At 43.1% G+C, this 129,565-nt stretch overlaps 4 protein-coding genes and 1 long non-coding RNA gene across 12 annotated transcripts in view; 1 reads left to right on the forward strand and 4 right to left on the reverse strand.

The window, feature by feature from the left end:
* The window catches only part of LOC311135247 (uncharacterized protein), an 11,081-nt gene extending 10,498 nt beyond the window's left edge, over positions 1 to 583 (reverse strand). Inside the window, exon 1 of the mRNA XM_084169188.1 lies at positions 354 to 583. Within this exon, the coding sequence (XP_084025314.1) occupies positions 354 to 506 (153 nt within the window). The 5' untranslated portion in view covers positions 507 to 583. The remainder of the gene's footprint in view (positions 1 to 353) is intronic.
* Positions 584 to 8,387: 7,804 nt separating this feature from the next.
* LOC311134500 lies at positions 8,388 to 9,725 on the reverse strand. The gene is made up of 3 exons (XR_014613698.1): positions 9,430 to 9,725; positions 8,845 to 8,995; positions 8,388 to 8,662 (listed from the first exon to the last, which is right to left on the reverse strand). It is a non-coding gene; the product is annotated as an uncharacterized lncRNA (long non-coding RNA).
* A 13,365-nt stretch (positions 9,726 to 23,090) lies between these two features.
* cart2 (cocaine- and amphetamine-regulated transcript 2) lies at positions 23,091 to 23,994 on the forward strand (the record flags this gene model as incomplete). Its single annotated transcript, XM_084168699.1, has 3 exons — positions 23,091 to 23,255; positions 23,545 to 23,628; positions 23,887 to 23,994. The coding sequence occupies 3 exons, from the start codon at positions 23,091 to 23,093 to the stop codon at positions 23,992 to 23,994; spliced, it is 357 nt and encodes a 118-aa protein (XP_084024825.1).
* Positions 23,995 to 27,341: 3,347 nt separating this feature from the next.
* On the reverse strand, positions 27,342 to 37,517 carry LOC311134963 (small ribosomal subunit protein eS17). The gene is made up of 5 exons (XM_084168747.1): positions 37,438 to 37,517; positions 36,232 to 36,383; positions 34,874 to 34,979; positions 34,005 to 34,070; positions 27,342 to 27,469 (listed from the first exon to the last, which is right to left on the reverse strand). The coding sequence occupies exons 1-5, from the start codon at positions 37,438 to 37,440 to the stop codon at positions 27,392 to 27,394; spliced, it is 405 nt and encodes a 134-aa protein (XP_084024873.1). The 5' UTR covers positions 37,441 to 37,517; the 3' UTR covers positions 27,342 to 27,391.
* Positions 37,518 to 46,863: 9,346 nt separating this feature from the next.
* LOC311135475 (casein kinase I-like) lies at positions 46,864 to 106,942 on the reverse strand. Of its 8 annotated transcripts, XM_084169451.1 has the most exons (15): positions 106,766 to 106,942; positions 95,646 to 95,863; positions 94,864 to 95,209; positions 87,813 to 87,853; positions 86,285 to 86,354; positions 68,595 to 68,746; positions 68,218 to 68,452; positions 65,462 to 65,547; positions 65,006 to 65,090; positions 63,792 to 63,940; positions 63,358 to 63,465; positions 61,162 to 61,275; positions 59,062 to 59,168; positions 54,335 to 54,358; positions 46,864 to 53,696 (listed from the first exon to the last, which is right to left on the reverse strand). In XM_084169451.1, the coding sequence occupies exons 3-15, from the start codon at positions 95,039 to 95,041 to the stop codon at positions 53,642 to 53,644; spliced, it is 1,404 nt and encodes a 467-aa protein (XP_084025577.1). In that variant the 5' UTR covers positions 95,042 to 95,209; positions 95,646 to 95,863; positions 106,766 to 106,942; the 3' UTR covers positions 46,864 to 53,641. The 8 variants fall into 8 exon arrangements, with proteins under 8 accessions (XP_084025577.1, XP_084025576.1, XP_084025579.1 ...); XM_084169450.1 differs by lacking the exon at positions 95,646 to 95,863 and having other exon boundaries at positions 106,766 to 106,906; XM_084169453.1 differs by lacking the exon at positions 54,335 to 54,358 and having other exon boundaries at positions 106,766 to 106,906.
* Between the last annotated feature and the right edge of the window lie 22,623 nt (positions 106,943 to 129,565).

Genomic DNA, 129,565 nt, shown 5'->3' on the forward strand with positions numbered 1-129,565 from the left:
TTTGCCGGACCCCAGGAAGAGTAGCTGCTGCCTTGGCAGCAGCTAATGGGGATCCATAATAAATACAAATACAAATACAAAATATGTGACTGAGTGAGTGGAGAGATTCTTTCATATACTCTTATAAGAAAAGGCATTGCAAATCAGAACACTTGAAAAAGACTGATTCGGTCGATAAAAGACAGGTCTTTGCAAAGTTTACAAACCTACAGTACAGTATTACAATACAGTCCATTTTTAGAAAGATCAAGTAATTAGAGACATTAATTATTTGAACCCCGAACCACTGTGCTAAAATAGCTTCAGGCAGTTGATAATATCACTAAGTATCAAAGGAAATAAATCACACTCACTGTGCTTGAGCTGATACTGTCCAGTTCCTGTTGTCCAAGAAAGCCCTCCGTTACATTGATGATCTTAGGAAAGGAGTCCTTGAATTTTTCAGCAAACTCTCCAAGATTGTATTCTTGATGTCCCCAGTGTAGTTTGCTAGCGTCCATGACCATTTTTGCATTTACTGGACGAAAACAAATTGGAGGAAGTGGAATGTTCAGGAAGGTTAACAAATGATTAAGCGACAACAGCTTTCCCAGCCCCATTTCCTTGTAACCTTTGAAACGTTAAATGCCTGTGTAGCCCTGCACTGTAGATAAACAACACACTCACCAATGCTTTGTCACTCTGTAATGGTATCTACAAGGCACACAGTGCCTTCAGAAAGTATTCATATCCCTTGACTTATTCCACATTTTGTTGTGTTACAGCCTGAATTCAAAATTAATTAAATATATTTATTTTCTCACCCATCTACACACAATACCCCATAATGAAAAAGTAAAAACATGTTTTTAGAAAAGTTTGCAAAAATAATACATATACAGTGGGGGAAAAAAGTATTTAGTCAGCCACCAATTGTGCAAGTTCTCCCACTTACAAAGATGAGAGAGGCCTGTAATTTTCATCATAGGTACAAGTCAACTATGACAGACAAGTTGAGAATTTTTTGTCCAGAAAATCACATTGTAGGATTTTTAATGAATTTATTTGCAAATTATGGTGGAAAATAAGTATTTGGTCACCTACAAACAAGCAAGATTTCTGGCTCTCACAGACCTGTAACTTCTTCTTTAAGAGGCTCCTCTGTCCTCCACTCGTTACCTGTATTAATGGCACCTGTTTGAACTTGTTATCAGTATAAAAGACGCCTGTCCACAACCTCAAACAGTCACACTCCAAACTCCACTATGGCCAAGACCAAAGAGCTGTCAAAGGACACCAGAAACAAAATTGTAGACCTGCACCAGGCTGGGAAGACTGAATCTGCAATAGGTAAGCAGCTTGGTTTGAAGAAATCAACTGTGGGAGCAATTATTAGGAAATGGAAGACATACAAGACCACTGATAATCTCCCTCGATCTGGGGCTCCACGCAAGATCTCACCCCGTGGGGTCAAAATGATCACAAGAACGGTGAGCAAAAATCCCAGAACCACACGGGGGGACCTAGTGAATGACCTGCAGAGAGCTGGGACCAAAGTAACAAAGCCTACCATCAGTAACACACTACGCCGCCAGGGACTCAAATCCTACAGTGCCAGACGTGTCCCCCTGCTTAAGCCAGTACATGTCCAGTCCCGTCTGAAGTTTGCTAGAGTGCATTTGGATGATCCAGAAGAGGGATTGGGAGAATGTCATATGGTCAGATGAAACCAAAATAGAACTTTTTGGTAAAAACTCAACTCGTCGTGTTTGGAGGACAAAGAATGCTGAGTTGCATCCAAAGAACACCATACCTACTGTGAAGCATGGGGGTGGAAACATCATGCTTTGGGGCTGTTTTTCTGCAAAGGGACCAGGACGACTGATCCGTGTAAAGGAAAGAATGAATGGGGCCATGTATCGTGAGATTTTGAGTGAAAACCTCCTTCCATTAGCAAGGGCATTGAAGATGAAACGTGGCTGGGAACAGTGTGTGAAAACCTTGTGAAGACTTAAAGAAAACGTTTGACCTTTTCAGCATGACAATGATCCCAAACACACCGCCCGGGCAACGAAGGAGTGGCTTCGTAAGAAGCATTTCAAGGTCCTGGAGTGGCCTAGCCAGTCTCCAGATCTCAACCCCATAGAAAATCTTTGGAGGGAGTTGAAAGTCTGTGTTGCCCAGCGACAGCCCCAAAACATCACTGCTCTAGAGGAGATCTGCATGGAGGAATGGGCCAAAATACCAGCAACAGTGTGTGAAAACCTTGTGAAGACTTACAGAAAACGTTTGACCTGTGTCATTGCCAACAAAGGGTATATAACAAAGTATTGAGAAACTTTTGTTATTGACCAAATACTTATTTTCCACCATAATTTGCAAATAAATTAATAAAAAATCCTACAATGTGATTTTCTGGATTTTCTTTTCTCATTTTGTCTGTCATAGTTTACGTGTACCTATGATGAAAATTACAGGCCTCTCTCATCTCATCTTTTTAAGTGGGAGAACTTGCACAATTGGTGGCTGACTAAATACTTTTTTTCCCACCCTACTTTGAAGAAGCACCTTTTGCAGCGATTATAGCTGTCTTTCTGAGTAAATCTCTAAGAGCCTTCCACACCTGGATTGTGCAACATTTGACCATTATTCTTTTCAAAACTCTTCTGTCAAATTGGTTGTTGATCATTGCTAGACAACCATTTTCAGGTCTTGCCATAGATTTTCAAGTGGATTTAAGTCAAAACTGTAACTCGGCCACTCAGGAACATTCACTGTCTTCTTGGTAAGCAACTCCAGTGTAGATTTGTGTCACGGTTTCGGCCGAGGTTGCTCCTTCTCCATGTTCGGGCAGGCTTCGGCGGTCGTCGTCTCCGGAGTACTAGCTGCCACCGTTCTATGTTTCTATGTTTGATTGGTTTTGTCTGTTTTGTTACACCTGTTCCTTGTTAGTGTTCATTATGCGTCCTATTTAGTTATCTTGAGTTTGGTCAGGATTCTTTGGACTTCACTAAAGACGTCTGTTCGAAACCTCTGTGTGTCCTGCGTGTGATTCTACGCTACCTCTACACTCAACCCTGACAATTTGGCCTTGTGTTTTAGGTTGTTGTCCTGCTGAAAGTTGAATTCATCTCCCAGTGTCTGGTGGAAAGCAGACTGAACCACGTTTTCCTCTCGGGTTTTTGCCTGTGCTTAGCTCCATTCCGTTTCTTTTTTATCCTGAATAACTCCCCAGTCCTTCACGATTACAAGCATACCCATAACATGATGAAAATATGGAGAGTGGTACTCAGTAATGTGTTTTATTGGATTTTTGCAGTATTACTTAAGTGCCTTGTTGCAAACAGGATGCATGTTTTGGAATAATTTTATTCTGTACAGTCTTCCTTCTTTTCACTCTGTCAATTAGGTTAGTATTGTGGAGTATTGCCCCAAACATAACTTCACCATGCTCACAGGGATATTCAATGTCTGCTTTTTTATTTTTACCCATCTACCAATAGGTGCCCTTCTTTGCTAGGCATTATACAACCTCCCTGGTCTTTGTAGTTGAACCTGTCTTTGAAATTCACTGCTCGACTGAGGGACCTTACAGATAATTATATGTGTGGGGTACAGAGATGAGGTAGTCATTCAAAAAACATGTTCAACACTATTATAGCGAACAAAGTGAGTCCATGCAACTTATTATGTGACTTGTTAATCACATTTTTAATCCTGCATTTATTTAGGCTTGCCATTACAAAAGGGTTGAATACTTATTGACTCAAGACATTTCAGCTTTTAATTTAGAATTGAAAACATAATTCCACTTTGACATTATTGGGTACTGTGTGTAGTCAGTGACCAAAAACCTAAATGTAATCCATTTTAAAGTCAGGCTGAAACACAACATAATTAGGAAAAAGTCAAGGGGTCTGAATACTTTCTGAAGGCACTGTATTCAGGCACTCTTAGAGGAACTATAAAATCTATAAAAAGTGTCTATCATCAAAGTGGCCATGTATATTTTGCACCTGGACTACTAAGTAGCAGCAAAAGTAGCCAAATTATTTTGCGCTATTTGTTATTTATTGCTGCTACTTGGCAATAAATCTAATGATTATCAACCATTGGCAATAAAATAATAGTTGAATAACAATGGCAATGGCATAACAGTGCAATTAGTTATTTGAAGGCTACTGGATACAATAAAAGTATACAGTGCCTTCGGAAAGTATTCAGACCCCTTGACTTTTTCCACATTTTGTTAAGTTACAGCCTTATTCTAAAATGGATTAAATTGTTTTTCCATAATGACAAAGCAAAAACAGGTTTTTAGACATTTTTGCAAATGAATTACAAATAAAAACCGGAAATATCACATTTGCATAAGTATTCAGACCCTTTACTCAGTACTTTGTTGAAGCACCTTTGTCAGCGACTACAGCCTCGAGTATTCTTGGGTATGACGCTACAAGCTTGGCACACCTGTATTTGGGGAATTTCTCCTATTCTTCTCTGCAGATCCTCTCAAGCTCTGTCAGGTTGGATGGGGAGCGTCGCTGCACAGCTATTTTCAGTTCTCTCCAGAGATATTCGATCGGGTTCATGTCCGGGCTCTGGCTGGGTCACTCAAGGACATTCAGAGACTTGTCCCAAAACGACTCCTGCGTTGTCTTGGCTGTGTGGTTAGGGTCGTTGTGCTGTTGGAAGGTGAACCTTTGCCCTAGTCTGAGGTCCTGAGCACTCTGGAGCAGGTTTTCATCAAGGATCTCTCTGTACTTTGTCCTGTTCATCTTTCCCTCGATCCTGACTAGTCTCCCAGTCCCTGTCGCTGAAAAACATCCCCATGCTTCACCGTAGGGATGGTGCCAGGTTTCCTCCAGACGTGACGCTTGGCATTCAGGCCAAAGACTTCAATCTTGGTTTCATCAGACCAGAGAATCTTGTTTCTCATGGTCTGAGAGTTCTTTAGGTGCCTTTTGGCAAACTCCAAGCGGGCTGTCATGTGCCTTTTACTGAGGAGTGGCTTCCATCTGGCCACTCTACCATAAAGGCCTGATTGGTGGAGTGCTGCAGAGATGGTTGTCCTTCTGGAAGGTTCTCCCATCTCCACAGAGCTCAGTTTGCCAGGCGGCCAGCTCTAGGAAGAGTCTTGTTGGTTCCAAACTTCTTCCATTTAAGAATGATGGAGACCACTGTGTTCTTGGGGACCTTCAATGCCGCAGACATTTTTTGCTACCCTTCCGCATCATGTCTCGGAGCTATTTAATCTATTTTAGGCTGTAACATAACAAAATGTGGGGTCTGAAAACTTTACGAAGGCACTGTAGGTGAGCACGGATGCAAAATATGCGGCGCTCAACCAACATTCCGTTAAAAAAAAAATCTAACATAAATCATGTAGCAGATATAGCATATGGTTGAAAGAGTATGTGGTATTTTCTGTAGCCTACATGCTGGAGATAAAATGTACGACAATATAACTTTCTACATCATGCTCGTTTCTCCGATCAAATAGCCTAACCTAAATGGCGCCCAATCAAAAAGAAATGCGCTGACATGTTAACAAACAACATATCCTTAAAGCAGTACAGGTCAAAGTAAATGGGACAATATGGAATGGACAATCAAGCTACTCACAACTGCTGTCCAGGAGTTTCATCCCATGGGCTGTTTGCATCCATACATTTTTGACAAATTGATCATAGCGAAAAAGAAAATACTTCTGCATTTCCCGCTGTGTAAACACATTGCAAATAGGTTCAGGATAACTCCTTCTGATAAAGATGGGTAGCTGATATTCAGAGGTTAAATAGCCATTTGATCAGTCACAGGAATCAGGATTAATAAAGCCAATGCAAAGGTCTGTTTTACAAACGATGGGCCTACCGTCCAGACAGAGATCAAAGCAAATGTAACATGACTAATGCATGAGAGAGGAGAGCTAGGTGAGTGGAAGAGAGAGATGGACATTTGGTGAGATGTATTTCCTATTTTAGTCCTAAAATCATGTGCTGGAACTTTTTTAAAGTTCTTCATGTGGGGAGATATGTTACATCATGCAACGAGTGCCCCGTGTACACTAGCACAGTCATAACGAATCATGCAAAACATTTACAGTTGAGGGGAATATGTTAGTTAATGTAGAGACAAACGATTACGCATATTTTATTGTCATAAAGTTAATTTACGAAAATCGCTATTTAGCAAGCTAGCTGACTAGATAACATTAGCCAGCTAGCTGGCTAGTTTTATGGGCGTTGTGACGTGTCATGAGTATGACATTGTCATTCTGGTTGTTTTAGGTCTTCCTGAAACAACCAGCAAACCAGGCTGTTGTCTTGTGAAACAGTGGATGTAAAGAATCTACGCTAGCTAGCTAAAGCATTTACTGCAAATTGAACTTGTACAATTTTGTAAGCTTGCCTTGCTGATATTTGCCATGCAATGCAGCTGAAGTAACGTAGCAAGCTAACTATTTTATTGCTTATTGTGCAGTGGAGGATAAAAATACCTGTACGTCTATGGATGTGTAGCTAGCTATGTAGCCGATCTGTGTATGGACCCTAAAACGTTTGGTATATTTATTAGTTCAGAACCTAGCTATGAACATCAGCTAACATAGCCGGTTGTATCAACTAAAAAAACAGTCTGAATGACATTAATGAAGCCTATGGATTGACTAGAATATAATATAACTTTGTGCCATGGATGCAAGTCGTATATACATGTAGTTATTACCATGCATGAGATCCCCACATTGTAGCCTGTACATATAATATATTAATTGATCATGTACTCTACCTTGGCAAATAAAGGTCCAGTTCAGGTATGAATGTCTGTGAGATTCTTTTTCAGTCATATCCAATACCAGGAGTATCAAATTCCAGTCTTTGAATGATGCTGTGTCTGCATGTATGTATTACAATTATACACTTCAACAGTGTTTACCAATCCTGGTCCTGGGACATCAATAGTTACACATTGTAACTATGCAATAGACTAGAAACATGATTTAACTACACTTCCTATGCATCATGTAAATACTCTAAAACCGGTTCATCTCAATATCTAATTTCCTTCATCTGCATTGATCTGAGGACACAGGATAGGTGTAGTATTTAATCAAATGAGAGACTTCATTTCAACCAGTAGAGAATGTGAAATGCTTTATTTAAAGAAGTTAATTATCCAAGTGTTATAAATAAATGCATTATAAATATTATAGTTGTAATATTATAATTACAAATTCAATCTGTACATCAATGCACATCTGGTGTCCATTATAAAAACAGAGGAAGAAAGAGAGGACTGGGAGAGAGGTGTGAGAGAGTGTAAAAGACAGAAAGGGAAAGAGTTAAGAACAGAGGAGCAGGGAAGACAGCATATGATTAATGAATTACAGCGCTACTAAACTTCATATTCTCTCAGTTCATCACAATTCCATAATAGTGTCTCTAGCGGTGTCTCCTAACAGGCCTTGGGCCCCCAGTTGGCCCGAAGATTATCTTAAGAGCAGGTGAGGTGGCGATGACGGGACTTGGGGTCCTCTCACATCAAAACATACCTGCAGATGAGAGATATAATTTAAAAAAACACAAGGCTTAATCATGCTAACACTGTCAGTCATCTTAATCATCAGGAGGTGAAATGCAAAACTGACCTTGGATCATTAACTCTGGGACTACTACATCTCTATCTGTATTTCAATGTAAAGCATCTCTTTAATAATACTTCCTGTTGACCCGACCAAGTGACCTCTCACCTCTGATCATGCTGTGCCCTCTATGTGTCAGCAGTTCAGATCCAGGAAGGGTTCACCGACACAACTGATATAACCTAGAGGATTTAGGGAGTAAAGGAGAGAGACTGTTATTGAGAAAATAAGGTAGTTAAAGAGACAGTGTTCAACAGGAATCTGTGTGTATGGCCTCACCTGGTGTCCACACTAAGTGGCTGCAGAGTACTTTATGCTGAAAAACATGCACAGATACACAAGGACCAACATTATAATGTAGTTATATAAATAATGAAGTGTCTTACTATTCTCAATGGTTGGTCCTCTTGCCTATTCTTTGAACGTGGAAGGAGCCACAGTTATACACCTGAGCCTGCTTAATGCACAACACAATCCATCAATTAGATTGATACACAAGTGTGTAGGTGTGGGCTATAGGGTGTCTAATTGTTCTACATTTGTTCAATATGTGTGACTCTTAAAAGAGCCTGTTTTGTTTTGGTACAGACATCACCCTTACACCCTCACCTGAGACGTAGAAATCAAAAGGAGAGAAACTGGGAATTGAATAACTGCAGTTGCCATGTGGATGGCTCATAAAATAGCATTTGGTTGTGCATAGTGTAGTCTATGGTGTTGCCAGGGAACAGCACCCTCTTCGAAGAAGTAGGAGGTGAAGATTTACCGCACATGGATTGCCTCCCGTGCTGCGTTGTTGGCCCCCATCCTTGAAACATCCTGCAGAGCAGCAGACCTCTCCTCTGGCAAACGGCGGCGAGCTGCAGATCCCCTCCTGGTCCTCGTGTCCATCCTCATGAACTTATGCAGGACACAGGTAGCCTTCACATGCCTGAATTCCCCCAGGAGGCAGTCCCAGATGGCCCTGGTCACCCAACCTTGCAGTGCCCTACACGGTAACTGTAGGCAATCGTTTTGAAGGAATCTCCAGTTACAAGGTATCTGTAGGAATATGGAAGGTAATGTCATTATTATAATTTTACATCACCAGGTCATTGTGGATTACTAAAGTATAATATTCCTTACAACAAATCATGATAACATTGGACAGATATGTGCATGTGTAGCATGTGACAATAGCAGGATCATATCAAGGATAGCGCCACAAATGAATATATAAGTACCACTTGAAGCTTGATGATGACTTGATCATTTGAATCAGCTGTGTACTGCTAATCAAAAACAAAAATGTGCACCCCTTTGAGTCCCCAGACCAGGACTGAGAACCACTGCTTTTCATTGGGACCTCTTCATCTGCAGACATGTTTTCACAGCCTAAGGACAGAAAATCACACAAGAAACAGACTAAATTATACTCAAATTAGACAGCACTGAATTATGTTCTCTGTCCCTACTTCTAGGGCCTGGAAATACACAAAAGTACCTGCCCTATCCAGAATAGCCTACTCTCTCACTTTGACAGATGGGGCTGCTATCCTTTCACCCTCCTCCATGGTTGTTAGCTAGCTATCTACAAATGCATTTGGAGTTGGTTTTTTACAGTAATATATATATTAAGATAGCCATCTAATATGAAGTTAGGTAGCTGGTTAAATGTAATTCACTTAGCTAGCTATCTATACAGTAGTTGGCTAGATAACTAGCTAGTTACGTTTGCAGCTCATTTGAGTTAGCCTGCACTGTAGCTAGTTAGCTAATAATACATCGTTATTTTTACATTTTCGAAATGTAAAAAAGTATTGACTTACTTGAATAGGTTCTCCCAGCCATGTGGAGGTTTGGGAACCAGGCAGCAGAGTTTGGTTGTTACCAGATCGGTTTAGAGCATATTACATATTACTATTTACCTGTGAACACCATACAAACTTGCTATGCTGAATTCTTGACGCACAATCAAATGTGCGGCCATATGCTGCCAGTAAACCCACAAGCGAGCCACTCTGGGCGGCTGAAGCGGGACGCGGCAATTTACCGCTTGCTAGTGTACACGGGGCATTAGCCTCACATGAAACTCTGTCTTTGTGTACTGTTGTATGATATTTTCACCCACTTGGAGGAATATATGTAAATATATATGTCTATATGTAAATATCAAATGGGACGTCATTGTTTAAATCTAACGCCCTCGCAAAATCAATGGTGGTATTAGGGCAGCTCAGCACGTTGAACAAGACTTCCCATGGGGCTACACGTGCAGGATATGAGAGTTAGCGTGTGGGTGTAGAGGGCGTGGTGTGAGGGTTCTGCATAACGAAAGGGGACTCAGAAAGTCGAAGATAAAAAAAATATCTGTAAGATCAAGCAGAAGCTAACGAATCAGTGAGGAAATAATGAGGCAAGTCTCCCACTCAGAGAGAAAGTGGTTTCAACTGGGATCTCGCTTCAAAGGGCTAAGCACACACTAGTGGAATGAAGACCGACGATTTGATGAAAGCACAGCAGAGATAGATTTTATTTGGTCTCCATGCAGACTACTTTGCAGTTCTGTATGACCGGAAGGAACGTCAAACTGCTTGCCTGACCCTCAACTTAGAAAGAACTGGGACATCAGAACTCTGACAACTTTGGAAAGAAGGAGACTTCTCTACAAGGTGCTTCAACTATTGAAGGGGCAATTAGCAGTTGCTGCATCAATTTTTGGACTTATAAATTAATTGTATGTCCCCATTGATTCTTGAAGAAAATAACTTATAAATACCTCATGAGCTTAGTTAGTTCATCTGTCGTTCCCCATCAGAACCTAAAATATAAGCTTGTTTTACTCCAATGTTTGTAAACAAAGTAAATGTAAACAAACGCTGTAAAGCCTCAAAACATGGTTAAAACTATAATTGTGATATTATGGATGGTTCCATACGCACAAAAAGCTTATTTCTCTCAGAGTTTGCGCAAGTTTGTTTACATCCATCTTAGTGAGCATTTCTAATTTGCCAAGATAATCCATCCACCTAACAGGTGTGGCATATCAAAAAGCTGATTAAACAGCATGATCATTACACAGGTGCACCTTGTGCTGGGGACAATAAAAGTCCACTCTAAAATGTGCAATTTTGTCACACAACACAATGCCACAGATGTCTCAAGTTTTGAGGGAGCATGCAATTGGCATGCTGACTGCAAGAATGTCCACCAGAACTGTTGCCAGAGAATTGAATGTTAATTTCTCTACCATAAGCCACCTCCAATGTCGTTTTAGAGAATTTGGCAGTACATCCAACCGGCCTCACAACCGCAGAACACGTGTAATCACGCCAGCCCAGGACCTCCACATCCGGCTTCACCTGCGGGATCGTCTGAGACCAGCCACCCGGACAGCTGATGAAATTGTGGGTTTGCACAACCGAATAATTTCTGTACAAACTGTCAGAAAACGTCTCAGGGAAGCTAATCTGTGTGCTCGTCATCCTCACCAGGGTCTTGACCTGACTGCAGTTTGGCGTTGTAACTGACTTCAGTGGGCAAATGCTCACCTTCGATTGCCACTGGCACGCTGGAGAAATGTGCTTTTCATGGATGAATCCCGGTTTCAACTGTGCCGGGCAGATGGCAGACAGCATAGAGTGTATGGCGTTGTGTGGGCGAGCAGTTTGCTGATGTCAACGTTGTGAACAGAGTGCCCCAGGGTGGCGGTGGGGTTATGGTATGGGCAGGCATAATCTACGGACAACGAACAAAATTGCATTTTATCGATGGCAATTTGAATGCACAGAGATACCGTGACGAGATCCTGAGGCTCATTGTCGTGCCATTCATCTGCTGCCATCACCTCATGTTTCAGCATGATAATTCACAGCCCCATTTCGCAAGGATCTTTACACAATTCCTGGAAGCTGAAAATGTCCCAGTTCTTCCATGGCCAGACATGTCACCCACTGAGCATTTCTGGGATGCTCAGGATCGACGTGTTCGACAGCGTGTTCCAGTTCCCACCAATATCCAGCAACTTCGCACAGCCATTGAAGAGGAGTGGGACAACATTCCACAGGCCACAATCAACAGCCTGATCAACTCTATGCGAAGGAGATGTGTCGCTCTGCATGAGGCAAATGGTGGTCACACCAGATAGTGACTGGTTTTCTGATCCACGCCCCTACTTTAAAAAAAAAGGTATCTGTGACCAACAAATGCATATCTGTATTCCCAGTCATGTGAAATTGATAGATTCAATTAATTTCAATTTCAAGGACTGATTTCCTTATATGAACTGTAACTCAGTCAAATCTTTGGAATTGTTGCATGTTGCGTTTATATTTTTGTTCAGTGTACTTTCCACATAATGTTCCACTAAAGCTGCAATGAATGACACATAAAATAACTGGTGTCTCCCTCGGGTGGCTGTGTTAACTGTTTCTTTGGTGGCCCCTGCCTTTGGCCTTGAGCTGCTTGTCAGTATGAGGGATAGTGCAGACACCGTGAAGAGCTGCGAGTGACATGGACTTTACATTTCAGGATCCTGTTCTGTGCCCGGCATCTTCTCTGTGGTGTCTGGGGAAATATTTTAGACATAAAAAGCACCTCTCTTGTGTCCAATAAACAGTCAATATGGACAAGTGGATAAAGAGACGTGACAGTTTCAGCCATGTAGACAGGCCTGTCTGGGGAAGAAAGACTAAACAAAATGTCCCTCTGGGCCTTCTGAGGACTGTGTGGCCTTTGACCTGAGTCATCATCTCAATTGAACAGAGTAAGTTTAGATGAACATTGATGTGACCTGACAGCTTACATGTTCCACTGACAGTTTTAACATGTTTAATTGTGTGTTTTTCTTGTTAGTGAGTTTTCATCTGGCACAATTTCACAAACCTCTCAATTACAGTGACAGATCCTGTCAGAGAGCCTCCTCAGGGCCTAGAACATTACAATGACGCTGCTATTTTCAACTGCCAAAGAATGATGTTCAACATGCAGTGGAACAGACAAGTGTTCATGAGACACGTCAACAATTTAATTAGGACGGGTGAGGTGAGGTAAACTTTGTAGAAAACTCTATAGCAAAGTAAAAGCAATACCAAAAAGCTTTTAGGAGTGAAACACTGAATGAGTGTGTTAACTGATGAGACCCTGTTTTGTTCATGAAACAGGTTGGTCTGTGAACTTTCCCTTTGATCAATGGAGGAAGTCAATGTGATTGATTTAGGTGTTACGGAGGTGAATTACTATTTCTGTGTCTGGGGATGAATTAAGATGGATTGCATCAGTCTGTGTTTTTTCAGTCCTCTCATCTCGTAGTGACGTTGGTCCTATTCCATCACTACTACTTGACCTTCACTGGGAGGAATGCAGAACTAATTCAAAATAGGTAAACTGATCTCTATGAGATTTCCCTGGTAATCTTGCTCATTTTAAATAGTTTTTTGTCGCATAAGGGATTGAAGAGGGAAGCTGTCGGAAGGTTGTGGGTTTGTTGGAGAAAGGGGTGGAGGGATGGATGCGGTGATGGGATATCAGCTCAGTGAGTTTTGAAGACGGGCTATGAGGGCAGAGCTAAGCCGATCGTGGGGAACCAAATCGTGCCCCATAGCCAGGCGGAAAGTGGCAGAGGAACAAGGGGAGGATTTTAAACCCCTTTACTCACCCGTCTCTGGATGGTTATTTATAGCAGGTTTTACAGCACTGAATAGTGTAAAAGCCATTTTTATTGTGCCCCTGGCACATGGAAATGGCAAATAAGATTTGGCTTTCATCCTTGCTGCTTTTGCTTAAGACGAGAGTACATGATGCCGAATCCTGATTGAAATAAACTCATATTTTTTGGGAAAAACTGTGAATATCAACGGCAGATTTCACAGAAAGTTTGAGTGACGTACTTGTGACTCAAGTTGGTAATCTGCCCTATCTAATGATGAAAAATAGGCTACAAACACATACAGTGCATTCAGAAAGTATTCAGACCCCTTTACTTTTTCCACATTTTGTTACGTTAGTCTCATTCTAAAATGGATTACATAAAAAAAATCCTCATCAATCTAAACACAATACCCCATAATGACAAAGCAAAAACTGGTTTTTAGAAATTTCTGCAAATGTATTAAAAATAAAAAACAGAAATACCTTATTTACATCAGTATTCAGACCCTTTGCTATGAGACTCGAAATTGAGCTCAGGTGCATCCTGTTTCCATTTATCATCCTTGAAATGTTTCTACAACATGATTGGAGTCCACCTGTGGTTCATTCAATTGATTGGACATGATTTGGAAAAGCACGAACCTGTCTATATAAGGTCCCACAGTTGACAATGCATGTCAGAGCAAAAACCAAGCCATGAGGTCAAAGGAATTGTCCATAGAGCTCCGAGACAGGATTGTGTTGAGGCACAGATCTGGGGAAGGGTACCAAAATATTTCTGCAGCATTGAAGGTCCCCAAGAACACAGTGGCCTCCATCATTCTTAAATGGTAGAAGTTTGTAACCACCAAGACTCTTCCTAGAGTTGGCCGCCCGGTCAAATTGAGCAATCGGGGGCGAAGGGCCTTGGTCAGGGAGATGACCAAGAACCCGATGGTCACTCTGACAGGGCTCCAGAGTTCCTCTGTGGAGATGGGAGAACCTTCCAGAAGGACAACCATCTCTGCAGTACTCCACCAATCAGGCCTTTATGGTAGAGTGGCCAGACAGAAGCCACTCCTCAGTAAAAGGCACATGACAGCCCGCTTGGAGTTTACCAAAAGGCACCTAAAAGACTCAGACCATGAGAAACAAAATTCTCTGGTCTGATGAAACCAAGATTGAACTCTTTGGCCTGAATGCCAAGCGTTACATCTGGAGGAAACCTGGCACCATCCCTACGGTAAAGCATGGTGGTGGCAGCATCATGCTTTGGGGATGTTTTTCAGCGGCAGGTACTGGGAGACTAGTCAGGATTGAGGGAAAGATGAACGGAGCAAAGTACAGAGAGATCCTTGATGAAAACCTGCTCCAGAGCGCTCAGGACCTTAGACTGGGGCCAAGGTTCCCTTTCCAACAGGACAACAACCCTAAGCACACAGCCAAGACAACGCAGGAGTGGCTTTGAGACAAGTCTCTGAATGTCCTTGAGTGGCCCAGTCAGATTCCGGCCTTAAACCCGATCTAACATCACTGGAGAGACCTGAAAATAGCTGTGCAGCGACGCTCCCCATCCAACCTGACAGAGCTTGAGAGGATCTGCAGAGAAGAATGGGAGAAATGTCTGTGAGATATAAGACAGATTAGGAAACCTTTGTTATTTTTTGGCACTAAACAGTCTCCATATATACAGTACCAGTCAAAGGTTTGGACACACCTACTCATTCCAGGGTTTTTCTTTATTCTTTATTTTCTACATTTTAGAATAATAGTGAAGACATCAAAACTATGAAATAACACATATGGAGTCATGTAGTAACCAAAATAAGTGTTAAACAAATCAAAGTATATTTTATATTTGAAATTCTTCGAAGTAGCCTCCCTTTGCCTTGATGACAGCTTTGCACGCTCTTGGCATTCTCTAAACCAGCTTCATGAGGTAGTCACCTAGAATGCATTTCAATTAACAGGTATGCATTGTTAAAAGTTCATTTGTGGAATTTATTTCCTTCTTAATGCGTTTGAGCCAATCAGTTGGGTTGTGACAAGGTAGGGGTGGTATACAGAAGATAGCCCTATTTGGTAAAAGACCAAGTCCATATTATGTCAAGAACAGCTGAAATAAGCAAAGAGAAATGACAGTCCATAATTACTTTAAGACATGAAGGTCAGTCAATCCAGAATATTTCAAGAACTTTGAAAGTTTCTTCAAGTGCAGTCGCAAAAACCATCAAGCGTTATGATGGAACTGGCTCTCATGAGGACCGCCACAGGAAAGGAAGACCAATAATGACCTCTGCTGCAGAGGATAAGTTCATTAGAGTTAACTGCACCTCAGATTGCGGCCCAAATAAATGCTTCACAGAGTTCAAGTAACAGACACATCACAACATCAATTGTTCAGAGGAGACTGCATGAATCAGGCCTTCATGGTCAAATTGCATCAAAGAAACCACTACTAAAGGACACCAATAATAAGAAGAGACTTGCTTGGGCCAAGAAACACGAGCAATGGACATTAGACCGGTAGAAATCTGTCCTTTGGTCTGATGAGTCCAAATTTGAGATTTTTGGTTCCAACCGCCGTGTCTTTGTGAGACGCAGAGTAGGTGAATGGATGATCTCCACATGTGTGGTACCCAGCATGAAGCATGGAGGAGGAGGTGTAATGGTGTGGGTGTGCTTTGCTGGTGACACTGTTGGTGATTTATTTAGAATTCAAGGCACACTTAACCAGCATGGCTACCACAGCATTCTGCAGCGATTCGCCATCCCATCTGGTTTGCGCTTAGTGGGACTATCATTTGTTTCTCAACAGGACAATGACCCAAAACACACCTCCAGGCTGTGTAAGGGCTATTTGACCAAGGAGAGTGATGGAGTGCTGCATCAGATGACCTGGCCTCCACAATCACCCGACCTCAACCCAATTGAGATGGTTTGGGATGAGTTGGACCGCAGAGTGAAGGAAAAGCAGCCAACAAGTGCTCAGCATATGTGGGAACTCCTTCAAGGCTGTTGGAAAAGCATTCCTCATAAAGCTGGTTGAGAGAATGCCAAGAGTGTGCAAAGCTGTCAAGGCAAAGGGTGGCTGCTTTGAAGAATCTAAAATCTAAAATCTATTTTGATTTGTTTAACACTTTTTTGGTTACTACATGATTCCATATGTGTTATTTCATAGTTTTGATGTCTTCACTATTATTCTACAATGTAGAAAATAGTAAAAATAAAGAAAAACCCTGGAATGAGTAGGTGTGTTTAAACGTTTGACTGGTACTGTACTTCCATTCATTTTTTCAACTGGTACTGGAGGACCTTCAGACGAGTCTTGTGAGGTCTGTGGGTGGCCTAGAGCAAAATATCTGACATGTACATGTTTGTGAGAGTCTCACCTTTGCACAGATGGGTCATATTAGTGACTGAACCCAAACGGTTCAGACACTACAGACAGAAGTTGTCAGAATGGCTGTACCGACTTCAGACAGTCCCAAGATGCATGTGGTACAGTGTCATTCTTCAATAGAGGGGTCATAATAGTTTGTAGGCCAAACCATTCGGGCGCTACAGATGATTTTGTGGGAAGACCGATTTTTGGGATGTCTCATGGTCTGACAAACACCACTCTAGCTCTGTCACCTTTCACTGCAGATGCGGATTTGGTGGATTGAGACGTATCCAATGCCAAAAAACAGATATCTCTAGCTTAAACTGACAGATTTTTATGGGGAATTTTGTATTATGCTAATTTATTTTAGCTGGGGTGCATCGACCTTAGGGGGTTTTAAGCCATGCAGTATGAAGGAAGTTAGAGGTAGTTTTGTGAGCCAATGACTGGAAGTCTACAGGTACAGCTAGTCTTGGGTAACGCTTGTTAGCATTGGCTTGCCAAACTACCTCTAACTTCCTTCATACTGCACTCAGAGCCATAAAAATGGTATCCACAACTTCTTCTGACTCTGGGTAAGTAGAAACGGCTTAGTTGCCAGAATCTCACAGTAACCCCCCCATCTCAATCTCTACTGATTGGCCTGGGGCCCTCCTTTCAAATCCACCTCACTTAACCAGACCCATAACCTGTCACTGGACACCAGCATGTGCTATTCATCACAGCCACAGCCCATAAAACAAAGAGATGTAGCATGAATTGGTGCCTTTTATTTGTGAACTTGAAGACTGTCATATAGAAGTGTCTGGAAAAATAAACCACATCCAGCGTCTGATCTCTCATCCAATTATTGATCAATCCCAACTCATCCCAACAGCAGTAGGATGCAAGGTGGTATGGCTGCTAGTTTGTTGTTGTGTATCTTCTCAAGTATTAATAGACATGTTTTTCTGTGTGATTTTCTCCAGATTGAAGTGTGCAGATGTCACCCTAATTTCCCATTATGCTGTTTGCTGAGTGCAATATGTTTACCTAGCCTTATCTTCAGGGGTCATTGAATTCTAGAGTGGGTTTACAATAGGTCTTCTTTATAGTTAGGTTAAGAGTAATGGTTTTGACTCGTTTTGGGAAGGGCACAGATCTGAATCACAGTTTCCCCTGGCCTCTGTGGTATCAACATTGAATAAAATGCAGAGGGGCTGAATCATTTTGTGGCCTGACAGATGCCACAACTCCTGACCTACCATGTCTTCATGGAAGACATCACATTTTTATTGCAAATGCCACGATTCCGTGCCACACATTTAATGTTGATACCGTAAAGGCTGAATCAATCGGAGAATTTTAAAATCAATTAAAGTGAGCTGGAGTGAGCTGGCTGGAACTCATGTGGAGAGCTGACTTGCCTTTGCTTGCGTCAGAGCCTGGAACAATTATACCTCTCTGTCTGTGTGGCGTGTGCTCCCGCCAAGCAATATGAATGAACTCCTTGGGTGCCGCTTGAAGTGTGCTTCCCATTTGGCTCAGTTTAATAGATTTTTCCGGATTGGAAATTGAAAACCAAACTAACCCAGGCTGATGTGTTTGTGTGGTTATTTTGTGATTTGTCTAGCACGCTGCTCTCGCTGCCGAACAATGATTCTGAATATAACATTAAATGTTGATTGGCCAAAGCAGGAGCTATGACATATTAACCAAACCAAAATGTTATCCTCCAAATACAGATGCATAGTTGTCACTTGATTGAAATCAATTGATTTATCAGACATATACAACAAAATGTACAATGTGGACCACGAGGATATCACTGAAAATTATATTAAAACACTTGTAAACAAAGTGGTCCTCGATGGTAAAAATCTAACACATATAATGATTTAAAGGCAAGACAAAATTACAAACAACCATAAATACATTCATTTACGTCCTAGAAAATGGCACTACTCACTGCACTTTTCCCTAACCTTAAAAATCGACCATATTCATTTCACATTTCGACCTTAAAAAAACAATAATTCAAATCAATACACCTGACCAGCAGTAGGGGGCAGTGGAGTGGTGTCTCTTACTTAGACAACCTTGTCCAAATGAAAAAATGTGCCTGCTTTTTAAAGGTATTTCTCCAAGGGAAGACTATTCCATGGACAAATGCCTGTATAAAGAAAACGTGCTCCTTACAGAACTGTTTACTCTTGGGATTTTACAAGACATAACACTAGCTCTGGTATTGTAAAATGTAAAATGTAATGTAAATGTATTGTAACTGGGCTGGTTATAGACCATATCAATGTGGTTTTCATATAACCTGGGGCACGATCATTTAAGATGTCAAACATATGATTACGTTTAAGTTGGTCCACTCTGGACTCCAAAGGCAACATGCCCACCTCCCGGAACTCCTGTACACCTTTGTGGGACCTAGGGGGGACATTCAGCATATACAGTTGAAGTCGGAAGTTTACATACACTTAGGTTGGAGTCATTAAAACTTGTTTTTCAACCACTCCACAAATTTCTTCTTAACAAACTATAGTTTTGGCAAGTCGGTTAGGACATCTACTTTGTGCATGACACAAGGAATTTTTCCAACAATTGTTTACAGACAGATTATTTCACTTATAATTCACTGTATCACAATTCCAGTGGATCAGAAGTTTACATACGCTAAGTTGACTTTGCCTTTAAACAGCTTGGAAAATGCCAGAAAATGATGTCATGGCTATAGAAGCTTCTGATTGGCTAATTGACATCATTTGAGTCAATTGGAGGTGTACCTGTGGATGTATTTCAAGGCCTACCTTCAAACTCAGTGCCTCTTAGCTTGACATCATGGGAAAATCCAAAGAAATCAGCCAAGACCTCAGAAAAAAGATTGTAGACCTCCACAAGTCTGGTTCATCCTTGGGAGCAATTTCCAAACGCCTGAAGGTACCACGTTCATCTGTACAAACAATAGTACGCAAGTATAAACACCATGGGACCGCGCAGCCGTCATACCGCTCAGGAAGGAGACGCGTTCTGTCTCCTAGAGATTAATGTACTTTGGTGCGAAAAGTGCAAATCAATCCCAGAACAACAGAAAATGACCTTGTGAAGATGCTGGAGGAAACAGGTACAAAAGTATCTATATCCACAGTAAAACAAGTCCTATATTGACATAACCTGAAAGGCCACTCAGCAAGGAAGAAGCCACTGCTCCAAAACTGCCATAAAAAAGCCAGACTACGGTTTACAACTGCACATGGGGACAAAGATCATACTTTTTGGAGAAATGTCCTCTGGTCTGATGAAACAAAAATAGAATGGTTTGGCCATAATGACCATCGTTATGTTTGGAGGAAAAAGGGGGGCGCTTGCAAGCCGAAGAACACCATCCCAACCGTGAAGCACAGGGGTGGCAGCATCATGCTGTGGGGGTGCTTTGCTGCAGGAGGGACTGGTGCACTTCACAAAATAGATGGCATCATGAGGAAGGAAAATTATGTGGATATATTGAAGCAACATCAAGACATCAGTCAGGAAGTTAAAGCTTGGTCGCAAATGGGTCTTCCAAATGGGCAATGACCCCAAGCATACTTCCAAAGTTGTGGCAAAATGGCTTAAGGACAACAAAGTCAAGGTATTGGAGTGGCCATCACAAAGCCTTGACCTCAATCCTATATAATATTTGTGGGCAGAACTGAAAAAGCGTGTGCGAGCAAGGAGGCCTACAAACCTGACACAGTTACACCAGTTATGTCAGGAGGAATGGGCCAAAATTCACCCAACTTATTGTGGGAAGCTTGTGGAAGGCTACCCGAAATGTTTGACCCAAGTTAAACAATTTTAAGGAAATGCTACCAAATACTAATTGAGTGTATGTAAACTTCTGACCCACTGGGAATGTGATGAAAGAAATAAAAGCTTAAATAAATAATTATCTCTACTATTATTCTGACATTTCACATTCTTAAAATAAAGTGGTGATCCTAACTGACCTAAAACAGGGAATATTTACTAGGATTAAATGTCAGGAATTGTGAAAAACTGAGTTTAAATGTATTTGGCTAAGGTGTATGTAAACTTCCAACTTCAACTGTACCTGATAACATTATTTTGCATGACCTGCATTTTCTTTTTCAGCTTTTTTGATAGCCCACTACACCAAGCAGAGCAGGCATAATCAAAATGACACAGAATCAAGGTTGAGACAAGCAGTTTATATAAACATATTTACATTTGTTCACCATTTTAGAAAGAATTTTAGCAGCGATCAGGTCTCCAGAAAGGGATTGATCTCGGGATACACCAAGATAAGTTTCACTTGTCTTAGATTCGATCTCCTTGCCTGCACAGTTTACCTTTATCTTGTCAGCCCTAAGCAAACTACGTTTTGTTCCAAACGAAAGCGATTCAGTTTTTCCAAATGTAGCGACAATTTGTTGTCAGTCAACCAATCTCTAACAGAATACAATTCCTTACTCAGGGTCTCCTCTATGTAAACTGTATCCTTCCCAGATACCAGTAAGGCGGAATCATCAGCATAAAGCAGGAGTTTGCACTTTTTCTGTATCGGCGATATGTCATGGCAATTTCAATATTTCTATTGTGTTGTCTCTGTTTGGGGGGGGGGGGGGTATTAACTTCAAGACATACACTGAGTGTACAAAACATTAGGAACACCTGATCTTTCCATGACAGACTGACCAGGTGAAGGCTATGATCCCTTATTGATGTCACTTGTTAAATCCACTTCAATCAGTGTAGATGAATGGAAGGAGACAGGTTAAATAAGGATTTTTAAGCCTTGAGACAATTCAGACATGGATTGTGTATGTGTGCCATTCAGAACGTGAATGGGCAAGACAAAAGTTAAGTGCCTTTGAACGGAATAAAGGTTGTAGGTGCCAGGCACACCGGTTTGTGTGTTTCAAGAACTGCATGCTGCTGGGTTTTTCCACATTCAACAGTTTCCTGTGTGTATCAAGAACGGGTGATGGACCAAAGGACATCCAGCCAACTTGACACAACAGTGGGAAGCAATGGAGTCAACATGTGCCAGCATCCCTGTGGAACGCTTGACACCTTGTAGAGTCCATGCCCCGATGAATTGAGGCTGTTCTGAGGGCAAAATGGGGTGCCACTCAATATTAGACAGTGTTGATACCATCTAAGGCTGCAAAATTTCCAGAGGGCACACACTGTTGACCTCAATTTGGTAAAGTTATGAGATGATAATCCAGTCCTACTTTTAGAAGTTCAATGCACATCTTATTTCACGTCACAACATAATAACATATTATGTTGCAAACCTAATACACTTCTCAACATAATATGTTCAACATGACATTAGAAGAAGAAAGGCTCATGCAAAGAAGAGTATTCATGAAAATATTGATTTGGGGTCTTTGGCAAAAGAGGTGTCACTATGCCCAATTAACATAGCAACAGGAGTTTGCTCCTATTATGTGCCTGCTGAGTCTGACGCACACAAACACTGTTTGTTTACAAGGCCTTGGTAACTTCAGATTTCTTGATACATGGCGTGACTTTTTGAACCTGTGGTGTATTATATATTATGCCTTCTGCAAGGATTTGTCAGAAATATTATTCACATTAGTCATGTCACAAACTAAAAAAACTTTAATTTGATGGAAAATATGATGTGTAGGCGTATAACTGTATATAGGCTATACTACTATAAAAAGGTATGGTTTATTTAAACTGAAAACATGACCTTATCTGTGCACTGTTCTCCTGGGTATAGAAGTGCGTCACAAACAAATATCCATAATCAAGCTCATCTCCGAGCTTCAGGGTGAGGGGATCATCATTGGATGATCCTCCTTTTATCATTCAGAACCCATCTCCTCATAAAGAGATTAATTCAAAAAGAAGCCAGTGAGAACTTGTTTTAAACTCAAAAGGGGCTGTTTCCCACACACAGATTAAGCCTAGTAATGGACTAAGAAGCACTTTTAATGGAGAATATCCATTGAACAAGCATTTTAGTCTAGGACTAGGCTTAATCTGTGTCTGGCAAACCAGCCCCAAATTCTGAAGTTCCAAATTCCATACAAAATATAGCACAACTTACTGTCCATGGTAGGCTATTTACTGAAGAAGCTCTGAAAATATAACTAACTTTCTAGACCATCAGATTACGTTTTGTTAATTCTAATAAAAATTATCAGATATTATAATCAAATATTAAACTGCCCATGTCTGTACTCTGTGCACTAGTAAAGACCACAACAGCAAAAATAATTCTGAAGGGCACTTGCTGAGACAAATTTGGACAGCGTAATGTGCTTCTTACGTAGGTTCATTTCTCTTACGTATATAAGGAGATCAATGCTCAAGGCGGAGCAATTCAATATCAATGAGAATACAAACACTGAAGAGCAAACAAAAGGAGGCAAAACTGCAGGGATTGGTCAATTGAGTTGAAATAGGAAACAACTTAGTGCGCTTGGGTTCGTAAAGCACTTCAGGACCATGGAGAGCTCTAAGCTGTGGACGAGAGCGGTAGTTTGCACAGCGCTGCTGTCCATCCTATGTGGTGCTGAAACGAGCGACTCAGAAATGGAAGTGGATTTGGAAACGAGAAACATTCACGACTTCTATCCAAGAAATCCGAATCTAACGAACGAAAAACGTCTTGTAAGTCTAGCTATATTGTCTGTAGACTGTATGCATGAATACTTAAGTCCGCGAGCAGCTTTTGGAATTTAGATTCCACTACCTCGAGAAATAGAGTAGGCTAAATTATGCTAAATACAAAATAAAAAGCACATTGTTCGAGAGACCATGAATGGTGTTTTAGATTTTTGGGTCAAAATATGAATATAAGCTCAAGGAATTGTAGTAATGCTACACAATGACAAGACATAACGGTCAGAGCTTGAAGTGATGTAATATTTTAATTGTGTATTTCCTACTGTTTCCACAGCTTGGAGCTCTACACGAAGTTCTCAAAAAGCTGCAGACCAAAAGAATTAATCCATGGGAAAAGAAATTTGGACAAGTTCCCACGGTAAGATTTTACCCTCTTTGCTCAGAGAATGTATTCATTTTGTATATGACGAATAATGACCAAATGCAGAATGACAAGATTGTTTTTATTTTATTATGGTCAAGTGTTCTTAATGTAAGTAGACTTATGCTATTGGAAGTTCCTAACATGTCATTGGATTATTTCATAAATGCGGGGTGTTTCGAAACGCGGGGTGATATTGTAACCTACACTATCCCCATTGTTTTAATTTAACAATGTGACATTAACCTTTTTCAGTGCGACGTGGGGGAGCATTGCGCGGTGAGGAAAGGCGCTCGAATCGGCAAAATGTGCGACTGTCCACGGGGAGCTTTCTGCAACTTCTTTCTGTTGAAGTGCTTGTGAATGTAGGTTGTGTGGATTCAACCCACTTTCATCGTGTTATTTAAAAGAGGGATAATAATGTAACATGTCATTATTTTTATGAATATTTTTCAAATACTGGCTGACTATAATTGTCAATGTTATAGTGGGACCACAAATTAGATAATGGTACATGCTATCGTTTCCTGGAGTTTGAAGAAACGTGTCACCTAAGTGTTACTGAACTCTCCATATTGTGCATTAAAGTGTGTCACAACGTATTTCGTAATCAGTATTTTTGGTCTCTGAATTCTCCGTTTCTAGTTCTCACAATCCTGGACATTTCTCATGAAAACGCTAAATATATTTGTTAAATAGAAGGTAATTTATTAATAAATGCATCATGAAGGCTCTTGTAAAAAGGTAAGTTAGGATTAGTAAATGTGTGTATATGCTGTTCTCATGATACAAAGATCCTATTGAGCATTTCAATAACTGTACCTCAAAACCACTGGAACTTGAATTTCATGACACGTTTCCTTTCATGGTATAACAAAAACGTACGTTAGGAGGTAGGGAATTAGGGGAAGTAAGATGTATTAAAGCTAAGTCTTCAGCCTGGGTGCATGCTGGAGAACTAATTTTGTGAAAATTACTCGGGTTCACAAACCTGGTTGGATCGAAAACTGTACTTCAATTACCTACTTTAATTAGTCATATTTTTCCATAAACTATATTACAAATTTAACTTGTTCCAAACAGTTCTTAATCTCCACATAAGTAGGAAAACAAAATGTAAAGATGTCATTTGAGGGAACTGACAGTTTCAAATTTGACTGAATTGGTCAAATGGAATGTTCGTTCTAATAGACTCAATCAAAACTCAAGATCTCTAAAAAGTTAAGTATGGCGGCAGGTAGCTTAGTGGGTAAGAGCGTTGTGCCAGTAACCGAAAGGTCGCTGGTTCTAATCCCCGAGCCGACTAGGTGAAAAATCTGTCGATGTGCCCTTAAGCAAGGCACTTAACCCTAATTGCTCCTGTAAGTCGCTCTGGATAAGAGCGTCTGCTAAATGACGTAAATGTAAAATGTAAATGTAAGTAATGTAAATCGCATACCGCAGCAGTGAGTGTGTAATACTAGTACAGTGCATTCGGAAAGTATTCAGACCTCGCCATTTTTCACATTTTGTTACGTTAGCCTTATTCTAAAATTGATTAAATATATCTCTCTCATCAATCTACACACAATACCTCAATGACAAAGCGAAAACAGGTTTTTAGAAATTGGCAAATGTAATAAAAATAAAACGGAAATACCTCATTTACATAAGTATTCAGACCCTTTGCTATGAGACTTGAAATTGAGCTTAGGTGCATCCTGTTTCCATTTATCATCCTTGAGATGTTTCTACAACTTGATTGGAGTCCAAATGTGGTAAATTCAATTGATTGGACATGATTTGGAAAGGCACACCCTTGTCTATATAAGGTCCCACAGTTGACAGTGCATGTCAGAGCAAAAACCAAGCCATGAGGAATTGTCCGTAGAGCTCTGAGACAGGATTGTGTCGAGGCACAGATCGGGGAAGTGTACCAAAACATTTCTGCAGCATTGAAGGTCCCCAAGAACACAGTGGCCTCCATCATTCTTAAATGGAAGAAGTTTGGAACCACAAAGACTCTTCCTAGAGCTGGCAGCCCGGCCAAACTGAGCAATCGGGGGAGAAGGGCCTTGGTCAGGGAGGTGACCAAGAACCCGATGGTCACTGACCGAGCTCCAGATTTCCTGTGGAGATGAGAGAACCATCTCTGCAGCACTCTACCAATCAGGCCTTTATGGTATAGTGGCCAGACGGAAGCCACTCCTCAGTAAAAGGCACATGACAGCCCGCTTGGAGTTTGCCAAAAGGCACCTAAAGGACTCAGACCATGAGAAACATGACTCTCTGGTCTGATGAAACCAAGATTGAATTCTTTGGCCTGAATGCCAAGCGTCACGTCTGGAGGAAACCTGGCACCATCCCTACGGTGAAGCATGTTGGTGGCAGCATCATGCTGTGGAGATGTTTTTCAGCGGCAGGCACTGGGAGACTAGTCAGGATCGAGGGAAAGATGAACAGAGCAAAGTACAGTGAGATCCTTGATGAAAACCTGCTCCAGAGTGCTCAGGACCTCAGACTGGGACGAAGGTTCACCTTCCAACAGTACAACTACCCTAAGCACATAGCCAAGACAACGGAGGAGTGACTTTGGGACAAGTCTCTGTATGTCCTTGAGTGGCCCAGCCAGAGCCCGGACTTGAACCTGATCGAACATCTCTGGAGAGACCTGAAAATAGCTGTGCAGCGACATTCCCCATCCAACCTGAGAGCTTGAGAGGATCTGCAGAGAATGCGAGAAACTCCCCAAAAACAGGTGTGCCAAGCTTGTAGCGTCATACCAAAGAGGACTCGAGACTGTAATCACTGCCAAAGGTACTTTAAAGTACTGAGTAAACGGTCTGAATACTTATGGAAATGTAATATTTTTGGGTTTTATTTGTGATACATTTGCAAAGATTTCTAAAACCTGGTTTTTGCTTTGTCATTATGGGGTATTGTGCGTAGATTGAAGAAGGAAAAAACAATTTAATCCACTTTAGAATAAGGCTGTAATGTAACAAAATGTGGGAAAAGTTGAGGGGTCTGAATACTTTCCGAATGCACTGTACGTATAAGGAACCAAACTTTATTGCAAAGCCTGAAATTACAGTTAAATTGAGTCAAGGACATGAATGATGACCAAGTGCTTATCCAATTAAAATTTCCATCAACCTAGCATACCCAGGGGCCTCCCGAGTGGCACAGTGGTCTAAGGCACTGCATCGCAGTGTTAGCTGTGCCACTAGAGATCCTGGTTCGAGTCCAGGCTCTGTCGCAGCCGGCCGCGACCGTGAGACCCATGGGGCGGCGCACAAATGGCCCAGCGTCGTCCAGGTTAGGAGGTTTGGCAGTCAGGGATGTTCTTGTCCCATCGCGCACTAGCGACTCCTGTGGCAGGCCGGGCGCAGTGCACACTGACACGGTCGCCAGGTGTACAGCGTTTCCTCCAACACATTGATGCAGCTGGCTTCCGGGTTAAGCGGGCATTGTGTCAAGAAGCAGTGCGGCTCGGTTGGGTTGTGTTTCGGAGGACGCACGGCTCTCAACCATCGTGTCCATACGAGAGTTGCAGCGATGGGACAAGACTAACTACCAATTGGATACCACGAAATTGGGGAGAAAAAGGGGTACAAAAAATAAGAATACAAAAATAGAGAACATAATTAAAAAGACAAAAATAAAAAAATGGCATACACAATTAAGAATCACTCATGCATATCTAAACAGCAAGACAACTAGGAGACTCATTGCTTTTTTTGTACCTTTTTTATTTATTAAAGAGATATATTACAAATGCCTAGACTCCTCTTGGTGTCTTGAAGTTCATTCCGACAGTTGGCTGGGTGACCTGCAGGTTGGACAGACTGCCGAAGTCCTGGAGGAAAGGGGAAAATTAAATTAAATTCCACCATCAAGTAACCACCAGAATACACCACAGGTTCATGATAACGATGTAAATCACAGAAGCCTGGTCTCATAGCCGTGAGTACAGTTTCACCCTGAAGTTAAGATTGTGGAGGATGTGGAATATGTTTGAAAGATACAGGGTTTGACAGGAAGCGATATTCCAACAAACACGGGAAAATCTTTCAACGTCACTGTTCCTGTACTATCAATGACTATGGCAACAGTCATGTCATAGTCACTTTCGATACAGGGTTTAAGCCAAGCTGTTATCTTAAGGCTAAACATACACATATACAGCTGGGGTAAAAAGTCAGTAAAATTATCAGTTTCTCTGGTTTTACTATTTATAGGTATGTGTTTGGGTAAAAATATTTTTTTTGTTTTATTCTATAAACTACTGACAACATTTCTCCCAAATTCCAAAGAAAAATAGTCATTTAGAGCATTTATTTGCAGAAAATGACAACTGGTCAAAATAACAAAAAAGATGCAGTGTTGTCAGACCTCGAATAATGCAAAGAAAATAAGTTCATGTTCATTTTTAAACAACACAATAGTAATGTTTTAACTTAGGAAGAGTTCAGAAATCAATATTTGGTGGAATAACCCCTGATATTTCAATCACAGCTTTCATGCATCTTGGCATGCTCTCCACCAGTCTTTCAAATTGATGTTGGGTGACTTTATGCCACTCCTGGTGCAAAAATTCAAGCAGCTCAGCTTTGTTTGATGGCTTGTGACCATCCATCTTCCCCTTGATCACATTCCAGAAGTTTTCAATGGGGTTCAGGTCTGGAGATTGGGCTGGCCATGACAGGGTCTTGATCTGGTGGTCCTCCATCCACACCTTGATTGTCCTGGCTGTGTGGCATGGCGCATTGTCCTGCTAGAAAAATGAATCCTCAGAGTTGGGGAACAATGTCAGAGCAAAAGGAAGCAAGTTTCCTTCCAGGACAACCTTGTACGTGGCTTGATTCATGCGTCCTTCACAAAGACAAATCTGCCCGATTCCAGCCTTGCTGAAGCACCCCCAGATCATCACCGATCCTCCACCAAATTTCACAGTGGGTGCGAGACACTGTGGCTTGTAGGCCTCTCCAGGTCTCCGTCTAACCATTAGACGACCAGGTGTTGGGCAAAGCTGAAAATTGGACTCATCAGAGAAGATGACCTTACTCCAGTCCTCTACGGTCCAATCCTTATGGTCTTTCGCAAACCTCAGCCTGGCTCTTCTTTGCTTCTCATTGATGAAGGGCTTTTTTCTAGCTTTGCACGACTTCAGCCCTGCCCCTAGGAGCCCGTTTCGAACAGTCCTCACCGTGCACTTCACCCCAGCTGCCGTTTGCCATTCTTTTTTTAGGTCACTTGATGTCACCCTACGGTTGTTGAGTGACATTCGAATGGGTTGGCGGTCATCCCTGTCAGTAGAGTCGTTTTCACCCTCTGCCGGTCTGTAGCTTTGTCTCCAATGTCTGCTGCTTGACCTAGTTCTTATGAACCGCCGTCTTCGAAATTGTAAGGATAGTAGCAACCTGACGCTCACTGTATCCCTCTGCCACTGTATCCCTCTGCCAGTAAAGCCAGAATTGAACCCTTCTTTTCCTCACTCAAAACTTTCCTTTTCAACTCTTTTGGCATGGTCAATAGTTATTTTTTGATTAATATTACTTTTGAGGTACTATTAGCACTGTTTTTGCCATCCAGCTGGTACTATTGCAAGAGGATAGTGATGACCACAGCAGTGGTTTTTATACTTTTCCTCATTAAATAAGATTTGGTTCATGTGATCACCTAATCAGAACCTAATTCAGTAGAATGAAGTGTGCCTGTGTTGAAATTCAACAGACACTGGAATGGCTGTCATACATGTAGAGATGCTGATTTAAGAAATTTGCAGTGGTCTCTTAATTTTTTTCCACAGCTGTATACACACACAACCATTCTAAAGTTTGGGGTCACTTAGAAATGTCCTTGTTTTTGAAAGAAAGTAAAACATTTTGGTCCATTAAAATAACATCAAATTGATCAGAAATACAGTGTAGACATTGTTAATGTTGTAAATGGCTATTTTAGCTGGAACGGCTGATTTTTAATGGACTATCTACATATGCACAGAGGCCCATTATCAGCAACCATCAGTCCTGTGTTCCAATGGCACGTTGTGTTTGCTAATCCAAGTTTATCATTTTAAAAAGGCTAATTGAGCATTAGAAAACCCTTTTGCAATTATGTTAGCACAGCTGAAAACTGTTGTGCTGATTTAAAGAAGCAATAAAACTGGCCTTCTTGAGAATAGTTGAGTATCTGGAGCATCAGCAATTGTGGGTTCAATTACAGGATCAAAATTGCCAGAAACAAAGAACTTTCTTCTGAAACTAGTCAGTCTATTCTTGTTCTGAGAAATTAAGGATATTCCATGCGAGAAATTGCCAAGAAACTGAAGATCTCGTACAACGCTGTGTACTACTCCCTTCACAGAACAGCGCAAACTGGCTCCAACCAGAATAGAAAGAGGAGTGGGAGGCCCCGGTGCACAACTGAGCAAGACGACAAATACATTAGAGTGTCTAGTTTGAGAAACAGACGCGTCACAGGTCCTCAACTGGCAGCTTCATTAAATAGTACCCGCAAAACACCATTCTCAACGTCAACAGTGAAGAGGCGACACCGGGATGCTGACCTTGATGTTATTTTAATGGACAAAAAAATTACTTTTCTTTCGAGAGCAAGGACATTTCAAAGCGACCCCAAACTTTTGAACGTGTGTGTGTATGTATATACACACACAGTATCTCACAAAAGTGAGTACATCCCTCACATTTATGTAAATATTTGAGTATATCTTTTCATGTGACAACACTGAAGAAATGACACTTTGCTACAATGTAAAGTAGTGAGTGTACAGCTTGTATAACAGTGTAAATTTGCTGTCCCCTCAAAATAACACAACACACAGCCATTAATGTCTAAACCGCTGGCAACAAGAGTGAGTACACCCCTAAGTGAAAATGTCCAAATTGGGCCCAATTAGCCATTTTCCCTCCCCGGTGTCATGTGACTCGTTAGTGTTACAAGGTCTCAGGTTTGAATGGGGAGCAGGTGTGTTAAATTTGGTGTCATCACTCTCACACTCCCTCATACTGGTCACTGGAAGTTCAACATGGCACCTCATGGCACAGAACTCTCTGAGGATCTGAAAAAAAGAATTGTTGCTCTACATAAAGATGGCCTGGGCTATAAGAAGATTGCCAAGACCCTGGAGCTGCAGCACGGTGGCCAAGACCATACAGCGGTTTAACAGGACAGGTTCCACTCAGAACAGGCTTCGTCATGGTCGACCAAAGAAGTTGAGTGCACGTGCTCAGCGTCATATCCAGAGGTTGTCTTTGGGAAATAGACGTATGAGTCCTGGCAGCATTGCTGCAGTGGTTGAAGGGGTGGGGGGGGGGGGGGGGTGGGGGGGTCAGCCTGTCAGTGCTCAGACCATACGCCGCACACTGCATCAAATTGGTCATGGCTGTCGTCCCAGAAGGAAGCCTCTTCTAAAGATGATGCACAAGAAAGCCCGCAAACAGTTTGCTGAAGACAAGCAGACTAAGGACATGGATTACTGGAACCATGTCCTGTGGTCTGATGAGACCAAGATAAACTTATTTGGTTCAGATGGTGTCAAGCATGTGTGGCGGCAACCAGATGAGGAGTACAAAGACAAGTGTGTCTTGCCTACAGTCAAGCATGGTGGTGGGAGTGTCATGTCTGGGGCTGCATGAGTGCCTCCGGCACTGGGGAGCTACAGTTCATTGAGGGAACCATGAATGCCAATGTACTGTGACATACTGAAGCAGAGCATGATCCCCTCCCTTCAGAGATTGGGCCGCAGGGCAGTATTCCAACATGATAACGACCCCAAACACACCTCCAAGACGAAGAAGCTGAGGGTAAAGGTGATGGACTGGCCAAGCATGTCTCCAGACCTAAACCCTATTGAGCATCTGTGGGGCATCCTCAAACGGAAGGTGGAGGAGTGCAAGGTCTCTAACATCCACCAGCTCCGTGATGTCGTCATGGAGGAGTGGAAGAGGACTCCAGTGGCAACCTGTGAAGCTCTGGTAAACTCCATGCCCAAGAGGGTTAAGGCAGTGCTGGAAAGTGATGGTGGCCACACAAAATAGACACTTTGGGCCATATTTTGGACATTTTCACTTAGGGGTGTACTCACTTTTGTTGCCAGCGGTTTAGACATTAATGGCTGTGTGTTGTGTTATTTTGATGGCTGTGTGTTGTGTTATTTTGAGGGGACAGCAAATTTACACTGTTATACAAGCTGTACACTCATTACTTGACATTGTAGCAAAGTGTCATTTCTTCAGTGTTGTCACATGAAAAGATATACTGAAATATTTACATAAATGTGAGGGGTGTACTCACTTTAGTGAGATACTGTATATACACACACAAACTCAGCAAAAAAAATAGGACCTTGTCTTTCAAAAATAATTCGTAAAAATCCAAATAACCTCACAGATCTTCATTGTAAAGGGTTTAAACACCGTTTCCCATGCTTGTTCAATGAACCATAAACAATTAATGAACATGCACCTGTGGAACGGTCGTTAAAATACGGTAGGCAATTAAGGTCACAGTTATGAAAACTTAGGACACTAGAGGCCTTTCTACTGACAAGAGGCATGCAGATGTGGCCAGGGCAATAAATTGCAATGTCCGTACTGAGACGCCTAAGACAGCGCTACAGGGAGACAGGACGGACAGCTGATCGTCCTCGCAGTGGCAGACCACGTGTAACAACACCGGCACAGGATCGGTACATCCAAACATCACACCTGCGGGACAGGTACAGGATGGCAACAACTGCCCGAGTTACACCAGGAACGCACAATCCCTCCATCAGTGCTCAGACTGTCCGCAATAGGCCTCACCAGACATCACCGGCAACAACGTCGCCTATGGGTACAAACCCACCGTCGCTGGACCAGACAGGACTGACAAAAAGTGCTCTTCAATCCCATTGAGCACGTCTGGGACCGGTTGGATCGGAGGGTGAGGGCTAGGGCCATTCCCCCCAGAAATGTCAGGGAACTTGCAGATGCCTTGGTGGAAGAGTGGGGTAACATCTCACAGCAATAACTGGCAAATCTGGTGCAGTCCATGAGCAGGAGATGCACTGCAGTACTTAATGCAGCTGGGGGCCACACCAGATACTGAATGTTACTTTTGATTTTGACCCCCCCTATGTTCAGGGACACATCATTCCATTTCTGTTGGTCACATGTCTGTGGAACTTGTTCAGTTTATGTATCAGTTGTTGAATCTTATGTTCATTCAAATATTTACACGTTAAGTTTGCTTAAAATAAACGCAGTTGAGAGTGAGAGGACGTTTATTTTTTTGATGAGTTTATATACATACATTTATATATACACACAAACAAACATTTGTGGATACCATTTCAAAATAGTTGATTTGGCTATTTCAGCCACACCCATTGCTGACTGGTGTATAAAATCGAGTACACCGCCATGCAATCTCCATAGACAAACATTGGCAGTAGAATGGCCTTACTGAAGAGCTGTGACTTTCAACGTGGCACCATCATAGGATGCCACCTCTCCAGCAAGTCAGTTTGTCAAATGTCTGCCCTGCTAGAGCTGCCCCAGTCAACTAAGTGCTGTTATTGTGAAGTGGAAACGTCTAGGAGCAACAATGGCTCAGCCGCTAAGTGGTTGGCCACACAAGCTCACAGAACAGGCCTGCCGAGAGCCGAAGCACGTCCATTTTCTTTGGGTCTGTCCTCGGTTGCAACACTCACAACATAGTTCCAAACTGCCTCTGGAAGCAACGTCAGCACAAGAACTGTTCGTCGGGAGCTTCATGAAATGGGTTTCCATGGCCGAGCAGTCGCACACAAGTATAAGATCACCATGCGTAATGCCAAGTGTCGGCTAGAGTGGTGTAAAGCTTGCCGCCATTGGACTCTGGAAACGCCTTCTCTGGAGTGATGAATCACGCTTCACCCTCTGGTAGTCCGACAGACAAATCTGCGTTTGGCAGATGCCAGGAGAACGCTAACTGCCCGAATGCATAGTGCCAACTGTAAGGTTTGGTGGGGGAGGAATAATGGTCTAGTGCTGTTTTTCATGGTTTGTGCTAGGCCCCTTAGTTCCAGTGAAGATACATCTTAAAGCTACAGCAAACAATGACATTCTAGACGATTCTGTGCTTCCAACTTTGTGGCAACAGTTTGGGGAAGGCCCCTTCCTGTTTCAGCATGACAATGCCTCCGTGCACAAAGCGAGTTCCATACACAAAATGGTTTGTCGACATTGGTGTGGATGAACTTGACTGCACAGATCTCAACCAACTCCATATTAATGCCCATGATTTTGGATTGAGATGTTCGACGAGCAGGTGTCCACATACTTTGGATCAGGTAGTGTATATTCTTCATTAAGACACCAAATTGTAGCTGCCTGTGAGAGACTTACCAGTAGCTTGAGCATCTCCTTGGTGTCGGGGTCCACCTCTATGATCTCCTGGTCGAGAGCAGAAACCTGGAAACAGAGAAAAGTGAAGTTACTGTGCTAATGCATCATGTCAACACTGTCCAAACACATTAGTAATAGTGTGCATAGTAAACAGACAACACTGACAGTTAAATACAACTCAACAGAGCGTACAGCATTTACTGGCTGCCTGGGGCAAGGTTTAAGCTGTTAACACATTGTTTGAAAGATACAGGGTTTGGCAGGAACCAGTATTCCAACAAACACGGGAAAAGCTTTCAAGACCACTATTCCTGTACTATCAATGACTATGGCAACAGTCATGCCATAGTCACTTTCGATACAGGGCAAATCAAAGAATGAGAATTTGACTGACAAAAAGGTATTTCACATCCCATCTCAACCATACACTGAAGATAACCAATGGCAGCAAAGAAAGGAGATAATTGATGACCAAAAGCAGTTTATGAATGCATCTTTACGTGCCTAGGCAAAGTAGAAACATGCATAGCTATAATCATAACTGTTCGAGAGGTAGGGACACAGCAATACAACTCCCTACTGGACAGCAAATCAAACATGCATACATCAGCAAGGCATGCCTATAGAGTCCATTCATTTGAGAAGGACACCACCCAGCTATACATCACAAGCATCAAGAAAGAATTTGGTTAGTCCATTGCCATCAAGAAACATATGCCACTGATTAACCAAACCAACTTATAGCTCAGTTAATGCATACATTTTATGTGATGCCTGTGGGAATTGAACCCATGACCTTTGCGTTGCCAGCAAGTATAGATGCACTGTGCTCTGATGCTCAGAAGTGTGGGTGGGTTGGTGACACTTACCTCTGGGACGTAGTTGTCCCTCCTCTCCCTCTCCTCCTCTTGCAGCTTGATGGAGATGCCTCTGACCGGACCCCTCTGGATACGCTTCATCAGATGGGTCACATACCTAAGAGCACAATCCATTCACATACATCACAATTGTCACAGCAATTAGATCACACCATGGATTCAAGCTAAAATATTTATGCTAGATCACTGAAAACTAATCTAACATGAGAATGAGGTTTCACTCAAGTTTAGGTTGTTGGGGACGAGGAAGATGTTTGACAGGAAAAGGTATTCCAACAAACACAGGAAAAGCTTTCAAAGTCACAATTCCTGTACCATCAATGACTACGGCAACAGTTGTGCCAGTCACTTTTGATACAGGGTTTTAGGTGGCAAACTATCAATAATCAGCTAGGTCAGGGATATGATAGAATTAATAACTCCCTCCAAGGACGCAGAGACAAAAATGGTATCCACAAGTTCATCTGACTCTTGGAAGTAGAACTACCCTTTTTGCTCATTCAATCCATAGGAAACACCTGCCAAAAAACACTGCCTAAACATGAGTCTATCAGCACAACAAACTGAAAGGAGAAGAGCACTAAAACAATTTGATGTCATGTTTAGCAACGCAGGACAATGTCGGTGTCTTCAGATGACAGAATGGGGTATACATCGTGTCCATAGGGACAGTGCTGCCGCCCATAGCATCCATAGAGATCCCCGCAAAATGGGGACACCCCTAAACAATCCATCTAATTACAGAACCACCTTCAACATCTTCATATACTCAGTTGTCCCATTATCCCAATTGTCACAGATTGAACGACTGCTCGTTTTTAACTGCCCTTTTCTTCCTCATGCTAGGTAGCAGCAGCAACCATTATGGAATGGTGCATCGCGTTGGACAACAAAAGAGCCGTGGCTTCTGGTGTGGCTTCTGCTACCTAGCATGAGGACGACAGTTTTCCAGAAAAACTAGCTGTCATTCCATCTTCTCTGTATAACAGTTGGGACAATTCAGAGTACAACGCATTTCTCATCCCTGGATTGAGGTACGTTTTCCGAGCCATATCTTGTGCCGGCTCCGTGGTGACTTAATTTAAGCCAACGGCCTGTCCGACCCTGTAGTGTAGCTGTAAGCAAGCGTAGTGTCTGATCTGCTGGCTACACCTGAAACAGGAGTAAAGACAACGGTGCCTTCCAAATTGAGAATGAAGAAAATATAGCCACGGTTGGTTGAACGTTGCTGTACTGCGTCGTCTATGGACCATCTGCTGCTCGAACTCAGACACAAGCTTTAGATATGTCGCTGAGGTTAGAGTCCGCTTTACTATTAGAGACAATAAGGATAAAGAAACCAGACTCACCCAGCGATCTTGTTGCGCAGCTTCTTGCTGGGGATGATGGCAATCTCCTCGCACACCCTCTTGTTGGTGTGGAAGTCATTTCCCAGCCGGGTGTAGTACTTCTCAATGATGACCCGGGCGGCCTTTTTCACCGTCTTAGTCCTGACTCGTCCCTGTGGAACAAAGGCGTTGTGCAATTGACTAGGTTATCCTCGTCTCCTGAATGATCAGAATGGGCCTACATTTCCTGAATTTAAAATGTCTGAGAGAACCAGGGTTCGAGAGGGACGAAGGACCCATCGAACACGGGAAAGTCTCTCAATTCACTTTTCCTGTACTATCAATGACCTGGCCACTTCAATCAATGCCATAGCCACTTTCGATACAGGGTTCAATGTAAATGACATTTCAAAAGCTGTTGACATTTTAGGAGGTATCAGCATGCCCACGGCTGGCATGCCCATGCAACCTACATTTGGATCTACTGACTTACAAGGTCGTACCTACTACTAACGAGCTAGGAACTTTGAGCAGACTGGCTACCTAGCCATCTACCTACATGGCTAGTAAATAGATCTCACGACTAACTACACCAGTGAGTAAGTCAGTAACAATGGGTACCCTACATTGGGAAAACAGACCACCTGTGGTTAACTAGCTAGTATGATTTCGCAATCAGCTAGTTAACTATGCTAATCAGTATCCCGAACAAAATTGATTTCCTACATACATCTGAAACCAAGGTGCAATACCACTAACCACACTGCGGATAATGAGTGTCCAATATTAAAGGCACGGCCAGTTCTCTACTGATTGTAATCAAATCAAGACATGGCCCCCTGTAGCTCAGTTGGTAGAGCATGGCGCTTGCAACGCCAGGGTTGTGGGTTCGTTTCCCACGGGGGGCCAGTATGAAAATGTATGCACTCACTAACTGTAAATCGCTCTGGATAAGAGCGTCTGCTAAATGACTAAAATGTAAAATGAAAACGTGGTTGTTCATGTGCAGCCAAATGCTAGCATACTGCTTCTTCCGTTAGCATCTCGGAGAACACTCCTCATATTGTTCATAAAATCAGCCAGGAAGGGCATCCTAACGCAATATGTCATTGCGATTGAGTAATACATCCAACATTTCACTATTCTAGACATAAATACCATTATGGCTGGTAAAAAAAGAGAGGATTACGATAGATTTAGAGGGGTTGTAAATGTTCAAGTACCCACCATGTTGAATCGGGCTGGTAGAAGAGGACTATACAAGCGTTTCAGCGGAAGTATAATAAGAGGGCACGCGGATGTGGGAAATCAAGGGTCAAAGGGTGCCGCCCCCTTGTGGTAGAGGATTGGTAAAAAAAAAAAAAAGATATAATCAAACTTGCAGTTCATTACAGATATAGTACTGTACATTTGGTTTCCCCTGTTGAGTGAAAATATCTCACATACGTGCGGCAGTTTGCCTAGCGGTTCAGAGCTAGGGCCAGTAACCGAAAGGTCGCTGGTTCTATCCCCGAGCTAACTAGGTGAAGAATCTGTCGATGTGCCCTTCAGCCTGCCACTTAACCCTAATTGGTCCAGGGTCGCTGTCAATAATGAATGATCCCTGGCCATAACCCCACTCTCAGGGGGAGTGGCATATGCAAAACACGTCCAATAAACACATGTAGCCTACGTGTGAAATAAGACAACTGTAAGCACCTAATTACTATCTATACTGAATAAAAACATAAATGCAACATTTCAAGTGTTGGTCCCATTTTTCATGAGCTGAAATAAAATATCCCAGAAATGTTCCATATGCACAATCAATCAATCAGTCAAATGTATTTATATAGCCCTTTTTACATCAGCAGATGTCACAAAGTGCTAAACTGAAACCCAGCCTAAAACCCCAAACAGCAAGCAATGCAGATGTAGAAGCACGGTGGCTCGGAAAAACTCCATAGAAAGGCAGAAACCTAGAGAGGAACCAGGCTCTGAGGGGTGCTCTCACCACTGGTGTCCCCCAGGGCTCAGTTCTAGGCCCTCTCCTATTCTCGCTATACACCAAGTCACTTGGCTCTGTCATATCCTCACATGGCCTCTCCTATCATTGCTACGCAGACGACACACAACTAATCTTCTCCTTTCCCCCTTCTGATAACCAGGTGGCGAATCGCATCTCTGCATGTCTGGCAGACATATCAGTGTGGATGACGGATCACCACCTCAAGCTGAACCTTGGCAAGACGGAGCTGCTCTTCCTCCCGGGGAAGGACTGCCCGTTCCATGATCTCGCCATCACGGTTGACAACTCCGTTGTGTCCTCCTCCCAGAGTGCGAAGAGCCTTGGCGTGACCCTGGACAACACCCTGTCGTTCTCCGCTAACATCAAGGCGGTGACCCGATCCTGTAGGTTCATGCTCTACAACATTCGGAGAGTACGACCCTGCCTTACACAGGAAGCGGCACAGGTCCTAATCCAGGCACTTGTCATCTCCCGTCTGGATTACTGCAACTCGCTGTTGGCTGGGCTCCCTGCCTGTGCCATTAAACCCCTACAACTTATCCAGAACGCTGCAGCCCGTCTGGTGTTCAACCTTCCCAAGTTCTCTCACGTCACCCCGCTCCTCCGCACACTCCACTGGCTTCCAGTTGAAGCTTGCATCTGCTACAAGACCATGGTGCTTGCCTACGGAGCTGTGAGGGGAACGGCACCTCCGTACCTTCAGGCTCTGATCAGTCCCTACACCCAAACGAGGGCATTGCGTTCATCCACCTCTGGCCTGCTGGCCCCCCTACCTCTGCGGAAGCACAGTTCCCGCTCAGCCCAGTCAAAACTGTTCGCTGCTCTGGCACCCCAATGGTGGAACAAGCTCCCTCACGACGCCAGGACAGCGGAGTCACTCACCACCTTCCGGAGACACTTGAAACCCCACCTCTTTAAGGAATACCTGGGATAGGATAAAGTAATCCTTCTAACCCCACCCCCCAAATTTTTTAAAAAATAAATAATAATAACATTGTAAAGTGGTTATCCCACTGGCTATAAGGTGAATGCACCAATTTGTAAGTCGCTCTGGATAAGAGCGTCTGCTAAATGACGTAAATGTAAATGTAAATGGATGGCCAGTCCCCTTCTGGCTGTGCCGGTTGGAGATTATAACAGTACATGGCCATTAAGGCCAGATTTTTCTCCAAGATGTTCAAACGTTCATAGATGACCAGCAGGGTCAAATAATAATCACAGTGGTTGTAGAGGTTGCAACAGGTCAGTACATCAGGAGTAAATGTCACTTGGCTTTTCATAGCCGGGCATTTAGAGGTTGAAATAGCAGGTGCGGTAGAGAGAGAGAGCCCTCCTACATTTATTATGTTCAATGTAGGAGGGCCAAGCACAGGAAGTAGCTCTTTCAGTAGTTTACTTGGAATAGGGTCCAGTATGCAGCTTGAAGGTTTAGAGAACGTAACTATTTTCATCAATGTGTCAAGAGATATAGGATTTAAAAACTTGAGTGTCTTCATTGATCCTTGGTCCTGGCAGTTTTGTGCAGACTCAGGACAGCTGAGCTTTGGAGAAATACACAGATTCAAAGAGGAGTCCGTCATTTTCTTTTTAATGATCATGATATTTTCGTCGAAGAATTCATCACTGCTGAAGTAAACAGGCACAAAAAGCTAATTTCTCTCAAATTTTGTGCACAAATTTGTTTATATCCCTGTTAGTGAGCATTTCTCATTTTCCAAGATAATCCATCCACCTGACAGGTGTGGCATATCAAGAAGCTGATTAAACAGCATGATCATTACACAGGTGCACCTTGTGCTGGGGACAATAAAAGGCCACTCTAAAATGTGCAGTTTTGACACACAACACAATGCAACAGATGTCTCAAGTTTTGAGGGAGTGTGCAATTGGCAAGATGACTGCAGGAATGTCCAACAGAGCTGTTGCCAGAGAATGTAATGTTCATTTCTCTACCATTTTAGAGAATCTGGCAGCAGTACATCCAAATGGCCACACAACCGCAGACCACGTGTAGCCACGCCAGCCCAGGACCTCCACATTCACCTGATCATCTGAGGATGTGGAGGGGGGGTGATCAGGAGTATTTCTGTCTGTAATAAAGCCCTTTTGTGGGGAAAAACTCATTCTGATTGGCTGGGCCTGGCTCCCCAGTGGGTGGACCTGGCTCTCAAGTGGGTGGGCCTGCCCAGTCTTGTGAAATCCATAGATTACGGCCTAAATAATTTATTTCAATTGGCTGATTTCCTTCTATGAACTGTAACTCAGTAAAATCTTTGAAATTGTTTCATGTTACATTGACAGTCTGAGTAATAACATGAGAATCCAATTCATCATTATATATTAGTGAAATACCCGGGATATGCAGTATTCCAATGTTCATATTCTCAGTCAACTTTTTACACCTCCAGTTCATTAACATGTTTTGGGGAATATGCTTAAAAAGGGTTGCACATTTTACACAATGCAAATCAAATCAAAGTTTATTGGTGGCATAGTTACACAGTTTAGCAGATGTTATAGAACCCAACAGTGGAGGTGTCATAATACCCATAAAACCTAGTGGTCAATCAGGGAAATACTTCCAATCTTTTTTACACCATTCATTTTTCCCATAAGGGATTTTAGAAACACTTCAAATAAGGGCTGTGTTTTGTATAGGCTTACCCTGGCGTGACGTTTTGATAACAATGTAAATATCTCTCGGACAAGGTGCCTTTTATTCATATATTCGGCTCTATTTATTCTCATATTCGAAAAAGCTAATTAGCATCAAAATAGACATGCACGACTACAAATACCTGCTAGCTCCTGCACATAATCTCTAGCTGAAACCTTTGCTAAACAGGTATTGTCAATTAAAAATTTGCACAAGACAGTTCACAGAATTGTAGATTTAAATAAATGTTGCCAATTTATTCATTCCTACATTTAGCTAATATTAGATAGTTAATCCAGAGATTCTTACATTTGCCTTCATTTGGCAGTCTCGACCAGATCACCATAGTATTTGTAGTTCTTTATGATAGCCACATTAGCAGCTAATTAGCATTTTTTTTTTTTGCGGGTAAATACAGGCAAATATATTGATAAAAGTCACCTTGTCCTGCCTCCCGAGTGGCGCAGCGGTATAAGGCACTGCATCGCAGTGTTGCGGCGTCACTACAGCCTGGGGTTTGATCCCAGGCTGTGTCATTACTGGCTGTGACTGGGAGTCCCATAGGCGGCGCACAATTGGCCCAGCACCTTCCGGGTTAGGGAAGGGTTTAGCCGGGGGGGCTTTACTTGGCTCATCGCGCTCTAGCGACTCCTTGTGGCGGGTCGGGCACCTGCAGGCTGACTTCGGTCATCAGTTGAACGGTGTTTCCTCCGGATTAAGCGGGTGGATGTTAAGAAGCGCGGTTTGGCGGGTCATGTTTCGGAGGACGCATGACCTGACCTTCGCCTCTCCCGAGCCCGTTGGGGAGTTGCAGCGATGAGACAAGATCGTAATCACAAAATTGGGGCGTAAAGGGGGGTAAAAAATACAATTAAAATAAATCAAGTAATTGTAATATTTCTTTTTTTTTTTTATTCACCTTGTCCTAAAGAGATTTACATGGTTATCAAACGTCACTCCAGGGTAAGCCTACGCGAAACCAGCCCTTAGTTTAAGTGTTTCTAAAATTCCCAATGGGAAAAATGAATGGTGGAAAAACGATTGGAACCGTTTCCCTGTATTATGACTGATACTGTGGTACTCTATAGCGGGTGTAGCGAAATGCTTATGTTACGGGCTCCTCATAATGCTGTATAATGTCAATTAAGTACACAAATAATAATAATACAAATTAAAGTCAAGAAATCAAGAAACATCGGAACAAATCTAATAACCCAAATAGCACTAACAGTAATCCAAATGCAATCTATACCAATGTACACCAGATTAATTTACACAAGAATGGTATGTACAGCAATATATATATTAGTGAGCTATGCCAAGAATCCAGTAAATAAATAAATGTGGGGTGTATAAACTAACTAAAATGAAGTATTAGAATGAGCTATGTCGAATACAGTATTTAAATACATAGTGTGAAACGGGAAGTGTCCAGTGGTTTAATGTCTCTATAACATGTGACAGCAGCATTGTCTGTGTGTGAGTGTGTGTGTGCGTGTTTGTGAGTATGAGGTGTGTGATAGCTTGTGTGTGTGTTTTGTGTGAGTGAGTGTGCATCATCTGGTAGACGGCTAGTGATGGCTGTTCAACAGTCTGATGTCCTGGTAATAGAAGCTGTTTTTTTCGTCTCTCGGTCTTGGCTCTGATGCACCTGTACGGTCTCCGTCTGTCAGAAGGTAGCTGAGTGAACAGTCCGTGGCTCGGGTGACTGAGGTCCTTAATAGTCTTCTTGGCCTTCCTTTGAAACAGAGTGCTGTAAAATGTCCTGGAGGGCAGGCAACGTGCCATCGGTGATGCATTGGACGGAACGCACCACCCTCTTGAGCAGTGGCGATTTTAGCATGTAAATCTTGGGGGCGCAAATTCAACAACAAACAAATGTGGATGCATGCTAGCAAAGCCACTACACTACACAACACTAAACAATACATTAATTGCACTATAACGGTGACAAACAGTGCCCACAAACTGTCAGGGCCTACATAAAGCTGTCCCAACAGCAGAGCTTTCCTTTCAGCGCCATGGAGTGAACCCTTACCACCGCTACACCTGGCTATCAGCGGAGCCTTGTCTGGCAGCAAATTAGTTCATTCAGCCTCTTTTACTGCCTTTTTAAAAACCATAGCTGATATGGCTGACTTGCTTAAACAAATGTGGTTACTACTGACTCCTTGTGGATTTGTGGAAATCGATAAGAACCGCATTCTCCTTCAATAGTAACGAAAGCTAAAATGAGTTTTGACTTTTAAACCATACACGAACATTCTTGAATTTATGTTCAGTAAATTCATAATGTTTGTTCTTATATCATTAACACTTAGCTCTAAGTATAAGCAAGTGCAAGCAAACGAGCTGTGACAAGTTAGGCCTATTCGTTCAGCACTTTCAAAATGGACACCGACAGAAATTCAGACAGACCTTAGTTCAGATAAATTCAGCAAGATGTTGAGGCCTTAACTTTACTCTTCTTTAAGTCACCACACAGAGAGAGAGAGACTCAGTTAGCCTACCATTTGAAGTATTTTATTAGGCCTATGTGGTCTAAAAAGGAAGGAAAATACAATCATGAGGATCCACTTTTATATACAATATACCGACGCACAGACAGCGCCTTGCACAAAACAAAACAACCCTTGCAATATCAACTGGAATTACATGGGTCTATTACTGAACTTTTTGTTAAATTCAGATATTTGAACAGGAAGAGACTGTCACTGGCAAACATGGTTATAGACCGAACAACATTATATGGTATCTCCTCGTGAAGAAATGTACATGAGCTAATTATAATACACAAAGTAAGCAAAACAATGAAATCATTCCAACATTGTCTAAAATGATGAATAAGATACTAATGAGAGAGACCTATATAAGCAATAGTCCTATAACAATTGATATGTACAAAGGGAACGATGAGCGGATAAGAGGCCATTCGTAATTTCGATTAAAACATTAATGAGCGAGCTAAGATGGACGTAGTCATTATAACGTTAACTATTTGTTCAGCACTTTTGAAATGTACAGCGACAGAATTCAGAACATGGGCCGTTCTTACAGTATTCTCCCTGTACACCAAGTCAGAACCGTAGGATAAATAAAGGGTGCATATAAGCAGACAAAAAAAGTTCTTACAATATTCTATGACATTTCTCTAAAACAGGCTGTAGGCTACATGTGCCCCACCAAGTCAGAACAGTAGGCTAAGTTCTGAGGGGGAAAGGGACCAAATTATTAGGGTGAGGCACATGGGCTACTAACAGCTTACTACACAACACACACTTAGTATTACTTTCTTAGCTACAGTATATATATACAGGTAAAAGTCAGTAAATTAGAATATTTTGAAAAACTTGATTTATTTCAGTAATTGCATTCAAAAGGTGTAACTTGTACATTATATTTATTCATTGCACACAGACTGATGCATTCAAATGTTTATTTCATTTAATTTTGATGATTTGAAGTGGCAACAAATGAAAATCCAAAATTCCGTGTGTCACAAAATTAGAATATTGTGTAAGGGTTACATTTTGAAGACACCTGGTGCCACAAAATAATCAGCTGATTAACTCAAAACACCTGCAAAGGGCTTTAAATGGTCTCTCAGTCCAGTTCTGAAGCCTACACAAACATGGGGAAGACTTCAGATTTGACAGCTGTCCAAAAGGCGACCATCGACACATTGCACAAGGAGGGAAAGACACAAAAGGTTATTGCAGAAGAGGCTGGCTGTTCTCAGAGCTCTGTGTCCAAACACATTAATAGAGAGGCAAAGGGAAGGAAAAACTGTGGTCAGAAAAAGTGTACAAGCGATAGGGATCACCGCGCCCTAGTCAAGATTGTGAAAAAAAAACCATTCAAAAATGTGGGGGAGATTCACAAGGAGTGGACAGCTGCTGGAGTCAGGGCTTCAAGATCCACCACCAAGAGACGCTTGAAAGACATGGGTTTCAACTGCCGCATACCTCGTGTCAAGCCACTGTTGACCAAGAAACAGCGCGAAAAGCGTCTCACCTGGGCTAAGGAAAAAAAGAGCTGGACTGCTGCTGAGTGGTCTAAAGTCATGTTTTCTGACGAAAGCAAATTTTGCATTTCCTTTGGAAATCGAGGTCCCAGAGTCTGGAGGAAGACAGGAGAGGCACAGGATCCACGTTGCCTGAAGTCTAGTGTAAAGTTTCCACCATCAGTGATGGTTTGGGGTGCCATGTCATCTGCTGGTGTCGGTCCACTCTGTTTCCTGAGATCAAGGGTCAACGCAGCCGTCTACCAGCAAGTTTTAGAGCACTTCATGCTTCCTGCTGCTGACCTGCTCTATGGAGATGGAGATTTCAGGTTCCAACAGGACTTGGCGCCTGCACACAGCGCAAAATCTACCCGTGCCTGGTTTACGGACCATGGTATTTCTGTTCTAAATTGGCCAGCCAACTCCCCTGACCTTAGCCCCATAGAAAATCTGTGGGGTATTGTGAAAAGGAAGATGCAGAATGCCAGACCCAACAACGCAGAAGAGTTGAAGGCCACTATCAGAGCAACCTGGGCTCTCATAACACCTGAGCAGTGCCAGAAACTCATCGACTCCATGCCACGCCGCATTAATGCAGTAATTGAGGCAAAAGGAGCTCCAACCAAGTATTGAGTATTGTACATGCTCATATTTTTCATTTTCATACTTTTCAGTTGGCCAACATTTCTAAAAAATCCCTTTTTTGTATTAGCCTTAAGTAATATTCTAATTTTGTGACACACGGAATTTTGGATTTTCATTTGTTGCCACTTCAAATCATCAAAATTAAATTAAATAAACATTTGAATGCATCAGTCTGTGTGCAATGAATAAATATAATGTACAAGTTACACCTTTTGAATGCAATTACTGAAATAAATCAAGTTTTTCAAAATATTCTAATTTACTGACTTTTACCTGTATATATCTCCCTAGCGTATTACATCATTTATGCAGCAGCATGCAAGACAATTTTGGACTCACCGTTGTTGTGCTGTGCTCACTTGAACAGGAAGGTGGCATGGCGGTCCTTCTTGTGGGCAAAGTTTGTCAACAAAGTATGTCATTCTATGGGATTTATGGTGCTTTCAAGACAAACAAGGTCAAATCATGACGTTGGTGATCTTCAGGTCGGAGCTCTAGAAAGTGGTCAGAGTTCCTGACTTGGAATTCTGAGTTGGATGACCGTTCAAAACGTATTTTCCCAGTCGGAGCTGCATAACCGCCGTACCAGGCGGTTATGCAGCCCGACAGGTGCATCTGTAGTAGTTTGTGAGGGTCTTGAGAGCCATGCAGAATTTCTTCAGCCGCCTGAGGTTGCAGAGGCACTGTTGCGCCTTCACCACAGTGTCGGTGTGGTGAGACCATTTCAGGTCCTTAGTGATGTGCAGGCCTAGGAACTTGAAGCTTTTGACCCTATCCACTGCGGCCCCGTCGATGAGGTTGGCGCTCCCTCAGTCTCCTGTAGTCCATGATAAGCTTCTTTGTTTTGTTGACGTTGAGGGAGAGGTTATTTTCCTGGCACCACTCCGCAAGGGCTCTAACCTCCTGCCTGTAGGCCGTCTCGTCGTTGTTTGTAATCAGGCCTACCACTGTCGTGTCGTCAGCAAACTTGATGATTGCGTTGGAGTCATGTGTGGCCACGCAGTCATGGGTGAACAGGGAGTATAGGAGGGGGCTGAGCACACACCCCTGGGGGGCACCTTTGTGGAGAATCAGCGTGGCGGAGGCGTTGTTGCCTAACCTCACCACCTGGGGGCGGCCCGTCAGGAAATTTGTATTTATTAAGAATCCCCATTAGCTGGTGCCAAGGCAAAATATGAAATTTCATAACACATTGTGTGCTCATCAAATGAAACTACAAAGTTTATTTAAGCATCCGAATAGACATCAAAACTTTATAAATTGAATCAGACACAATATTGTGTATTTCTAGGACATGAAGAAGTCAGCTGGCAAGGACAGAAAGAAACAAAGGGCCAAGAGTAAAGGTTAAGAGAGATTTTTATTTTACATAAAAAAGGGTGCAAACTTGATTTTCCCTTTAAGTTTGGAGGGAATAAAAAGTCAGATTTCTGAAAGGTCCCATGACACATTTCACTTGAGGCCTCTGGGGGTAGGGGAGGGGGAGTATGCATTTTAAGACAGAAAGAGCCTAGACCTTGTTTCTTTCTGTAACTTAAAAAAAAGGAATTCAATAACCTGAAAAATAAATAAAGGGGTTCTTCATGATTGGAGCCCTTAACCAGGTTAAAGGATTCAAATACATTTTGAAGTAACATTCATATTTCAACACAATAATATTCATAATACAATTTCAAGACTTGACTCTTATATTCATAGCTTTGAAACTATTACCAGAACAGGCGACAGCTTTGAAGAGGGAGAAAATAAAAACGGTTTGAGAAAATAGACTCCCATTTGAACATAAAAACAAATCATCAACTTTACATAATTTACAACTGAAAATAATCAGTACAATATTGCAGTCTTGTCTCTAACCACTGGAGGTCTACAGTATATAAGCAACTCTGACCGTAATGTCGGAAAAAGTATTTACCTCACTTGAGCAGTCTTTGCAGCTTGTGGCCTACACATTTCTGTGGACAAATGCAAGCAACCGTCGATAAATGGTCTCTCCAACACTGAGGAAGTGGAGATTGTCTGGAATGACAGTGAAAATGAAAAAGAAACCAGCAACGATGAAAATGGACATTAAGGCCCTGATGGACCTGTTTCATTCAAGCAAGATAGTATTCTTTAAATATACAAAGCATATCAGTACAATAACATTGTGCTTAAAGCTAATGAGAAACCTCAGGTTGAATTAATCTACCCCTAGATGCAGAAGGCATGACGAGGACACAACTGGTCAAAGCCATCTGACTCAGTGTCGTCTTCTAGTTGCTGATGGAGAGGGTACAAAGCCCCCCCTGTAGCATCTAGATCATTTAGAGGTGACTGTACATGTGTACATGTTGCACAAACTGTGGCAAATCATTTCAAGTATGTATTAAAGTAAGTGGTTCCATTAATAAAAAGGAAGAACCATGACAAGAAAACAAGGATGCCAAAACAATAACTTTGGTTGTTGGAATCAAGCAAGACAAGCAGGTCAAGAATACTTGATGAAAGAAACGATCATCTGTAATCATAAGCAATATTACTATAGTAGAAGCCTCATGAATTCTTAGTCACCTAAATGCTCTAAAGCAAAATAACACATATTTTAATGGAATGTCAGAAATATGTAACCATAACAATTCTGAGATGGTATGGTTGTTACACAAGCACGGCCTGGGAAGATTGCAGGTAAGCAATAACACGGCAAAAAACAAAAACAAACAATATTTCTGAATAGTTTCTCCAAAAGCACTTGCAATGATCCAGCTAACCCACCAAATGCCAGTGTCTAAAATGGCACCACCTTAAGAGCAGAGAATAGGCCTCATGTCTACAACACGATAACATTTCAGCACCCTTGGCACCAGAGGAAGGTTAGAGGTCAAAAAGCTGGCACTGGGGAGCAAAGACTGAGGAGAGAGAACAAAAAGTGTGTGTGTGTGTGTGTGTGTGTGTTAGAGACAGTAATGGCTTTTCTTTGAGGTATACATATTCATAGTCAGCGCATCCTGATACAGTGAGTGACATCTCAAACAAACCCTGCCATCGGAGGGGGTTGTGTTGACATATCATGGAGCAATAGGTATGTACAGCGTCAAAATGACCCACAGTGGGATCAGAAGGCTGCATGGGCAAATATAGAAATATATACTGCCATCAGGGGGCGTGTGGGACTCCAGTGAATAAGCCAGTGAAAGTCCCCTGGTCTTCACTAGTTACCCTAGCCACAAAGTCATAAACACCCCTACTTCTACAATTTATCTTCTTAAAATGTAATTTTAAACGTAACCACACTGCTAATCCTATGCCTAACACTAACCTTAAATGAAGACCAAAAGCACTTTTTATTTTCATGCATTTTTACAATATGGCTGTGGTAACTATACGTCCTCTGAAGAAACCCTGGGGTCAGCACCTCCATGCTGTACCAGTGTCATAGAAAGTCAAAAGGCCCGGGATGAATACTGTCCTTTCTCTCTTCCATCAAGTAATAACTGCTTAGACAGGTGAAAGCCATAAGGGAAAAGCCATTTCTTTCAACTGTCACGTTAGATCAGTAATTACTTCAAGGAAGGGAGGAAGCCACCAAAAACAACGAGGTGAATGAGGAAGAAAGGGAGAGAGCGAGAGAAGGAGAGATATCACATGACAGAACAGCCTAAGCCTTTTACCCACTTCACAATTATCCTGGTGTGGTCAGCAGTGATGTCTAAAAGTCTAAATGACAGGTGGGTGGAATCAACTGACCAATCCATGAATAAAGAAGATCAGTCACACGCACATAATTTAGTCCGACAATGGCATGAGTAAATCCTGACATTCCACTATTTGACTAAGACTCGTCCCACATCTTTCAATTCAAGTACATTAGAAATAATTTAAACTGCTGAGATACTTACTCAAGACATACACGTTCAAGGAAGAATACGACATCTGCACACAGCACAAAAAACACTGCTTTGTTACTCAAAAATATACATAGCTTTTGTTTGTCCATCCCTATAAAAGGCAGCTAGGGAGCTGACTCCAAAGATAAAAACATATCATAGCAAAGACCAAAGTCCTCTCACACACCAGGTGGCATCACTCAAACATTTGTGTTTTTAACTTGGCAGCCTGCCAAAAGAAAATATAGTGAAAATAACTAAACACACTGTGCTTCGGGAACAAGCCTGTGTGTCGGTCTGTGTACAAGGGAGTTATTCAATAGAAGCATAAGGAAAGTGACAATTCCTCCAGCCTTGCCTCAAAGCCACTGAGTTCTTTCCACCGTTTCCATAATACACAAGTGAAACCGTGGAGGTATCTAGATGGTAGAGCGCGAGACTGGCATTCTAACTGCAGTCAACAGTAGGTACAAAATAAGTAGTGCACTCAATCACTGTTTAAATGCTTTGCCCCATGAAAAAGCAAGGTCATTCAATGATTAAAAAAAGACAAATTACAGGACATCACACATTTTCGGTTCACAAAACAAAATAAATCGATAACAGACAAGATAACCGTTCAGGAGTAAACACTGAGGTTTACCAAGAGAGTAGAATATTATTGTAAAATGTAGCATTTCACAACCTCAAATGTTTTGAGTGCAGAGGAACACAAATAAGCATATCTGAAGGATAAAAAAAGGCCCCTCACTTCCTTTCACTCTGATGACATTACAGAGGAAACAAATGAGGTTCCTATATTTGAAATCTTCAAATTCTGCTTTCTCAACCTTGTCTGCGCTAAAATTGATTTAAAAAGTGAGAGAGACCACAGTATCATCTCCTAAAATGCAACCATTTCCACAGGCTAAATAATGATGACCTCTAAGGGGCATTGAGGCAGCTGTATAGTCTCCGTCTCTTCAGCTTCCATTTCTTAAGTCCAGGTCTTGAACGTCCACACCGCAGCACAGCTCCATTTTTTGTTCTAGCCCAGCAAACACACCTGATTCAAAAATAATACTCAACTAATCATTAAGCCTGTAATTAGTTGATTCAGGTGTGTTCGGGCTGGGCTAGAACAAAAATATGCAACACCAGATGGTACCCCAGGAATACAGTTGAGAAACACTGCTCTATAGGAACCAGACTTGTCAGCATGTCTTCTTATTGGCTGTTATGTTGTTGCAGTGAACAGATGCCTATCCTGATAGGCCCTGCGGAGAGGTGGTCTGATTAAGGCATTACATGGTAAGGCCAGCAGGGGGAGCAGTAGCATCTAAGTCAATATGAGAGCAAAGTCTGTTCTCCTTGTCCCAGATTCAGTACACAAACAGACAGACTGGAAGTAGAAGCCGCCCTAAAGTGTACATCTGGGATCAGTTCACTCTATGCCAATCCTAGCTTTAAACATTGGGAGGTAAAAAAGCTAAAACTGACCTTGGATCAGCATTTGGAAGCAACTTTTCCTTCATCCACACAGACACAGAAACAAAGCTAGGTGTTTGTGGATAAGAGGGCCCAGTTTACCGGTACGTGCAATGTTACCAAAAGCAATGCGAAATGCAACTCATAACGGATCTATTGGCGATACAATTGGCCTGAAATTGAAAAGCTGAAAAGGTTTGAGTGGGTAATAACGACCAGTGCGTCAAACACAGGGATATAGAATACAAATCATTTTCAGAGTTAAATCTCAATCTGGTAACATAATAGGTCCTCTGTCACTCACTAACCGCTGTGTAACATTTTTCTTGCATATAATTTTAATTAGCACATTAATTGTTTAACACAAATATGGAGGCAGCAGGCAAATTTAGTGACTGTTGTGAGGTGATTTGGTACTCATCAGGTTTCTTTCTGGCAAGGATGCATTAGGAAAGTGCTTCTCTTTCGGTGTTCCCTCCTTTTCTACCGTTTATTTTTGCTTTGACTACTTATGCCCAATCCCAAATCAACCTGCAGACCCTTCTTGATGGACCCTTATAGATTTGAAAGAACTGGATGCATGTTGAACTGGACACTCCACCTAGCTAACCAGAAGCAAAAGGTGGGACTATTAACCTATTGCTTACACCTGTGGCATCTTTGCAGATCTACAAGGGGCCATGGAGAGGTGTCTAGGGTTGGAGCAAGAGGTTACTTTAGGACTAGGTAGCATTATCTATAATGACTCCTTCACTTGTAAGACAGTCAAACACGGCTGAGTGGGAGGGGCTTGCTGGAATATGAACCAATTAGCCATTAGGATACATTCACACATTCAAACAAACATCCACACCTACAGTACCAGTCAAAAGTTTGGACACACCTACTCATTCAAGGGTTTTTCTCAATTTTTACTATTTTCTACATTGTAGAATAATAGTGAAGACATCATGTAGTAACCAAAAGAAAGTGTTAAACAAATAAAAATATATTTTATATTTAAGATTCTTCACCCTTTGCCTTGATGACAGCTTTGCACACTCTTGACATTCTCTCAACCAGCTTCATGAGGTAGTCACCTGGAATGCATTTCAATTAACAGGTGTGCCTTGTTAAAAGTTCATTTGTGGAATTTCTTTCCTTCTTAATGCGTTTGAGCCAATCAGTTGTGTTGTGACAAGGTAGAGGTGGTATACAGAAGATAGCCCTATTTGGTAAAAGACCCAGTCCATATTATGGCAAGAATAGCTCAAATAAGCAAAGTGAAATGACAGTCCATCTTTACTTTAAAACATGAAGGTCAGTCAATCCGGATTATTTCAAAAACGTTGAACGTTTCTTCAAGTGCAGTCGCAAAAACCATCAAGCGCTATGATGAAACTGGCTCTCATGAGGACCGCCACAGGAAAGGAAGATCCAGAGTTACCTCTGCTGCAGAGGATAAGTTCATTAGAGTTACCAGCCTCAGAAATTGCAGCCCAAATAAATGCTTCACAGAGTCCAAGTAACAGACACATCTCAACATCAACTGTTCAGAGGAGTGAGTGAATCAGGCCTTCATGGTCAAATTGCTGCAAAGAAATCACTACTAAAGGACACCAATAAGAAGAAGAGACTTGCTTGGGCCAAGAAACAATGGACATTAGACCGGTTGATATCTGTCCTTTGGTATGATAAGTCCAAATTTGAGATTTTTGGTTTCAACCGCCGTGTCTTTGTGAGACGCAGAGTAGGTGAACGGATTATCTCTCCATGTATGGTTCCCACCGTGAAGCATGGAGGAGGTGTGATGGTGCTTTGCTGGTGAAACTGTCAGTGATTTATTTAGAATTCAAAGCACACTTAACCAGCATGGCTACCACAGCATTCTGCAGTGATACGCCATCCCATCTGGTTTGCGCTTAGTGGGACTATCTTTTGTTTTTCAACAGGACAATGACACAACACATCTCCAGGCTGTGTAAGGGCTATTTGACCAACTCAATTGAGATGAGTTGGACCGCAGCGTGAAGGAAACGCAGCCAACAAGTGCTCATCATATGTGGGAACTCCTTCAAGACTGTTGGAAAAGCATTCCAGGTGAAGCTGGTTGAGAGAATGCCAAGAGTGTGCAAAGCTGTCATCAAGGCCAAGGGTGGCTACTTTGAAGAATCTCAAATATAAAATATATGTTTTGGTTACTACATGATTCCATATGTGTTATTTCATAGTTTTGATGTCTTCACTATTATTCTACAATGTAGAAAATAGTGAAAATAAAGAAAAAACCCTTGAATGAGTAGGTGTGTCCAAACTTTTGACTGGTACTGTATGTATGTACAGACATAAATATGCATGGACAAAAAGCAAAGAAAGGGACAGCTTAAGACCGGCTTTTACTGTGGATGGGAGTGGGTTTGGTGAGAGAGAAAGAGAAGAGAGACGCGAGAAAGAAAGAAAAAGTTGGTTGGGGTCTATAGACTGGTCTCCTCACGCCCGCAAAGAGAAAGGGAGGGAGGAAGACTTGACTTTTGATCTACACTTGAGCAAAAGAAAGAAAAAAAACTGGGGCAGATGAAGAGATGTCCTCAGGCATCGTCTGGTATCCAGAGGAAAGGTCCAAGGTCAAATTTAGTCATTCATCCATTCAGTCACCAAGAGGGAAAGAAAAGAAAGGTCTTCATGTGTATAGTAGTTCCAGGTCTTTTAATAACAAGTCTCTCTCACAACTCCCTCCCAGAAATGTCCTTTCATTAGTTTCCTTAAAACCAAACCCGCTCAGCGACACCGGACAGGGTAGCAGGAGCTCATTTCTGCCGTGGAGTGTTCTTCTTCCGTTTTCGCTTGAAGAAGCAACAGCACCTGAAGAGAAAGGATAAGAGATAGAAAAGGAAAGTTCCTTGGCAATCTATTTCTCTCACTATTATGCTGCAATCACTCCAAACTCACTCACAACTTCAAATATATAATTAATACAAAATGCATGTGAACATTTAACAGTTATAAAAATGAGTGCGAGAGTGACGGTGAGAAGAGAGCGAGCATGTGATGGGGAGGGAATAAACTCAGACTGTATGCTACCCAGCTGGCTCAAAATATTTATGTAATGTTCTGCAATTAGATTGAACAAGGTTGCAGACTGGTAACTGTAGAACCAACGTTGCAGGTCTTTGTGAATCCCATACAAATGCCATCACACAAATCCGTTCTTGACGGATACAAGCACTGTGTGGTCTTGGCCTTAGTCTTTCCAGTTGAGCTACATAATCATACTTCAGCTCCTCTTAGTAGTGTGAAAAGGATATTAGTCACTCCATGTGGGAAGCCTCAAATTCAATATGAAAGTAACATTGTTATTTGTTTAATGGAATTTCAAGAGTGAAGCCAAGAAACCAACAAAGTGCTGGATATGTTGTCTGGTGCTAGTCTGGTGGTATTAGTTTAGTGCTAGTCTGGTCCACTCCCTTTGAATGGCTGATGTGCATGGGAGTGGGACTCACCACAGGTTGAGCATTTTCACGCAGCTACAGAGAGAGTGTGAGGAGAAAAGACGTATATTAATACTGTACAGAGATAGAGACAAGGACACAGGATAGTCCTGTGCAAAGTAGAACCGCACGCACACATGCACACACAGATACACTAACACACACAGGTAAGAGAAGACAAAACTTTGTCTGGGCAAAGTGGGGGAAAGGACAATTATCGCAGTTCATACAAGGGAAACAAATAAAAGAAAGATACAGTGAGGGAAAAAAGTATTTGATCCCCTGCTGATTTTGTATGTTTGCCCACTGACAAAGAAATTATCAGTCTATAATTTTAATGGTAGGTTTATTTGAACAGTGAGAGACAGAATAACAACAAAAAAATCCAGAAAAACGCATGTCAAAAATGTTATAAATTGATTTGCATTTTAATGAGGGAAATAAGTATTTGACCCCCTCTCAATCAGAAAGATTTCTGGCTCCCAGGTGTCTTTTATACAGGTAACGAGCTGAGATTAGGAGCACACTCTTAAAGGGAGTGCTCCTAATCTCAGCTTGTTACCTGTATAAAAGACACCTGTCCACAGAAGCAATCAATCAATCAGATTCCAAACTCTCCACCATGGCCAAGACCAAAGAGCTCTCCAAGGATGTCAGGGACAAGATTGTAGACCTACACAAGGCTGGAATGGGCTACAAGACCATAGCCAAGCAGCTTGGTGAGAAGGTGACAACAGTTGGTGCGATTATTCGCAAATGGAAGAAACACAAAAGAACTGTCAATCTCCCTCGGCCTGGGGCTCCATGCAAGATCTCACCTCGTGGAGTTGCAATGATCATGAGAACGGTGAAGAATCAGCCCAGAACTACACGAGAGGATCTTGTCAATGATCTCAAGGCAGCTTGGACCATAGTCACCAAGAAAACAATTGGTAACACACTACGCCGTGAAGGACTGAAATCCTGCAGCGCCCGCAAGGTCCCCCTGCTCAAGAAAGCACATATACAGGGCCGTCTCAAGTTTGCCAATGAACATCTGAATGATTCAGAGGAGAACTGGGTGAAAGTGTTGTGGTCAGATGAGACCAAAATCGAGCTCTTTGGCATCAACTCAACTCGCCGTGTTTGGAGGAGGAGGAATGCTGCCTATGACTCCAAGAACACCATCCCCACCGTCAAACATGGAGGTGGAAACATTATGCTTTGGGGGTGTTTTTCTGCTAAGGGGACAGGACAACTTCACCGCATCAATGGGACGATGGACAGGGTCATGTACCATCAAATCTTGGGTGAGAACCTCCTTCCCTCAGCCAGGGCATTGAAAATGGGTCGTGGATGGGTATTCCAGCATGACAATGACCCCAAAACACACGGCCAAGGCAACAAAGGAGTGGCTCAAGAAGAAGCACAATAAGGTCCTGGAGTGGCCTAGCCAGTCTCCAGACGTTAATCCCATAGAAAATCTGTGGAGGGAGCTGAAGGTTCGAGTTGCCAAACGTCAGGCTCGAAACCTTAATGACTTGGAGAAGATCTGCAAAGAGGAGTGGGACAAAATCCCTCCTGAGATGTGTACAAACCTGGTGGCCAACTACAAGAAACGTCTGACCTCTGTGATTGCCAAGAAGGGTTTTGCCACCAAGTATTAAGTCATGTTTTGCAGAGGGGTCAAATACTTATTTCCCTCATTAAAATGCAAATCAATTTATAACATTTTTGACATGCGTTTTTCTGGATTTTTTTATTGTTATTCTGTCTCTCACTGTTCAAATAAACCTACCATTAAAATTATAGACTGATCATGTCTTTGTCAGTGGGCAAACGTACAAAATCAGCAGGGGATCAAATACTTTTTTCCCTCACTGTAGAAAGGTGAATGAGAGAGCACCTACAGTATACAAGGAGGGGAAGTTTGTTCTTTTTTTGTTTTAGCTAGATGGTATATTTTCAGATAATCTTAATAACTTTGCCCCACATATCATCATTGAAACTAACTGAACCAAAATATGGATTTGTTGCAGATTATCAGTTTACCACCCAGTCCCAACTGGTTCCATCCACAAGAGACAACTTTGCTTGGACATGATTTTATCCCAGCTCAAGCAGTTTGATTTCTTGTATCTAATACGCTTCACGGTGCTTCAAACTGGTTGGGATTGGACAGTTAGTCAGTCTCATGGACTGAGCAAGAGTATTAGTAAAGAAATTACCCAAAATACCACTTGCTGTCATAAATGGTCTTCCAATACATTTCTTCAATGTCTTCACTGAAATGTTGAACCACTCCCTGACCCAGTCTGTAATACCTACACGTTTCAAGCAGACCATTATAGTCCCTGTGCCCAAGAACACCAAGGTAACCTGTCTAAATGACTATTGCCCCGTAGGACTCATATCTGTAGCCATTAAATGCTTTGAAAGCCTGGTCATGGCTTTCATCTGAAACTGGATCCTAGACTGCATGACGGGACGCACCCAGGTGGTGAGGGTAGGCAACAACACATCCGCCATGCTGACCCTCAACACAGGGGCCCCTCAAGGGTGCGTGCTTAGTCCCTTCCTGTACTCCCTGTTCACCCACGACTGCGTGGCCACGCACGACTCCATTACCATCATTAAGTTTGCCGATGACACGACGGTGGTAGGCCTGATCACCACCGACGATAAGACAGCCTATAGGAATGTCAGAGACCTGGCAGTGTGGTGCCAGGACAACAACCTCTTCCTCAACGTCAGCAAGACAAAGGAGCTGATTGTGGACTACAGGAAAAGGAGGGCAGAGCATGCCCCCATTCACATCGACAGGGCTGAAATGGAGCGAGTTGAGAGCTTCACGTTCCTTGGTGTCCACATCACTAAGGATCTATCATGGTCCAAACACACCAACGCAGTCGTGAAGAGTGCACGACAACACCTCCTCCCCCTCAGGAGGCTGAAAAGATTTGGCACGGTAAGCGGTACTGATGCACCAAGTCTGGAACCAACAGCACCCTCAACAGCTTTTACCCCAAGCCATAAGACTGCTAGAGTTAGTTAAATAGTTAACCAAATAGCTAACCAGACTATCAGCATTGACACTTTTGGCACAAACTTTTTTTCACTCATCACATATGCTGCTGCTATCGATTAATATCTGTCCTAGTTATATGTACATTTCTACCTCAATTACCTCGTACCCGTGCACATCGACCCGGTACGGGTACCCCTTGTATATAGCCACGTTATCGTTACTCATTGTGTATCTACATCGACCAAAAATATAAACGCAACATGTAAAGCCGAAATAAAACATCCCAGAAATGTTCCATACACACAAAAAAGTATCTCTAAAATGTTGTGCACAAATTTGTTTGTGTGCAGTTTTGTCACAACAAAATGCCACAAATGTTTCAAGTTGCGAGAGCGTGCAAATGACATGCTAACTGCAGGAATGTCCACCAGAGCTGTTGCCAGATAAGTTAATGTTAATTTCTCTACCATAATCCACCTCCGTCGTCTTTTTAGAGAATTTGGCAGTACGTCCAACCGGCCTCAACTGCAGACCACGTGTATGGCGTCGTGTGGGTGAGCAGTTTGCTGATGTCAAAGTTGTGAACAGAGGGACCCATGGTGGCGGTGGGGTTATGGTATGGGCAGGCATAAGCTACGGACAACGAACACAATTGCATTTTATCGATGGCAATTTGAATGCATAGAGAAACTGTGACAAGATCCTGAGGCCCGTTGTCGTCCCATTCATCCACCGCCATCACCTCATGTTTCAGCATGATAATGCACGGCCCCATGTCGCAAGGACCTGTATACAATTCCTGGAAGCTGAAAATGTCCCAGTTCTTCCATGGCCTGCATACTCACCAGACATGTCACCCATTGAGCATGTTTGGGATGCTCTGGATCGACGTGGGACAACATTCCACAATCAACAGCCTGATCAACTCTATGCGAAAGAGATGTGTCGCGCTGCATGAGGTAAATGGTGGTCATACCAGATAGTGACTACTTTTCTGATCCTACTTTTAAAAAAGGTATCTGTGACCAACAGATGCATACCTGTATTCCCAGTCATGTGAAATCCATAGATTAGGGCCGAATGAATTTACTTCAATTGACTGTTTTCCTTATTTGAACTGTAACTCAGTAAAATTGTAGAAATTGTTGCATGTTGCATTTATATTTTTGTTCAGCATATTATTCTGTGTTTTACTTTTCTATTATTTATATTTTCTTTCTCTCTGCATTGTTGGGAACGGCCCTTAAGTAAGCATTTCACTGTTAGTCCACACCTGTTCTTTACGAAGCATGTGACAAATAAAATGTGATTTGAATAAAACTAAAAAACTAAGCGCTATTGAAAGGGACAGATCAAATCAAATCCAACTGTATTTGTCACATGCGCAGAATACAACAGGTGTGTAGACCTTACAGTGAAATGCTTACTTACAAGCCCTTAACCAACAATGCAGTTTTAAGAAAAATACGTGTTAAGTAAAAAATAAAATATCAAATAAAAAGAAATAACAAATAATTAAAGAGCAGCAGTAAAATAACAGTAGCGAGGCTATATACAGGGGGTACCGGTACAGAGTCAATGTGCGGGGGCACAGGTTAGTCGAGGTAATTGAGGTAATATGTACATGTAGGTAGAGTTGATATGGTAGAGATGACCAAGCAAAGATGGAGAGAGAGAGAGACAGAGAGCGAGAGAGCTAGCTACGACAGAAGAAAAAGCGCCAGAAACGTACTTGGCCTCTTCCACCACCTCCACTTCGGCCTGCGCTGTGATAGGTGCGTTGGAGTGGGCCGTCATTGGGTCATCGGCGTTCAGCTCCCCATTGGTGGAGCTGACCACCTGAGGCACATGGGAAAAAGGTCATATCAGTCATGCAAAAATACAGATAATTCTGTTAGGATGACTAAAACAGAAAAATACAAAATGCCAACGTTGACATCTGCATCGCAAGGTTAACAAAACACTGTCATGATCATACTATAGCCCAAAGTGTCTTGTGACAACCGACTTAACACTGTCACATAAAACTGTTACTCACGTATGCATGTTGGCTAGGTCTACAGCTAGCTAACTCAATTTTGTATTAGTTCATTTTTTTTAAATATTATTTTCCAAATTTTTCTCCCCCACACAAAATACAAACATACACATACGAACAACTTACAGACGCACACAAACAACAACTACATCTCCTCTGCCCAGACCTGCATGCTCACACCTCCATCCCTAGTGCCTGCATTATTGTTTGCCACTTGGCCTTAAATTGTACCAATTTGGTTTTCCTCGGTCGCCCATGCTATTCAATATTTCAATAATAAATTATTTGATTTTTCCATTGTGTTATTGATGGCGGATTAATTGATTTCCACGTTTTTATACATTTTCTCAAGATGAATGATGAGAAGAGAATCGTCCAGTCCATTGGGTCTCACTACACTCCAATATGCCATGTCTTTCAATATGCAGACAGATGGATTAAAATTAAGTTTACATTGTAATACTTCTGACAGCCAACTTTCTAGCTCCACCCATACATTTTGGACTTCATAACATTCCCAGAAAGCATGGATTATTGAATCATTGTTAGTTTTACACTTCAGACATGACTCTGCCGTTGTGCTGTAGAATTTGTGAATTTATTCACTTGTATAATAAATTCTATACATGAGTTTATACTGGATTAAGCATACATTTTCATTAACTGTAATTTCATTAGTTATGCACCAACTTTCCCTCCATCTTGTGGCAATATCAGTTCCTTTTAAGTCTTGGTTCAAATAGTTTATATTTTTTTCTAAGAGATTGTCAGTTGGATATGCTCTCTGCAAGGTTTTGTATGTCTTACCTATCATATGAAAATCATTTTCTGACTCAAATAAGATTCCCTCAAGGTTGCTCTGATGTCCAAAATATTTAAAATCGACATTTTGTGATATGTAACTTAAGTTGAATGTATTTCAAATTGGTCAGTCCAAAATTACTTTTTAATTCTGTCATTGGAATAAATGTCCTGTTACCAAATCATTTACGGTTTCTATGCCTTTAGTTTTTCCATGTGGACTAATTTATCGGTTAATTCTGAAAAGCTATCCTAGCCATCTTAACTACAACAAATAGTTTCAAGTTAGCATAATGCCAGTTTTCATAAGCGGTTATGATGACATCAGATCTGTAATGACTGCTTATGGCATCTCTCCCATTCGGTCACAAACATGACAGTAATATGTAGGCCCTCATGACAGAAACATCAACTAAAGTGAAGTTACCGATCTCCCTCCATACAGCTAAGCCATTTCCAGACATCCATGTGCGGAGTCATTTATGCGGCGCATTAGCCTTTACCTCTACTCCTTTACGCCCTGTCTCCCTTAATGGGAAAGGATCTTGTTCGAGTGTGAGTGAACGTGTGTCTGGTGGGCCTTGTGAACCTGTCTCTCCCGGTCTGCCTCTTTCTCAGACTAAATGTCTACATGCTGCTGTGTATAAGCTGGTCCCTCCCTGTCTTGAATCTCAGACGGAGTGTTTCCTTGCTGCTGAACACAGAAACACAACATGTTGAACAGCCTCAGCTGTTGATCATCATAACAGCATGTTGAACAGCTTCGCATACACAGTACAACATCTTATATCTTAAGGGCAAAGAGCGGGTGAAAGCAATGTGGCGAGGGTCCCACCTATGAAGAGTTTCTGCCATATTGCTTTAATATTTTCTGTCCCTTTGGATCTGTGGGCTAGAGGGCTATCAAGGACATAGGCAACGAAGCAGGTTTTTTGGTTTGGAAGCCAGCCACTAAGTAGTAGTTGGGTATCTCAGTGGTTGGTTGGTGTATACCTGCACAGAGCCCCCATGCCTGTCTGCGGCCAGGTGGGAGCTGCTCAGGTAGGAGGAGTTTGTCTGCTGGTGGGGCTGTGCATCCCATGCCCCTCTGCGGTCTGATACTGCCGTCTGGTTGGTTGGGGAGGCGGATGGGCAGAGCGAGATGTGGGTGGGCGGGGCAAGTGAGTGAGAGCGGCAGGCGCCGACAGGCCATGCAACGCAGGAAAACAAAACAAAGAAAAACAGAGGTGAGAGGCGTGGCGAAGCCGGCAATACGTGTAAGTAACTGAAAACAACCAGGTCAAAACAAAAAAAAGTATTGCAAAATCAATAGCTTTAACATTATAAATGTAAAGGTAGACTCAGCAAAATGACATTGCCACGAGCAGCATCGCCGAGATCGAGATGAGCGAGATGCAACACTTCGCTCTCACACAGTATCTGCGCATGTGCACGGGTTCGCTTCACGCGGTTACCGCGTGGTAGCCACGGGACCAAAACAGCAGAGAAGTAGAGCCTCACGTTTCAACACTCTTAGTTGTTGCAGAAATTGACCCACTATCTACTTCATATGGCTGAGTCTACCTTTACAATTGTATTTGTGATTTTAAAGCAAAACATTTTTAGACAGTTATAAGAAACCCTGTATGTATGTTTGCCATCATCTTTTTTTGTATTACCATATTTTATAACCCTGGTGGCTTTCCTAAGAGACTTGCATTGTTTCTTTGTCCTGGCTGCATTGATTGAGTAGTGTGGGCCAGCAAGCGCCACTTTATCCCCTCCTGTATCTCGTTCATCACTATTCCCCTGGACAGGACAGGTTGCACGTGACAGGACATTGAGGGATTAGCTGCTAATAAAGTTGTTGCAGGGGGCTTTGGCAGGGGACTTATGCAGTCTGGGAGCTTTCAACTGGGACTTACTGCGAGTTCATTTCAGATTGGTTGTCATGTCCTGTCCTGTATTGCGGGTCTGAAGTCCTGGCTCAATAAAACGACTCGTGCTTGGAGAGACTGATGGGGTGATATGGGTCGACTTATTCAAAACCAAGGACGTTTCCTTCATCACCCACTCTCATTTCTCTCCTCTTTTCTACCACTAGTTCTCTTCTTTAAGTCAACTCTGCCTTATTCACCTTCCATTGCTTTCCTCTTTCTTCATGTACCTAAATCCCCTCTTTATCTCAATTCCTTCCTCCGTCTCTCCATCTCGCTCTTACAATCCCTTTCTGGCACATACTGTAGCACCAATGGAGGCACAGGTGGGCTGTTGTTCAGTGCTGAAGCGCTGATTAGAGATTAGTCTGGGACTCCTGGGCGCAGCGCAACACACAATCAAGTAGCACCACTCTAGCTGCAGCCAATCGGATTTGAGACAAGCTTCCCTGCCTGTTGGGAGCAATAGCTGGAGGACTTCCAGCTGAGAAATTCATTTTGCGTCTCTCCATGCCTCTTTCCGGGTCGAACACAGCCAGGCAGAGGCAGACATGGACAAGGTATTTTGGTGCCAACAGCAACTCATCTAAAAGATCAGCTGAGACTGTTAGGTGCTCATTTCGACCTGAAAGCTCCTTTGCTTCGGTCTTTTTCCAAAAGCGGATATGCTGAGAAATATAATTTTTTACTAAACTGTTAGGATATCAAGCCATATAGCACCAACCCAACTGAAAAATGATTTGAGAGGAAAGCTTGAATTGCGTGGACCATAAGCAAAGCCACCCAGTTGGAAAAATAACTATATGGACTACTCTTTCTCCTCCAAATTGTACAAATGTAAATGGTGTTGGATTTACTGTAATGTAAACCGTAAAGCATATTGAGATCAAAGGTGATATATTTAGACAATCCCAAACCCATAATCATAAGTCATGCAACTCCATAGCATTGAAACTAATTCTAGGTCACTTATAAAATCATAAGGTGTTCAAGCAAGCAATACTTATTTGTTTTCCTTGTTGCTGGCAAGGTGGGGACCAACTCCATTTCAATCTCCTTCAATTTAGGAATTGGCTCTCCTATTGAGAAATTCCATGTCTAAATCAACTGACAGGAGTGGAAATTGAATTGACTAGAACCATGCAAAAACAATTCATGAGGATTTGTATATTCATGAATTTGTTGATTCCAGTTGATTTTCTTGAAATGATTGGCTTTTTCAGATGAACAGGCAGGGCTGAAGTGAACTGCTGAGTGAGACTACTGTGTTTACCTGGTTCCGTAGGGGTTGTTGCTGAGAGGGTCTGTCTCTGTTAGCGTTGCTCTCTCTCGTGATGGCAGATGCACCCGAGTCCACGTTGACAGACCCCACTGGAGTAGGCTGAGAGAAAGAGAGTGAGAGCGAGAGAGACTGACAGATAAACCAAAAGGCTCAAGGGTGGAAACTCGAGATCTGCTCAAGGAAACATTTTTACATTATGTATGCCTTTCACTTGTGTTTTAAATGTCTATTATACTTTTGATTTCCCAACTTTCCAGCTATGAACGGTATACAAAAAGTTATTATACCAAAACATACAGGACTGAACAGTTAGCAAGCTGCCGCTAATCAGCACATTTACTCTAGTGTCTTTCAACAGCTGCTATATGACTATTGTACGTGAGACTACACTTATGCTATTTAGCATGTGAACTCTAGCTACTCACAATCGGTCTGCCGTCCCAGTCGTAGGTGTAGTCAAAGGTGTATCCTTTGCGCTCAAGCAGCTCGGTGAACAGAGTCCTCAAATACTCGTAGTCGGGCTTCTCGAAGAAGTCCAACCGCCGCACGTAGCGCAGGTAGGTGGCCATCTCTTCTATAAGGGGACAACACGGTCAACATGGTTCAGGCAAAACAAGAGGCCCATCTAGTCATACCTGACAATAGATTGCACCAAGGAGCATGGAATTGCAGGTCCTTATTTATCAAAGTAGAATACGTTTTTTGTGTAACACAATTAATCCATTCCAACAGATGTTCCAACACCATCATTAAGTTTGCCGACGACACAACAGTGGTAGGCCTGATCACCGACAACCATGAGACAGCCTGGACGTGTGGTGCCAGGATAACAACCTCTCCCTCAATGTGATCAAGACAAAGGAAATTATTGTGGACCACAGGAAAAAGAGGACCGAGCACGCCCCCATTCTCATCGACGGGGCTGTAGTGGAGCAGGTTGAGAGCTTCAAGTTCCTTGGTGTCCACATCACCAACAAACTATCATGGTCCAAACATACCAAGACAGTCGTGAAGAGGGCACGACAAAGCCTATTCCCCCTCAGGAGACAGAAAAGATTTGGCATGGGTCCTCAGATCCTCAAAAAGTTCTACAGCTGCATAACCTATTTAATCTGTAGGCTAATAAACTGCATGTTTTCCCGAGTCGTAGTGGGAGGACCACACAACATATTGCTTGACTACTTCGATATGATGGTTATTATATCAACATTTGCACACAAAGGAGTTTCCACTGCCATCTCTCACATAATAAATGTTTACCGACCCAAAAAGATCCCACCATGTCAAACGAACAAATTGTCTGTCGGCATTTATAAAATTGTACCGGCAGTTCATGTTTCCATCAGCCCGGTCCTGACTTTTATCATGCGTCAGCTAATTCATCTGCATGAAATGGTTGGATGGAAACGTGGTTAGTGTCTTGCAAATACATGCCCTTTCATTCACTCTCCGACGCGCCTGTCCTTCAAGAAGCATCTTCTGCTCACTTATGCCCATTTTTAAGTACAGCTCGCTCTTGATCATTCTATTGCGATTATTAACTGCCATTTTAATATGCAGTGCAGAGCGTGTGTTCTAGGAAATGTAACCATTTCACAAAGCCATGCACTAGTGTCAGGGTGGAAAATTGGCACAGTACCTGGAAAGCTTTCACAGAGGACCTCGATGGGAGTGTTGCGCTTGGTGTCGCCAATCTTCTGGTATCTCTCTTTCAGGGTGTCAGCCTGTAGGTAGAAGGCAGAAATTGAGTCCAAACACACTTTTGCCATCTTTTCTCCCTCCTTTCCTTCCCTTCACCCTAAATGTTACATTTCACCTTCCCTCCTCCACGCCCGTCTTTCAATCACGCTCTTTTTCGCTCCTCTGCTTCCTTTAGGTGACCATTCCTTCGCTCTCCCTCTTTGAATCACGACTAGTTGTGCATCACACTCAACTAACATCTGGGTCATGTTCATTATAAGGGCACATCATAGCTAAATGTTTTGCAAAGGAAAACAAAAACAAGTGTTTCTTATTGGACAAGTTCAGATAGTACCTCCCCATTTTGTGCCTACTAAACATGACCCAGCAGATATCATGCCTAGCTCCCCCCTACCTTGAGTCCTTGCCACGGCAGACTCCCTCGTAAGAAATACATGAACATGTGGCCCAGGGCTTCCAGGTCATCCCGTCGACTTTGCTCTGAAACAAAAGAGAGGGGTGTCCGTTTTCAGCTGTGACCGATGTATAGCCTACATACCATACTCGAGTGTTGGGGGCTTATATACACACAGTGGGGAGAACAAGTATTTGATACACTGCCGATTTTGCAGGTTTTCCTACTTACAAAGCATGTAGAGGTCTGTCATTTTTATCATAGGTACACTTCAACTGTGAGAGACGGAATCTAAAACAAAAATCCTGAAAATCACATTGTATGATTTTTAAGTAATTAATTTGCAATTTATTGCATGACATAAGTATTTGATCACCTACCAACCAGTAAGAATTCCGGCTCTCACAGACCTGTTAGTTTTTCTTTAAGAAGCCCTCCTGTTCTCCACTCATTACCTGTATTAACTGCACCTGTTTGAACTCGTTACCTGTATAAAAAGACACCTGTCCACACACTCAATCAAACAGACTCCAACCTCTCCACAATGGACAAGACCAGAGAGCTGTGTAAGGACATCAGGGATAAAATTGTAGATCTGCACAAGGCTGGGATGGGCTACAGGACAATAGGCAAGCAGCCTGGTGAGAAGGCAACAACTGTTGGCGCAATTATTAGAAAATGAAAGAAGTTCAAGATGCCGGTCAATCACCCTCAGTCTGGGGCTCCATGCAAGATCTCACCTCGTGGGGCATCAATGATCATGAGGAAGGTGAGGGATCAGCCCAGAACTACACGGCAGGACCTGGTCAATGACCTGAAGAGAGCTGGGACCACAGTCTCAAAGAAAACCATTAGTAACACACTACGCCGTCATGGATTAAAATCCTGCAGCGCACGCAAGGTCTCCCTGCTCAAGCCAGCGCATGTCCAGGCCGGTCTGAAGTTTGCCAATGACCATCTGGATGATCCAGAGGAGGAATGGGAGAAGGTCATGTGGTCTGATGAGACAAAAATAGAGCTTTTTGGTCTAAACGCCACTCGCCGTGTTTGGAGGAAGAAGAAGGATGAGTACAACCCCAAGAACACCATCCCAACCGTGAAGCATGGAGGTGGAAACATCATTCTTTGGGGATGCTTTTCTGCAAAGGGGACAGGACGACTGCACCGTATTGAGGGGAGGATGGATGGGGCCATGTATCGTGAGATCTTGGCCAACAACCTCCTTCCCTCAGTAAGAGCATTGAAGATGGGTCGTGGCTGGGTCTTCCAGCATGACAACGACCCGAAACGCACAGCCAGGGCAACTAAGGAGTGGCTCCGTAAGAAGCATCTCAAGGTCCTGGAGTGGCCTAGCCAGTCTCCAGACCTGAACCCGAGTGGGCCAAAATCCCTGCTGCAGTGTGTGCAAACCTGGTCAAGACCTACAGGAAACGTATGATCTCTGTAATTGCAAACAAAGGTTTATGTACCAAATATTAAGTTCTGCTTTTCTGATGTATCAAATACTTATTTACATTTACATTTTAGTCATTTAGCAGACGCTCTTACATTATAATGTTATTTTTATTTTTCATACTGGCCCCCCGTGGGAATCGAACCCACAACCCTGGTGTTGCAAACACCATGCTCTACCAACTGAGCTACATCCCTGCCGGCCATTCCCTCCCTTACCCTGGACGACGCTGGGCCAATTGTGCGCCGCCCCATGGGTCTCCCGGTTGCGGCCGGCTACGACAGAGCCTGGATTCGAACCAGGATCTCTAGTGGCACAGCTAGCACTGTGATGCAGTGCCTTAGACCACTGCGCCACTCGCAATAAAATGCAAATTAATTACTTAAAAATCATACAATGTGATTTTCCGGATTTTTGTTTTAGATTCCGTCTCTCACAGTTGAAGTGTACCTATGATAAAAATGACAGACCTCTACATGCTTTGTAAGTAGGAAAACCTGCAAAATTGGCAGTGTATCAAATACTTGTTCTCCCCACCTCCCTGACCAAGGGCCTTCTCCCCTGATTGCTCAGTTTGGCCGGGCGGCTAGGTCTAGGAAGAGTCTTGGTGGTTCCAAACTTCTTCCATTTAGGAATGACCGAGGCCACTGTGTTCTTGGGGACCTTCAATGCTGCAGAAATGTTTTGGTACCCTTCCCCAGAACTGTGCCTCGACCCAATCCTGTCTCGGAGTTCTACTGACAATTCCTTCAACCTCATGGCTTGGTTTTTGCTCTGACATGCACTGTCAACTGTGGGACCTTATTTAGACAGGTGTGTGCCTTTCCAAACATGTTATCAATGGAATTTACCACAAGTGGACTCCAATCAAGTTATAGAAACATCAAGGATGATCAATGGAAACAGGATGCACCTGAGCTTAATTTCGAGTCTCATAGCAAAGGGTCTGAATACTTAGGTAAATGTATTTCTGTTTATTTGTAATAAATTTGCACACATTTCTAAAAACCTATTTTCGCTTCGTCATTATGGGCTATGGTATGTAGACTGATGAGAGAAAAAAAGTATTTAATAAATTTTTATAACAAAATGTGGGAAAAGTCAAGGGGTCTGAATACTTTCCGAATGCATTGTATGTACACAGATTTAAAAAATATCGCCAAGGCAATGCCCTTCAAATTGTAGAGTTCAGCCAATCAAATATGAGAGAGCTGCCTATACTGTTCCCATGTAATTACCACTCAGGGAATTTGAGGAGACAAGTTAAGTTGTGTGGTAGAGGGGAGCAGTACTGTAGCCCTACCTTTTCCTAAGTGGGTGTTGATAGACATGTAGCGGGCGGTCCCTGTGAGGCTCTTGTGTTCCCTGTAGGGGATGTGTTTTTTGGTCTCGGGGTCGATGTACTCTTTGGCCAGGCCAAAGTCGATTATGTGGATGATGTGCTCATGCTTGTGCCCCTGCCGCCCGATGAGGAAGTTCTCTGGCTTCACGTCTCGGTAGATGAGGTTCTTGGAGTGGACATACTCCATCCGGGAGAGCTGAGGAGCGGAGAGTGGGGAAGTGTGTGACGTTCAAACGGATGCACAAGTGGACACACTGGCAAATAGAAATCAGAACAGACTCACAGGCATAATTCATGAAAACAAGATTATTTGTCATTTGGATGCTAACTGAACTTACCAGCTGAATAGCCATCATCAAAACGGTCTTGAGAGAGAAGGTCCTGTCACAGAGGTCAAAGAGGTCTTCTAGACTGGGACCCAGCAGCTCCAACACCATGGCATTGTATTTCCCACAGGGCCCAAAGTAGAAGACCTGAGGAAGACCCTCCTCTGAGAGAGAAAGATAGAGGAATGGAGAGAGAGAGGGAAAAATACAAATATAGAGTCCATTTAAACTGAAACCACTTATCAGTTGATACAATCATATGATAAGCATAATTTTGAGTTTTGATTATGCAGGGTGTTCCATTTTTTTTTTTATATGCGTGAGGGCGTGGCAGTGCACTTCACATGTCCATTTGACGCTCTACCTGCAAGACCGCACGGATGGGTATTGTTTCCTCATTAGCCTTTTTGGAACTATACGGAACAAAAATATAAAACGTAACATGCAACAATTTCAAAGATTTTACTGAGTTACAGTTCATATGAGGAAATCCGTCAAATGAAATAAATTCATTAGGCCCTAATCTATGGTTTTCACATGACTGGGAATACAGATATGCATCTGTTGGTGAAAGATTCCATAAAAAAAAAAAAAGAGCCTCACAATGTGACTCAGGATCTCGTCATGGTATTTTTGCGCATTCAAATTGCCATAGATAAAATGCAATTGTGTTCGTTGTTCGTAGCTTATGCCTGCCCATACCACAACCCCACTGCCACCATGGGGCACTCTGTTCACAACGTTGACATCAGCAAACCGCTTGCCCACACGAAGCCATACACATGGTCTGCGGTTGTGAGGCCGGTTGGATGTACTGACAAATCCTCTAAAATGACATTGGAGGCGGATAATGGTAGACAAATGAACGTTACATTCTCTAGCAACAGCTCTGGTGGACATACCTGCAGTCAGCATGCCAATTGCACGCGCTCTCAAAATTTGAGACATCTGTGGCATTGTGTTATGTGACAAAACTGCACATGTGGCCTTTTATTGTCCCCCAGCACAAGGTGCACCTGTGTAATGATGATGCTGTTTAATCAGCTTCTTGATATGCCACACCTGTCAGGTGGATGGATTATCTTTGCAAAGGAAAAATGCTCACTAACAGGGATTAATTAAACCAATTAATAACAGAGAAGCTTGCGGCAAGCTGATAAATGCGTGGGGTGGAGGGATACAATTTGGGAATTCTAGAGTGGATAAATCCGTTGGGATTACAACCTGCTCCATATTTAAATGTTACTTAAAAGCGTGCTTTAGAGAAGATCACTGAAATGCTTCAAACGCCAGGAAAATGAATGATGCCTCATTGGGTTGTGAATTATGATACACTTCAAGGTGAGGTCACCCATTTGGAAAAAAACATGCCAGCTCTGTTGACACTGGGCTTAGGTTGATCGAGCAAACTAAATGACCGCCATTGTTAGCCTATTTTGCATCCTGGTTGAAAAGAAGATTGGAAAGTGTTTTGGGACAATAGAGGCTAGCTAACTAAATAGCATGAGAGCACCAAAAAGACCCCATAGCCTCCTGAGACCCAAAACAATTTGGTGAAAAAATAAAACATGTTACCAAGTATAAAATAAAAAATATATACACTACCAGTCAAAAGTTTTAGAACACCTACTCATTCAAGGGTTTTTCTTTATTTTTTACTATTTTCTACATTGTAGAATAATAGTGAAGACATCAAAACTATGAAATAACACATATGGAATCATGTAGTAACCAAAAAAAGTGTTAAACAAATCAAAATATATTTTATATTTGAGATTCTTCAAATAGCCACCCTTTGCCTTGACAGCTTTGCACACTCTTGGCATTCTCTCAACCCGCTTCACCTGGAATGCTTTTCCAACAGTCTTGAAGGAGTTCCCACATATGCTGAGCACTTGTTGGCTGTATTCCTTCACTCTGCGGTCCAACTCATCCCAAACCATCTCAATTGGTTAGAGGTCGGGTGATTGTGGAGGCCAGGTCATCTGATGCGGCACTCCATCACTCTCCTTCTTGGTAAAACAACCCTTACACAGCCTGGAGGTGTGTTGGGTCATTGTCCTGTTGAAAAACAAATGATAGTCCCACTAAGCCCAAACCAGATGGGATGACATATCGCTAAAGAATGCTGTGGTAGCCATGCTGGTTAAGTTTGCCTTGAATTATATATAAATCACAGACAGTGTTACCAGCAAAGCACCATCACACCTCCTCCTCCATGCTTCACGGTGGGAACCATACATGCAGAGATCATCCATTCACCTACACCGTGTCTCACAAAGACACGGCGGATGGAACCAAAAATCTCAAATTTGGACTCCAGACCAAAGGACACATTTCCACCGGTCTAATGTCCATTGCTCGTGTTTCTTGGTCCAATCAGGTCTCTTCTTCTTATTGGTGTCCTTTAGTAGTGGTTTCTTTGCAGCAATTCGACCATGAAGGCCTGATTCACACAGTCCCCTCTGAACAGTTGATATTGAGATGTGTCTGCTACTTGAACTCTGTGAAGCATTTATTTGGGCTGCAATTTCTGAGGCTGGTAACTAATGAACTTATCCTCTGCAGCAGAGGTAACTCTGGGTCTTCCATTCCTGTGGCGGTCCTCATGAGAGCCAGTTTCATCATAGCGCTTGATGTTTTTTGTGACTGCACTTGAATAAACATTTTTGAAATTTTCCATATTGACTGATCTTCATGTCTTAAAGTAATGATGGACTGTCATTTCTCTTTGCTTATTTGAGCTGTTCTTGCCATAATATGGACTTGGTCTTTTAATTCCACAAATTAACTTTTAAGAAGGCACACCTGTTAATTGAAATGCATTCCAGGTGACTACCTCATGAAGCTGGTTGAGTGAATGACAAGAGTGTGCAAAGCTGTCATCAAGGCAAAGGGTGGCTATTTGAAGAATCTCAAATATAAAATATATTTTGATTTGTTTAACACTTTTTTGGTTACTACATGATTCCATATGTGTTATTTCATAGTTTTGATGTCTTCACTATTATTCTACAATGTAGAAAATTGTAAAAAATAAAGGTACTATATGTATCTATACAGTACCAAGATATAGTCCAATGTAGCTCAGTTGGTAGAGCATGGCGCTTGCAACGCCAGGGTTGTGGGTTCATTTCCCACGGGGGGCCAGTATGAAAATGTATGCACTCACTAACTGTGTGGTCCTCTGTAGCTCAATTGGTAGTGCATGGCGCTTAACGCCAGGGTAGTGGGTTCGATCCCCGGGACCACCCATATGTAAAAATGTATGCACATGACTGTAAATCGCTTTGGATAAAAGCGTCTGCTAAATGGCATATTATTATTATTATATTATTATTATTAAGTCGCTCTGGATAAGAGTGTCTGCTAAATGACTAAAATGTAAAAATTTAAAATAGTCATTTATCTTTTATTGTAAGTGCAAAATGGTCCTACATAGTGGTCATCAGGCCATAAATGAAAAAACAACACATTACAACCAATGGGTACAGCAGGTGACAACTCACTTAACTATTCCTGAGATATTAATTTACTAGTAATAATTTGAATATCAAACTCACAAAAATTATAACTAATAATTACACAAACCCTTTTTCAAATGTCCATAAAATGTGCAAATTTTTAAGGCCGCAATTCTTTAAAGAACCAGGAAGATAAAATTGTCAAGGTCACACCCCCACACATGATATAATTGAAAAGCCCAGAATGTCCTCTCAAAGTGACAACAGGACATAATACAGTGGCTTGTATGGCCTCAGAGATACGGACCAAGAACTGATGTTCAAGAGAGGACAAAATTAATTGCTGGGTCTCAGGAGGATAGCGAACTCCCATCTGTACAGCACAACTATGTTATTCTGGACTGACTACAGTAGTGCAACAGTATCCTAGACATTGGGGTTCGGGGAATGATACAGTGCCGGGTGCATCAATTACTTTAATGGGGTGAGTGTGCAAGAGAAAAAGTACTGCATTTTTAACATTTACATTTTAGTCATTTAGCAGATGCTCTTATCCAGAGCGACTTACAGGAGAAATTAGGGTTAAGTGCCTTGCTCAAGGGCACGTCGACAGATTTTTCACCTAGCAAATGGCCACATGTTCTTCTGTCTTCTACATGTCAAAGCATAGGCTAACGGCAGTTCCACTCTACACACTATTAACACAAGTGTGATTTTACCTTACACCTTCCTATCCCTAAACCAATTCGTATTTGAACCATGTTTTCACCAAGTTGAAATGGTGAAAACGGCAACAGGACTCGGAGTCCATTAACTTTAAGCAGAGGCCGGATAAAAATCTGTTAATGCTATGAGTTCTTCATCTTTTGAAATGTTCGGGTTAAATAAATTCAGTCACACAGGAGCAAATGTTGGCTTCCCCAGAGACACGCAACCACTCAAACCATGAATCCACCCCCACACTAAAAAGGACAGGCTTCAGTCACCTAGCTTGTCATCAATAATGGTAGGTCTGTCTATATGCATCTCATGTCTGAATAAAAACTCAATTTAGCTCTCAAGCAAAGGTTTGTACATATAACATCCTCAACACCCACACAGAAAATACACTGTTACCAACGACAACACGCCATGGCTCAATGCATGTCAGAGATATAGAACCTCTCGTGGCTTGAGAGCATGTTCATATTTCAAATGGACTATTCAAGGTAACCATTGCATTTCGGTTTCACCCACATGACAAATAAAAACAGATTTCACACACAATTGTTGGCATTCTATCCACCTCATTTTCGAAAGTTGCTATGGGCACAGCCAAACAACGGAAGTGATGAATTCGATGTCTGCTTTACTTCCGTACTGCAGCGCGCAGGTGGCAAACGAGTCAATTTATACAGTATAAAAGTCAAGAACACAAGTATAAGTGTAATTCTATATTTATTTCATTCAAGTTTGCTAACGTTTGCTAGACTTACTAGTAGGATAGTTCTGTTGATAACGTTAGTGTTGTGTCAAAGTTAAAGCCCTGTCTATCCACCAAGCCAATAACTACAACGATAACTGTCATTATAAACTATAGGCTACATAACTATAAAACGTTGGTGAGTATCCACACTAGAGGAAAGTTGATCGTTTTACAGGTCTACACCTGTCAATCAACTGATCAACGCATCCTACTGCACAGCTACATACGAATAAGGTGGTAACACAAGACGATTCATGAGGTCTCTAACGCACAGATACTGGTTCAGACCATTCAGTGCTTTCCGGGTGTTCTTTGTCACAGTGACAACTGCAAATAATACTTCAATGTACATGTAGGCCTAATAAAAAATAATATACATTTTAGTCATTTAGCAGACGCTCTTATCCAGAGCGACTTACAGTTAGTGAGTGCATAAATTTTTCATACTGGCCCCCGTGGGAAACGAACCCACAACCCTGGCGTTGCAAGCGCCATGCTCTACCAACTGAGCTACAGGGGACTAGTACCTCGTATCGGGTACTAGTCCCCTGTACCTCGTATCGGGTTCATGGTCACCTCTCTGACCAAGGCCCTTCTCCCCCGATTGCTCAGTTTGGCTGGGGCGGCCAGCTCTAGGAAGAGTCTTGGTGGTTCCAAACTTCTTCAATTTAAGAATGATGGAGGCCACTGTGTTCTTCAAGATCTTCAATGATGCAGAAATGTTTTAGTACCCTTCCCCAGATCTGTGCCTCGACACAATCCTGTCTCGGAGCTCTACGGAAAATTCCTTCGACCTCATGGCTTGGTTTTTGCTCTGACATGCACTGTCAACTGTGGGACCTTATGAGTGAGCGAAAAAGTATTTGATCCCCTGCTGATTTTGTACGTTTGCCCACTGACAAAGACATGATCAGTCTATAATTTTAATGGTAGGTTTATTTGAACAGTGAGACAGAATAACAACAACAAAATCCAGAAAAACGCATGTCAAAAATGTTATAAATTGATTTGCATTTTAATGAGGGAAATAAGTATTTGACCCCTCTGCAAAACATGACTTAATACTTGGTGGCAAAACCCTTCTTGGCAATCACAGAGGTCAGACGTTTCTTGTAGTTGGCCACCAGGTTTGCACACATCTCAGGAGGGACGTTGTTCCACTCTTTGCAGATCTTCTCCAAGTCATTAAGGTTTCGAGGCTGACGTTTGGCAACTCGAACCTTCAGCTCCCTCCACAGATTTTCTATGGGATTAAGGTCTGGAGACAGGCTAGGCCACTCCAGGACCTTAATGTGCTTCTTCTTGAGCCCCTCCTTTGTTGCCTTGGCCGTGTGTTTTGGGTCATTGTCATGCTGGAATACACCATCCATGACCCATTTTCAATGCCCTGGCTGAGGGAAGGAGGTTCTCACTTAAGATTTGACGGTACATGGCCCCGTCCATCGTCCCTTTCATGCGGTGAAGTTGTCCTGTCCTCTTAGCAGAAAAACACCCCCAAAGCATAATGTTTCCACCTCCATGTTTGACGGTGGGGATGGTGTTCTTGGGGTCATAGGCTGCATTCCTCCTCCTCCAAACACGGCGAGTTGAGTTGATGCCAAAGAGCTCCATTTTGGTCTCATCTGACCACAACACTTTCACCCAGTTCTCCTCTGAATCATTCAGATGTTCATTGGCAAACTTCAGACGGCCCTGTACATGTGCTTTCTTGAGCAGGGGGACCTTGCGGGCGCTGCAGGGTTTCAGTCCTTCACGGCGTAGTGTGTTACCAATTGTTTTCTTGGTGACTATGGTTCCAGCTGCCTTGAGATCATTGACAAGTTCCTCCCATGTAGTTCTGGGCTGATTCCTCACCGTTCTCATGATCATTGCAACTCCACGAGGTGAGATCTTGCATGGAGCCCCAGGCCGAGGGAGATTGACAGTTATTTTGTGTTTCTTCCATTTGCGAATAATCGCACCAACTGTTGTCACCTTCTCACCAAGCTGCTTGGCGATGGTCTTGTAGCCCATTCCAGCCTTGTGTAGGTCTACAATCTTGTCCCTGACATCCTTGGAGAGCTCTTTGGTCTTGGCCATGGTGGAGAGTTTGGAATCTGATTGATTGATTGCTTCTGTGGACAGGTGTCTTTTATACAGGTAACAAATTGAGATTAGGAGCACTCCCTTTAAGAGTGTGCTCCTAATCTCAGCTCGTTACATGTATAAAAGACACCTGGGAGCCAGAAATCTTTCTGATTGAGAGGGGGTCAAATACTTATTTCCCTCATTAAAATGCAAATCAATTTATAACATTTTTGACATGCGTTTTTCTGGATTTTGTTGTTGTTACACTGTTCAAATAAACCTACCATTAAAATTATAGACTGATCATTTCTTTGTCAGTGGGCAAACGTACAAAATCAGCAGGTGTGTGCCTTTCCAAACCATGTCAAATCAATTGAATTTAACACAGGTGGACTCCAAGTTGTAGAAACATCAAGGATGATCAATGGAAACAGGATGCACCTAAGGTCAATTTCAAGTCTCATAAAGGGTCTGAATACTTATGTAAATAAGGCATTTGTTTTTTATTTTTAATACATTTGTAAACATTTCTAAAAACCTGTTTTCGCTTTGTCATTATGGGGTATTGTCTGTAGATTGATGAGGAAAAAAATATATTTAAATCAATTTTAGACTAAGGCTGTAAAGTAACAAAATGTGGAAAAAGTAAAAGGGCTCTGAATACTTTCCAAATGCACTGTATAGCCAGTCTTTTTTTCTGTGTAAATTGTTTCAGATAACAAAATCATAGGTAGCCTAGGCTACACCTATGCACTCCCTCCCAGTCCCTGAGTACGCACCTCAAAGAGCTACTGTTAATGTTTCAGTTTTTTTAGGGACAAGAAATGTATCCTACCTAGGCTACAACACAATGTAATGAAGAATGTTATTGTTTTCAAGTGAGTACAAAACTGTTTTCTAGGCTGTAAACTGCAGTGAATAGCCTATGTTATTTGAATAACTGCAAAAATGGCTGGCGTTTTGAACGCATATTCACTTCCAAATAACTGCAACTAGCCTGCCTGATTGGGCAACCATTTGGATCAGTTATGGGGAATTTTCCTCAGCAGTCCAGGCAAATTTGGTCCAGGGGCTTTCCTTGGCTCATCGCGCTCTAGCGACTCCTTGTGGTGGGCCAGGCGCCTGCAAGCTGACTTCAGTCAGTTGAACAGTGTTTCCTCCGATACATTTGTGCGGCTGGCTTCCGGGTTAAGCGAGCGGATGTTAAGAAGCAGCGCGGCTTGGTGGGTCATGTTTCGGAAGACGCATGACTCGACCTTCGCCCGTTAGGGAGTTGCATCGATGAGACAAGATCGTAATTGGCTCGCAATTGGATATCACGAAATTCGGGAGAAAAAGGGGGTCAAATGACAAACAAAATAATTAATAATAATAATAATAATAATAATAATAATAATACACATGCGCAGAGCAAGTTGTATCCATAGTTTCCGGGTTTGGCTTTCATGTTTTAAAAAGTGTTCGAAAATTTGGTGGATTAGGGCTGCACAATTAATCAAATTCACAGATGTGCAAGAGATTCATAAACATATCATATGCAATATTTTTTTAACGTCACTCAGCTGCGTTTCATCCATTTTATAGTTTACTCCATTTTTTTCCCTCTTGCAGCTGCTTCCCACACACACCAAGCCCCGCCCCTGTCAATCAAGTAGCACAGTTCCTCCTCCTTGCTGTTAAATTCAATATATGTTTTTATGCTGTTCTGTTAGGCCAAATGCAGTCAAGAGATTGTTCCAAACAAGAACGATGCGGCTTTCCACAGCTTTTTTATTAGATCATCTTAAAAATTAAAAATAAATAAAAATCTGTTAGATTTTTTGCCAATATCTTGTAGCCCTAGCGTGTGATTACATGGTCATGATTTGCAGGTGTAAAGTATTTTTGTGGTTCTCTGTGTTGTGGTTTAATGGTTGGAAATGGTTGCTTGGGAATGACAGATCGCCTTCTCTTACATACACACGTAAGTGTTTTGATCTACACTGAACAAAAATATAAACTACAACATCCAACAATTAAAGATTTTACTGTGTTAGAGTTCCTATTAGGAAATAAGTCAATTGAAATACATTCATTAGGCCCTAATCTATGGATTTCACATGACTGGGAATACAGATATGCATCTGTTGGTCACTGATACCAAAAAGGTAGGGGCGTGGATCAGAAAACCAGTCAGTATCTGATATGACCACCATTTGCCTCATGCAGCACGACACATCTCCTTCGCATGAAGTTGATTACTGTTGATTGTGGCTGTTGATTGTGGTCTGTGGAATGTTGTCCCACTCCTCTTCAATGGCTGTGCGAAGTTGCTGGATATTGGTGGGAACTGGAACACGCCGTTGTACACGTCAATCCAGAGCATCCCAAACATACTCAATGGGTGACATGTCTGGTGAGTATGCAGGCCATGGAAGAACAGGGACATTTTCAGATTCCAGGAATAGTGTATAGATCCTTGCAACACGGGGCTGTGCATTATGCTGAAACATGAGATGATGGCGGCGGATGATTGGCACAATAATGGGCCTCAGGATCTCGTCACGGTATCTCTGTACATTGAAATTGCCATTGATAAAATGCAATTGTGTTTTCTGTCCATAGCTTATGCCTACCCATATAATAACACCATCACCACCATTGGGCGTCACAACGTTGACATCAGCAAACTGCTCGCCCATACAACGCCATAAACGCTGTCTGCCATCTGCCAGTTGAAACCGGGATTCATCCATGAAGAGCACACTTCCCCAGTGTGCCAGTGGCCATCGAAGGTCAGCATTTGCCCACTGAAGTCGATTACGACGCCAAACTGCAATCAGGTCAGCTTCCCTGAGATTCTTCGGTTGTGCAAACCGACAGTTTCAACAGCTGTCTGGGTGGCTGGTCTCAGACGGTCCCGCAGGTGAAGAAGCCAGATGGGGAGGTCCTGGGCTGGCGTGGTTTCACGTGGTCTGCGGTTGTGAGGCCAGTTGGACGTACAGCCAAATTCTCTAAAATGACATTGGAGGCAGCTTATGGTAGAGAAATGAATATTCAATTATCTGGCAACAGCTCTGGTGGACCATCTGTGGCATTGTGTTGTGTGACAACACTGCACATTTTAAAGTGGCCTTTAATTGTCTCCAGCACAAGGTGCACCTGTGTAATGATCATGCTGTTTAATATGCCACACCTGTCAGGTGGATTATCTTGGCAAAGGAGAAATGCTCACTGACAGGGATGTAAAAAAATATGCTTTATGTATGCATGTAAAATATCTGGGATCTTTAATTTCAGCTCATGAAACATGGGACCAACACTTTACAAATTGCGTTTATATTTTTGTTCAGTGTATATCGCAAGTCAAATCACAATATTTGGCAAAGAAATCGCAATTCGATTTTTTTGCCCATATCGTGCAGCCCTACATTCTATCCTATTCCATACCCATAAAACACTAGGGCTGGGAATTGCCAGGGACCTCCTGATACAATATTATCACAATACTTAGGTGCCGATACGATATGTATTGCGATTTTCACAATTCTGTATGTATTGCGATTCGATACTGTGATTTTATTGCGATCCAATGTTCCAAACAATTGCTCACCATATGTCTGCTGCAGAGGGACAAGAGAGCGCCGTGAGTTTTGGTCAGTCATGAAAATAAAAGTTTGGGAAACAAATTGGCTCACTATTTAAAAAGATGATGGAGAACAAACTATGAAGGAAAAATACTGGCGTTTTGGTGCAGGTACAGCAAACTAGCGCAAAAATAATATTGCGATATTTTAAAAACGATACGATATATTGTGAAAAATAATATCCCGATATGTAACTGTATAGATTTTTTCCCCTCATTATACCGCCAGAAGTTTACCACAGTGAGCATTTGATTCTATCATTTCTCCTCTACCTTTCCTGGGGACAAAGCACCAGGATGTTGTCTCTGGTTTTTAATCTGAATTTAGAAACAGAATTTGAAAACTGAACCGGAATGCATCTGAGAAGTTGAATATATGAAACTTTGATTACCTTGAAATTATGGTTTGTAAACTTGATAAACAGACAATGAATGCAATATCTACCATATTGAAACTGAATATATAAATATTTAATTTGAATATTAAATTACATAAATTGTCTTTGAAAACTGAATGCAATATTCATTCAATTCATATTCAAATCATGAAATACAAGTTCAATTTATTAATTCAATTATTCAATTGTGCATTAAATATTCAAAAATATTAAATTCAAATGTAATATCCTAATACAAATTCAAATACAATTTATGTTGGCACTGAAATCGCTCCATACTATAGCACACAATATTTAACATACAGCAGATTTTTAAAAGACCAAAGAGTTTGGCCTGCTTCGTGTTTCCATTTTTGCCATAATTTTTGTTGTTGTTGCAATACTGGTATCGTATCAGCCATATAAAACACCCAGCGGGACTTTTAGGCTACTACTCAAGCTTTCTACCAATATCTCAAGCACGTACTAGTCACTCCAAAATTGCTTTCAAAAGCGGAGGCTTTACTGTGATTTAGGCTAGCAATAACTTTCCCATTGGTAACTACAGTTTGTTAGCAGAACATGTAGGACTATCAGAGATATCACCACACTAATAGCACATCAGTGTGAAGGACTTCTAAAAGTTTTCAACCAATTTTAACACTAATGGTTAAATTCAGGAAGTCAAGTAAAAAAATACCAGCCTTGTTGGGGAAATCTGTGATTTATAATGCTGCACAGTAGAGAGGAAAACAACACTTGTGAAAACTTCCACTGGAACTGTAAGGATCTCCCGGGCGAAGCTACTGATCTAAGATGGGAGATGAGTCACAAGTGACATGTTATGCAACTTTCACTTCACATGCAGTGGGATACGGCAGGGAAATCAATGGAGTTTGTGGCAAAAAAAATTACGTTATGTGGATGAATGGGCTGCAGACCAATAAAGAGTTTGACATATTTTACAGCGACACAATACCCGCACAGGCTCACACACAAAACCTTTACCATTGAGTAAAGAAAGTAGAGGCAGTGTTATCTGTATGTAGGCGCTGTGTTTGCAGTGTATGCCATTGTAGGCAGTAGTAGGCACTAATAAAACACAGTGCCAACTAGGGCTGGCAATTGCCAGGGACCTCACGATATGATATTATCACGATACTTAGGTGCCGATATGATATGTATTGCGAATCTCTATGTATTGCGATTCAATGTTCCAAACTTATTGCTCACCATGTCTGCTGCAGAGTGACAACAGAGAGCGATGAGAAAACACGTTTTGAAATAAAAGTACCAGCGTTTTGGCGCCGGTACAGCCAACTAGCGCTAGCTAACGCTACCTAGCCCCCCCCAAAAAACAAATAATTGATACTTGGAGTCAAAGTATCAATATAATATCATCCAAAATAATATTGAGATATGTAACTATCAAATTTTTCCCCCCATCACTAGTGTCAACCAGCCATGCTCATACCCAGATAGCATGGTGGTTGGCACACCATGGAACCTTTCCACTGACTAGGCTACTCATTCATCTCATACAGAAAGGCCTTGGAGCTGAGTGCAGGGCATCAGGTGACACACACCAACACGATTGTAACGGTCTGTATTGACGGGTATATTTTCTGAATTGTTTCGTTACATGGACCACCTAAAATGGCAAGAAACCTAGTGAAAGGAAGATAGCTTATGAACAAATGTCGATAATAATATAACAAGTAGCTTGAATTACCGTGCTCTGTTGAGGCTGGAATGAGAGGCACTAAGAATATGAAAGTAATTAATTCAAGAGCAATCCTCAAAACAAGTTATTAAACTAGCAGAGGCAGCCATTTTCGCTCTCCTCAAAAGTGAGGTGCTTGACAATGCCAAGGAACTAATCATTACTCTACTAAAGGGGTGCAACTCATTTGTCAAGGGGGCTGGTTTCAGATATGATTCAAAAGGCCAGATAATCATTGTTTATTAAATATCATTAAAAGGTTCAGTAAGCTTTGTGTGCGACCCGACCAAATGCACATACAAATTTGAGTTATAGATCTGACACTCATCGAAAGCAAGTCTTATAAGAGGTAGAGCCGTCCTATGCTTCCCGTCATTAAGTTTAGGTTTTGTACACCAGCTTCAAACAGCTGCGAAGATATTTTACAGCGTTTTAGATTGTACAATGATTCTCTACACTGCTTGTTTGGCCACAAACTGAAATTAGGCAAACATGATAGAATTTTACATATTGCGCCTAGGAATTTTCAATTCTCCCCGACTGCTTAGCTGACTCTGTATTAGAAATGTGACTGATACAACTCTGATGATGTACCCATTGATGGATTTATCAGTTCATTGATTGATGACACTTGCTTAGCCAACACTACCCAAGAGGAAATTACCCCAACCCACCTGTGAAAGACCTTATCTTCGAGATCTAAATCTACCTTCCCCCAGCGCTGACAGTAACACTGTGTAAACACTGGTTCTGTCAACGGCTTGCATGCAAAGGTAACACGGGAAGCTGTGTCACACCAGCTGTGCAAGTGTCAGTCGGACTGCACTTCCTGTAGCAGGTTAGCATTTTTCGTCATGAATCTTGTTCTGAAGGCAGCTCTGCAGAGCTCTAGCTGGCACAGCCACAAAGTCATACAATCTGATTTTAAACCTAACCACACGGCTAACCCGAATGCCTAACCCCTAACCTTAAAGCACATTTTTGTTTCAATGAATTTGTAAAATATAGCCAATTTAGACTTTGCAGCTGGCCCATCTAGCGGAAATCACTCAGTTCTGCCTCCAGGGCAAGATTCATGACCATAAACGTCAACCTGCCTTCCTGTAACTGTTTTCACCGAATGGGGTAGGGTGGGGGGTGTCAAACAGAAAGCAGTCATCCCATATAGAACTGGTCTAATATTCAGAAAAATAGTAAAGTGATCACCACAGACTTATAAAAAGATAATATCAAATACATACACTACCGTTCAAAAGTTTGGGGTCACTTAGAAATGTCCTTGTTTTCCATGAAAACATACATTAAATTAGTTTGAATAGGAAATATAGCAAAATGCATAGGACATGTAGTCATTGACAAGGTTAGAAATAATGATTTTTAATAGAAATAATAATTGTGTCCTTAACTTTGCTTTTCGTCAAAGAATCCTCAATTTTCAGCAATTACAGCCTTGCAGGCATTCCAGTTGTCAATTTGTTGAGGTAATCTGAATCTGAAGAGATTTCACCCCATGCTTCCTGAAGCACCTCCCACAAGTTGGATTGGCTTGATGGGCACTTCTTACGTACCATACGGTCAAGCTGCTCCCACAACAGCTCAATAGGGTTGAGATCCGGTGACTGTGCTGGCCACTCCATTAGACAGAATACCAGCTGACTGCTTCTTCCCTAAATAGTTATTGCGTAGTTTGGAGCTGTGCTTTGGGTCATTATCCTGTTGTATGAGGAAATTGGCTCCAATCAAGCACCGTCCACAGGGTATGGCATTGCATTGCAAAATAGAGTGATAGCCTTCCTTCTTCAAGATCCCTTTTACCCTGTACAAATCTCCCACTTTACCACCACCAAAGCACCCCCAGACCATCACATTGCCTCCACCATGCTTGACAGATGGCATCAAGCACTCCTCCAGCATCTTTTCATTTGGTCTGCGTCTCACAAATGTTCTTCTTTGTGATCCGAACACCTCAAACTTCGATTTGTCTGTCCATAACACTTTTTTCCAATCTTCCTCTGTCCAGTGTTCTTTTGCCCATCTTAATCTTTTCTTTTTATTGGCCAGTCTGAGATATGGCTTTTTCTTTGCAACTCTGCCTAGAAGGTCAGCATCCCGGAGTCGCCTCTTCACTGTTGACGTTGAGACTGGTGTTTTGCGGGTACTATTTAATGAAGCTGCCAGTTGAGGACCTGTGAGGCGTCTGTTTCTCAAACTAGACACTAATGTATTTGTCCTCTTGCTCAGTTGTGCACCGGGCCTCCCATTCCTCTTTCTATTCTGGTTAGAGCCAGTTTGCGCTGTTCTGTGAAGGGAGTAGTACACAGCGTTGTACGAGATCTTCCGTTTCTTGGCAATTTCTCACATGGAATAGCCTTCATTTCTCAGAACAAGAATAGACTGACGATTTTCAGAAGAAAGTTATTTGTTTCGTAATTGCAAAAGGGTTTTCTAATGATCAATTAGCCTTTTAAAATGATAAACTTGGATTAGCAAACACAAAGTGCCATTGGAACACAGGACTGATGGTTGCTGATAATGGGTCTCTGTACGCCTATGTAGATATTTTATAAAAAATCTGCCGTTTCCAGCTACAATAGCCATTTACAACATTAAGTGTCTACACTGTATTTCTGATCAATTTGATGATAGCATTTACTGTTAAAGGGAAACAACAGCACAGTCTCAGCAGTGTAATCAGGGAGACTGCAGGTGTCTGATCAACACCACAGGACCAGTGCTACTTTCTGCATCTGAGCCTGAGACTCAAAGACGAGGCGAGCGACACAAGTGTGTAGCAAATTCACTGACTGAGGTATCTGTGTGAGGGAGAGACTAATGTATGTGTGTGTATGAGAGAGAGAGAGATCTCAAGCTCATTCCCAAGATACCGTTCCAACCATTAAACCACACAAATATTTTACACCTGCAAAACATTACCATGTCCTTGCAAGCCTAAATATTGTGGAGCAATATAATGCCTGAGATTCAGGTATTCTGCGTGAGCAACCTGAAAGAGGACCACATGCACGCACACACCCTAGGGCTGCACTATATGGGCCAAAAAATCTAATTGCGATTCTTTCTTTATTTTTTTATATAGAAATCATTGTTGTTTAGAACAATCTGCTGACAGGATTTGACCTAACAGTACAGCATGCAAACATAAAGAAGTCCTATTTTTTTTTTACAACCAAATCTCTGTTTTTAATGTAAATAGCATGTTATTGAAGGGTCCAGACACCTTTTTTGTGATTTCACATTTGAGAAACTTACCCCAAACAGCAAATCACTTCCTCATCCTTGTTGTGTAGTATGGGGCCCCCAAAGAAACATGAAATTGTGTAATTCCAAACTTGATCTACAATGTTATATTCCCTTTTGCGCGACTTCAGCAGTTTTCCCTATCCAGCTTTTTCATTCTCCATGTAGCCTGCTGCTACAGGTAACTGCCAAAATAAAGGAAACACCAACATAAAGTGTCTTAATAGCGCGTTGGGCCACCACGAGCCGCCAGAACAGTTTCAATGCGCCTTGGTATAGATTCTACAAGTGTCTGGAACTTCCTGTGTGGAAGCACCCCATGCTTTCAATATACTTTGTATCCCTCATTTACTTTCCTTTATTTTGGCAGTTACCTGTAGAATGGAAGGAGATGTATAGCTCGAGTTGCAGCAAAATGGACTATACCGTTGCGGATAAAGTTCGGAATGACACAATTTCATGTGTACAACATCTAAAGACCTGCATCACTATTACTAAAAGGACATATTTGGGTGTTTTTGGAGCCTTTGCTCATGATTTTTCGGGGCCCCCATAATACACTTGCGACAATATTGCGATTTCGATTTGAATTTGATTAATTGTGCAGCCCTAACACACAGGCAGTGCCATTGATTAATATTGAGGGCTTTCAACCTGTCAGTCACTGGAGGCACTGTGAAATTGCTATAACAGCAGAGCTTTGTAATTATTTCTTGCGACAGTTAAAGGGCAGGAATCATGAGTTTTTACTAACCAAAGTAACACAGTGTAGTCATATACTTAGTATCTTAGTTGTAGTCACGATCTGGTTACCTATAACTACAAACAGTTATGTTTTGGGGGTTTTACATATTTAACTTATTTCCGAATATCTTCTAAAATAACCACAATGCAATATTTCACAACGTCATATGGAGAATCTACTCTGTGTTAGCTAGCTCGAGCTGATTAACGTTAGCCACTAGCCATGCAGACAGTGTTGGCAGTGGTGTGCTACAATCCACCAATCACGAAGAGTTGTGATCTAAACAACCAATCAGATTCCCCACAAGTGTGGGCCACATGATCTCCGTGAAGTAGGCTACCAGAGTTTTTCAACCTTGGCTTAGTACTAGCAGGCTACAGCAGCTGACTGACTGTGCTGTTGTGATCATTTCCATCTGCCTGGTGTCTTCCTCCGATCGCAGGCTAGTAGGGCTAATGTTAGCAGGCTAGTTGGCTAGCAACCTAACAAGCTGATTTGTAACAATACATTCGTAAAGTATTTGCTTGTAAGTTGGCTGAAAATTCAATAGAAACCAGTAGTCATGAGTGCAAATGATTTGGTTTAATTTGAAATTATACATTTGAAGTTACTTCTATTGGAGTTTACAATATAGGGAATAGGCTGGCTTGCCGGGTCCTCCATATTGCATCACACCCCGCAAAAATATTTTCCGGGATGACTCAAGCATTCTGATCGATTTTATGTAATAACTTGAAAAATAGAAAAGTGAGGTGTAACTTTGCATTGGGACTTCTGATGCGTATACTAATGCAAATCGATATGTTACACGTGGTTACGTTTATGCTACCTACCCTTTAAGAACGGGCCCAGTCTTTCTTCAAACTGAACCTCACCATTCTGAGGTGACCTCAAGTCAGTAGGAGTGATCAGTGAGACAGAAAAGAGGAAGAGAGAGGATGGAGATAAATGTGTGGGTAGAAGAGTGGAGGGTCTTACCTGTGCTGCCTAATGTTTTGTAAAACCGGTACTCCAAATGCAGCTGTGGTGCCCTTGACTTTATTGGTTCCTGGAAGAATAATACAAAAGGAATTCACTACACTTCAACAATAAGAATTACACCTACACTAAATATGAAAATTGAAATGAATTATCATTCAAACAAACAACTTTCAAATTAAAGGTTAAGAAATTCTATAATTAGCATGTAATTGACTATTTAAAACTTGTTTTTTGTGTGTGCCATTCCAAATCATGTCAAATCAATTGAATTTACCACATGTGGACTCCAATCAAGTTGTAGAAACATCTCAAGGATGATCAATGGGTCTGAATACTTATGTAAATAAGGTATCTGTTTTTTGTTTTAAATACATTTGTCCAAAAAATTAGAACCTTTGTCATTATGTGGTATTGTGTGTAGATTGATGAGGATTATTTATTTATTTAATCCATTTTAGAATAAGGCTATAATGTAACAAAATGTGGAAAAAGTGAAGGGGTCTGAATACTTTCCGAATGCACTATTTCTAATTTTTAGGCCCCCCATAGAAAAAATGTAGTCAGCTACATTGCCCAATGTTTTGCTTAATTAATCAGTTCTTAAATTAGTTAATCTTGCATTTTACCTGAGAAAAAAACGAGAAAGGTACAGGAGAAAAGTAGCTACACACCAGTCAGAGCGTTGTCTGCTGATAGAATGCCCTTTTCCTGAATTCTCATCCGAGTTTAGAAGTGCAACTGAAGCACAAAATTAGTCTGATGCCGAGCAGAAATTACAATAAGCATTTTAGATCTGCGTTTAGAAAACGCAGCAAGATATTTCTTATGCGTTTTATATTTTTTTCCTGCACGAAAAACATAGAATTCTGCGTTAGCAAGAATGTTATCTAAAGTAAGTGGCTGAATTAATAAGGTGACGGGGCATCATATTGTGTTAGCTTTCTGCCGTGTTTAAGAAGTCAAAGCCCTTTGGATAAGTTATTTGTACAGCTGCCACTGTTATCTTGATTTCCTTGAGTTTTTTATCCTGTCCATTCTCGGTCCGTCTGCTCCTGCCCCCTCTTTTCCGAGCAGAGCAGGCAGACCCATTGCCCTAGACTCCACACAGACACAGCGTGTAGACATGCTGCTCCAGAGGCAGTACTGTTCTTCCTTCAGACGAGCAAAACTTTGTCCATTTGCAATGTCTCTCGTTCAAATCGGCTTGCAAATGTCCAGTCACCAAAAACGACATTCGGTAGCTACTACCTATACATGTATAACTTTATGAGCTGGATTGCCTGTCTTTGCAATTCGTTTATTTTTGGTTGCGCTCGTTAGCATATGTAGCTAGCAGCCCCCATGGAAATTCGCTCTTACTTGTGCTTATTTTGTTAGCATTCTAGTAAGAGACGCCCAATAGGCTTTTTTATGTTTATGGCACCCCTTGTGTACTAAGCCGGTAATACCGTACATCCCATTGTGAGAGAAGGACAGTATGACGATATGAAAATAGTGCCCAACCCTAATAAGGCTCCATACTTACCAATTTTATTGCAACATACTCGTTGGTGTAGAGGTTTTTCCCTGGATAACATAAAAAAAAGGTTATTAGAAGGTTGGGTAAACAACTTATTTCTAACAGATGAGATGGCACATCCAGTGCAGCCACCAAGGAATATTTTAGGAGTCTTAAGGAACCATTTAAACTCCCATAGGTCTCGAAGACACATGCTTCACAAATAACAGTGATGACTGAACAAAGCATCTGGAAAGTCAGTGGTGTGTAAGGTTCGCATTGGACAGTTTTGAGGTGAGGAGGACAATAACCAGGGGCCTCTAATGCACCATTACGCATCTGCATATGGCTATTGTGCAATGCCATGTATTGCAGTTTTCTGTGAACCCCATCACTGGGTGCATGTCCTGCATAAAACTACCAATTTCAAATGAATTAACAAAGCAAAAGTAATTTTGTCCTCCATTTTCCTCGAATGATCTGTCTTTGATTGTAATAGGAGAGAATGTATGCCTCGATCACTCTAAGTCAGGGGAAGGCAACTAGACTCAGCCGCGGGCCGATTTTTGTCGGAGGGGATGGTCATGGGGGCCGGAACATAATTATAATAATTTACACACTGCAAATTGACGACAACTAAGCCCAAAATAATCATTTTATACCTTGAGACACGATCACATACAGTGCCTTCAGAAAGTATTCATACTTATTCCACATTGTGGTGTTATAGCCTGGATTCAAAATGGATTATATATATTTTTAAATCTCACCCATCTACACACAATACCCCATAATGACAAAGTGAAAACCTGTTTTTAGAAATGTTTTCACATTTACTGAAAATGAAATACAGATCCCAACAACCTGCCCGCTTGACCCCATCCCCTCCTCTCTTCTCCAGACCATCTCCGGTGACCTTCTCCCCTACCTCACCTCGCTGATCAACTCATCCTTGACCGCTGGCTATGTCCCTTCCGTCTTCAAGAGAGCGAGAGTTGCACCCCTTCTCAAAAAATCAACACTCGATCCCTCTGATGTCAACAACTACAGACCAGTATCCCTTCTTTCTTTTCTTTCCAAAACTATTGAGCGTGCCGTCTTTAGCCAACTCTCTTGCTATCGCTCTCAGAATGACCTTCTTGATCCAAACCAGTCAGGTTTCAGGACTGGTCATTCAACTGAGACTGCTCTTCTCTGTGTCACGGAGGCTCTCCGCACTGCTAAAGCTAACTCTCTCTCCTCTGCTCTTGTCCTTCTAGACCTGTCTGCTGCCTTTGATACTGTGAACCATCAGATCCTCCTCTCCACCCTCTCCGAGCTGGGCATCTCCGGCGCGGCTCACTCTTGGATTGCGTCCTACCTGACCGGTCGCTCCTACCAAGTGGCGTGGCGAGAAGCTGTCTCCGCACCACGTGCTCTCACCACTGGTGTCCCCCAGGGCTCAGTTCTAGGCCCTCTCCTATTCTCGCTATACACCAAGTCACTTGGCTCTGTCATATCCTCACATGGCCTCTCCTATCATTGCTACACTGACGATACACAACTAATCTTCTCCTTTCCCCCTTCTGATAACCAGGTGGCGAATTGCATCTCTGCATGTCTGGCAGACATATCAGTATGGATAACGGATCACCACCTCAAGCTGAACCTTGGCAAGACGGAGCTGCTCTTCCTCCCGGGGAAGGACTGCCCATTCCATGATCTCGCCATCACGGTTGACAACTCCGTTGTGTCCTCCTCCCAGAGTGCGAAGAGCCTTGGCGTGACCCTGGACAACACCCTGTCGTTCTCAGCTAACATCAAGGCGGTGACCCGATCCTGCAGGTTCATACTCTACAACATTCGGAGAGTACGACCCTGCCTTACACAGGAAGCGGCACAGGTCCTAATCCAGGCACTTGTCATCTCCCGTCTGGATTACTGCAACTCGCTGTTGGCTGGGCTCCCTGCCTGTGCCATTAAACCCCTACAACTCATCCAGAATGCCGCAGCCCGTCTGGTGTTCAACCTTCCCAAGTTCTCTCACGTCACCCCGCTCCTCCGCACACTCCACTGGCTTCCAGTTGAAGCTCGCATCCGTTACAAGACCATGGTGCTTGCCTATGGAGCTGTGAGGGGAACGGCACCGCCGTACCTTCAGGCTCTGATCAGTCCCTACACCCAGACGAGGGCATTGCGTTCATCCACCTCTGGCCTGCTGGCTCCCCTTCCTCTGCGGAAGCATAGTTCCCGCTCAGCCCAGTCAAAACTGTTCGCTGCTCTGGCACCCCAATGGTGGAACAAGCTCCCTCACGACGCCAGGACAGCGGAGTCACTCACCACCTTCCGGAGACATTTGAAACCCCACCTCTTTAAGGAATACCTGGGATAGGATAAAGTAATCCTTCTACCCCCCCCCCCCCCCCCCCCCCCCCCAAAAAAAAAAATTATAATAATAAATAAATAAAATAAAAATTATAAAAAATTTGTAAAGTGGTTATCCCACTAGCTATAGGGTGAATGCACCAATTTGTAAGTCGCTCTGGATAAGAGCGTCTGCTAAATGACGTAAATGTAAATTTACATAAGTATTCACACCCGAGTCAATAATTGTAGAAGCACCTTTGGCAGCGAATACAGCTGTAAGTCTTTCTGGGTTAGTCTCTAAGAGCTTTGGACACCTGGACTGTGCAACATTTGCCCATTATTCTTTTCAAAATTCTTCAGCTTCAGTCCTGCCGAAAGGTGAATTCATCTCCCAGTGTCTGGTGGAAAGCAGACTGAACCAGGTTCTTCTAGGATTTTGCCTGTGCTTAACTCCATTCCATTTCTTTTTTATCCTGAAAAACTCCCCAGTCCTTAATGATTACAAGCATTCCCATAACATGATGCAGCCACCACTATGCTTGAAAATATGGGGTGTGGTACTCCGTAATGTGTTGTATTGGATTTGCCCCAAAGATAACACTTTTTATTCAAGACACTTTGTATTCAAGTTCATTTCTTTGGCACATTTCTTTGCAGTTTTACTTGACTGCCTTATTGCAAACAGGATGCATGTTTTAGAATAGTTATTCTGTACAGGCTTCTTTCTTTTCACTGTCAATTAGGTTAGTATTGTGGAGTAACTACAATGTTGTTGAGCCATCCTCAGTTCTCCCAGTTTACCCATCTACCAATAGGTGCCCTTCTTTGCGAGGCACTGGAAAACCTCCCTGGTCTTTGTAGTTGAATCTGTGTTTGAAATGTACTGCTCGACTGAGGGACCTTACAGATAATTGTATGTGTGGGGTACAGAGATGAAAACCATGTTCAACCCTATTGTTGCAAACAGAGTGAGTCCATGCAATTTATGTGAATTGTTAAGCAAATGTTTACTCCTGAACTTATTTAGGCTTGCCATAACAAAGGGGTTGAATACTTGACAAGACATTTAAGGTCTTCATTGTTAATAAAAATAAAACATAATTCCACTGACATTATGGGGTATTGTGTGTAGGCCAGTGACAAAACATCTCAATGTAATCCATTTTTAATTCAGGCTGTAACAACAAAATGTAGAAAAAGTCAAGGGGTGCATACTTTCTGAAGGCACTGTATGTCTCTTTTATTTGTGGGAATACTTGGTGAACAGATTTCCTAAATGAAACTCATTTTTAGATAAATTCCTGGTGATTTTTGTATTTTGAGTAAAAACAAAAAAATCCCTCCTATTATTAAATTATAATTTTTACTTTGGGGTGGACCCCCGAAAAAATCCCCCGGGCCGCCTGTTGCCGACCCCTGCTATAAGTGATATCGCAATACAAAAGGTGTCATCTGAGAGAAGTGAAGTGCGGCATAAATCCCCTAGCAGGCATGTGAAATTCAGCACCTTTGCGGGGCAAGCTGAGAATGAAAGTGCTGACGCCAACAGTGTGACAATAGGTAGGAAAGTGAGAACAAGGCTGGTGTTTTGATGCAATGATCCTGCGCAGAGCAGTGCAATGTTGTTTGTATAAGTGTGGGGGAATACGTAGGGCAGTGGGAGAATATGGTTCATTGTAGAATTCAAGTACTGTACTTAAAATACTACATAGAGTGAAACGATTATGCCTTTTGAAATGGACCATCAATGTCTTGAGATTCCAGACTTAAAATGTCAAAGTGGGCACAAGGTTTAGTGTCAACATCATGGAGGCTTATTTTCTGGTTAGCACAGACTCAATGAAGACACCTTCTGACATGTTCTATTTATAACAAATACAATCCTCTACGTTTGACCATTGAGATTGTGCAATGTTGAAATTACAACGATTTGTCATGAGGTCCCTTGATTAACAAAACAAAGTTAGGACGATAAACCAAAAATGTATATCGACACCGACCATACCGATCACTTATCGCAGGAATTTTGCTGATATCGTTCATAAGTAGCCTATACTAGAGAAATGCAAAGTTTGAAATGAGTTTTCTAATAAGGGTGATTGTTAAATGGGACAATTGATTGCTACAACCATCAAACTACTAAACTCAGCAAAAAAAGAAACGTCCTCTCACTGTCAACTGCGTTTATTTTCAGCAATCTTAACATGTGTAAATATTTGTATGAACATAACAAGATTCAACAACTGAGACATAAACTGAACAAGTTCCACAGACATGTGACTAACAGAAATTGAATAATGTGTCCCTGAACAAAGGGGGGGTCAAAATCTAAAGTAACAGTCAGTATCTGGTGTGGCTAACAGCTGCATTAAGTACTGCAGTGCATCTCCTCCTCATGGACTGAACCAGATTTGCCAGTTCTTGCTGTGAGATGTTACCCCACTCTCCCACCAAGGCACCTGCAAGATCCCAGACATTTCTGGGGGGAATGGCCCTAGCCCTCACCCTCCGATCCAACAGGTCCCAGACGTGCTCAATGGGATTGAGATCCGGGCTTGTCGCTGGCCATGGCAGCACAGAACGAGCAGTATGGCTGGTGGCATTGTTATGCTGGAGGGTCTTGTCAGGATGAGCCTGCAGGAAGGGTACCACATGAGGGAGGAGGATGTCTTCCCTGTAACGCACAGCGTTGAGATTGCCTGCAATGACAACAAGCTCAGTCCGATGATACTGTGACACACCGCCCCAGACCATGACGGACCCTCCACCTCCAAAATTGATCCCACTCCAGAGTACAGGCCTCGGTGTAACGCTCATTCCTTCTACGTTAAACGCGAATCCGACCATTACCCCTGGTGAGACAAAACCGTGACTCGTCAGCGAAGAGCACTTTTTGCCAGTCCTGTCTGGTCCAGCGACGGTGGGTTTGTGCCCATTGGCGACGTTGTTGCCGGTGATGTCTGGTGAGGACCTGCCTTACAACAGGCCTACAAGCCCTCAGTCCAGCCTCTCTCAGCCTATTGCGGACAGTCTGAGCACTGAAGGAGGGATTGTGCGTTCCTGGTGTAACTCGGGCAGTTGTTGTTGCCATCCTGTACCTGTCCCGCAGGTGTGATGTTCGGATATACCGATCCTGTGCAGGTGTTGTTACACGTGGTCTGCCACTGCGAGGACGATCAGCTGTCCGTCCTGTCTCCCTGTAGCGCTGTCTTAGGCGTCTCACAGTACGGACATTGCAATTTATTGCCCTGGCCACATCTGCAGTCCTCATGCCTCCTTGCAGCATGCCTAAGGCACGTTCACGCAGATGAGCAGGGACCCTGGGCATCTTTCTTTTGGTGTTTTTCAGAGTCAGTAGAAAGGCCTCTTTAGTGTCCTAAGTTTTCATAACTGTGACCTTAATTGCCTACCGCCTGTAAGCTGTTAGTGTTTTAACGACCGCTCCACAGGTGCATGTTCATTAATTGTTTATGGTTCATTGAACAAGCATGGAAAACAGTGTTTAAACCCTTTACAATTAAGATCTGTGAAGTTATTTGGATTTTTACTAATTATCTTTGAAAGACAGTGTCCTGAAAAAGGGAAGTTTCTTTTTTTTGCTGAGTTTAGTAGTAGTTTAAAGGATCATAACAAATAATAACTGGTGCACATTAATGTTATAAAACGTACCGTTCTATTTAACGTTATCACATCAATTCAGGCAATTTAGCACGATATGGATATATGTCTATATCACCCAGCTCTATAACAAAGTAACATTTGATTCAATCTAGTCAGAAGAGAACACAGGACTGAATAACAACCCTCCTAAGTCATTCAGTATTCACATAAGATGTTAAGATGTCTTGCACCCTGTAGGCTTACCTCCTCTCAACTTCTATCACTAGCAGTTCAGCTTTTAAAATGTCAGGACAATTAAGGACATTCTTAAATCCCTCATAAGTTAGTAGATGAGCCTATGGAACCCAGCCACACTCATGCTGAGTGACAATGCCAAAGGCAAACAATAGGCCTCAGAGAACTTCAGCAGTGCATGCATGGAGCATACCAAAGAAAATCCATTCTCTCACCCACCCCCTCCCGGACTATTTTCCACGTGGGCGGCAGCAGAGCAGAGGGGAGGAGAATCTTAGTCTCTCAACCAGTTTCAGAACTGAGCCATTTCAGTACAAACAGTAAAGCATTAGCTTTCTGGCTATAGCTCAGTCATTTCATATGGCTTCATGCGCCTCACTATCCTGCCTGGAGTAGATAGTCATTAGACAATCCAGATATCTTAGAAGGAGGTGCAGGGGGATAGACATTCAGCTCTCAAAGTTATTATCCATAATGAAAATGAAATACATATTTGCCGCCAATGTAATCTGGGTGTCAATTCAGGTGTCTACAGCCTTTGCAGAGTAGCTGGGGTCTGAACTCTTTATGATGCAGTCATTGCATCCAACTTTATTCATCAAGTTGAGATATGACAAGATTAACAGTGTGTTTAACAAAGTGTACACAGTTAAGCCCCATGTACAATTTGATAGTGAGGGTGAAAAGAGGGCACTGTCATTAGGAATATATCAATGAACAAGGTTTTATATTTCCAAGAGGAGTAGAACATAGTTGAGGCCCAATATTTTCAGTTTTAAACTAATGTTCATACATACAGTATATACTGTATCGTCATTTCCAAACACCCAACAACAAAAAAACAAGCGTATTATTTACAGGGTGAGGCTGTTCTTACCTAGCTTCAGCTCTCCAAAGTTACCACAGCCGATCTTCTTGCCCACACGGAAGTTGGGCCCCACCATGAGCACTCCGGAGGAGCCTGATCCCGAGGGGCGCGAGTGCCCGCTGCGCCCCTGACCCGCTTTGCTGCTGCGCGCCGGTCGCTCACCCTCTTTCTCCCCTGGGTGCTCCATGGCTCAAGGTGCCCCCAGAGGACCGGAGAGGGAATGGGAGGGTGTGCTACCTGACAGGGGCTGCTTTGCAGCTGGGCAAAGGGGCCGGGGCACCGGGCTCTGCCTCTGCCCGCCCCTGTCACTGTGACCTTGACATTGGGGTGGGAAGCGAGAGCTTTCACAGGTATCCTGGAAACGAGGGGAAAGGAAATGTCAGAAATAGTCTAATTTAAGTGTCCTGCTGAGATGAGCCATGCAGTGACTAGGTATTGAGAACCCATGACAACCCCACTGCAGGATAAAATAACTCTACAAAAAAATATAATATATATATACATATACATATACACACACACACACACACACACACACACACTACCGGTCAAAAGTTTTAGAACACCTACTCATTCAAGGGTTTTTCTTTATTTTAACTATTTTCTACATTGTAGAATAATAGTGAAGACATCAAAACTATGAAATAACACATATGGAATCATGTAGTAACCAAAAAAAAAAAAGAGTTAAACAAATCAAAATGTAATGTAATGTAATATTTGAGATTCTTCAAATAGCCACCCTTTATGACAGTTTTGCACACTCTTGGCATTCTCTCAACCAGCGTCACCTGGAATGCTTTTCCAACAGTCTTGAAGGAGTTCCCACATACGCGGAGCACTTGTTGGCTGCTTTTCCTTCACTCTGCAGTCTGACTCATTCCAAACCATCTCAATTTGGTTGAGGTCGGGGGATTGTGGAGGCCAGGTCATCTGATGCAGCACTCCATCACGCTCCTTCTTGGTCAAATAGCCCTTACACAGCCTGGAGGTGTGTTGGGTAATTGTCCTGTTGAAAAACAAATGATAGTCCAACTAAGCCCAAACCAGATGGGATGGCGTATTGCTGCAGAATGCTGTGGTAGCCATGCTGGTTAAGTGTGCATTGAATTCTAAATAAAATCACAGACAGTGTCACCAGCGAAGCACCCCCACACCATAACACCACCTCCTCAATGCTTTACGGTGGGAAATACACATGCGGAGATCATCCGTTCACCCACACCGCGTCTCACAAAGACACGGCGGTTGGAACCAAAAATCGCCAATTTGGACTCCAGACCAAAGGACAAATTTCCACCGGTCAAATGTCCATTGCTCGTGTCTCTTGGCCCAAGCAAGTCTCTTCTTCTTATTGGAGTCCTTTAGTAATGGTTTCTTTGTAGCAATTTGACCATGAAGGCCTGATTCACACAGTCTCCTCTGAACAGTTGATGTTGAGATGTGTGTGTTACTTGAACTCTGTGAAGCATTTATTTGGGCTGCAATTTCTGAGGCTGGTAACTCTAATGAACGTATCCTCTGCAGCAGAGGTAACTCTGGGTCTTCATGAGAGCCAGTTCCATCATAGCGCTTCATGGTTTTTGCGACTGCACTTGAAGACAAGTTCTTGAAATGTTCCATATAATAATAATAATAATAATATGCCATTTAGCAGACGCTTTTATCCAAAGCGACTTACAGTCATGCGTGCATACATTTTTTTTTTTGTATATGGGTGGTCCCGGGGTTCGACCCCACTACCTTGGCGTTACAAGCGCCGTGCTCTACCAGCTGAGCTACAGAGGACCATATTGACTGACCATGTCTTAAAGTAATGATGGACTGTTGTTTCTTTTTGCTTATTTGAGCTGTTCTTGCCATAATATGGACTTGGTCTTTTACCACATAGGGCTATCTTCTGTATACCACCCCTACCTTGTCACAACACAACTGATTGGCTCAAACGCATTAAGAAGGAAAGAAATTCCACAAATGAACTTTTAACAAGGCACACCTGTTAATTGAAATGCATTCCAGGTGACTACCTCATGAAGCTAGTTGAGAGAATGCCAAGCGTGTGCAAAGCTGTCATCAAGGCAAAGGGTGGCTACTTTGAAGAATCTCAAATATAAAATATATTCTGATTTGTTTAACACTTTTTTGGTTACTACATGATTCCATGTGTTTTTCATAGTTTTGATGTCTTCACTATTATTCTATTCTACAATGTAGAAAATAGTAAAAAATTAAGAAAAACCTTTGAACGAGTAGGTGTTCTAAAACTTTTGACCAGTAGTGTATATTCTGACCACTTCGACTATATTATTTATATTTACCGGGGAGTCCTTCATTTATACTTTCAGAAAAAAAAATCCCAGAACCCCATGATAATCCCCAGTTTGACAAACCTGCTGGACAGTTCAGATGTGTGTGCCATTCTGCACTATTCACAAGTTATTCACATAGGCCTAACACTTAGCCCCATCCTAGGGCTACGTTTGCATATTATTATCCTATGTTTTCTGCACACACAAAAGTCGAACACTTTATTTAGCAAATCTGTGATATAATATTTTAAAATGTCATTTTTCCTCATTTCAAGCAGTTGCTCCATAAATATTTCATGACTCCCAGTCTCAACTGTCTTCACAACAGGTTTGACTGCCATCTCAAGATGAATGGTGTAATTCGCAAGACAAATATCACCAAATTCAAAATCAGGCCACCCAAACACAAACAGTCTCTGCAGAAAAGACGCGATATGACGTCCCATAAATCTCAGATTACAAGCAGGGGCTACTTTATCAGCCCCCCCCCCAGGAGATTGCTGGTAGTGGCTATTACGGGAACAACCTCCAAGCTAGTATTTGCTTAATTGATCTTATTCCACCTCAGAAGTACAGAGGCAGTGCAGATAGGCGAGAGAATTTTCAAAGTCCACCTGCCAAGGTCACGAAGAGGAATGAGAGAGATGTGGCAGCATTAGTCGCCAGTCCCCTTAACCTCCCTATTCAATGCAAAGGCTGTGGCTTGGGACTCTGTTGGTGTATGGCAACACAGGGAACCACAAACACAGCAGAGCAGGCCTTATGAATAGCTACCTGTCCCTGGGGATTCTCCCTTAGAAATTCAATGATTAAACCTAAACTGATTTAGCAGCAGTGAAATTGGTATGTCAGTAACACACTGGCCATAAGTGACAGGGAGGTGAGGTACTGTGCAACAGCAACACGATTAAGAACAGTGGTCATTGCCAATTACAACACAGCCAAAAGGTGCACATCTGAAGAGTGTAAATATTTTTAAGGTGAAAACCTCACATTTGTTACGAATCAGGGCCTTGACATTTTTGTGTTTCCTGTTCCTATTCGTTTTCCATTTAAGTCTTGTTTGTCCAGAGATAAGTGCAAAGTTTCAAACTGCACATATTAAAGGAATCCTATTAATTATGCTGTCAACATTAGCCTTAACATTCAACTGTAGATCGTGCACCTTGACAACACAAGCTACAACTACAAACCAGGAACTGTGTTCTAAATATATCCACTAGTGACCTTGTCAAAGTGACACAGACCCTGTGTTTTTTTGGTCTGTGGAGGCAAACTTACAGGACCTTGGCACTAATGTGGAGGGTATTACTGCCATGAAGATAGTCACTGAAACATTATTCAAATGTGACCTTTTAGAAAATAAAGCATATTTGTAACTAATATGCCTATGTAGGCTACCTATATACTGTACTACCTACAGTGAGAGTTTAGGTTATTGTCTACAGCCATTATAGTGGATAGGCCTACATACTAGGTTAATAAATTATTTCCCATACATTAATGAATTAGCCTACATCACACATTTTGGGGAATTGACCTAGCCTCAGTAATCATGATGGTACAGTGGGGGAAAAAAAGTATTTAGTCAGCCACCAATTGTGCAAGTTCTCCCACTTAAAAAGATGAGAGAGGCCTGTAATTTTCATCATAGGTACACGTCAACTATGACAGACAAATTGAATTCCAGAAAATCACATTGTAGGATTTTTAATGAATTTATTTGCAAATTATGGTGGAAAATAAGTATTTGGTCACCTACAAACAAGCAAGATTTCTGGCTCTCACAGACCTGTAACTTCTTCTTTAAGAGGCTCCTCTGTCCTCCACTCGTTACCTGTATTAATGGCACCTGTTTGAACTTGTTATCAGTATAAAAGACACCTGTCCACAACCTCAAACAGTCACACTCCAAACTCCACTATGGCCAAGACCAAAGAGCTGTCAAAGGACACCAGAAACAAAATTGTAGACCTGCACCAGGCTGGGAAGACTGAATCTGCAATAGGTAAGCAGCTTGGTTTGAAGAAATCAACTGTGGGAGCAATTATTAGGAAATGGAAGACATACAAGACCACTGATAATCTCCCTCCATCTGGGGCTCCACGCAAGATCTCACCCCGTGGGGTCAAAATGATCACAAGAACGGTGAGCAAAAATCCCAGAACCACACGGGGAGACCTAGTGAATGACCTGCAGAGAGCTGGGACCAAAGTAACAAAGCCTACCATCAGTAACACACTACGCCGCCAGGGACTCAAATCCTGCAGTGCCAGACGTGTCCCCCTGCTTAAGCCAGTACATGTCCAGGCCCGTCTGAAGTTTGCTAGAGTGCATTTGGATGATCCAGAAGAGGATTGGGAGAATGTCATATGGTCAGATGAAACCAAAATAGAACTTTTTGGTAAAAACTCAACTCGTCGTGTTTGGAGGACAAAGAATGCTGAGTTGCATCCAAAGAACACATACCTACTGTGAAGCATGGGGGTGGAAACATCATGCTTTGGGGCTGTTTTTCTGCAAAGGGACCAGGACGACTGATCCGTGTAAAGGAAAGAATGAATGGGGCCATGTATCGTGAGATTTTGAGTGAAAACCTCCTTCCATCAGCAAGGGCATTGAAGATGAAACGTGGCTGGGTCTTTCAGCATGACAATGATCCCAAACACACCACCCAGGCAACGAAGGAGTGGCTTCGTAAGAAGCATTTCAAGGTCCTGGAGTGGCCTAGCCAGTCTCCAGATCTCAACCCCATAGAAAGTCTTTGGAGGGAGTTGAAAGTCTGTGTTGCCCAGCGACAGCCCCAAAACGTCACTGCTCTAGAGGAGATCTGCATGGAGGAATGGGCCAAAATACCAGCAAGTGTGTGTGAAAACCTTGTGAAGACTTACAGAAAACGTTTGACCTGTGTCATTGCCAACAAAGGGTATATAACAAAGTATTGAGAAACTTTTGTTATTGACCAAATACTTATTTTCCACCATAATTTGCAAATAAATTCATTAAAAATCCAACAATGTGATTTTCTGGATTTTTTTTTCTCATTTTCATTTGTCTGTCATAGTTGACGTGTACCTATGATGAAAATTACAGGCCTCTCTCATCTTTTTAAGTGGGAGAACTTGCACAATTGGTGGCTGACTAAATACTTTTTTTCCCCACTGTATATGTTGTTTGCCACAACTAGACCCAAATGAAACATAGCAGGACAGGTCTCACCAACGTGCAGAAAACATTAAGCACTTGGTTAATAATTCATGAAAGAAAGTAATGGAAGAAAGTCAATGTCTTCAGATCCCCCTTCATTTCCCACAATTGTCTGCTCCATTTCCCTCTGACAATGGCAGGAGAGGGCCTTGGTGCTGGAGTATAGGGATCTGTCAATGTACTCCACAATATGGTTTTGTTATTCAGCTGAGTGGCATGGGATCTCACAAATTAGGCCGGCTTCCTATGAGAGATATCCTGCGCTTGAATCAAAGAGTTTCTATTCGCAGAGGAGAAGTGATCGAGAAGAAAAAAGCAGACGCTGTGAGATGGCTATCAAAAGACAGATAGTTTTCTGTGCTTCCTGCACCCTAGATGCAAGACCTACAAACCTTTGACTGTTTCACTAGGGCCATAGTTTGTTACAAGGCTGGCTTAGAGACCCTTCTCAAGCTAAACCAATCCGCGTGCTCGGATTGCATCTGACAGTGACCGCCCAGCAAAGCATTTTCCCTCCATTGTCCATGAAGAGTATTGATGGAAACGAGTTAGCCAGGCACATCGATCAAACCAGTGCAAATAACCCTTGACGTGCAGCATCCAATCAGACCTGGGGTCACAGAGAATGGACGTAATATCAGACACAAAGGCACTCGGCATAGAGGGAATTCATCAATAATTGAAACCTGTAAAAGTTTGAGTTGGGATTGACCAGTCAACTGGGGGAGGGGTGGCGGATTCATACCGTTAAACACATGAGATGAACAAGATGCAATTATATCTCCTCTCCTTCCAGTTTACTACACTTAAGACCATTCAGGCCATTTACACTACAAGAAATGCCGGTAATGTGGAGGAAAACTTTAGCAAAAAGGCAGTGCCAGAAACACAGTCTAATACTAGAGGAAATTATCAGGAATAAAAAATGTAGACCTATAGCATGTTCGACTGGCCTATTTCTTTAAGGATTGTTTTCAGAGTGGTCATGTTCCGTGTGCACTAATTCTAGACATTCTAGGATTTCATTGCTATTTTTCAGGTTCACTGATGCCTTACTAGTTCTTTGGAGTGACAGGGCTGTGGATTGGGGATGGGGGGGATTATACACTTCAATCCAGTTACAGCCCAATGATTTCTCAAGGCAGGACTAATTAAAAAGGTACAGGGGCAGGTCTTTTACATGCCTTGGACAATAAAGGCTGGTGTTTCAATAGAGAATGTGTGTGTGTCTCTCGCCTGTGGTGACTCAGTCACACCACCCTCACATATTCCCACTTCAGAACTCGTGGAACGCTCCCTCCTCCTCTCTTCATTTTTGTAGCGGCTCTGCAGAGCTCCTGTTATGCAAAGTCCAGCTCTGTGCACCTCGCCCACTTCATGGCTAAGCCTGCTATAGAGCCCCACAGTGTAGGTGTCATAATACCCATAAAACTTAGAGGTCAAACAGGGAAATGGTTCCAATCAACATTTATTTTTCCCATATGGGATTTTACAAACACTTAAAATAAGGGCTGTGTTTTGTGTAGGCTTACCCTGGCGTGACATTTTCATAACCATGTTAATCTCTCTCGGACATGGTGACTTTTATCAATGTATTCAACTTATTTACTCTCAGATTCAAAAATTATCATTGGCATTAACGTAGACATCATGCAAGACTACAAATCCCTGCAAGATCCTGCACGTCATCTCTAGCAGACACCTTTGCGAAAAGGTATTGTCAATTTAAAACTTGCACAAGACAGTTTACAGAATTGTCAATTTCATGAGATGTAGCCAATTTATTCATTACTTCATTTAGCTAATATTAGATAGTTAATCCAGAAATTCTTACCTTTGCCTCGATTCGGCAGTCTCGTCCAGATCATCATGGCATTTGTAGTCCTTTATGATAGCCAGATTAGCAGCTAATTAGCGTTTCATATTTTTGCGGGTAAATACAGGCAAATATATTGATAGAAGTCACCTTGTCCAAGATAGATTTACACAGTTATCAAAACATCATGCCAGGGTAAGCCTACACAAAACACAGCCCTTATTTTAAGTGTTTCCAAAATCCCCTATGGGAAACATGAATGGTGGAAAAACGATTGGAATCATTTCCCTGTTTGACTGCTAGGTTTTATGGGTATTTTGAATCATACTGTGGTACTCTATAGTGTGTGGAATGACAGGGGTGACACAGCCACTACACTGCTTAGAACACTGGTCATTGTTTGGTGTGTGTTTGAAATGCATTATCTCTCTGCCTGAATAGCTAATAACTTTATTTTGTATAGCGAACTGTGTATTCTCTTTCCCATTAGCGGTGTTTAATCAAATGAAACAATGTCACACAGTCATGGAGTGAAGTTCTTATGTTGCCAAACATGTTACACAACGGACAGCTCAAACTATGACAAATGAATAAATACAAAATAAAAACAGGTAATTCATACCTTTAACAGATGGAAATGTCCTGTTCAATTTGGGCCTTCACGGGCCTCATTTTACACAGTATCTGATGGTATACAGTGAGGGAAAAAAGTATTTGATCCCCTGCTGATTTTGTACGTTTGCCCACTGACAAAGACATGATCAGTCTATAATTTTAATGGTAGGTTTATTTGAACAGTGAGAGACAGAATGACAAAAAAATCCAGAAAAACGCAACGTTATAAATTCATTTGCATTTTAAATGAGGGAAATAAGTATTTGACCCCTCTCAATCAGAAAGATTTCTAGCTCCCAGGTGTCTTTTATACAGGTAACGAGCTGAGATTAGGAGCACACTCTTAAAGGGAGTGCTCCGAATCTCATCTTGTTACCTGTATAAAAGACACCTGTCCACAGAAGCAATCAATCAATCAGATTCCAAACTCTACACCATGGCCAAGGCCAAAGAGCTCTCCAAGGATGTCAGGGACAAGATTGTAGACCTACACAAGGCTGGAATGGGCTACAAGACCATCGCCAAGCAGCTTGGTGAGAAGGTGGCAACAGTTGGAAGTGGAAGAAACACAAAATAACTGTCAATCTCCCTCGGCCTGGGGCTCCATGCAAGATCTCACCTCGTGGAGTTGCAATGATCATGAGAATGGTGAGGAATCAGCCCAGAACTACACGGGAGGATCTTGTCAATGATCTCAAGGCAGCTGGGACCATAGTCACCAAGAAAACAATTGGTAACACACTACACCGTGAAGGACTGAAATCCTGCAGCGCCCGCAAGGTCCCCCTGCTCAAGAAAGCACATATACAGGCCCGTCTGATGTTTGCAAATGAACATCTGAATGATTCAGAGGAGAACTGGGTGATGAAGTGTTGTGGTCAGATGAGACCAAAATCGAGCTCTTTGCCATCAACTTAACTCGCCGTGTTTGGAGGAGGAGGAATGCTGCCTATGACCCCAAGAACACCATCCCCACCGTCAAACATGGAGGTGGAAACATTATGCTTTGGGGGTGTTTTTCTGCTACGGGGACAGGACAACTTCACTGCATCAAAGGGACGATGGACGGGGCCATGTACCGTCAAATCTTGGGTGAGAACCTCCTTCCCTCAGCCAGGGCATTGAAAATGGGTCGTGGATGGGTATTCCAGCATGACAATGACCCAAAACACACGGCCAAGGCAATAAAGGAGTGGCTCAAGAAGAAGCACATTAAGGTCCTGGAGTGGCTTAGCCAGTCTCCACACCTTAATCCCATAGAAAATCTGTGGAGGGAGCTGAAGGTTCGAGTTGCCAAACTTCAGCCTCGAAACCTTAATGACTTGGAGAAGATCTGCAAAGAGGAGTGGGACAAAATCCCTCCTGAGATGTGTGCAAACCTGGTGGCCAACTACAAGAAACGTCTGACCTCTGATTGCCAACAAGGGTTTTGCCACCAAGTACTAAATCATGTTTTACAGAGGGGTCAAATACTTATTTCCCTCATTAAAATGAAAATCAATTCATAACATTTTTGACATGCATTTTTCTGGATTTTTTTGTTGTTATTCTGTCTCTCACTGTTCAAATAAACCTACCATTAGAATTATAGACTGATCATGTCTTCGTCAGTGGGCAAACGGAAGGAATACCTGGGATAGGATAAAGTAATCCTTCTACACCCCCCCCCCCCCCCCAAAAAAAAAAACAAACATTGTAAAGTGGTTATCCCACTGGCTATAAGGTGAATGCACCAATTTGTAAGTCACTCTGGATAAGAGCGTCTGCTAAATGACGTAAATGTAAAATGTAAATGTAAAAAAATCAGCATGGGATCAAATACTTTTTTCCCTCACTGTAGTGCAAGTTTTGGTGTCATTTTAAACCTTACTGTATGCTCTGGAATATAGGTTAGGCCTAAAGAGCATTATGGCTTACAAAGAGCGTTTCGAACAACATTTCAGCTACAATAAACCCCTCTACACACCGATGTAACATGGACAGCACTGTGTTATCATGGAGTCAAGAACATGCAGTGAAGAAAAACAAAAAATGAACACCTGCTCGCTGAGTTTAATGCCCTGGAAACACACAGGCAGAAAGTTTATGGGAAATCCACAAGAGTTAATTTAAATATAGGCAGCAGTCATTTTGTCTGGATATAACAACCTGGCCACAGGCCTAGGCTAATAGTAAAAAAACTGCCAATGTTAAATAATCTCTTCAAAGCTACAGAAAGATACAGGACTGCCACCGATGGTCTCTGATTAGCCGATCAGTTCGAACCTCCAGCAGCATAGTTAATTAGCGTGCCGTGTACTGAAGGTAGATCAGATGGTACATTCAAAGCACGGTACATTTATTTTCAACCAACCTTTAGCCTACTTGCCGATACTTTCTACATTCTCGATTTGGAAGGCAACCGGTGTCTTATAAATGTCTGTTTCCAGTTGTTGGTGGAACTCTGATAACCAGAGAATATTCCGAAAAATATTAAATCCACTTTTTGTATCCACCTGCAACTGGAAATAGGCATTTATAAGACACCAGTGCCTTCCAAGTCGAGAATCGTCAATTAAAGGTTGTTAGAAAATAAAAAGTTCCATGCTTTGAATGGACCATCGGATCGACCTCCAGTGCAAGCTAGTTAGCTATGCTGCTGGAGATTCGATCTGATCGGGTAGGACTGGATTGTCTGCATATTTTAGACTCATTGGAACATATTGCCCAAGCTTTAGTTTCGTTTTTGGATTGGCACGCTGAAGGGTGTGACACTATTGACGACGGCCGTCCACAATTCTACATGTTGAAATGGGAAAGACTGCTGGCAGGTGGTCCCTGTAAAACACCGCAGGTACTGCAGGCGATGGGACTTACTTTTTTCGGCTCATTTCATAATTTCATTTTATTTAGCCAGGATAGCCCACTCAGTAACAATTCAGCCACTGTTTTCAAGGGAGTCCTGTGTTCCATAGATCATCAACTCTTTATAGCCTAATATTTTCCTGTGAACATTGTCTTGAATTCCAACCCGAACAGGATCCACACATCAACGAACCAGCAGAGCAGATTAAACTAGGATTATTATTTTTACAACATTCTGACTTGAAAAGTTATTTCCCGAGACAGCCTCTATTATAAACGTTCCATATTGAAGGATACTATGGCTAGGACACCTGGACAAGCCTCTATGGTAAGTTTGCCATCTTGGAGGAGGATGTGGTTAGGCCACCTGGACAAGCCATTGAAAAGTTATTGTACATTTTATGACGAGCCTCAACTGCTTGGACCCCTAACTTCCTGGACAGGATCAAGGACCATAACGTTAATATGATCTAGATAGAATAGCCAGTTAGCTAACGTAGGTTGCAAGCTACATCAGGAAGGGTTGGATTCGTTAGCTGGAAAGACGAATATTGCTTAGCTGAAATGCTCAACTCAGACACCTGGCTAGTTTGGATTCTGACAAGGTTTTGAGTAAAGAGCCAGATACTGGATCTAACTAGTTACTGTAGCTAGCTTACATTAACTAACGTTACTTATGATAAACTAGCGACTCCCCGTTTTACTTATTAGATCAAATAAAACGAATCACTAATGTTAGCTATTAGCCCATAAACTAGATAGCTAGCTAACTAATGACGGAAACTCGCACTTGACTGGCAACAAACACTAACCACTCCCAATTCCATGCACTGTCTGCACCACACATAAACAAAACAGTGAAACCAAGATGCATTCCTTGTGTGGTCAAAATGTTCTTGTCTAGGTAGTTCGTTAGCTAGCTGGCTAAAGGTAGCTAATTCTCCAGACAGTGTCTTCAGTTCAGTTCAGGCCAGCAAGTTGTTAGCTAGCTAGCTGCTACCAAGCTAAACCTAGCCTAGCCGGCGGCGTTCAGAAAATGCAGCGGTTAGCTTACGTTAATGGATTAGCATTAGCTATTACTCAATGTTAGCTTGCGAGGTTTGTGGAAATAAAAACTTACTTTCAATGTGATCCTGGATGCATTTATTTTCCGTTTGTGTAGTGACAATTACGCCAGAAACTAGGACGCGATGTCAATTTGGCTAAGGTTATGTCAAGCTATGCCTCCCAGAACCCTGTTCAGTTCGCCTCCACTGATATGAAAATGTTCCGGAAGTGTTGATCCAAACCATTGAGTAACAGTCGAAGCGAGAGATTTTACTCCGCCCATAATCTGTCTACGAAAAGAAACCCCCGAAATGCGGATTTTTTGTATGGCGGTTTGGTACAATTTTATAAATGCTAACCAATCATTTGTTGGTTCGACATGGTGGGATCTTTTTGCATCGGTAAAATTAATTATGCGAGAAATGGCGGTGGAAACGCCTTTATGCGCAATTATTGATAGCCTATAATAACAATCATATCGAAGTAAACTTGGGAGTCTGTCACACGATGACATGTTGTGTGGTCCGCCTACTACGATTAGGGAAACCATGTAGTTTATTAGGCTACAGACTAAGTAAATTTGGATGAACTTCACAGGGTGGTGAAAGTGCACGTATGAGCTTGATGCTCCTTTCCAATAAATGCCGAAGGTCTTATTCTGGTGATATGATGATCGATGCTTGACTGCCATTTGACAAATACAAAATATGATTTTATCCATAATAATCTCATAATGTCCCAGGGCTCTCCAATCCTGTTCCTGGACAGCTACCCTCCTGAAGGTTTTCGCTTCAAACCCAGTTGTAACCAGGGGTGAAGTAGATTTAATTTCTTCCCCGTATGCGACCTCCCACGCAAGTGCACCAAAAAATGTATGTGCCCTGGACGTTCTGCCGCCTCATAGGCGAGGCAAAAAATGGCCACCCCCTCCTACCCTCGCTAAAAAAGAATAGGCTAGTGTACAGCAGCGGTCCCCTATAGGTTTGGCTTTGGGCCAATTTTTTTCTCAGCTAATAGTCGGCAGAACAGAATATACAGTGGGGAGAACAAGTATTTGATACACTGCCGATTTCGCAGGTTTTCCTACTTACAAAGCATGTAGAGGTCTGTAATTTTTATCATAGGTACACTTCAACTGTGAGAGACGGAATCTAAAACAAAAATCCAGAAAATCACATTGTATGATTTTTAAGTAATTCATTTGCATTTTATTGCATGACATAAGTATTTGATCACCTACAAACCAGTAAGAATTCCGGCTCTCACAGACCTGTTAGTTTTTCTTTAAGAAGCCCTCCTGTTCTCCACTCATTACCTGTATTAACTGCACCTGTTTGAACTCATTACCTGTATAAAAGACACCTGTCCACACACTCAATCAAACAGACTCCAACCTCTCCACAATGGCCAAGACCAGAGAGCTGTGTAAGGACATCAGGGATAAAATTGTAGACGTGCACAAGGCTGGGATGGGCTACAGGACAATAGGCAAGCAGCTTGGTGAGAAGGCAACAACTGTTGGCGCAATTATTAGAAAATGAAAGAAGTTCAAGATGACGGTCAATCACCCTCGGTCTGGGGCTCCATGCAAGATCTCGCCTCGTGGGGCATCAATGATCATGAGGAAGGTGAGGGATCAGCCCAGAACTACACGGCAGGACCTGGTCAATGACCTGAAGAGAGCTGGGACCACAGTCTTAAAGAAAACCATTAGTAACACACTACGCCGTCATGGATTAAAATCCTGCAGCGCACGCAAGGTCCCCCTGCTCAAGCCAGCGCATGTCCAGGCCCGTCTGAAGTTTGCCAATGACCATCTGGATGATCCAGAGTAGGAATGGGAGAAAGTCATGTGGTCTGATGAGACAAAAATATAGCTTTTTGGTCTAAACTCCACTCGCCGTGTTTGGAGGAAGAAGAAGGATGAGTACAACCCCAAGAACACCATCCCAACCGTGAAGCATGGAGGTGGAAACATCATTCTTTGGGGATGCTTTTCTGCAAAGGGGACAGGACGACTGCACCGTATTGAGGGGAGGATGGATGGGGCCATGTATCGCGAGATCTTGGCCAACAACCTCCTTCCCTCAGTAAGAGCATTGAAGATGTGTCGTGGCTGGGTCTTCCAGCATGACAACGACCCAAAACACACAGCCAGGGCAACTAAGGAGTGGCTCCATAATAAGCATCTCAAGGTCCTGGAGTGGCCTAGCCAGTCTCCAGACCTGAACCCAATAGAAAATCTTTGGAGGGAGCTGAAAGTCCGTATTGCCCAGCGACAGCCCCGAAACCTGAAGGATCTGGAGAAGGTCTGTATGGAGAAGTGGGCCAAAATCTCTGCTGCAGTGTGTGCAAACCTGGTCAAGACCTACAGGAAACGTATGATCTCTGTAATGGCAAACAATGGTTTCTGTACCAAATATTAAGTTCTGCTTTTCTGATGTATCAAATACTTATGTCATGCAATAAAATGCAAATGAATTACTTAAAAATCATACAATGTGATTTTCTGGATTTTTGTTTTAGATTCCGTCTCTCACAGTTGAAGTGTACCTATGATAAAAATTACAGACCTCTACATGCTTTGTAAGTAGGAAAACCTGCAAAATCTGCAGTGTATCAAATACTTGTTCTCCCCACTGTAATAGTGGCCCAATTCATAGGCAAATTAAACACTTTTTTTACACATCTGGTTAGTAGGCTATATAATCAGGTCAATGTCAATAACATATCCTAATATTTTCGAATTGATTACACTGGTAAAATCACCAATGTCTCTATTAAATTAGTTTTATATTTCTTTGTGCATTGATTGGGGAAAAACAGCTTGCAATCAAGAGAAAATGTCCTCTGAAAAAGTCTCAAAAGAAAGGTGGATAATGAAAATAAAAGTTTCAGGAAAGAATGGACAGAGAAATAGGCATTCTTACCATATTTCTCCAATGTCAAACCAGTGTCTTGTTTGCAACCAAATGGTTGCTGTTTGCAAATAATTAAATATTAGACATCCTTATAAATCTTAGCATGGCACTTTCAAAAGTTACATTTACAGCCAGTCAGAGGTTCGACTGAGGCAGAACAATTTAAGCTTCAACTGCTGGCTACTCGTCCGTTGTTTAACCCAACAACAGAAGTGCTTCCCTATAAACTGTCTGGATTTAAACATCTTCTCTTTTCAGAAAGTGAAAAGCTAAATTAATAGGGATAGCAAAGTCCATTTTTTTGTCTCCTCCAATATTGAAGGCTGCAGCTCAGCTTCAGAATGTCATAGTGAGGAATCATATGCATGAGTCACGTCTTTTGTGGGAATTTTAAAGCTTGTTTCTAGCATAATGAATCACAGAGTTAAGCATTGTTATAACGCTTTATATTATCTGGATACTTTTCATTTATTTCAAAATATAAAGCTAACAACAGGTATCCTTTTTGCCCTTTTCTTTAACAAAAGGTATGGCATACACTCACTCAATTTGAGCCCTGGTTTTAACCAAACACACCAAGCCCTTCCCAGGCATGGAGGTATTTAAGGAGTGCATGGTGACAGTTTTGGACTATTTGGCTTACCAGACAAATCTATGGATAGCATAATTGCGTCTGTCAAACAAGTAGGCCTACGTTGATGTTAGTGAAGTCGAAAAAAAATGAAGACAATTGTTGAAATTAATTACTTTCAGCACCATTTGCTGTCCACCTCTGTTTGATTATGCCTCAGCTGCTCCAAAGCTTGTCTTTTTATACTGAACAAAAATCTAAACGCAACATGCAACAATTTCCAAGATTTTACTGAGTTACGGTTCATATAAGGAAATCAGTGAATTTAAATAAATGGTTAGGCCCTAATCTATGGATTTCACATGACTGGGAATACAGATACGCATCTGTTGGTCACAGATACCATTAAAAAACAGTAGTGGCGTGGATCTGGTGTGACTACCATTTGCCTCATGCAGCGCAACACATCTCCTTCTCATAGAGTTGATCAGGCTGTACTGAGTCTGCGGAAAACTGCCAGGACCTAGGATCAATGGAGACACTCAAGTTTTTTAATCCTATATCTCTTCACACATTCATGAAAATAGTCATGGCCTCTAAACCTTCAAGCTGCATACTGGACCCTATTCCAACTAAACTACTGAAAGAGCTACTTTCTGTGCTTGGTCCTCCTATGTTGAACATAATAAATGGCTCCCTATCCACTGGATGTGTAACAAACTCACTAAAAGTGGCAGTAATAAAGCCTCCCATTCCTCTCAACATTTTTAGAAAAAGTTGTTGTGCAGCAACTCACTGCCTTCCTGAAGACAAAAAATGTATACAAAACGCTTCAGTCTGGTTTTAGACCCAATCATAGCACTCGTGAAGATGGTAAATTACCTTTTAATGGCATCAGACCAAGGCTCTGCATCTGTCCTCGTGCTCCTAGACCTTAGTGCTGCTTTTGACACCATCGATCACCACATTCTTTTGGAGAGATTGGAAACCTTAATTGGTCTACACGGACAAGTTCTTGCCTGGTTTAGATCTTATCTGTCGGAAAGATATCAATTTGTCTCTGTGGATGGTTTGTCCTCTGACAAATCAATTGTAAGTTTCGGTGTTCCTCAAGGTTCCGTTTTAGGACCACTATTGTTTTCACTATATATATTATCTCTTGGTGGTGTCATTCGGAAACACAATGTTAACTTTCATTGCTATGCGGACGACACACAGCTCTACATTTCGATGAAACATGGTGAAGCCCCAAAATTGCCTACCCTGGAAGCATGTGTTTCAGACATAAGGAAGTGGATGGCGGCACATTTTTTACTTTTAAACTCGGTCAAAACAGAGATGCTAGTTCTAGGTCCCAAGAAACAAAGAGATCTTCTGTTGGATCTGACAATTAATCTTGATGGTTGTACAGTCGTCAAAAAAAAAACTGTGAAGGACCTCGGCATTACTCAGGACCCTGATCTCTCTTTTGACGATCTTATCAAGAATATTTCAAGGACAGCTTTTTTCCAAATTCGTAACATTGCAAAAATCAGAAACATTTTGTCCAAAAATGATGCAGAAAAGCTAGTCCATGCTTTTGTCACTTCTAGATTAGACTACTGCAATGCTCTACTCTCCGGCTACCTGGATAAAGCACTAAATAAACTTCAGTTAGTGCTAAACATGACTACTAGAATCTTGACTAGAACCAAATAAATGTATCATATTACTCCAGTGCTAGCCTCTGACTTCCTGTTAAGGCTAGGGCTGATTTCAAGGTTTTACTGCTAACCTACAAAGCATTACATGGGCTTGCTCCTACCTATCTCTCCGATTTGGTCCTGCCGTACATACCTACACGTACGCTACGGTCACAAGACGCAGGCCTCCTTATTGTCCCTAGAATTTCTAAGCAACAGCTGGAGGCATGGCTTTCTCCTATAGAGCTCTATTTTTATGGAATGGTCTGCCTATCCATGTGAGAGACGCAGACTCGGTCTCGACCTTTATGTCTTTACTGAAGACTCATCTCTTCAGTAGGTCCTATGATTGAGTGTAGTCTGGCCCAGGGTTGCGAAGGTGGAGCGACAAACCGCCCTTGCTGTCTCTGCCTGGCCAGTTCCTATCTCTCCTTTGGGATTCTCTGCCTCTGACCCTATTACGGGGGATGAGTCACTGGCTTACTGGTGCTTTCCATGCCGTCCCTAGGAGGGGTGCATCACTTGAGTGGGTTGAGTCACTGACGTGATCTTCCTCCAGTTTGTCGCCCCCTCGGGCTCGTGCAGTGGAGGAGATCTTCGTGGGCTATACTCAGCCTTGTCTCAGGGTAGTAGGTTGGTGGTCTGTTGATATCCCTCTGGTGGTGTGGGGGCTGTGCTTTGGCAAAGTGGGTGGGGTTATATCCTGCCTGGTTGGTCCTGTCTGGGGGTATCGTCTGACGGGGCCACAGTGTCTCCCGACCCCCGCTGTCTCAGCCTCAAGTATCTAATATAATATAATATAATAATATAATATGCAATAGCCTATGTGCCGGGGGGCTAGGGTCAGTCTGTTATATCTGGTGTTATTCTCCTGTCTTATCCGGTGTCCTGTGTGAATTTAAGTATGCTCCCTCTAATTCTCTCTCTCTCCCTCTCTCCCTCCTATCCCAGAGGACCTGAGCCCTAGGACCATGCCTCGGGACTACCTTACCTGATGACGCCTTGCTGTCCCCAGACCACCTGGTCGTGCTGCTGCTCCAGTTTCCACTCTTGCTGCTGTGGTACCCTGACCTGTTCACCGGACGTGCTACCTTGTCCCAGACCTGCTGTTTTAAACTCTCTCTCTCTAACGCACCTGTTAATTCAACCTCTAAATGCCCGGCTATGAAAAGCCAAGTGACGTTTACTCCTGATGTACTGACCGGTTGCAACCTCTACAACCACTGTGATTATTATTTGACCCTGCTGGTCATCTATGAACGTTTGAACATCTTGGAGAACAATCTGGCCATAATGGCCATGTGCTGTTATAATCTCCACCCGGCACAGCCAGAAGGGGACTGGCCACCCCTCAGAGCCTGGTTCCTCTCTAGGTTTCTGCCTTTCTAGGGAGTTTTTCCTAGCCACCATGCTTCTACATCTACATTGCTTGCTGTTTGGGGTTTTAGGCTGGGTTTCTGTATAGCACTTTGTGACATCTGCTGATGTAAAAAGGGCTTTATAAATACAATTTGATTGATTGATTGATTGTGGCCTGTGGAATGTTGTCCCACTCCTCTTCAAAAGCTGAGTGAAGTTGCTGGATATTGGCGGGAACTGGAACACGCTGTCTTACATGTCGATCAGAGCATCCCAAACATGCTCAATGGGTGACATGTCTAGTGAGTTTGCAGCCAATGGAAGAACTGGGACATTTTCAGCTTCCAGGAATTGTCTACAGATCCTTGCGACATGGGGCCGTGCATTATCATGCTGAAACACGAGGTGATGGCGGCGGATGAATGACACTACAATGGGCCTCAGGATCTCGTCATGGTATCTCTGTGCATTCAAATTGCCCTGTTCACAACGTTGACATCAGCAAACGGCTCACCCAACCGACGCCATACACGTGGTTGGACGTACTGCCAAATTCTCTAAAACGACATTGGAGGAGGCTTATGGTAGAGAAATGAACATTCAATTATCTGGCAACAGCTCTGGTGGAAATTCCTGCAGTCAGCATGCCAATTGCACGCTCTCTCAAAACTTGAGACATCTGTGGCATTGTGTTGTGTGACAACTTTTTAGAGTCGCCTTTATTGTCCCCAGCACAAGGTGCACCTGTGTAATGATCATGCTGTTTAATCAGCTTTTTGATATGCCACACCTGTTAGGTGGATGGATTAATTTGGCTAAGGAGAAATGCTCACTAACAGAGATGTAAACTAATTTGTGCACAACATTTTTGAGAAATAAGCTTTTGTGCATATGGAACATTTCTGGGATCTTTAATTTCAGCTCATGAAACATGGGACCAACACTTTACATGTTTTGTTTATATTTTTGTTCAGTGTAGTTGACTTTCTCCTGCACTCTCTCTCCTCATTCATAAGTTTATTATTGAAAAAGTGTCTGTCATGACATTGTAATACATTTGGTCTCCAGTCTATGGCTACAGAAAAAACACATAAGCAACTTCTCTTTCTACCGTCTCTCCAACAGCACCCTGGAGAGGGGCAGTGGGCATGGACAAGCTAAATATTTTGCGCCCCTGCCTTTGGCAAAGTGGGCGCTGCTGATCATGGGGCGGCATTAGCGCTCACCTAAATAGCCCTCATGCCACTGGGTGAGAGAAGTTATAATTGTTTTTAGGCGGAATAATGTGAGGTGTTATGTGTTGTTGGAGGTGTGTCTTGGTCAGTTTAGCTTGGAAAATGCCGCCCTTGTCAAACTGCCGCTCAAGGCTGCTGATTAATCCTGCCTAATGGGCGGGCCAGCCTTGGGGCCTAATCATAGAATTATATTTAGAATCCCTATGAATTCAATAGCATCTCTGTGGGCCTAGTCATAAAGATTTATCATTTAACTTGTATTGTCATTTAATGTATTTCCTTTTATTGTGGCATAAACACAACTAGTCATGATGTTTTCATCTGATTGTCAAACTGTCACGGTTTCGGCCGAGGCTGCCTCTCTCCCTTGTTCGGGCAGGCTTCGGCGTTCGTCGTCTCCGGAATTCTAGCTGCCACCGATTTATGTTTTCATGTTCGTTTGCTTTTGTCTGTTTGTGTCACACCTGTTTCTGTTTTACGTGATTAGTATCCTATAAGTTTCTCGTCGTGTTTGTCTTGTGTTGTGTGTGATTGTTTTCGTCAGTGTTGTGTTTGCTCGGTTGAGCATATTTCTCTCCACTGCGCTGGAGCTCGTTTGCACTTGTTTCGTGCACTACATATTTTGTCGCACCTGTTTGTGCGCATTTTGCCTACACGCCTTGGGCGTAGTTTAGCTGTTGGGCTTTGTTGCCCTGTTGCCTGTGTTTGGGTCGGAATACAGCTTTTGGAACCTACCGTCTGCGTCCTGCATCTGATTTCCTACACCACACCTACACACGCCCTGACAGAATCACACACCACACCATGGAATCAGCAGGAGCAGAAGCAGCCCAGACAAGACTGGAAGCCCAGGTTCGGGATCAGCAGGAGCAACTCCTGCAGATGGGGAACGCCCTGCAGGAGGTTATTTCCACACTCCGAGGCTGGGGTTCGCCTCCACCACCGCCCGCCCAGCCAGCACCATCGGCCAGCCCGCCCGTTCCAGCACCGGAACATCGAGGAGTCCGTCTATCTCTCCCGAGGGCTTACGACGGGACAGCGGCTGGGTGTCAGGGGTTCTTGCTCCAGGTCGAGCTGTACCTGGCCACAGTCCATCCGGCACCTTCAGGGCATGAGAGCGTGTCCGCCCTAATCTCCTGCCTGGCCGGTAAAGCGTTGGAGTGGGCCAACGCGGAGTGGAGGAAGATCGACGCCACGACCATTACCTACACCGAGTTCTCCCGCCGCTTTAGGGCGGTGTTCGACCATCCCCCGGAGGGGAAAGCGGCGGGGGAGCGTCTGGTCTTCCTTAGGCAGGGGAGGAGGAGTGCCCAGGAATTCGCACTCGAATTCCGTACTCTAGCGGCAGATGCAGGGTGGAATGATCGGGCCCTCATCGATCTCTACCGATGTAGCCTCAGAGAGGACGTCCGTCGGGAGCTGGCCTGTCGGGACGCCAGTCTCACTTTCGACCAGCTGGTCGACATGTCAATTAGGTTGGATAACCTATTGGCTACCCGCGGACGTCCTGAGGGGGGTCCGTCCATTCCATCCTCCAGCGCACCCGAGCCGTGTCCTATGGAGCTCGGGGGCGCTGGCGCTAGAGGTAGGAGGAGTCGGCAGAGTAGGGGGTCCATCCACTGCACCAACTGTGGTCGGGGAGGACACACCGCGGCTAGGTGCTGGGGATGGCCTCCTCGGGGAGATGACGACAGGTCCCGCACTGGGGATTCCCTCCAGGTGAGTAGGCGCCCCACTCACCCAGAGCTCACTGTTGCCCATTTTTGTATGCCTGTGTGTTTTCCGCAGGTGGCACCTCATTCCCAGTGTAAGGCGCTGGTAGATTCAGGCGCGGCTGGGAATTTCATTGATAAGAAGTTTTGTTTAGAGTTAGGGTTTCCCCTTCTCCCTGTGGAAGTTCCTTTTCCCGTTCACGCCCTAGATAGTCGTCCGTTGGGTACGGGCTTAATCAGGGAGGTCACGGCGCCACTTAGGATGTGTGCGCAGGGGAGTCATCAGGAGATAATACAACTGTTTCTGATTGACTCTCCTGCGTATCCGGTGGTGCTGGGCATGCCCTGGTTAAGTACCCATAACCCCGTTATTTCGTGGCAGGAGAGGGCTCTGAAGGAGTGGTCTGCTCAGTGTGTGGGTAGATGTTTGGGCGTTTCCTTAGGGGCTACCTCGGTGGAAAGTCCAAACCAGGTGCCCGCATTGCACATTCCACCTGAGTATGGGGATCTGGCTATCGCGTTTAGTAAGGCGAGGGCGACGCGATTGCCACCCCATAGGCAGGGGGATTGTGCGATAGACCTTCAGGCAGGAGCTGCGCTCCCACGGAGTCATGTGTATCCTCTGTCTCAGGAGGAGAAGAAAGCTATGGAGGTTTACATAGACGAATCACTGAGACAAGGATACATACGGCCGTCCACTTCCCCCGCGTCCTCGAGTTTCTTTTTCGTGAAGAAGAAGGATGGGGGGTTGCGTCCGTGCATCGACTACCGTGGTCTCAATCAGATTACGGTGAAGTATAGTTATCCACTCCCGCTGATTGCGACCATGACTGAGTCGTTGCATGGGGCGCGTTTCTTCACGAAATTAGATCTCAGGAGCGCGTACAACTTGGTGCGCATCAGGAAGGATGATGAATGGAAAACAGCCTTTAGTACCACCTCGGGCCATTACGAGTATCTCGTCATGCCATACGGGTTGATGAATGCTCCGTCAGTTTTCCAATCATTCGTGGATGAGATCTTCAGGGACATGCAGGGACAGGGAGTGGTGGTGTACATAGATGACATCCTCGTGTACTCACCTACCCGTGTCGAGCATGTGGCCCTGGTGCGCAGAGTGTTGCGGAGGCTGGTGGAGCACGACCTGTATGTGAAGGCAGAGAAGTGTCTGTTTTTCCAGGAGTCGATTTCCTTCTTGGGGTATCAGTTGTCTGCGTCAGGGGTGAAGATGGAGGTAGACCGAGTGTCAGCCGTGAGTAATTGGCAAACACCAACCACTGTGAAAGAGGTGCAGCAGTTTTTGGGGTTTGCGAATTACTACCGGAGGTTTATCCGGGGTTTTGGGCAGGTGGCAGCTCCCATCACGTCTCTCTTAAAGGGGGGCCCGGTGCGTCTGCAGTGGTCAGTCGAGGCGGACAGGGCTTTTAAGAAGCTGAAGGACCTGTTCACCTCGGCTCCGGTGCTGGCGCATCCGGATCCCTCTTTACCATTTCAGGTAGAGGTGGACGCGTCTGAAGCCGGTATTGGCGCCGTGCTGTCCCAACGGTCAGGCGCGCCACCTAAACTCCGCCCCGTTGCCTTCTATTCCAAGAAGCTCAGCCCGGCGGAGCGAAATTATGACGTAGGGGACAGGGAGCTGTTAGCTGTGGTCCAAGCCCTTAAGGTGTGGAGGCACTGGCTTGAGGGGGCTCAACACCCTTTCCTCATTTTGACGGACCACCGTAACCTGGAGTACATCCGGGCAGCGAGGAGGCTGAACCCTCGACAGGCTAGATGGAGTATGTTTTTGACCCGTTTCTCTTTTAAGATCACCTACATCCCTGGGTCACAAAACGGTAAGGCAGATGCACTGTCTCGGCGGTATGACGGGGAGGAGAGGTCCGTGGAGCCCACTCCCATACTGCCGGAGTCGTGTCTAGTGGCACCGGTGGTGTGGGAGCTCGATTCTGAGCTCGAGCGGGCATTACGCACCGACCCTAGTCCACCACAATGCCCGGAGGGTCGGAAGTATGTTCCGCTCGAGTGTCGGGATCGATTGATCTATTGGGCTCACACGTCACCCTCCTCTGGACATCCGGGTATCGGCCGGACAGTGCACTGTCTTAGTGCCAAATATTGGTGGCCTACGTTGGCCAGGGATGTGAGGGTTTATGTTTCCTCCTGCTCGGTGTGCGCCCAGTGTAAGGCGCCTAGACATCTGCCTAGGGGTAAGTTACTACCCCTGCCCGTTCCACAACGACCATGGTCCCACCTCTCGGTGGATTTTATAACTGACCTTCCCCTCTCTCAAGGGAATACTACACTCCTGGTCGTTGTGGATCGGTTCTCTAAGGCCTGTCGTTTGCTCCCCATGCCGGGTCTTCCTACTGCCCTACAAACCGCCGAAGCACTATTCACTCATGTGTTCCGGCACTACGGGGTGCCCGAGGACATTGTGGCTGACCGGGGTCCCCAATTCACCTCCAGAGTCTGGAGAGCTTTTATGGAGCGGTTGGGGGTCTCGGTGAGTCTCACCTCGGGTTACCACCCGGAGAGTAATGGGCAGGTGGAACGCGTAAACCAGGATGTGGGCAGGTTTCTCAGAACATACTGCCGGGACCGGCCGGAGGAGTGGGCGAGATATGTGCCCTGGGCTGAGATGGCACAGAACTCTCTTCGCCACTCCTCCACCCAACTAACCCCTTTTCAGTGTGTTTTAGGGTACCAGCCGGTTCTGGCACCATGGCATGAGAGCCAGATCGAGGCCCCCGCTGTGGATGAGTGGGTGCGGCGCTCGGAGGAGACGTGGAACGCTGCACACGTCCATCTGCAGCGTGCCATACGTCGACAGAAGACGAGCGCCGACCTACACCGCAGTGAGGGGCCTGTGTACGCACCTGGAGATCGAGTCTGGCTCTCTGCCAGAAACCTGCCCCTCCGCCTGCCCTGTCGGAAACTGGGTCGGCGGTTTGTAGGGCCATTTAAAGTCCTGAGAAGGTTGAACGAGGTTTGTTATAGATTACAGTTGCCAGTGGAGTATAAATGTATTAACCCCTCGTTCCATGTGTCCCTTCTCAGGCCGGTGGTAGCAGGCCCGCTCCAAGAACATGAGATCTTGGAGACCCCCCCGCCCCCGTTGGACATCGAGGGGGCACCGGCGTACACCGTGAGATCCATCTTGGATTCTAGACGTCGGAGAGGGGGTCTTCAGTATCTAGTGGAGTGGGAGGGGTACGGTCCGGAGGAGCGGTGCTGGGTGCCGAGGAGAGACATCTTGGACCCGTCGCTCCTGACGGAATTCCATCGGGGGTATCCGACGCGCCCTGCGCCGCGGCCTCCGGGTCGTCCCCAAGGCCGGAGTCGGCGCGCGTCTGGAGCCGCGCGTCAAGGGGGGGGTACTGTCACGGTTTCGGCCGAGGCTGCCTCTCTCCCTTGTTCGGGCAGGCTTCGGCGTTCGTCGTCTCCGGAATTCTAGCTGCCACCGATTTATGTTTTCATGTTCGTTTGCTTTTGTCTGTTTGTGTCACACCTGTTTCTGTTTTACGTGATTAGTATCCTATAAGTTTCTCGTCGTGTTTGTCTTGTGTTGTGTGTGATTGTTTTCGTCAGTGTTGTGTTTGCTCGGTTGAGCATATTTCTCTCCACTGCGCTGGAGCTCGTTTGCACTTGTTTCGTGCACTACATATTTTGTCGCACCTGTTTGTGCGCATTTTGCCTACACGCCTTGGGCGTAGTTTAGCTGTTGGGCTTTGTTGCCCTGTTGCCTGTGTTTGGGTCGGAATACAGCTTTTGGAACCTACCGTCTGCGTCCTGCATCTGATTTCCTACACCACACCTACACACGCCCTGACACAAACAATCACTTCAAAGGGCTCCTTTACTACGCTGTTAAAAATAGCTGTAATTTTACAATAAAATCGTACAATAATGTACTGTATTCATGTTTTTACTGTAAATGGCTATGCCTGTTGGGTAATTTTTTGACTGTTCTGTAAATATGACTGTAAATTCAAATCAAAGCGGGATTTTACAGCCATCGCGCAGCATTCTAGGATTGCCACTGCCAGCCAGCCATCTATTTTGAATTCGTAAATTTTACAGCGATCGACAACCTACCAACAAGGGCATCAACGAACAAGGTATGGATTTTAGGGCCCAGATAGTGGGCGCACAGGAGCAGGCGTTTATGTTCCTGAATATGATGTGCAGATATGTAGAAGACTAACAGATGAACTGTCAGTATATTCAGTTGAACTGTTGACGATAATAGTTGCCCTCCAGTGGGTGGAGGACGTACAACCTGTTATAATTATAGTATGCTCAGATTCTCTGTCTGTATTGAATAGTTAATAATCTGATAAATCTAATAGGAGTGACCTACTATTGGAGGTATTAATGTTATTATGGCGAATTGAGAGAATGGGTTTAGTAGTGAGATTCTGCTGGGTCCCAGCACATTCGGATGTGGAAGAGAATGAAATTGTAGATCAGTTAGCCAAAAGAGCTTTGAAACAAGATATAATTGATATTAATGTTCCAATGGGTAGAAGTGAGGCCAAATGTATGATCAGAGCCATTTTGATAGATGTGTGGCAGAAGAGATGTCTGAGCAAAAGGGCTGGCATTTATGTGCCCTCCAAAGAAAGTTCGGTGGACCAAGATTCAAAGGTCAGATTAGGAAGGAAGAGGTGGTGTTTGCTCGATTGCGCTTAGGACATTGTATATTGAACTCGTCATTACATCTGGTTGGCAAGCAGTGTATGGTTGATGAAACGGTGGAGCATGTGTTGTTATATTGTTGTAAGTATGTTGAAGAAAGGGAAAGATTGAAGTGTAGGGTCATAGAAGTTGGACGGGGTTGGTGGGGGCATTGGAAGGGATTTTGGGGATTGGGGAGGGTCTATTATAAGTTAGTAGGGCTCTTTTTTATTTTCTCAGAAGTACTGAGTTAGGTAGGATGATTTAGAAATGTTGTAAACTGTGATTGACCACACATTCCAGCACAGTAGGTGGCAGCATGCACCTTTAACGTTGGTTTGCAGACCGCCATTATATCATAGAAGAAGAAGGTATGGGTTTTTGCATACTTTTATGTGAACATAATATACTGAATGTGTGCCTGTCCCATCCTTTCAGGCTGTTGGTCTGAAGTAGGAATAAATAGATTTAAACAGTGGAGTATGGTAGTTATTATTATTATTATTGTTATTGTTTTTTGTGAGTTTAGTGTTAGATGGTAGGGTATTTGTGGTATTTTTTATTTTTTAAAGCAAAGTATAATGGAGTTCAACTCCAGTCTAGTAGGTGGCGGTAATGCAACATTTATTGGATGCCAACCACCGTTAGGCTGTAACGTAACAAAATGTGGAAAAAGGGAAGGGGTCTGAATACTTTCAGAATGCACTCTAGGCAGCATGCTCGACTTCCTATTCACTAACTTGCAGATAGTGGGGTTTAGTACTGTGATTCAGAAGTGTGCAGGATTTGTGCAGCGGTGTACACTCCATGGATGGTGTTGATATGTGATATATTGTTTTAGGCATTTCATTGGTTTTAGGCATTATGGTTGTAGCTCCACCTTGCTCTCCGATAGGCCAGACAGACATTAATTCCGTACATTAATTAAACCTACCCAGGCCTCTTACACCTACTCGACCTCTACTTAGAGGCTGTTTCTGACGGTGCCTCTGATGAAGGCACACGCACACATCTATTGCTTACATCTATTCAATTGTTCTCCCTCTTTCTCTCTGTTTTATTGTTTTAGAGGCTTCATGGGCATCAACCCACACATGGGCTCCAAGGTGGGTTCTGGGAAGGTGATGAGCAGAAATTCTGGAAAAGTTGTGGAGAAAAAACGAGCCACTTGTAGTGTATTAAGATTATTGTCTTTGTTAAATGTTTTTCATGAAGAAATGGAATGTTGGTTATGTTAGTATCAAAAGGCAATGTTTAGTGTAACGTCACATACAACAGACAGGAAGTGTGTGTTGTAGACACGGGGATTGGACAGTAGAGGGAGCCACCCACATCTTGGAAGGTTATATATACTGGGGGAACAACGACGGAGGGGTAGAAAGCATTAAGATTCATTTGGGACTGCTTCTCCGGATCCGCGGGTCTGTTAACTTATGCTGTAACCTCGTGGTATTAATAAAAGCCTCTAAAACACGATACAGCTTAAGTGGATTCTTTGATCGACAGCAATACCCACCAGCATTCGACGCGATACCACACACTATTAATCTACGTGTTAACCCTTTTGAAGAAGACGACAGACTGTGAACCAATGGGAACAGTTCAAGGAGCTGTCAGGAACAGTTCCGGCACCAATTCTTTTGTTTTACCACTGCCGTTCCTATTCCTCGATTTGTTTGTAAAATTGTTTTGTGCAATATTAGGCTTTATTCATTGTGTGACAGCCTATGTAATTTGCTAGGTTATTTATTGTTATCAAATGTGATGTTGATAATGGTGTTTTACCGGAATAAAAGTAGCTTAAGCTACCGCCGGAGACAACTCTCATCTGGATATACCTGCTGATCAGGTCTTATATTAGATGGAATTTGATTGTTCAGGTTCACCATCAGCAATAGTTTTGGTAGTTTTGCTTTAAACAATCAGTGTATATGGTAATTTTTTTATATACAGGGTAAAGTTGATAATTTCATAACGATAACTGTTTTTTCACAGAATTTCAATATTTTGAAGTGAGTCAAAAATCTGCATTAGTACTTCAATGCACATACACTCACACACACTTAGGAATTACGTAGTTAATACACTTTTGTTTCATATTCATAATTAAGCAATAAGGCCCGAGGAGGTGTGATATATATGTGTGGTGCCTTCGGAAAGTATTCAGACCCCTTGACTTTTTCCACATTTTGTTATGTTACAGCCTTATTCTATAATGGATTAAATTTGTTTTTTCCCTCATCAATCTACACACAATACCCCATAATGACAAAGCAAAAACAGGTTTTTAGAATTTTTTGCTAATTTATTAAAAATAAAAACGGAAATATCATATTTACATAAGTATTCAGACCTTTTACTCAGTACTTTGTTGAAGTACCTTTGGCAGCGATTACAGCCTTGAGTCTTCTTGGGTATGACGCTACAAGCGTGGCACACCTGCATTCTTCTCTGCAGATCCTCTCAAGCTCTGTCAGGTTGGATGGGGAGCATTGCTGCTCAGCTTTTTTCAGGTCTCTCCAGAGATGTTCGATCAGGTTCAAGTCTGGGCTCTGGCTGGGCCACTCAAGGACATTCAGAGACTTGTCCCGAAGCCACTCCTGCGTTGTCTTGGTCTTGGAAGGTGAACCGTAGCCCCAGTCTGAGGTCCTGAGCGCTCTGGAGCAGGTTTTCCTCAAGGATCTCTCTGTACTTTGCTCTGTTCATCTTTGCCTCGATCCTGACTAGTCTCCCAGTCCCTGCTGATGAATAACATACCCACAGTATGATGCTGCCACCACCATGCTTCACCGTAGGGATGGTGCCAGGTTTCCTCCAGACGTGACGCTTGGCATTCAGGCCAAAGAGTTCAATCTTGGTTTCATCAGACCGGAGAATCTTGTTTCTCATGGTCTGAGAGTCTTTAGGTGCCTTTTTGGCAAACTCCAAGCGAGCTGTCATGTGCCTTTTACTGAGGAGTGGCTTCCGTCTGGCCACTCTACCATAAAGGCCTAATTGATGGAGTGTTGCAGAGATGGTTGTCCTTCTGGAAGGTTCTCCCATCTCCTCAGAGGAACTCTAGAGCTCTGTCAGAATGACCATCGGGTTCTTGGTCACCTCCCTGACCAAGGCCCTTCTCCCCCGATTGCTCAGTTTGGCCGGGCAGCCAGCTCTAGGAAGTGTCTTGGTGGTACCAAACTTCTTTCATTTAAGAATGATGGAGGCCACTGTGTTCTTGGGGACCTTCAATGCTGCAGAAATGTTTTGGTACCCTTCCCCAGATTTGGTACCCTTCGAAAGGCAGGGCAGGATGGATATAGGTTTATAACAGTTTGGATCTAGAGTGTCACCCCCTTCGAAGAGGGGGATGACTGTGGCAGCTTTCCGATCTCTGGGGATCTCAGATGATACGAAAGAGAGGTTGAACAGGCTAGTAACAGGGGTTACTAAAATTTCAGCGGCTAATTTTTAGAAAGAAAGGGTCCAGATTGTTTAGCCCAGCTGATTTGTAGGGGTCCACATTTTTCAGCTCTTTCAGAACATCAGCTATCTGAATTTGGGTGAAGGATAAGCGGGGGGGGGCAAGGGCAAGTTGCAGCGGAGGGTGCAGAGCTGGTGGCCGGGGTAGGGGTAGCCAGGTGGAAAGGACGGCCAGCCGTAGCAAAATGCTTATTGAAATTCTCGATTATCGTAGATTTATTGGTGGTGACAGTATTTCCTAGCCTCAGTGCAGTGGGCAGCTGGGAGGAGGTGCTCTTATTCTCAATGAACTTTACAGTGTCCCAAAACTTTTTGGAGTTAGTGCTACAGGATGCAAATTTCTGTTTGAAAAAGCTAGCCTTTGCTTTCCTAACTGATTGTGTATATTTGTTCCTGACTTCCCTGAAAAGTTGCATATCGCGGGGGCTGTTCGATGCTAATGCAGTACGCCACAGGATGTTTTTGTGCTGGTCAAGGGCAGTCAAGTCTGGGGTGAACCAGGGGCTATATCTGTTAAAGGGGGGGGTGTAGAAGCTGGGGGTAGAAGCTGTTAAGAAGCCTTTTGGACCTAGACTTGGCGCTCCGGTACCGCTTGCCGTGCGGTAGCAGAGAGAACAGTCTATGTGGCTGGAGACAATCTTTAGGGCCTTTCTTTGACTGCCTGGTATAGAGGTCCTGGATGGCAGGAAGCTTGGCACTAGGGATGTACTGGGCTGTACGCACTACCCTCTGTAGTGCCTTACGGTCGGAGGCCGAGTAATTGCCATACCAGGCAGTGATGCAACCAGTCAGGATGTCTCGATGGTACAGCTGTATAACGTTTTGAGGAACTGAGGACCCATGCCAAATCTTTTCAGTCTCCTGAGGGGGAATAGGCTTTGCCGTGCCCTCTTCATGACTGTCTTGGTGTGTTTGGACCATGATAGTTTGTTGGTGATGTGGACACCAAGGAACTTGAAGCTCTCAACCAGCTCCACTACAGCTCTGTCAATGAGAATGGGGGCGTGCTCGGTCCTCCTTTTCCTGTAGTCCACAATCATCTCCTTTGTCTTGATCACGTTAAGGGAGAGGTTGTTATCCTGGCACCACACGGCCAGGTCTCTGACCTCCTCCCTATAGGCTGTCTCATGGTTGTCGGTGATCAGGCCTACCACTGTTGTGTTGTCGGCAACCTTAATGATGGTGTTGGAGTCGTGCCTGGCCATGCAGTCATGGGTGAACAGGGAGTACAGGAGGGGACTGAGCACGCACCCCTGAGGGGCCCCCGTGTTGAGGATCAGCATGCCAGATGTGTTGTTACCTACCCTTAACACCTGGGGGCAGTCCGTCAGGAAGTCCAGGATCCAGTTGCAGAGGGAGGTGTTTAGTCCCAGGGTCCTTAGCTTAGTGATGAGCTTTGAGGGCATTATGGTGTTGAACGCTGAGCTGTAGTCAATGAATAGCATTCTCACGTAGGTGTTCCTTTTGTCCAGCTGGGAAAGGGCAGTGTGGAGTGCAATAGAGATTGCATCATCTGTGGATCTGTTGGGGCGGTATGCAAATTGGAGTGGGTCTAGGGTTTCTGGGATAATGGTGTTGATGTGAGCCATGACCAGCCTTTCAAAGCACTTCATGGCTACAGACGTGAGTGCTACGGGTCTGTAGTCTAGGCAGGTTACCTTAGTGTTCTTGGGCACAGGGACTATGGTGGTCTGCTTGAAACATGTTGGTAATACAGACTCGTTCAGGGACAGGTTGAAAATGTCAGTGAAGACACTTGGTCAGCGCATGCTCGGCGTACACGTCCTGGTAATCCATCTGGCCCTGCGGCCTTGTGAATGTTGACCTGTTTAAAGGTCTTACTCACATCGGCTACGGAGAGCGTGATCACACAGTCGTCCAGAACAGCTGATCATCTCATGCGTGCTTCAGTGTTGCTTGCCTCTAAGCGAGTATAGAAGTAATTTAGCTTGTCTGGTAGGCTCGTGTCACTGGGCAGCTCGTGGCTGTGCTTCCCTTTGTAGTCCATAATAGTTTGCAAGCCCTGTCACATCCGACTAGCGTCGGAGCTGGTATAGTAGGATTCAATCTTAGTCCTTTATTGACGCTTTGCCTGTTTGATGGTTCATCGGAGGGCATAGCGGGATTTCTTATAAGCGTCCGGGTTAGAGTCCCGCTCCTTGAAAGCGGCAGCTCTACCCTTTAGCTCAGTGCGGATATTGCTTGTAATCCATGGCTTCTGGTTGGGGTATGTACGTACTGTCACTGTGGGGACGATGTCATCGATGCACTTATTGATGAAGCCAGTGACTGATGTGGTGTACTCCTCAATGCCATCGGAAGAATCCCAAAACATATTCCAGTCTGTGGCAGCAAAACAGTTCTGTAGCTTAGCACCTGCATCATCTGACCACTTCCGTATTGAGCGAGTCACTGGTACCTCCTGCTTTAGTTTTTGCTTGTAAGCAGGAATCAAGAGGAAATAGATATGGTCAGATTTGCCAAATGGAGGGCGAGAGAGAGCTTTGTACGCGTCTCTGTGTGTGGAGTAAAGGTGGTCTAGAGTTTTTTTCCCTCTGGTTGCACATGTAACATGCTGGTAGAAATTAGGTAAAACGGAATTAAGTTTCCCTGCATTAAAGTCCCCGGCCTCTGGATGAGCATTTTCTTGTTTGCTTATGGCCTTATACAGCTTGTTGAGTGCAGTCTTAGTGCGAGCATCGGTTTGTGGTGATAAATAGACAGCTACGAAAAATATATATGAAAACTCTCTTGGTAAATAGTGTGGTCTACAGCTTATCATGAGATACTCTACCTCAGGGGAGCAAAACCTTGAGACTTCCTTAATATTAGACTTCATGCACCAGCTGTTATTAACAAATAGACACAGACCACCAACCCCTTGTGTTATCGGAGGCAGCTGTTCTATCTTGCCGATGCACGGAAAACCCAGCCAGCTGTATGTTATCCATGTTGTCGTTCAGCCACGACTCAGTGAAACATAAGATATTACAGTTTTTAATGTCCCGTTGGTAGGATAGGCTAATAGGACTAATGGTAGAGGCGGGTTACCCACTCGCCGTCGGAGTCTTACAAGGCACCCCGACCTACTTGCATAAAAAGGTTGGATAGAAACCTGGTTATAGAGATAGAGGACTCATCATGGATATAACTGCTTTTAGCATAGACATTGCCATTGAGGGCTTCCACCATTTTAAAGTAGTCAACTGGGTGGGGATTCCTATGAGTTTGGAGCAATCAGCAAATAAAGAAGTAGAAATTGACTACTTTAAAATGGAGATCGCCTCAATAGCTCTGCCCATGCTGTCACAGATGCTATCATGGCAGATACAAAGATGAGTCCTCTATCTATCTCTATATAATATAATATATAATATAATATGCCATTTAGCAGACGCTTTTATCCAAAGCGACTTACAGTCATGCGTGCATACATTTTTGTGTATGGGTGGTCCCGGGGATCGAACCCACTACCTTGGCGTTACAAGCGCCGTGCTCTACCAGCTGAGCTACAGAGGACCACCCATACACAAAATATATGTTACAGGCTTTTCCATTTTGTATTTCAAGGTTGGACGTTAGCATGTTGGGCGCACCAATTGGTGTCACCTTGTTAGTCAGTCTGTATTACACCTGTGCTGGTTGGTCATCTCGTTAGAGGGAAGGTGTTTCACCTGTGCTGGCCCAGGTGCTATTTAAGAGTGGCTGGCCCGGTACTCCAGTTGTCTTGAGAGAAGGAGGGGTGAAACTTTTCATTGGCGCTCCCGATTTGTTTTCTAGACAAGCAATCCTATATTTGATTGTTTTTGTTTTGCTCCACTTTTTGGTTTGCTTTATGTCTTTAAGTTTTGTGTGGATGTTTCTTTTGTTTGCTTATTCTTGGGCAAATTTAGTGGGCGCTCATGCTGGGCATCTTTTAAGTCCCAGTTGTTGTTGCTAGTTAACTTTCAGTGGAAACCCCCATGAGTGTCTTTCTGAACCCCTCCTAAAACCCCATGTGTTTCGTTTTGGTTGTGGTAAGTGACTCTTTGTTAGTTTTCTTTTCTGTTTGAGTGACAATTTTTGGTTTTCTTGCTGGAGAACGTAACAAAATTGGGGCTAGTCCAGGATTTTGTTCCCATGAGTATGGTAATCACCTATTCTGAAGCTCTGCTGTGCCCAGATATTTGTGTTTTGAAAGACACTTTTCTGGTAGAATTCCTGTCACTTACATAAGATTGGTGGAATAATTTTGAAAGTTGCATAAACACAGGTTTATAAAATAAAAACCATGGACTTTAAGCTGGAAGCATTTGTGGAAAACCCTATATGGGAGATGTTAGATAAATGTACAAAGGTGAATCTGTTCATCATTGCAAAGCATTATGATGTCAAGGTGGCATCTGATGATCCAAAAGCAGTAGTCAGAGTTATTCTATACTGCTTTGGTGGAGGAGGAAATCCTTCCAGAGAGGGAGGATGATTAAAAGGGTCCTACGGGTGGTAGAGTACACCCCATAGACATGTAACTGTGAGCGATAGAACTAAAGGAAAAATGTTAACAGAAATTAGAGCTTGAGCACAGGGAAAGACAAGATGAGTGTGCAGCCAAACAACAAGAAAGTGCAGCCAGACTAGAACAAGAAGAATGTGCGCATGCCATTCGATTAAAAGAGTTGGAGCTGGAAGCGCGACAAAGGGAGATAGATCTGGAAGTACTCCAAATCAAGTCAGGCCATCCTGCACCCTCAGAGTTTGATCTTGGTCGGAACAGTCGGCTTGTACCGCCTTTCATCAAAAAGGAGGTGAATGTATATTTTACTCTGTTTGAGCGGATTGCCACATCCCTAAAATGGCCACGAGATATTTGGTCACTGCTCCTCCAAAGTGTTCTTGTGGGAAAAGATAAAAGTGTACGCCGCTTTATCTCTTGACCAAAGTTCAGATTATGGCACTGTTAAAGCAGCTATCTTTCGGATTTACGAGTTGGTCCCAGAGGCATACAGACAACAGTTCTGTAAATTACGAAAGACAGAATCACAAAGCCATGTTGAGTTCGCAAGGGAACAAGCATGTCTTTTTGATCAGTGGTGTGGTTCTCAGGAGGTCAAGGACCTTGAGGTTTAAAGACTCTCATACTTCTCGAGCGGCTCAATAATTGCCTTCACGAAAGGGTTGCTACCTACATTTTATGAGCACAAGGATCTCACTCTTGAGAAAGCTGCAGTGCTGGCGGATGAGTTTGTGTTGACACATAAAACTACCTTCACAAACAAAG

This window comes from Coregonus lavaretus, assembly GCF_964263955.1.
Source record: "Coregonus lavaretus genome assembly, chromosome: 9".
Taxonomy (NCBI): domain Eukaryota; kingdom Metazoa; phylum Chordata; class Actinopteri; order Salmoniformes; family Salmonidae; genus Coregonus; species Coregonus lavaretus.

What these genes read in the sequence shown, in the direction of transcription:
- LOC311135475 (XM_084169448.1), bottom strand. Translation starts at nt 95,041, where the DNA reads ATGGAGCACCCAGGGGAGAAAGAGGGTGAGCGACCGGCGCGCAGCAGC. An exon ending in TGATGATGGCTATTCAGCTG is followed by an intron (nt 68,453 to 68,594) that starts GTAAGTTCAGTT and finishes TCCGCTCCTCAG; the next exon opens with CTCTCCCGGATGGAGTATGT. An exon ending in AACAACCCCTACGGAACCAG is followed by an intron (nt 61,276 to 63,357) that starts GTAAACACAGTA and finishes CCAACCAACCAG; the next exon opens with ACGGCAGTATCAGACCGCAG.
- LOC311134963 (XM_084168747.1), bottom strand. An exon ending in CTGCGCAACAAGATCGCTGG is followed by an intron (nt 34,980 to 36,231) that starts GTGAGTCTGGTT and finishes TTGTGCTCTTAG; the next exon opens with GTATGTGACCCATCTGATGA. An exon ending in AGGAGATGCTCAAGCTACTG is followed by an intron (nt 27,470 to 34,004) that starts GTAAGTCTCTCA and finishes CCTTTCCTCCAG; the next exon opens with GACTTCGGCAGTCTGTCCAA.